The sequence below is a fragment of the Microcebus murinus genome, chromosome 17 (genome assembly GCF_040939455.1).
Source record: "Microcebus murinus isolate Inina chromosome 17, M.murinus_Inina_mat1.0, whole genome shotgun sequence".
In the NCBI taxonomy this organism is placed as follows: Eukaryota; Metazoa; Chordata; class Mammalia; order Primates; family Cheirogaleidae; genus Microcebus; species Microcebus murinus.
The window spans coordinates 57018311-57142625 of record NC_134120.1 but is presented as its reverse complement, the minus strand read 5'-3'; the positions used below and the strand labels follow the sequence as shown (position 1 = coordinate 57142625).

At 40.3% G+C, this 124315-nt stretch overlaps 3 protein-coding genes across 6 annotated transcripts; 2 read left to right on the top strand and 1 right to left on the bottom strand.

Annotated features, from left to right (window-relative positions):
• Positions 1–2862: 2862 nt before the first annotated feature.
• Positions 2863–42621, bottom strand: FAM210A (family with sequence similarity 210 member A). Of its 3 annotated transcripts, none has more exons than XM_012746212.3 (5): positions 42382–42621; positions 19941–20450; positions 14874–14985; positions 10900–11151; positions 2863–3223 (listed from the first exon to the last, which is right to left on the bottom strand). In XM_012746212.3, the coding sequence occupies exons 2-4, from the start codon at positions 20411–20413 to the stop codon at positions 10918–10920; spliced, it is 819 nt and encodes a 272-aa protein (XP_012601666.1). In that variant the 5' UTR covers positions 20414–20450; positions 42382–42621; the 3' UTR covers positions 2863–3223; positions 10900–10917. The 3 variants fall into 3 exon arrangements, 2 of the variants coding, with proteins under 2 accessions (XP_012601666.1, XP_012601662.1); XR_012912819.1 differs by having other exon boundaries at positions 2864–3223; positions 10831–11151; positions 42382–42620; XM_012746208.3 differs by lacking the exon at positions 2863–3223 and having other exon boundaries at positions 9846–11151; positions 42382–42620.
• A 66-nt stretch (positions 42622–42687) lies between these two features.
• Positions 42688–100641, top strand: RNMT (RNA guanine-7 methyltransferase). 2 transcript variants are annotated; one of them, XM_075993691.1, is made up of 11 exons: positions 42688–42785; positions 46741–47199; positions 48435–48570; positions 51466–51591; positions 60543–60655; positions 61416–61597; positions 62097–62261; positions 65641–65758; positions 68722–68823; positions 69715–69748; positions 100544–100641. In XM_075993691.1, the coding sequence occupies exons 2-11, from the start codon at positions 46783–46785 to the stop codon at positions 100624–100626; spliced, it is 1476 nt and encodes a 491-aa protein (XP_075849806.1). In that variant the 5' UTR covers positions 42688–42785; positions 46741–46782; the 3' UTR covers positions 100627–100641. The 2 variants fall into 2 exon arrangements, with proteins under 2 accessions (XP_075849806.1, XP_012601657.1); XM_012746203.3 differs by lacking the exon at positions 100544–100641 and adding an exon at positions 74700–75691 and having other exon boundaries at positions 42689–42785.
• Positions 100642–102597: 1956 nt separating this feature from the next.
• MC5R (melanocortin 5 receptor) lies at positions 102598–105591 on the top strand. The gene is made up of 2 exons (XM_012746214.3): positions 102598–102704; positions 103805–105591. The coding sequence occupies exon 2, from the start codon at positions 103843–103845 to the stop codon at positions 104818–104820; it is 978 nt and encodes a 325-aa protein (XP_012601668.1). The 5' UTR covers positions 102598–102704; positions 103805–103842; the 3' UTR covers positions 104821–105591.
• Positions 105592–124315: the final 18724 nt, after the last annotated feature.

Sequence of the window (124315 nt, the reverse complement as noted above, 5' to 3'; positions counted from 1 at the left end):
ACACCTCTCTTCCAGCTTGGCTTTTAGTGTCTGATTGTGACCTCTGCATTTATGTTAAAATATTCTAATTTTTTTAAAAAGAGAAAAGGGCCTGTAACGTGTGTTCATGAAAACCACTGTTGGATCTTGGGTGTGGGGAAGCTTTCCAGTGTCCTCCGTAAAGGCCAGCCATGGTATTCTGCCCATCTGATCCATAGTATCTTTATTCTGCCACCAGAGGATATCAATTCTAATTAATTCCAAGTTTTATATTTGGTCTGTGGTACATTTTGAAGATCATGGTAGAATCATGCCCCTAACATCCAGAATGCAAGTTATTACCAATTATTCTTAAACTGAAAACATCTCTATAATGCTGAATGGATTAGAAGTCAGCCCTTCTTTTAGTATGTGTTTGAAAGGGCCACGGAAAGACGATGGTCTCCTGTGCTCCGGATGCCATGTGTCTAGACCTGTGTCGGCTCCACCTTACAAGGCGGTGCACGCCGGGAATCAGCATTAGGAACTGAGGCTCATTTGTATCAGACAAAGCTCCCACCCCCAGGGTCAAACTCTTGGGAGAACTGGTAAGCATGAGAATGTTCTGGACTCAGAGGTACTACAATTTATTACTCCACCATTGCTTCCTTTCTACACAACTAATTGAGGCTTAAACTTTACTGTTAATGATACTGGTTCATTTTTATGTGCTTGTTGGTATATTGCTATTTTTCATTACATGGCTTTCAAAAATCACATTTTTCAATTGTATACTTGTCTAGTTTAAAGCTGTTTTAAAATATGTACAATATTATTCACAGCATTTAGTTCACTTAATTTTTATTATAAAGCAATTTACTAAAAAAGTACAACTGTATTTGAGCTTTTCAATAGTTGATTGTGAGCTATGATAATCAGAAGTCATTAAGTCTTCTTTGTTAATAAACATTTGTGCTTGCTTTTCAGCATAATTCCCAGTTATACACAGAGAAAGATTTCCAACTGTCCTGTATCTGCCTCTTTCCACTGAGCAATGGTGATGTAGTTCTTAGACCTAAGGTCTATAATTGCAATACTTTTAAAGAAAGATGTTGCTCTAAGTGCTGTTAGTTACGAATTCAGATTTTTCTGCTTGTTCTTAATGCTGTGGTCAAACCATAGCACAGAATCATTAAAAATAATCAATGACACACATTTGTCCCTTGGATTTTTTTCTTTGGTCTTTTCTTTATCTTTCAGCAACAGTGTATGGAATAAAACGGTGTACGTTTTAAAACTCATCTCAAACACTTCTTATGGTTCCCTAAAGCTAAACTTTCCATGCATCTTTTATTCATTCTGACTTTCAAAAATCATGACTTCATATTCTGTAAGCAACTCTGGTAAGATCGCATTGTCTGATTGTTTTCCCAATTCTTGGGGTCTGCACAGAACACGCAGAGTGGTCCTCAAGTCCCTAGTGGGAGGAGTCCCTGAGAGAACTGCTGGTCCCCCAGATCAGGCACCTGAGGGGGACTTTCCGGTTGTCTCAGAGCTTTTGGATGGCTGTCACACAGCCACTGCAGTAGACTCAGCCCAAAACACAAACAAGATTTCTAATAGGGACAACTGTTCAGCAGTGGAACAGACTTCCTCAGCGTGTGTTTTAAATTTCTTGGTGTAGGAGGTCTTCTTCAGTGAGTGATAAGGTAGCAGAAAGGCTCTAAATTCCTGCATTGGGAGATAGGAATAATATTATCTCCATTTGCTAAATAAGTGCATGGACTCACAGATGACATGATTGTGTATGCACAAACCCCGCACAGTATACCCAACCACTAGAGGAAGTGAATTTAGCATGGCTGCAGGATATACAATTTATTTTTGCATTTCTATATACTTGTAATGAACAAATGGAAACTGAAATTTTAGAAATGCCATTTAAGTAATTATACAGGCCAAAAATTCTAGTTATACACCCATTTTAGATTCTGAATTAAATTCCTTAAGATTATTTTGGGGACTAGAAAAGAACTATAAGGAAAAGAGCAGTAACAAAGTGATTTATTTCCCTTAAAATAGCAAACAGTCACTAATAAACCACATGTACTAGAATTCTGTAATCTCTTCATTTAGCAGATCATCAGAGAAGTGTTAATGAATATGCCCAAACTTGCCAACACTGCCCCCTTGTGCCACACCTTGCTCCTGGAGAGTTCTGCACAGAGGGAGTGAGGGGGGTCAGGGCTTGGGGCCCTGCTTGATGGTCCAATTCAGTCAACCCTTGGGCGGCTCATCATAGCAGAGAAATGGGCCCTTGTCCCCCACTCCCCACCACCCTGAGGCTACACCAGCTGTCATTGTGGTCAAAGTCTGGGTTTGGGTTCCCTGAAAGCAAAGGCCAAGTCAGGTAGGTGGGAGCTGTTCTCGGAGGAAGCAGCTGACTGAGAGGAGAGAGACAATGGAAGGTGCATGTTGCACTGGTTCCCACCATTGGTGGAAGGGGCTCGGCTTCTGGGCAGCCGAGAAGAGGGTGGAGAGACAGACCGTGAAACCTGCCAGCCCAGTGTCCAAACCCCTTCAACTTCGGAAGCTAAGCAATTCCTGGCTCTTTGATCTACTGATTTTATTCATTAGCTTTTTAACCACCTCAGTGCGGCGCTTACCGGCCGCAAAACCTCGCGCACAGCCGGCACACACAGTCCACACGTAGTGTGTGCTGCGCATTGACGACGGATCCGTTTTGCTCTTGTGTGACGAGGAAAGCTTCAAAGCACTGAAAGCTTGTTTTACTTTACAGGCAGCTTTACTTGTCATGTAAATCAAAATAGGTAACATATACATATATGTTTTCAGTACAGTATTTTTAATGTTCACAATTTTGATAAATGAAAAATTAGAAAAGTCATATCATAGCTGTTGTATAAAGTCGCTGTGCACGTTCATCTGTGGCTATCGACTACAGTCCATGCTGGGCTGTGCATGTTCATCTGTGGCTGTCACCTACAGTCGATGCTGGGCTGTGCGCATTCATCTGCGGCTGTCGACTACAGTCGATGCTGGGCTGTCGACTACAGTTGATCCTGGGCTGTGCGTGTTCATCTGTGGCTGTCAACTACAGTTGATCCTGGGCTGTGTGCGTTCACCTGTGGCTGTCGACTTCAGTTGATGCTGGGCTGTGCGCATTCATCTGTGGCTGTCGACTTCAGTTGATGCTGGGCTGTGCGTGTTCATCTGTGGCTGACGACTATAGTTGATCCTGGTACTGAAGTGGTTAAAAAGAAATCAGAAGTGCAAAAGCTACAGTTTTAATCATTTGAACATAGCAGAGTGGTGACTAAAAATACTTTTAAAAAGTATTACCAGTAAGCACATACATTTCATTTTAATCTAAAAAAAACTGCAGCTGTATATAGTGGCTCTTACATAACTTAAACCTGTTTACAGAGCCATTTCATTTATAGAGCTGCATTTGTCTCTACTGTTACCAGTCATCTGTAAGCACAAAATGTTCTAGCAACTGACACCAGCAGACAGAGCAAGCATGCTCTGCAGGCGCAGCTGCCATCCACGGCTTCTGTGTGGATGCTGAGGGCTCCATTTGTCATGCCCTGTCCTGTGTTTCAAGTGGGATTCTGTATGGGGTGATTCGGCTTCTTGGGAATTTCCTACTTACAGGTAAAGGGCAACATAGGCTTTGGAGCTTAATAGACCTAGGTGCTCCCAATACTAGCTTCATTTCAATTTAATGTCCCTGACAGACAGGTGGTTGTTTTGGAACCTCATCTATGGGACAGGAACAGTGACACTTACCTGGCAGGGTACTTCCGAAGATGAAAGGAAAGCAATGAGCTCGCCATGGGGCCCGGCCATGCCGGGCTCCTCATGAATGGCAGCTGTTACTACTAGAACTTTCATGCTCTAGACTTAACAAACACATTTTGCCCAAATACAACAGACTTGTAAACAGCATCTTGCCTTTGGAATGCCCTCTACATTAACTCCTGCAGCCTAAAAGCTCAGTGAAGTAAACAGGTGCTGCTTTTATCCTCAGCAGGGAGTACCAAGGATTAGATATACTTTTTAAAATAAAGAATATTGCAGTAGGGAAGGGAGTTTCTTAAACCTTAGAAATGTTGAAATCTAGAAGGGTTTATTTAGGGAGAGCAAAAGTTCAAAGTCACTTCCCTACTTGCCTTGCTTCCTCTCACCCCCCTCCCTGCTTGTTTTTTTCCTTTTTCTTCTGACTTTCTTCTTACAGAGGAGTCAGGGGGAGCCAAAGTTGATTTGGGCACTGTCACCTAGCACTCTCTCCACCTGCCCGCTGCACGCACCTGCGGCCGCAGTGCTGCACCTGCTGACAGAGCTCCTCTCTCTGCGCCCTGTGCTGACCCTGGCACGCCCCTCTTCTGGAACAACATCCACAAGCACTTAGTCTTGTGCCTTGCTGACAATCCCACTCAAAACCTTGGAGGTACACACTCTCCACATCTCTCTGACACGCCTTTTGCCACCTATTAGGGTTTCAGCCCAGCAAAGCTAGAGACAGGGGAGGCAAGATGCCACCACCCTACGGATCCTCAGCGTCCTGACGGAGGAATGCTGCCCTGACTGAGCTCTCAGCACACACACTGTTGAACCATGGGGTGTGCATGCACACTAACAGGCGCATGCCAAGGGCAAAAGCAACACGGCGATAATGAGCATGTCGGGTACACAAGACACCGTGCCCCGCGCACGGACACCACGAAGGGCACAGCGTGGCTTTGCAGCAGGCCACTGGAGTACAGAGCTGCCAACGTGGTACGTATGTCAGGACTTTTGTTCTGAATTTTTATTAAGAATACTTGAGACCTCCCCTCTTAACAAACTTTTAAGTATATAATACAGTACAGGCTTGGCTTAAGGTTGGCAATTTTCACAGGATTCAGAGAGGCCAACCTCTATATTTTGGTGAAACCAAACAGTTCTCTTACTATTAGGGATATGCTGAAGGGCTCAGCACTACAATTTTCCACAAATGGCAGGTTCTGATCACTTCAGCTATTCCAGTGCTTGGCTGCAATGAAATGGGAAATTCCAACCTGAGCCGGCTCCACATATGCGGCAGACACAGCTGGCCAGACACTGTGACTTCTGCAGCAGTGGCAAGAGGATACAGCAAACTCATCTTGTACCAAGGGGGCAACGAGGAATTTCCTGAGGTCAAATCCTCCTTCATGTGTGAACTATTTAAACTTAAATAGATGTATAAAAACCTGATTTAGTTACTGAAGTTTTCACTACTTGCTCTCAAGTATGGATTTAGATATATGAAAATTGCTACCTAACTGCTTTGCCAAGCGCAAGTTCGCCCAGATGGTGACAGATGACATCACTGCACTGGACCATGCAAGTCTCCCATCTCTTGGTCTGTCCCAGGCAAAGGGGAAAACGAAGCCACAGTGTGAGAAGTTAATAATGGTTTCCTTCCTGGAGTCAGAAATGGAGGTCACAGGTGTTTCCCCTTCCTACTACTCTAGAGACAAAAAGTTGAAAAGAGTAGAATCTAAAAGAATTTAAAGTTAAAAGCCAAAATAAAATGGAAAGCACCAGTAGAAGGGGGTAAGGAAAATCAATAAATCGGCTTGAGCATGTATCTCCAAAAATACAAAGAATTTCAGAAGTCCCAAAGCCTGGCCTGACATACCTGAATGCCCGGAGCCAGAGCAAAGGTACTAAACTGGAAGTTTAGTTAAGATCCCAACTTTGGATCCAGTTCTCCTCTTCCTCTTTCAACTAAAAATGTTGGCCTCAGTGTTTTAAGGTGACCCACTAAATGCCCCTTTCTACAGTTCTATAAGCCTGGAGTTTATAAGTCAATTATTAATCTAAAATGCTTTCAAAATAACACAATTAATGAGTGGTCTACATTTCTCGACAGAAGTTTCATTAGGTTTTTTGGACATACTTGTTCAATAATATTTTCAATTTTATTTTTTTGGAATCTAAGATTTATCTCTTATTTCTGGACCAAAAGAAGTGAGGAATACAATTTATGACCCACCATATCTCCCTTAATAAGGGGATAAAAAGTGCATGTTGATGGAGCACTATGGCAACAAAGCACCATAATCCTATCTCCAGCCTTAGCTGAAGATCAGTCACGGTGGTATTTGAGGACTTCACAGGCCTTGCTCTGGCCATCAGCACAAGAAAAAGAACCAGAGCAGCCACTATTCTTAGAGAAGTAAAGCAACTGTGATAATTAAGTCACCATATTAAGGGTCCAAAGAAAATAAAATATGGACTCAAATTCAATGAAATACATGTAAGTCAAAATATGCTTTAGTCATCCTAGAATCTCAAAGCTAGTACACAAGGTAAAACTGAAATACATGTGAGAAAATGCTGTATGTTCTTTTTTAAGAAAATATCACATTTAGGTTTTAAGGAGTTATTCACCTAACTGGTGTGACAGAAGATACAGAATTGCCATTATTTTATGTCACATGCTTACAGTAGCCTTTATGGAATTAGCAAAATAGAGTGTAAGGCCAACTTCTGCCATGTATTTGATTTAAAAATGAGGGGAAAATTCATTTTATCAAAATAAAAAGGATGGAGTTTAGGTTCCAATGTTGTTGCTCTAAAAATTAAAAATTGTCTAATATCAGTCAACTGCAGCAGCAAGATCACATCCCCCTTGATGAAGAATGGGCTGTGGCCATCTGACCCCAGGGACTCTGCAAGGGAGGCCGCACAGAGGGCCAGGCAAAGCATGCATCTGGCACACTTGCTGCACAAACATCTCAAAGACAGGTTTCCAACATTTAAATTATTCAAAATTCAAAACAGAGAAAGCTGGACAGAAAGAGGGAGAGGGAAGAAAGAACCAAGACAAGTTCTATTCAATCCTCATTTTCAGGAAGAGGGAACATCTATTTTGGCAACAGAAGGGACATGGCTGTCCTGCAACTTCTGTCCTCACGCTCATTGTCCCAGGGCACACAGGATGGGAAAAGGGCATTTCCATGAGCCCTCTATCTGTAAGGACAAACCATGCTCTGAGAAGACTGGGCTGCCTAAGGATTGCCCCACTATGATCATCTAATCATCAGAATAAAGAACAAGCTCAATGTTACACTCTGCCCCGGAGGGTTCTGAAATCAGGACGCATTCTTTCTACTAAAAGACCATTCTTATTAAAATAGCCAGATAATTACCACAAGATAATTATGATCTATAATTATTATTGTTGGTGACTATCAATGATGCATCAAGAAGAATACAGCTTGATTTTCAAAGCCTAACCCTGAAGAAACAAGACAACTACAAACTTGTTTTGACTTGTTAAAATGAACAAACTTGACACAGAAGTCACAAAGGAAGAATCTCACAGAGGGAAAATATATTTGATTGCCCTGACTCAGCATTCCTCAAATGCAAGTTATAAGCTCAAAGTGCAGGGGAAAGATATTTCAAGAACCAAAAAGCCAGGCCAAAATTCATGGCTGAAGGTGAATTAATTCTGGAAAGGTCTCCAGACCTCAAGAGTCCATCAGGGAAGAATGAGATTTCGACTCCTACTGTCCCTTCAGGGATGTGGTATCTTTTGCAATCTCATTTAATACAAACTTGATATGACAGAACACACACATGGTCCAAAAAACACCAGAGTTAATATGTACAGAGTAAGTAAAATTTCCCACCTCTGGTTCTACAGATTTCTGGGTCAGGTTGTTAAATTCCAAGGCAGCACAGAGGCTCACACTTCCCTTTCTGAGTGTTCATGTGATACTCTGGCATTAGGTCAATATGATTTGATGCATTGTTAAAGACCATGGAGCTAATACATTCAATTAAGTAGTGAGCTTTTAATACCAAAAAATTAAGTGGCTTACAAAAAATATATTTAAACAGGTCAAAACAACTTTGGTAACCACATAATCTATTTTATTTTAGGCCTCATGGAGACTCAGTTTTGAATATCTGAAATAAAAATGAACTGTGGCCAGCAGAAGAAATATGTCTACATTACCTAACAAGCTATTTTTCAGAAGGAATCCTTTAATTCAGAAATGTGTTCCTCACAAAAAACATTTTCTTAAAATAATACTTCAGAAAAATAAGGAAAGATACACTCATCTTTTTCTGCCTCGCTTGCTAAAAATCTTCTGTGCATTTCATTACCATTACTATCTTCTATAGCAGCCTGTTTACAATATCTGAATCAGTGAAGAAATCCCGAAGATGACCTGAACCAGTGCAAAGAACACAGAGAGATGCTCAGTTATCTCATATACAATTTCCTTCTTTTCTTCAAACACCTTTCCTGCTCAAACTATTGAGATCTTTAAAATGCCTGGCATTATCTCCAAAGATCACTGAAACAAGAGAGCCAATCTCCATTTCATCCTAAGCATAAAGGACAGTAATATCTTTCACTTATAAATAAGTGGGGGTAGATTCTGTGACAACAAATAAACACAAGATTATATTCGAAGGCATCATTTTATTATCTTCATTACTAGGAGGAAGGTAATCTCAATATAAGTAATCTTTTTCTCTTTTGTTGAAATCTGTAAACAGCACCCTGCTGTATACAAAAGGCTGTCTCAATCAAAGACATTTTTTTGGATGTGGTACTTTAAAAGGTTGGTTTTGCCCATACTCTTGAATAGATTGAATCTCTTACCTACTCCCATCTTTTATCTCAATTATTAATTTGCTGAACAAACCCTTTTTTTGCATTTTATGTAGGCTAATCTCAGCCACAGGTGCCTCCATACCCGGTCCGTACCAAGTGCAAGATTTACTACAAATGAAATGAGGTCTACTATACACAGCAAAACTATACTTATTATATATATATATATTCTCCATAATTTAACTTGGCATACGTTACTATATTGTCAGTCTATTAATATTCCAAACTCAACATATGACAGGGGTCCCTGTTTAAGCTATTTGCAGTTTGCCTTAAGGACTAGGTCAGCAATATGCCAGCAAGAGCATTTTTGGATAAATCCTGGTGTCAAATGATGACGACAGAACTTCCCACATCTTCAGAGGATTTTTACCAGAGAATTTCAAAGTCCTCATAAAGCAGTACCTCATTTTCTGTAACTGGACAAACACAATTATGAAACTGGATGCAACAAACCTCAAATGGACTGAATAAAAGATGTCTGCTCAGGAAAAGCAAATTTTAGTCTCAAGATTATTAGTAACTTCCAGGAAGCCCCAATTTATCCCCACTGGAAAATATGCCCTGTGCAATGTAAAAAGGAGAAGGAAGATTTTAACACAGAAGTTTTTCTGCATAAGTTAAAAAAGAACAAGAAATTTGATAATATCTTATTTAATATCTATAAAAATGTGAATTTAATAAACATGCTAAAACATGTTAATCACGTTTGGATTTGAAAATGCACCAACAATGTGAAATAGTGTACTTAATTCTCCTGCATCAGGAGACAAACAGTGCTCTTGCCCAAGTCTGCGGGCAACAGAGACACACGGCAGCACTCTCCCATGACTCTCCCCATCCCTAGAAGAAAAGAAAGATTCCAACCACAGCATATTCATTTAAAAAGTGTTCCAATATAATGATCAGATGTATCAAATGTAAATTTTTTCCCCTTTAAAGTAATCTCTAAATTTGGCCAAACTAAGATCCTAATGAACAGCAGAGATCCCCATGTGACTATGTGGCAAACTCTCTGATATTCTCTTGCCCCAGCAGGTAAGTCCAAACAACGACAACCTACAAGGAAGCCATGCCCTCCTCCAATTAACAATTCCAAGGTTAGAACAGAAGTAAACATAGAACAAAAGGAAACAGACACATACATACTCAAACACACCCACAATCTCCACAACGTTCATATCTGATAACAGCTAAATTTCATTCCAAGCAGATAATTTAATGACAGTTTTGCTATAAAATAAAATTAAGTAGAATGCTCAAGCAAGGGTATTTTCCTTCAATGTTAGAGAAAAAGCAGCAGCTATAATTTTAAAATTTACTCCAGAATGAAATAAACACTAACTCTGAAAATAAGACATGAGAAAATTGTACTGGTTCGCTGAGGCAAGGCCCGTCCCCACCCCAGGCAGAGTAAGCCCCCAACCTTTTTCTGCCGAGAAACATGAGTTTGAGTTGCTGCTGAAGAATATTTGACTTCAACAACAAATTTAAAATATAATGATTTTTTACCTTCCCTCTGAAATACGAGTTGAAGAGGACGCAAACAACTCACAATAAAGTTTTATGTGTGAGGTGATCACCACCAATACACAAGTTTGAAAAAGTACTATTGCCATATATATTTGCTTTAAAAAACTGATTATGACAAGCTTCAAGTAAAAATCATTTTTAAAGGGTCGATTTTCATTTACATATAACTAATACATCTTATTTACATATATATGGCTGAATTTTTATTCAATTTTCATCATATAAGGTCTGTATTTTAACTGTATTTAACTTATATACTGTTTTTATAAAGACTAAATACCCTTCCATTCACAGGCAGTTTTGATGATGCTAGTTTGTCTCCACATTAAGAACTGAATATAGTTACAACCTTAATGAATAAAAAAGATTAAGATCCTGTATTAACAGCCTATGGGTCACATCACTTATTCAAGGAGTCAATTGCCTAGTCTGTATAAATTACAGGTGGCAACAAAACACAAAGCAAATATGATTCTGAAGACCTTGAAGAAGAACTCTGACATATAAGACATTAACCACTGCTTAATGCTGCCATTGATATGAAATTCTTCTTCTTTTCAAAAAACACTGATTTTTCTACTAATATTTAACTTTAAAAAGATATCTTAGTTCTTTAACCCTCAGAGAACAAGTATATTTAGGCAACTAACCAAAAAATAATCAGAAGCATATATCTTTGCCCAGTTTCCAAAGGGTTAAAGTGTAGGAATTTTCTATACCCTGTTATATAAGGCACCCTATTCCACTTTTTTCTTAAAAGAAACTTTTTCTTTGGTTTCTTGTAACTTTTCAGTAAGTCTATCCTTTGTTTCTTCCATCTTCTCTGTGATGAGCTCCTTAGTCTCTTCCATCCTGTCCTGTAGATACTCCTTAACAGGTGGTGGTGTCGACATGTAACCATGACTGCGCAAATACTTTACAGTAATGGACGTTCCTCCCAGAGTCGCAGTATATCGGGCGGGTGTTGCAATCTTAAGAGAAAAGCAAACAGGCAGATCACCATCTGATTATGACTATCATCTTAAACAAAACAAAGTTGAAATTAAAATTTTGGTAATAACCAATCAGTATAAATTACCTTGTTGTTTCACAAAGTTAATGTATTAATAGTAACATCCTATATGGTTTCTCCTCCTAATAAGGGATGCTCCTTCTGTGAATTCATTTTGTCAAAGTTTGTCCCCCTATACAACCTCACCCATGACTACAGAATCATCACAGCCAGTAGCACTGACAACTCTACCTGCATGCTAGGGAACCTGGGTGGCTTGGTACCACTAAGAACAATGAAGACACACATGTTCTATTCCTCAAAACCCTTGCCAACCTGACAAATGCTTTACATCTGAAGCAAAACTAGAAGCAAACTTCTTCAAATGGTGAGAGGCAGAGCCTGAGTCCAACATTCATTCTTTTCTGGATTTAGTTCAGCTTCACTTCCAACTGCCTTTCCTTTGACTTTTCCAGGCCTATGCTACCTTTTCACAGTCCACTCTGACTCTGGAATCCCAGCAGGAAACTTCCGTGAGGCCAAAAGTGGTAAAATGGCATAGAGGGTTTAACTCTGATCAGAGATTTAAGGATCAAAACTAAATAGTAGACGACTGGTCAAAGAGAATCATAAAAGCAAAGAGGCTGCATCACATTCTGAGTTGAAATCGTTTGTGTGCTTTGAAAGAGGTGTCTGTGCTCTATTTCCAATTTCTCTCTTGCACTCACTCCAACCAAGCTTTCAACCCTACCTTTCCACCAAAACTGCTTTCATCAAAGCCACAGTGACCTCTATGAAACCAAACCCAAGTATCAACTTGTAACCAGTGCCTGAACCACTGGAAGCCTCTGTGACAGCTTTTCACTTTGCATCCTAGGAACTTCCTTTACTTGGCTGCCAGGCCCTCACCTGTCTGGCTTCCTTCCAGATCATAGCTGATCCTAACCTCTTCATTTTTGCCAATTCCTCCCCATCTGCCCACTTCTGAGCATGGTGTGACAACGCCTGGTCCCTGGACCTCTTCTTTTCTCCACCTTCCTTACTCACTCTTCTTGCTGGTTTGTCCAGTTTCATATCTTTACTGCTATCTATACATTGATGGTTCTTAAATTTAGATCTCCAGAATGAACCTTTCCCCTGAATTCCCGCACATGCAACCACCTACTCATTTATACTTGCATGTCTAATACGATCTCAAAACTTAATACTGTCATGTCAAAATTTCCAACTCAATGGAGGATACATTCTAAGAAACATGTTGTTAGGCAAATTCATCGTTGTGTGAACATTATAGGGTATACTTACATCTCAGCAATCTGAGATGATACAGCCTACCATGCACCTAGGCTATAAGGTACTGGAAGGAGCTGATGGGGTTTTCTAATGGTTTGGACACAGATTATGTAATAGAAAGAGAGGAATTGAAGCCTTCTCATGTTGTGGCCTGAGCAACTGGAAGAATAGGATAGAGTTGCCATTTTCCTGAGCTGGGGAAGACTTTGGTAAGAACAAGTTTGAAGTGGGACAGCTGAAGACTCTTCCTGCTACTGTCAGGGTCCTGCCACCATCGCCTCCCACCTAGAAACACTACAATATGTCTCATGTCAAGTCCCTCAGCTTTCCCCTGGCCCTACTATGGTCTGTTCTCAATACAGCAGCCAAAGAGATTTTGCTGAAACAGAGGTCAGATGCTTAAAACTGCTCTGTGGCTTTCCATGGCCACAGAGTGAAAGCTGAGGTCCTTACAAGGCCCTACAAGACCACCCTGATCTGAAACTCCTATCTCTGCTCTGCTCACTCATTCCAGACACACTGGCTTCGCCAGTATCCCTCAGACGCTCCCAGTATCCTGCAGCCTCAGGACCTTGCCCTTGGGATTTCCTCTGCTTGCAAAGCTATTCTTCCTGGAAGCTGCTCTCTGCCTGCTCAGCAAGGCCTTCCCTCTAGAATTGCAACCCTGCCCCTGAAAAACAAATACCATATACACACCCCCACCATCCCTGGTTTCTTCTTTCTTCTTAGCACTTACCACTCTGTGTGTGAGCGCATGTTAACTTCACCTTTGTTTCTCCAACTATATCCCCACCGTACCCTACTCACCAGACTATATGCTCCCCAAGGGCAGGTATTTTGTGCTGTCTTACTTAGTTAGTGCATTCCCAGGACCTAGCATGGCACCTGGCACACAGCAGGAGCTCCACCAATTATTGACTAAAACTATGGGTGCATTTCAAAGCGAGAGTAAGGGAGTTAATAAGCACATCCCAGCCAAGTGCCACAGTGCCACACTCAAAGCATTCTTTTCTCATCTCTGCCACATTTCATTTTGGGGCTTTGCCTTCATGAAGCAATAAATCTGTGTTTGTTGTTCTATTTGAGAAACTGTGGGTTACAGAAAATACACAGGAGAATTCCCTCCCATTTTCCACCTGCCAGAGGGATGGCGAGGGGAAAGAAACATCATGGATACTAATCTACCCGCAAGTGCAGCTTCATGCTTCAAACCCAGACACGCACACATGTGCTGGGTATTTATTCACCAACTCGGCACAATACCAGGCAAAGTGAAAACACAAAAAGAAAGAAGACATGATTCTGAATTCCTAGGAGCCCCTAATCAAATAAAGAAAACAAACACTTAAAAAAAATCAGAGACACTGCTATGAACTGCCAGAGCTATAAGCATTTTATGGGAATGTGGAATAAGGAGCAATTAAAACTAGGAAAATGGCTTAAATCTTCTGGATAGTGTGACTTACTAAGGTTAAATTATACCCATTATAGACTAGAAACTTGATAATTTATTAATTTAATAATCTTCAATGTAGAAAACTCAGAAATTAAGCTTTACCCCTCTAGCTAACATTATAATAAATGAGGAAAGATTCCAAAATTTCAGAGGATTTCTAATAAGGATGACAGACTAAAACAATGTTACTATTGAGTAATACTATATAACTGTAACTCCAGCTATTCTTATACAACAGAATTAAAATAAAATAACATCTAGTTTCCAAGCATTTTCTACCTGTTTTCTTTCTCAGGTAGAAGCTTCATAGAATCTCATGTGAATTTGTCAATTGAGAAAATGAGATTAATATGGTTAAATTCCACAATTTACAATGAGTTTTCCCTTCAAAAATAAAGATCCATAAGTGTAGAAACTTATTTATAAAGACGACGTCTGAATCCAGAGAAGTTATAAAGATTATGAACTTCTAAAATGAAACATACATAACATCTAACAAAAAAGGTTTATCACATAAAAAAATTTGAATTAGACCTTACTATTTTACTTGCTAAGATGAAATTAAACAGAAAAATAAATGCTAAATTTTGCTAATCACTCAGGTGGCATGTGGATTCCTGAATAAGGAAAAATAAGTGTGTCTTAAAATAATTATATTTCCATTTATCAATAGAAGAAATTTCAAAAGGTGACTACTGCCATAGAAAAATACACAAATCTAACATCTGTCGAATCACAGCAGGTTATGAATGATCTATGTATTTTTAAGGCATTTCTTAAAACCACACTTAACACTTTAATTTTATAACTTTACTTTATTCATGACAAGTAAGAGATGAAATAGTGTCTTAAGTTGCCAAAAAAACCCACTGGGAGCTAACATGGAGTTTTATGGGGAAGGAAGCTGGTCACTGGTTAAGTCTGAGTAGCAACTGGTTTATAAGAGTACCCACCTTAAACATGGCATATGCTGTTATTGCGTTTCCACTCTGGGAATTTTTAAGGATGTTTACCACACTGTCAGGTAACCCAATGAGTTCCAGAAAAGGAACAACATTCACTCCTCTATGAAAAAAACAAAAAGTAATTTACATATGTACAAACTTTTAAGGATACTTTCAAAAATTATCTGAAAATACCCAAACCACACTTTATTATAATTTGTATTAAGTTTTGTTTCTATAATTTGTATTAAATTATTTAAAAGTTGATTCTGCATTATTAAGCACTTTAATTGCACTCTAAGAAAATATCTTACTTGATGTACAAAGACATCATTGTCACGTTGTCCCTTATAGCTTGCAAATTCTAGTTTACTTCTGCATGGGAGCATCCTAGTTTTAGTATGTTTAGAAAATGGAAGCCTTTATTAGAACAAAATTAATAGCTCTAAGTAAACTATAAGAAAAGCATCAGAATCATTTGCTTGATCTTAGTTTCCTCAACCAAATACTATTTCCTTAGAATGCTCCAACTCAAATTTCAAGACCTAAGATTTTTACCTTTAAAATCACATTGTAAAAGCAAGGGGTATTTTAACATCCCTTATTGTGTTATTATGCAAAGAATAAATGATTCTATGGGCTTGATGAAAACTTCAATATCTCCAAAAGGATGTTTCTATTAACACACTAAAAAGGCAGGTAAAGAAGCAATAACCATAAACTGCAATAGATTTTTGGAGGTAGAAAGAGAAAGCAGAAAAAGTTTCCAACCTGAGCTGTTAGGCCCTGATTTTTTTCAGTTTCCCAATTATTAACATTAGCCACAATGGCTCTTGGTCTCCCGCTTGTGCACTCACTCTCTTTCTCACTGTGTGTAGTTTTGCAGACCCTTCATCCCTAAATCTGAACAAGGACATTCAACAACATAAACATAATTGTCACATTCAGAAAATTTAACATACACAATAGTGTATGTATTAATACCATAATATATTACTTAAAATCTCATCTAGCTCAAAATTCCCTAAATTGTCCCTGTATGTCCCTTATTGCTATTTTTCCTGTCTTACTAGTCTCCCTTTCTCTGTAGGTTTTTCCCAGCACTTTTCTGGAGAAGTCAGGATGTCTTTCTTTCTTTCTTTTTTTTTTTTTTTGAGACAGAGTCTCACTTTTGTTGTCCAGGCTAGAGTGAGTGCCGTGGCGTCAGCCTAGCTCTCAGCAACCTCAAACTCCTGGGCTCAAGCGATCCTTCTGCCTCAGCCTCCCAAGTGGCTGGGACTACAGGCATGTGCCACCATGCCCGGCTAATTTTTTTTTATATATATATCAGTTGGCCAATTAATTTCTTTCTGTTTATAGTAGAGACGGGGTCTCGCTCTTGCTCAGGCTGGTTTTGAACTCCTGACCTTGAGCAATCCGCCCGCCTCGGCCTCCCAAGAGCTAGGATTACAGGCGTGAGCCACAGCGCCCGGCCAGGATGTCTTTCTTGATATCGAGACTTTTAAAGCATCCACATTAACTGCCTGGCAGGATGTCTCTCTCTCTGCTTTTTACATTCTACCTTTCTCTTTTGATATATAGGGCACTTCTTAATGTGAGTTTGTCTGATCGTTTCCTCACGATTAGATTCAGGTTAAATATTTTCCCACAGGAAAATGACTCGGTAGATGCTGTGTCAGTCAGCACAACAGGGGTCACATAAGGCCAGTCTGTCCCATCCCTGGTGTCAATGAGTTTGGTTAAAGCAGGGCCCCCAGGCCACTCCACTGTACATGTATCTTTCCCTTTGTCATTAAGAATGGTAATTGCCTGGGTCCATTATTATTATGCTAGCTCTGAACTCTTATTTATTTTTAATATGAAAAAATAACTTGGTTACCTGGGGAAAGGTATCCCTCTCTGTGATTTTACATTATACTATGCAATAAGGGAGTAGACATGGCTGACAATCAACAAGAAAGAAATGTTAAAAATGACCAATCATCAAAAATAAGAGGAAACCAGAACTAGTTAAAGGATCTTTAAAGAGGTAAATTTAAAAATCAACAGAGTCCAATCTGGTTATTTCTATCTCCACCTTGAATTATTTTTCAAATCTCTTTCTAGATAACAACAGAATCCCATTAAGGTAAGGTTCAGAATTACAGAGTTAGCTATTCTCTGGATCTAATGAAGTCACTAAAATAACTACACATGCTTCCATCCTGCCATACCAGGCCACTTACACCTTCTAGTACCAAGTACAAAATTATTTCATTAATCATTTCCTAGTTCCAAGTAGGCCCAATATATAAAATCTATATTTAACAGCAACTGTGAAGAAAAAAGATGAACATCTGGCCAAATAAAAGAGTGATTTAAAAAAAAAACCCTTTATCATAAAGATCAGACGATAATAAACTCGGACACCATGCACAAGCTGTAAGTACATCGTTGGCTTATATCCTAGGTAAGCACCTAGTTCTACTCATTTCTAAATTGTTGACTAGATGACTTGATTTTCTTAAAAATAACCTCCATTTCCTTTGGAATTGCTAAACGTGAAGCAATGGTGAGGGTCTGATTCAGACAGAAACATACATTGTGTCTTTCTACTCTGAGTTCTCATGGACAGACAGGAACCTGCGCTTCACAAACTGCGAGCTTTATGGATGTTTCAAGAGATATCGAACACACAGGGGCCAAACAACATTCACTGTCCGGATAAAGTGCAGTAAAAGTAAGTCAGGTTTGTGCCTCAGAGTGAATCTGTAACTTGAGGCCCCAAACACAAGGCATCTAAACGCAGGGACAACACCGTCATTACTGAACCACATTTGAGTGAACAGAGCACTCTGGTCAGAAGACATAAGATCTCTGCAAGCTTCTGCCAGACAGGCGAAGCAACAAAGCTTAGTCTAAAATAAAACCTATTAGCATGCACAATTTAGAACTCCCTGAAATAAAATATTTCAAAAGCCTGAGAACTTTATCACTGAATTAACTAAATATAGAATTGACATTTTGCTCTACAGTGCCTAGAAAGGCAGTAATGTGAATGTCGGAGTAACTAAGACAAACACTGGTCAGTAATGCAGCATGGTGTCAAATGTCCATCCTTCCAGCTACAAACTATTTTTCGCTTTCTTTTAATAGTAAGTAGGCAACAAGTAAATAACAGAGATCTTTTTCCAGCCAAAAAAAAAAAAAAAGCTAAAATAGAACTAGCCTCTTGTCAATTGAATTAAAAACTGGTATTTAATACAATCAACTTCAATTTTACAATAAAATCATCTCACAGTGACAGATACTCTGCCATTCAAACATATCCTAGTTCCTTTTTTTCTAATCCACGAGTTCTATTTTCTAAGTATTACTTATGATTAAGATCTTCACTTAGAACCAATCAACTTACAATTTTTGAAGTATTCATGATCTAATAAAAACACTAAGGAGGACAGTTGTGGGAAGCAGCCTATCCTGCATAATATAAATTAGCTATGCGATGCTATGACAGGATTGGCCCAATGGTCACAGCTGGGCAGTAGTGGGAGTCTGGCAACCAGGTCCCATGCTAAAAGAAAGCCCAAAAGCAAGTTGTGATGGATAAGGGGTATGACTTTAAAGTGGACAATGTTACTACCATGTTGACACATAAGCATTCTGCAGAAAAAGAGAGGGAAGGAAAAAACTAAGAAAGCTGCATTTCATAGGGGATGACAGAATATCACCCACAATTACCTGAGGTCTGAGACAACAATGAAAAAAATCTTCAGTATAAGTAATATCACTAGATTATTTGGGGGTCTGCTTTTAGTTATAGACTTCTACAGATATTTTATAAAAATAGCTATTTTTAAATTTTATATTTCAACATGTCCAGAAAATGTCATTAATAAACAAAGAAATAATTCCATAAAGTATGCATAGAAGAATCTTCTGGAAGGAAAGGTACAATCCTTGAAGAAAATCATACACAATGAAGAAGGATATAACTGAATAACAGGAATATATGGAAAGATATGAAGAGAAACAGTGGCATCAATTATACAAGATGAAAAAAAATACTTTTATAACTTTTGCAAAGAAACCTTTGTAATCCTGTTTCCCAAAATAAAGTCTTCATCCCATCATCATGGGATAGGTACTTTAAACACAAAACTATATCATGTTTAATATCAAGCAATTAAATATAATCAAGTACTGAAAAACACTGGACTTTGGAGAGTATAAAAGAATTCTACACCTACTAGAAGAGTATACTGAAGTGTCAAAGCCATTCACGTGGGCACTAGATCCACTAGAGGCAGAAACGGGGAATCACTGGTACTCCTGCTCCTAAAGCAGTGTGAAGAAAATAACTTACCTTAAACAGAAGGAACAGTATGTAAGAAGATGCATTTAGAAATTTTATGTTTCAAACATTGGAAGGGTAGGCCCACCAAATTTAGTTCTCATCAGAACAAAAGACCTTATCTTGACATTTATTTGACACGAATAATATCAAAGTATAATTGGTACATTTTTGAGTCTACAACAGGTATTAGCCAGGTTTTAGCAAAAATATCCTATGAATCTCCAACCAAAACCTTGTATGGCAAAGTAGATATAAGAAATATTATTTTAATGATGGAGTTCATGGTACTGCCAAATCTCTAAATGTGATATTTTATTTCTGTGCTCTCCTGAATGTTGAGATGAGAGCAGCATAGTGATGAGGAGCACGTGCTTGAGATAAGACAAACCTAACTGGGTTTTTAGTCCAGGCTCCACCTCTTACCAGCTGAGTTATTCTTATTTCTTGCCTAATCTATTTTCTCAATCAGAAAATGGGTAAAATTATATTACTTGTTTCATATGGTTGCTGTGAAGATTACTGGAGATAATATAGTTAAAAAACTCAGCAAGCTGCCTGATGGACACAGTAAGCAAATGTTAGCTATTACTATTAAAATGTGAAAAAAAGCTATGAAAAGTAGCTATCAATGAGACACTAAAGCATTTAAAAATCTATTTAAGGTTATCAATAGTATACTAATTAAGAAGATTAACATTCTGATAAAACAGGGAAAGGTATTCAACCAAGCAAAAACTTACTTTAGGGTTGCATAATAAAATGTTCCAAACCAAACACAAGAAGTTATTAGATGCACTGGAATCAAAACTTTTCCATATTGTCTAAATGTTTTCTTAAATCGCTGATACAGACTAATAGATTTGTCTTGTAAAGGATCAGACTCTTCCTTTTTTTCTGGAGTTCCTTGGGCTGGAGCACTGGAAGATAAAACCCTCTTGGATAAAACATCTTGCTTCCACTGTTTATGGTGAAGGATCCCGGGATGGGGTGGATGAGCATCCAATGGCCTCCTTTCCTTTGCAACACACTGGGCAGCACATAAGTGCAACCATTGTCTCTGAGGGCCTCGAACCAAACCCACTTTGGATTCAGCATTATGCAAAAGTAATAGTCCATTTATGTTTTGACAGTGTCCAAAAACAGCAGCTTTATGTGGTTCTAAGCATGTCCTGTGTGCCAGTCGAGATACAGTCCATGGTATATTCCACTGCATTTTGAAGAATGGTGATAGATTTCAGCTTCTATAGAAACTAAAAAAAAATTAGATAATACACACGTTTCCATTTTAAACCAATCCACTTAAAAATCAATCATTAACTATTAGGAAGTAAAAGGACAGACAGTGCTACATAACTCACAGAAATTAATGTTAAGGTATACAGTTTTGATACAGTATAATTTTAAAATTTCACTAAAACCCATTATTTAAATATGATATGGTAAACCAGTCCAGCAGACATCATGGGGGATAATGTTTTGAGGCTATTTTATAACCACAGAAGGGATATTTGTAGGGCTTCTGTTACTTTACACAGAAGCAGGGTAGTGTAGTGGAATAAAACCTAAGATCTGGGTTCTGATGTTCTGGGGACATAATTCCATGCAATTCCCTTTCAGACTCCAAACCCAAGTCAATTAGTAAAATGAGGGTTACTTCACAAGGCTGCTATAAGAATTACATGAAATTTCTGACATAAAGGTGCCTTTGTAAACTAATAGCATCACACAAGTATTATTATTACAAATGTTAAGATCTTATGAATAGTTGATATCAATATCATTTATTCTATATTGCCTTTAGACTAAGTTATATAAAATTGTAAGCCTCTTACATCACTGAATAGTCAGTGAGAAGAAATAGCCTCATATTTATCTCCTTTGTTACCCCATATCACAGGTAGAGAGAAATAAAAGTATACAGCAATGTTTCATTATTTCTTTTGGTGTCATGTGGAATTAAGAATTACAAGATAGCAGGGCGCAGTAGCTTATGCCTGTAGTTCCAGCTACTTGGGAGAGTAAAGCAGGAAGATCACTTCAGCCCAAGGAGTTTGAAGCTGTTGTATGCTATGACCATGCCTGTGAATAGTTCCTGCACTCAAGATTGGGCAACATAGCAAAACCCTATCTCTTAAAGAGAATTATAAAATAAATTGGAGACTTTCTCAGATATCTAAAACTTTGTTTCAAAAGATAATATAATGTAATTTTTAAAGAACATGGACTTTGGAATAAGATAGACCCAACTGAGTTAACAGTATTATTTTGAACAACTTAATCTCTCTAAACATAGGTTTCCCCAGTGGTAGATGTAATCATAGTAGTCATTACTATATAGTAAACCAGTTCCCTTCCTTCAACATCAGGAAGCACTACATGTCCCCCAACCTCATCCCCACCCCAGCTACCTAACTACTTCTAACATGTTGAGAGAATAGATTTTCTTATTTTTTAATCATATACTAAATAAGAGTCAGTAGGGTTTGCATTAGCACCCCAATAAATTAGCACTCCAGTAAATGCAGATACTACATTATAAATGAATATTCATTATCTAGGGTATGAAGTTGACTAGAGAAACAAAAACTGTCATCAAATAAAAACATCTATCAATGAATTATCCACCTATAAAACTAATCACCTGTTTCATCCCTCTAATGAATAATTAACATCAGCTCCTTATCAGACTGTCACAGATAATCCAATTACACAATGCAAATGAGTTGCTAAGTGAAACTGTAAATCTTGCAAAATAAACAGGCACCTAGGAAGCCTTTAAAAAAGTGATACTGGATTGGACAACATGTGATGCAGTAGAACAAAAAAGTAACACTGGAGATCAATTTCAGACAAAGTAGACTTCAGAAATTCTTTGATTACCAGTGATAAAGAGAGTAATTTCATAACAACATAAAAATAATGAAAATAAGATACAACAATACGAACCATGTATATACCTAACAAGAGAGCATCAAAACAAATTAGGTAAAAAGTGACAGAACTGAAAGGAGAAATCAACAATTCCACTATTACAGTTAGAGACTTTAACACCCCTATCAGGCATTGACAGATGCAGCAGGCAGAAAAGTCAGTAAAGATATAGTTAAACTAAACAACAATATTAATCAGCTTGATCTAATTGACATTTATAGACCATTCCATTCAACAACAGCAGAATACACATTCTACTCAACTTACATGGAATATTCAAGAAGACAGACCAAAGAACGGAAATCATGCAAAACATGTTTTCAAACTACAATGGAATTAATATAGAAACCATTAACACAAAGATAGCTGGAACCACCACCCTCTGCCTACCCCAAGCATCTGGAAATTAAACAGCATACTTCTAAAAACCATAGGTCAAAGCTAGGCAGGATTATTTTACCTGTAGTCCTAGCTACTCAGGAGGCTGAGGTGGGAGAATTGCTTGAGCCCAGGCATTTAAAGCAGCAGTGAGCTATGATTGTGCCACTGCACTCCAGCCTGAGTAACACATCAAGATCCTGCCTCTAAAGATAAAACAAAAATAAAACGACTACAGGTCAAAGAAGTCTAAAAAGAAGTTTAAAAATATTTAAGTAAATTAAAATAAAAATACAACTTATCAAAGTTCATGGGATGCAGCAAAAGCAGTGCTTTAGGAAAATTCCTGGCTTTGAATGCGCATGTTAGAAAAGAAGAAAGATTGAAGCTTAATAAGCAGAGCTTCCTCCTTAGGAAACTAGAGAAAGAAGAACAGGCAGAAGAATAAATCTCTAGCCAGGCTAAGAGGGAAAACAAATAATGAATGTCAGAAATGAAAAACGATCATAACTACTGATTCCAGAGACGATAAAAAAGAAATAAAAGAATACTATGAATAACTAACTTTATGCCTACAAATATAACTTAAATAAAATGGACCATGTCCTCAAAAGACACAAACTACCAAAACTAACACAAAGAGAAATAAAAGATCTGAATAACTCTACATTTACTAAAGAAATTGAATCAATTACAACCCTTCAAAAAAAAAGAAAACACCAGGCCTGGGTAGTTTCATTAGTGAATTTACCACACATTTAAGGAAGAAATAATACCATTTCTCTACCATCTCTTCCAGAAAATGAAGGCAGAGGGGAGACAACCCAACTCATTCTATGAGGCCAACGTTACCCTAATACTAAATCCAGCTAAAAATAATCCAAGAAAGGAAAACTACAGACCAATATCTCCCATGAACATAGAAAGCAAAAATCTTCAAGAAAATATTAACAAATCAAATCCAACAACAACTAAACACAATCATACACCCTGACCAAGTGGGATTTAATCCAGATATGCAAGGGTAGTTCAACATTTGAAAATCAGTATAACCCCACCATATCAACAGGCTAAAAAAACAAAACAAAACAAAAAAAAAACTGAAGGAGCCAAAGCATTTGGTAAAATCCAATTCCCATTCATGATTAAAAAAAAAAACAAACTTCTCATCAAACTAGGAGTAGAGGGGAACTACTTCAATTGATAAAGAACATCTACAACAAACCTACAGCTAAAGTCACATTATATACACCGGTGTGAGACTGGACACTTTCCCCCTGAGACTGGAACAAGGCAAAGATGATCGCTCTCACCACTCCTATTCAACACTGAACTGCAAATCATAGCTAGTGCAATAAGATAAAAAATAAAAATAAGGATATATAGTGGAAAGGAATAAATAAAACTGTCTTTATTTGCATATGGCATGATTGTCTATTTACACTATCTAAAAAAATCTGTAAGAAGTCTTTTTGACTCCTGGAACTAATAAACAAATATAGCAAGATTACAGGCTACAAGGTCAATATACAAAAGTCAACTGCTTTTGTATATACTAGCAATGGTATATAGGAATTTGAAGTTAAAAAAAGAATACCACTTATAATAACACCAAAAAACAAAACAAACAAAAAAACACCTTAGGTATAAATCTAACAAAATATGTATAAGATCTATCTATCTACATATATATATATGGAAAACTACAAAACTCTGAAAGAAATCAAAGGTTTAAATAAATGGAAAAATATTCCATGTTCATGAACAGAAAGACTCACTACTATTATCAGTGTTTATCAATATGATCTACAGATTCAACATTAAAATTGCGATCAAAATCCTAGCAAATATTTCTTACATGTCAACAACCTGATTCTAAAGTTTATATGGAAAGTCAACATTTCTAGAACACCCAACTGAAGAACAAGGACTGATATTTGTTGGTGGACTGATACTACTAGACTTCAAGACTTACTATAAAGCTGCAGTAATCAACACAGTGCAGTACTGAGAAAAAAAGGCACATAGATCTTTCACAAAGGAGCAAAACAATTTGATGAAAAAAAAGGATAGATTTTTTCCCCAGTGGTGCTGGAACAACTAGATATCCATATGCAAAAAAATTAACCTAGATACGGATCCTATAATGACTTTCACATAATTTAACTCAAAATAGACAATAGACCTAAATGTAAAATGTGAAACTATAAAATTTCTGAAAGAAAATTTAAGTGATCTTGGGTTTGGCAATGACCATTTAGATACACCACCAAAAGTATGATCCATGAAAGAAAAAGTTGATGTTGGACTTCATTAAAAACAGAAATGTCACTCTGTGAAAGACACTGTTATAAGTGAAAAGACAAGCCACTAACTGGGAGGAAAGGACTTGTATCCAATACAGTCACCAGCCACATGAGGGCAGTTTCAGTCAATGATGGACTGCATAGACGAGGGTGGTGTCGTAAGATAAAGGAACTGAAAAGTTCCTATGGTTTAGATACTGCTTAGTACACACTGCACATACAATTGTGTACAGTACACAATACTTGATAATAAATGATATTACTGGTTTATGAATTTATTATACTGTACTTTTTGTCATTATTTTACAGTGTATTCCTTCTACTTATCAAAAAAAAAGTTTACTGTAAAACAGCCTCAGGCAGGTCCTTCAGGAGGTATCCAGAAGAAGGCATTGTTACCATAGGAGATGACAGCTTCATGTGTGTTATTGCCCTTGAAGACCTTCCAGTGGGATAAGATATGGAGGAGCAAGGCAGTGATATTGAGGGTCCTGACCCTGCGTAGGCTTAGGCTAATGTGTGTGCTTGTGCCTTAGTTTTTAACAGGAAAGTTTAAAAAGTAAAAAAAAAAAAAGATTTATCTTAATAGTAAAAAGCTTATAGAATAAGAATATAAAGGGAAATATTTTATACAGCTGTGTAACGTGTTTGTGTTTTAAGCTAAGCGTTTTTACAAGAGTCAAAACTTAAAAAAATAAAGTTTATTACAATAAACTAAAGTTAACTTATTATAAAGAAATATCTTTTATAAATTTAGTGTGCCTAAGTGTCCTGTGTTTATAAAGTCTACAATAGGCCTTCACATTCACTCACTACTCACTCACTCGCCCACCCAGAGCAACTTCCAGTCCTGCAAGCTCCATTGACAGTAAGTACCCTATACAGATGTATGATTTTTCATCTTTTAAACCATAATTTTACTGTACCTTTTCTATGTTTAGATATGTTGAGATATACAAATACTTACGATTGCTTACAGTATTCAGTATGTTAACATGCTGTAGAGGTTTGCAGCCTAGGAGCAATGCAATACGCTATACCATCTACATTTGTCTAAGTACACTATATACAATGTTCAGTGACAAAATTGCCTAATGACACGTTTCTCAGAATATTTCCCTGTCATTAACCAACACGTGACTGTATACAAAAAATTCTTAAAATTCAACAGTAAGAAAACAACCCAATTACAAGATGGGATAAAGGTCTGAACAGGCATCTTATTAAATAAGCTATATATAGCTGTCTAAATCGATGTGCAAAAAGAAAAAAATAAGATATATAGAAGGAAAATATATGAAAAGATGCTCAGCATCACATCTCCAGATAATTGCAAATTAAAAACAATGACATACATCTGTAAAAAAATTTTTTAAACATACAAACAATGAGCCATCATGACACAATCTATTAGAATGGCTAAAATCCAAAACACTGATGACATCAAATGCTGGTGATGTGGAGTAATAGGAACTCTCATTCATTGCTGGTGGGAATGTAAAATGGTACAGTCACTTTGGAAGAGAGTTTGACAGTTTCTTAAAAAAATATACTCTTACCACATGATCCAGCAGTCATGTTCCTAGGTATTTAACTCAAATGAACTGAAAACTTACATCCACACAAAAACCTACACATGGATGTTTAAAGCAGCTTTAGTCCTAACTGCCAAAACTTTGAAGCAATCAAAATGTTCTCCAATAGATGAATGGATAAACAAATTGTGGTACTTCTATACAAGAGAGTATCATTCAGTGATAAAAAGAAATATGCTATTAAGCTATGAAAAGACATGGAAGAACCTTAAACACATATTGCTAAGTCAAACAAGCCAATCTGAAAAGGTTATTCTGGGAAAACACAGTTTCTCTATACTCTCTACACAACATTTTTGACACTCTGATAAAAAGTTTTCTCCTACCTAATGAGACACAGCACACTTCTGTGACCAGATAATTTGGGAGTTTTCCCCCTATATGCTAAGCAATTCTCTAACTCTCGGAACATCAGTTGGGTGTCCTATAATTTAATTTAATTCTGATACTATCTATCTGAAGACAGTGTCAGATCACACGGGTTAAGGACTCAGCCCAGTAAGGTGGCCCACCAATCACAAGTCCTAGGTTGTGACCTGTGATTCTGACAGATAGGCTATCAATCATGGTTCCTAAGACCCCTCTCCTCAAGTTTGATAATTTACTAGGATGGCTCACAGAACCCAGGAACACTTTATTTACATTTACCAGATTATAAGGGATAGAGATGGTCAGAGGCAGAGGTACAGAAGCTGAGGTTGGGAAGAGTCCAGAGCACAGAAGTTCTGTTCTGGTGGAGCTGGGGGCACCATATGGATGCATTCACACACTGAAAGCTCATCAAATCTCTTGTTCAAGAGGTTTTTTCTTTTTCTTTCTTTCTTTTTTTTTGGGGGGGGGGACAGAGTCTCACTCTGTTGCCTGGGCTAGAGTGCCATGGCAGCAGCCCAGCTCACAGCAACCTCAAATTCCTGGGCTCAAGCAATCCTCCTCCCTCAGCCTCCCAAGTAGCTAGGACTACAGGCATGTGCTAATTTTTTCTATATATTTTTAGTTGGCCAATTAGTTTCTTTCTATTTTTAGTAGATACAGGGTCTCACTCTTGCTCAGGCTGAGTGATCCTACTGCCTTAGCCTCCCAGAGTGCTAGGATTACAGGCATGAGCCACTGCACCCAGCCTCAACAGGTCTTTTGAAGTTTAAACTCCAGCCTCCCACCCAAATCCTTTCCTGAGATTGGTGGGTAGAACTATTCGTTTAATCACTTGACTTTTCTGGTGAGCAGCCCCATCTTGCGGCTATATCTAGCAGCTCTACCGTAAATCACCTCATTAGCATAAAGGTAGGTGTAATCTACAAGGCATATTATAAATAACAAAAAGCCACACCTGCTAAATATAAATTCTTGTTCCTATTGCCTTTCTCTTGAAGTGATTTCCATCACTTAGGAAATACCAAGGGTTTTTTTAGGAGCTCTGTACAAAAACCAAATATTGTAACAAATGATGCTCCTATTACCTTATCACTTAGGACATTACAAAGGATTTAGGAACTCTGAGCCAGAAATCGGAGAAGATGACCAAAAATATATAATTCTTATTATACAGTTATATGTTGTATGATTCCAACATATATGACCTTCTGGAAAAGGCGGAACTACGGAGACAGTGAAAAGATCATATAAAAAGATTGTTGCCAGAGATATGAGGGTAAAAAAGGAATGAGTAAGTGCAGCGTAGGGCATTTTTAGGGCAGTGAAACTATTTTGTATGATACTGGAATGGTGGTTACATATGCATTTGTCAAAACTCACAGAAATGTCTAAAACAAAGAGTGAACCCTAATGTAAACTGTGGACTTTACTCCCCACCTCCTCCCTACTGAATAGGCATCCTATTCAGTAGGCTAAAAGCCACAGGGACCCCAGAGAAACCTTAAAACTGTGTTCCCAGCCAAGACAGGGTGGGAGATGAAACATGCCGATTTATATGCCCTCCCCCGATAACAGCCATCAGGCTTTCTTCTCTAAGGGATAAACAGAAACAAATATCATAATCACTCCTTTTTTTCAGTTTTGATATGACAACTGACCAGCCTTTCTTCCTGATAAGCGAACAGCAACCATCGAGTGGTTCTGAACAATCTAAGAAGGCTGTGCAAAGAGGGTTTTCATGTCCTCTGTTTCACTGTTTGAAGTCAGAGGGCCAAAAACTCTACCCTTGGATCATGCTAAGGCAGCCATTATCTGAACATGGATCCCATGAAGGAGCATGGAGTTCAATTTTGTATGTGAATGTTTCTCTTTTCACAAATATTCATGACTCTTCCTATAGTTTATTATTAATAAATATATATGTATATTCAGCTACCCCCACTCAATATAAATTCCTGTTCCTCTAGCCTTTCCCTTGAAGTACATGCTGTCAGCTTCTGCCTGAGGCTATTGCTTCCCAGCCAGCAACATGACCAGCCTGCAGGCTGCAACCCTTTATAAGAAATAAAGCTCTCCTTTCCAAATTTATGAACCTTATTACTTCTTCAGTTGACAGTATCAATACTGATTCATCAATTGTAACAAATGTACACACCACTGCAAGGTGTTGGTGGAGAAACTGTGGAGGCCTGGGTGGGTATATGGGAACTCTGTAATATCTCTGGTTAATGTTCCTGTGAACCTAAAACTTCTCTAAAAATAAAGTCTATTGATTTTTTTTTTAAAGTACACTGTGGCCTTGCTAAATACAACTGATAATACTGTTAAATTGAGTTTAACCTAACACATAGTGAATTGTAATCTAACTGGATGTGTAAACCTACTCTTGTAACAAGTAGCTGAGTCTCAGCCAATCACAGCAGTTGAGTTTCAGGCAATCACAGGTGGCCATGTTCAAATAAGGCAAACCTGAGCTGAAACCAATCCAGCTGTTTCTGTATCTCATTTCCATTTTCTGTATATCACTTTCCTTTTTCTGTCAATAAATGGTATCCAACCTGGGGGCTGCCCCAGAGTCACTCTAAAAGCAAGCTGGTTCTGGGGTCTGCCTGATTCATGAATTGTTCTTTCCCTAATTAAACTCTTAAATATAATTTGTCTGAAGTTTTCCTTTTAACAATAGTATAGCCTTACCCCGATGTACAGGTATGAGGAAGGAATAAACGTAGACGTCAGCAGGTTTAAACAGAATAAAAGGGGTAAGTGAAGAAAAGAATTCCCTCCAATTACACAAGCTCCCTCGATGTCACCAAATAGGAGGCAATTCACATTTTATTCTTTCAACAGATTAAGAATATCCTAGGATTTATTCCTTTCAATCTCTCTTAATCACATTTTGACTACTGTTTTAAAATCAAATTTAGCTTGCTGCTTAGAGAAAGTAAAGGCATGCGAGTTTGTTTACAGTACTTTCTGTGATCTTAGTTTCCTGCTCCCTAATGCAGGTGATGGCTTCAATTTAATTTCTACTATATAATCCATCTCCTTCAACCTATTCGGCTTTTGGAGCTCTCTAATACTAGAATGAATCACATAAACATGCTGTTGTAAGGATGGAGCCCCTGTTAAATTCTTAATCTTCAGAAAAGGTCAAATTATGCCCCCTAGTGAATTCCTGTGGAAGTACATTAATAATTCATTGATTTCCAGAGCAGTCTTAAATGTCGACGGTACCACTTAAAAAAAAAAAAAATCAATGATTTTTCCAAAATTATAAGGTAAATATATTCATTTACACAAATTATTTATATCTTTATCTCTTTTCAGAGGATCTATGTTTCTATGGTGGTCTGTAATGGTACCATGGATCTAGAATTCACAGTTCCACTTCTACCCCCTTCCTTCTCCCCTCTGGCAGGTGTTATCACATTGCAATGAGAACAGAGGCTTTGCCATCAGAAAGACCTGAGTGCTAAGCCTTTCTTAGCCTTTTCCATAATCCCTAAAATAGGAGTTCAGTAACACTTTTATCACATGGTATTTATGACATTTAAAAGAGATAAAGCATGTTAAGTGTCTAGCATTTACTATGCCAAACCAGTAATTATTACTGGTAGTTCTAGCTTCTTCATCTTCTTATCTATTGATCCAGCTAAGCAAGGTCATATTCTTCCTTCATCTAAACTTTTGCCATTATGTCATGTGGGTGAAACATGTACAATCCTAGTATATGGGAAAAAAACCCTTTTTTTCTCTATACTCTCACTTTCAACACAGAACACTTCTGTGACCAAATATGTACAGGTTCTTCCACACACACACCAAAGCAATTCTCCAGCGGACACCAACTGGGTATCCCATAATTCAATTCAACTCTGACACTAACTCAAGTTAGATCAGATCCCACAGGTTAAGGGCTCAGACCCACAAAATTAGCCCCTACTTCAGACAAATCATAAGCAATAGGCTGTCACCAACACTTCTGAGCTACCAGCTATAAATCAGAGTTCCAACCCTGGGTTTGATTAACTTGATAAATCCCTCTTTCCATTTGATTAATATCCTAAGGCCCACAGAACTCAAGGAGACATTTGTGTTTACTAGTTTATTATAAAGGATATTACAAAGGATACAGATGAAAAGCCAGAGGGAAAAGATACAGAAGGTAAGGTACCCAGCGGCTTTTGGAGCTTTCCATGCCCTCTTTGGGCATGCCACTCTCTCAGCACCTCCATGTGTTCAGCAACCTGGATGTTCATAACGTATTTTGTTCAAGAGTTTTTTAGAGATTAACCTCCTACCCCCACCTTTTCTAGAGATTTGTGGGTGGGGCTCAAAGTTCCAGCAATCAATTCCTCTAATATTTCTAGTGAGTAGCTCCATCCTGAGGCTACCTAGAGGCACTTATTAGCATAGTGCCTCTTGCATAGTGCCAAGCATAAGTTGACTTTAGTCAACTTACTAGCATAGTCTCAGGTGTAAAGGGGGCTCATTATGAACAACATAAGATACTCCAATGACTCAGGAAATTTCCTGAGTCCTAGTTTTAGGAGCTCTGTGACAGGAACAGGGACAAAGACCAAATATATTATAATTGCTTCTTCAGCAATTCACTTCACTGGTCATGTCCTTGACCTTGAAATGACGTGATTCTGTTCCACAATAGAAATCCTGAAAACTACACCATCCTACTTTCTGCAGCCACCTCTATTTGCAGCCTTTACTCCCTTAGTCGTTCTACATTCTAGTCCCAGTGCCTTGCTCCACCCTGACCCTTTTCCCAGTTGAAATCCAACAGGTCCCCCTGCTTCTGCTCTGAACACTGTAAACTGAAAATAAAATCCTAAGCTACCCTTGCTGACTAAACAGATGGCCTCTTGGCCAAGCGGACCCCAGAAAAACCTTAAAACTGAGTTCCTGGCCACGAAGGGAAGGGAGGACAGACACACCTCTTTATATGCCTTCCCTTTTGAAGTTCAGCTACAATTGACCAGTTTAAAACAAAGATCCCAAAACTGACAAAACAAACTCTTTGTGACAATAAGATATGAAATTATTAACAGGACCTAAGGCGATGCAAGGCAAAGGTTACATCACACCTGCAGGCCACCAATTTGCTTAACAGATCACTTTGAATATACTGTGGCCAGCTCTCTGATTAACAGACCCTTTTATCTTAACTCAAGCATTCCTTTCTACCAATACCAAGTCTTTATTTCTTTAAACAATTTATAAATCAAAGAATCTTTGAACTGACAATGGAAAAAAACCCAAAATCTGTAAAATAATTTAAAGAGGTCTATTCTGAGCTGAATCTGTGTGACCACGGCCTGGAGAGCAATGCCCAAAAAGCCTTCAGCAAGTGGTCTCCCTGTGGTTGCATTACAATTTGGTTTTATACATTTCTGGGAGACAAGAATTACATGTAAAGACATAAATCAATACATGGAAGGTGGACATTTGTTTGGTCTGAAATGGTGAGACATCTCAAAGAGGGGATTGCAGGTTATAGATGGCTTTAAAGATCCTTTGATTTATAATTGGTTAAAGAAATGAAGCTTTGTCTAAAGGCTTGGCATATTTTAAGTTAAGATAAGGAAGTCTGTTAATCAGAGACAAGTCATGGGACATATACTCAGACTCAAGTGATCTGTTAAGTAAACTGATGACCTATAGGTATGGTTTAAGCTTTGTATTGCATAGCCTTAGGCCTGTTAATGAATTACAAAGCATATCTCCAAGAAGGGAGGAGGAATGACAAGGCAGGTCTGACCTCCCTTCTCATGGCTAGTAACTCCGCTTTAGGGTATTTCTGGGGTCCCCTTGGCCAAGAGGGCTTTCATTCAGTCCATTTAAGCTGGTGGTCTTAAAATTTTATTTTAGTTCACAGAACCCATCTATAACCTGTAAGCCCCTTCTTCGAGATGTCCTGCCTTTTCTGGCCAAGCCAATGTATAGCTTACGAGTATTGATTTATTATTTTAACCACAATTCCTATCTCCCTAAACTGGTTTTTTATAAAACCAAATTGTAACCCGACTATCTCAGGACCACTTACTCAAGGCTTCGTGGGAGTTGCTTCCTGGGCCAATGGTCACACATATTTGGCTTATAATAAACCTCTGTTAATTATTTTACAGAGTTTGGATTTTTTTTTTCATTAGCAATTCTTTATCCAGCTTAGATTCTACAATGCATTAGTTGAATTACCACCTTATCCTTCTGTAATACCAGTCCACAAAATCCAACCTTTAGCCAGTGCAACTAGTTCTCAATAGCTAAACCCTGCTAATAAAAACCACAGAACTGAGTAGTAAATCAGCGTCAGCACACAGTGATCAGCTATGAATGCTATGTGACAGTCCATCATGGTTTCTGAGCAGATGCCTCTCACCTCCCCTCAGGGACTAGTCCACACCTTTCCCAATCTCTCAAACCTGTTATATTTTACTTTCAGCTGATGATAACTAATACTTTCTAAATCAGATCATGACTCTTCTCTGTTTAAAACTCTCCCATTTCTTTTGGGGTCAAAGCCAAGTCCTTACACTGGAAGAACAGGCCCTACCCACAGTTACCCCTGCCCCCTCTGACTGTATTTATTCTCAGTGTCTTACTCACTTGACAGCTACACCAGCCCCTTGCCCACAAGCTAAAAAGGCTCCTGCTTTATGACTTTTGCACTAGCTGTTCCCCCGTTTGGAACAATCTTTCCCCAGATATCTGCATGGTTAAATCCTTTGCCTTTATCAAGTCTTTGTTCAAAAGCCACCTGCTCTGTAAGGCCTACCTTGACTATACTATTTAAAACTGCAGCACAGCTCCCTTCTGGCCCTGACATCCCAATGTCCCTTATCCTGCTCTATTCCATAGCACTTATCTTCTAAAATCCTATAATTTATATTTATTTACTACTTATGGTCCCACAAGAGTATAGATTTTTCTCCCTGTTTTGTTCCCTGATGCATCCCAGGGCTGGCTGGCACCAAGGAGGCACTCAATAAATGCTTGTTGAAGAAAGAAAATAATAGGCAAGCCTAGGAAAGAGGTTCAGAAGAAACCAAGCCCACTGGCACCTTGATCTTGGATTTCTAGCCCCTCCAGTGCCCTCAGGGTGACTTCCTGTCATAGCAGACCCGAGCTGAGACAGTAGGCGCCATATTGTTTCTCACCCACCATGCACCTCTGTCCTCCCCAGGGAGCCTCAGCCCTTCAATTTTCATCTGGCTCTTCCCACACAAACATTTCCCAACTCTGGCGCCGATGGTGGGAGCCACAGGCAACAGTGCGTTCTGAGGAATCTGTGTGACCCCAAAGTCTGGACATTCTGGGTGGGCTGCCTTCAGGAGAGAGGGACAGAGACGACCAGAGTGCTAGCTTTCTTCCACTCGGACTCTTGACCTCCCCTTCCCCTGCCCCGCCTGTGGCTGCTGAGGGACGACTGAGCCAGGGCTTGCAGAAACTGCTTCCTCTCTTGAGTTGGTGCATCCACCACACTAGGCCTTACACAGACAGCAGGGGTCAAACCTTTCCAGACTGTTTTACTCCCGTTCTGCTCCCCGACCTGTGGCTGGCCAGAGAGACTATAGAGCTGGTGTCCTCAAACTACGGCCCTCCGGCCACATGTGGGTGTTTTTTGCCCATTTGTTTTTTTACTTCAAAGTAAGATATGTGCAGTGTGCATGGGAATTTGTTCATAGTTTTTTTCAAACTGTAGTCTGGCCCTCCAACGGTGTGAGGAACAGTGAACTGGCCCCCTGTTTAAAAAGTTTGAGGACCCCTGCTATAGAGTCACCACGTCAAGGCTTCCATGAAGAATAAGGCTCAGACATTTCCTCAGCTACTGCTGCACATGCCCAGCTACCCTTTCACCCACACAAATCCTGGACCACTGCTATCATTGCTAATTCTCAGAAGAAGTAAACTCAGGAGTTGAAAACATGTAAAATATTTCTGAGACCATTCACTATTTCAAACTGCTGCTCTGGTTTACATGAATTCATGAAAATAACTCCATTTTTTCAGCTTTATCAAGGCAAAAAATTCTACAATCACATTCAAAGACATGGACTAATGACTTCACATGACATTGCAGTAGAAGTTTTAGTTGTGATAAACTAAAAATTGAGAGGTTCTATGCTAAGCACTGTATTAACTCATATACTCCTCACAATGACTCCATGAGGAAATTAAAACACAAAGTTTGGTCAATTATTCAAGGACGATATGGTTAGCAAATATAACCAGGATTTGAACACAGGCTACCTGTCTATGCTCTTAACTGCTGACTACCTAGTCATTTTTCTAGTCAGGTTGCATAACTTGGTGGCCCATGGTTAAGCATGCAGTTTCTAATAAGCTCAGTAGTAAGCCAAAGGCTGTTTCTCAATACACAAGCAGTTATCTGCAGAGGACGGCAAGGTTTTGTTCCAAAATCCTAAGGATCTGCACTGTGATTATCTCCTATAGGGGCTGCCAAAGACTTCAAACACCATTTCAATCTGCCACTGACACTTTAAGCACCACAGGATCCACTGAATCACATGGCCCAAGTGGCAAAGCAGCTTGCACAGCATCCTGAACCTGTTGCAAAGACTTCTTTTGTTCCAGGCCTCACTCAAAAACTAGTAGCATTTTGGGTCACTCAGTAAATGGCCTGAACTAGTACACCCTAATGAGAAATTTATCACCTTCAAAATCTAAAGAGGTCCACTAGTCCTTGTTTCTCTTTTCTTGTTGTAGGTGGGAACATGCCCTACACCATACCACTGGACCCCCAGGAATTTCACTGAAGTGGAAGGGTCCTGAATTTTTGTTGGATTTATTTTCCACCTCCTTACATGCAAATGTCTTTCTAATAAGTCTAGAATAATTGTTACTTCTCACTCACTAGGTCCAATCAACATAATGTCATTAATGTAATGGGCCAGTGTGATGTCTCATGGAAGAGAAAGGCTATGAGGGTCCATATTGGTTTGCTATGGCTGCCGTAACAAACTGAATGGCTTAAAACAACAGAAATTTATTGCCTCCAGCTCAGGAGTTAGAAGTCTAGATCAAGGTATTAGGAGGGTTGGTTCCTTCAGAGGGCTATAAGAAAGAATCTGTTCCAGGCCTCTCTCCTGGTTTTTAATGGTGTGCTGGGATTCCTTGGCTTGTAGAAGTATCACCCCAATCTCTGCCTTCAGGTTCACATGGCATTCTCCCCATGCACATGTCTGTGTCCAAATTTCTCCTTTGTATATAAGGTCATGTTGAATTAGGGGCCCACCCTACTCTGTCTGGTATGACCTCATCTTAACTAATTACATCTGTTAACAACTCTATTCCCAAGGTCACCTTCTGAGGTACTAAGGGCTAGGACTTCAACATAAGAATTTTTAGGGGACACAATTCAACCCATAACAAGGTCCCTGCAGTCTAAATTATGACATAGTACTGGAGAGTTGGTGCGGGGCATCCCTCCGGTAGGACAATGAAGGTATATTTCTGGCACTGTCTGCTGAAAGAAAACTGCTTTTGGTGGTCTTTACTAACAGATACTAAGAAAAAACATTTGGGAGATTATTAGATGCATGCAAGCTCCTAGGTTAATAGTTTAATTTGTGTAAGCAATGACATGACATCTGGAGCAGCCGCTGCAATCAGTCACCACCTGGTTAAATTTATGATAATCCACTGTCATTTTCCAAGATAATCTGTTTTCTGCACAGGCCAAATAGGAGAGCTGAATGGAAATATGGCAGGAATCACCAGCTCCCATCCTTCAAGTGTACTATTGCTATTGGCTTACTATTTTCCTAGGTAAAGGCAGTTCTAGTAGCCTCCACTTGGCCTTTCCTATCACAACATCCCTCACTCCACAGGTCACAGAACAAGTGTGGGGATTCTGCAAGCTGCTGAGTATGTCTACGTCAATTACGCATTCTGGAACTGGGGAAATAACCACAACAGGAGCACAGGGAACCAATGACCCACCGAGAAAGGGCCTGAGCTAAACCTCCATTGACCACCTAACACCAACAAGCCCCTACTCTGAATGGTGGGCCACAGTGACACTTTGAGTGCCTGGAAATAGTGTCAGGTCGGAGTCAAGTGTCCAGTAATCCCTGAAAAGTCTGATTATTTCCTTTTCTCCAGTGCACATTCACCCTGACAAAAGCCACAGGCCCCTTTGGGGATGGCTGGGAAAAAAATTAACAGTATAAATTTTTGGCAGTGCAACGGGGTCCTTCCTCAGAGGGACCCAGCCTTCCCTCATTCAAGGGGTTTTGAGTCTGTAAAATGACTGAAATCTGGGAATTGACTGGGGGACCATGACTCTTTCTCTTGTTAACTCAAGTCAAACTTCTGTTCACTTGACCTAGAACTCTTCTACTTATACCCATCAAGTCACAATTCAGTAGACTCCCCTCCCCATCTGTTTCTCTTCTAAGGACACCATGATCAGCTAGCCAACACTACAGGTCTCAAGAAGTCAGGTCATTTCATTACTGCTTTGACTCCACTATCCATGATGGTACCATGCCACCTAGTGTTGGTTATCAAGGTCCACAATGTGGTCCCTGCCACCCTGGATCCAACTATCCTCACTGCATTTAAGGATCCCCAATCAGTGTCAGCAGTTCCCACTGTGATTTCTGACCTGCAGACAAGAGTAACTGCAGAGTTCTCCATGGATGCTAGGGCTTCCCTCACAAGTTTTGTTTCTCACAGTCATAGTGAAAGGTGTGTCATCTGGATCCTCCCATGGTAGATGAGATCTTTTATGATAAATTCACTCTAACATCCCAATCTCCCTAAGCCTTTGGTTACCTTCTTCCACAGTGTACCAAGGCAGTTTGGTCATTTCAACTTCATTGAGTGTAGACCACCTTTTGGTCCATATTTTAGCTAACCAACCAAACTGTAAGAGCCCTTTCTAATCCCTGGTGGTACAACTTTGAACCCAGAAGCTCTGCTTTGTGAGCCCGTATCAATAAATTATGCTCAATCCAACTTTATGTTCCTTCCATAATAACCCTACACCCTTAATATCCACTCCCATACATATTCACCAGATTTCTGTCTAGATAAATTATAAAGAAAAAATATGCAGTTTTTTTAAGGAGTGTAGTACACTTTCTCCTAGATCACACTTTGTAGTTTGCCTTTCAGGATCTGCTCGACTTGAGTCTAGCAAAGAGGGGTGGCAGGGTAAGTCCTGAACCAGCAGTGTCTTGCAAACCAACTATCCCAAGGGAGGTCATTACACATTCTTCAGGCAAAGCAGGGGTAACCTCTCCAAGCAGAGGTCAAAGGATTGCTTTTACTAGTGAAAAAGACTCAGTAAAATTTAGGGGTTTAATATCCCCAGCTTCATCAGAACATTCCCATGTGGCCCCATTCCACATATGAAGATCCCATTCTTTCCCAATCAACGTAGGCCCTGGTGAGGATGGAAATTCAATTTGCATTGTAATTCAGTCATTTACAGGATGAAACTCTGGGTATGGTTTTCACCAATCTCAGCTCTGCAGCTACAAGGGATAAGGATTTCTTTAGGTCAAACACAAAAAATTTCAGGTCATTTATGTGGAGCTTGAGCTGGGAATTTGAAGCCCTCAGTGAATCTTTTTCTTTCCCCATTTTCTCCAGCACAGTTAGGAACAACCAGCCAATCTCATTTCACTCATTAATTTGACAAACATGTTCTAAAGTATCAAATACATGGTCATCCAGAACCTTGCCTTCTATAAGCAGTAGGAGTATTCAATGGTGGTATTTTGCCTATCTCTACTTACATATCACACCACAGACTATGAATGCCCTCTTTACTGCTGGAAATGGTCATTAGTGCTTTTAAATCTAATCAGAGTAGAGAACCACTTCCAGAAACCCTATAAACCAATTCAGAAAACTCATTCTTAAGATTCTGTTCTCTACAGCCACCCTAAGCACCAAAATCTGCATCAGTCAGGGTTCTTCAGTGACAAAGAAACAATAGGAAAAAATATAGACATGGATGTAGCTATAAACACAAATATCTACCTCTCTCTCTAGACAGATATAGAAATATCATTATTTTAAGGAACTGGCTCACACAGTGGAGAGGGCTAGCAACTCTGAAACGTGCAAGGCAGATCTGTAGACTGGAAACTCAGACAGAATTGATGCTGAAGTATGTATGAGAAAAATTTGTTCTCTAGAACACCTCAGTTTTAGCTCTTACAGCATTCAGTTGATTAGATGAGACTTACCCACATCCTTTACTTCAAAGTCAACTGATTATAGATATTAACCACATTTTCAAAATACATCATAGCAACACACAGATTAGGGTTTGACGAAATAACTAGGTATTATAGCCCAGCCAAATTGAACACATAAAACTAATCATCACACATAGTACGCTTACAGATTTCTCAACCAAATCTTACTTTCAACTGTAGAGAAAACCTTTTAAACAAGAATATTTTATTTGCTCCAAAAAGACAGTAAAATTTCAGTATCGACACTTTGGTGAGGAGAACAGAAGAACAATCCTTCCTCCCAAAACTATTTGGAGGAACAAACCTTCCATAAACCTCTCTTGGTTGCCCCCACAGAACAACAGCATCTGAAGAAGCTATGACATTGTATCTACATTTTAAAAAAAGATTTTGTTTCAAATATATGATCTTTAACTCTACAACAGAAATCACACTTTAAACTTATACTTCTGAGAGAAGTGTTCTCATTTTCTTACAAAGGGGTTAAAATAGATCCCATATGTTCTTTTAAAAAAAAAAAAAAAAACACCTTTGTTAGAGATCCATTCGTTCAATAAGCACCTACTATGAGCCAGGTACTATTCAAGGCACCTGAGTTAGATCAATGCACAAAGTAAAGATCCCTGTCTTGGTGGAGCTCACATTGTAGCAAGATAACATCCTTATATAGCTAGTTTTTCTCTCTGTACATAATAACCCAAGCATTCAAAACACTTCCTGAAAACCTACTACCTGTATGTACTAGGCAACATCCAGGTCTAAGTATGACCTTTTAGCAGGCACTGTTTCAATTATGAGTAGAGTCTGGTCTCTGTAGCCAGACTGCCTGGGTCCAAAATCATGATTCTACATACTACTTACAAGCTGCATGACCTTGGCCAAGTTACTTAACCCTCATGTTCTGTAAAACAAAAATAATCGTAACTACTCTGTTGAATTACTTAAGAATTAAATGTGTGCAAATATGTAAAGCACTTAGCTTGACACAAAGAAGATATCAAAGTACTAGCTATTATTTTAATTTAATTTCCAGAAAAACAGAGATTACTCAGGCAATAATGAGGAAGGGGGATAACACCAATGGTAACTTTTAAAACATTTTTATCCAGCCCATTTACTCCTTATATTACTACTTTCAAGAGTCCTCCCTAGGTAAGTTTTATAAAAACTACAAAATGTGATCTCTGGCCGGGCGCTGTGGCTCACGCCTGTAATCCTAGCTCTTGGGAGGCCGAGGCGGGCGGATTGCTCAAGGTCAGGAGTTCAAAACCAGCCTGAGCAAGAGCGAGACCCCGTCTCTACTATAAAAATAGAAAGAAATTAATTGGCCAACTGATATATATATAAAAAATTAGCCGGGCATGGTGGCGCATGCCTGTAGTCCCAGCTACCCGGGAGGCTGAGGCAGAAGGATCACTCGAGCCCAGGAGTTTGAGGTTGCTGTGAGCTAGGCTGACGCCACGGCACTCACTCTAGCCTGGGCAACAAAGCGAGACTCTGTCTCAAAAAAAAAAAAAAAAAAAAAAAAAATGTGATCTCTATATATCCCATGCACTACTTCAATTCACTGTGAAGTTTGTATAAACACATAGTTAAGAGGCATTTAATCTAACAAAATTTTTTAGAAAATCAAAATCATACTCATTTTCTCAAAAAAAAAATTACAACAGCAATTATCTCAAAAACTTAAGCATCAGAACCAGCAAGTATAGGCAATGTAATTGCCTGGTTCTAATGCCTGGATAAGTATGTAACTATCACATTCAATCTCTAGGACCTATACCTTTGCAGTTGTTAATATTCATGAAATGATGTTAATTCTCAACCTAGCTCACCCCATATAATAAAAACAAAAGCACAGTCCCATGAAACTGATGAGTCTTCCTTATTTGTGAAAAAAATAGGCCTCATTCTTGGTTCAAAGTTTATAAGGAGGTCAAGAATCAAATTGGTATTAACTGATCAACACTTATGTGCTCAACATTCATCGGGTGTCAGGCAGGTGGGAGGGCATGGGTATATGCACAACTAATGGGTGCAGTGCGCATCATCTGGGTGATGGACCCGCTTGAAGCTCTGACTAGGGTGGGGCAAAGGCAATATATGTAATCTAAACATTTGTACACCCATAATATGCTGAAATAAAAAAATAAAAATAAATAAAAGAGGTTGGGCGAGGGAAGTAGGTGTGGCTACAAAGGGCTAACAAGAGGAATTCTTGTAGCTATGGAGATTCTCTATAAACCCATTGTATCAATGTTAATATCCTTGTTGTGATATTATACTATCATTTTATAAGATGTTACCACTGGGGGAAACTGAGTAAAGGGCACAGGGAATCTGTATTATTTCTTACAACTGCATGTGAATCTACGATTATTGCAAAATAAAAAACATACGAAATACAAAAAAAAAAAGAAAAGAGGTCAACAATCTCTGAAGGGCTAATGCTCACAAGTTAGAAGTAATTAGACTGGAAAGTACATGCAAGTCTATTCATTAGTATGACTGTGTCTACCGACAAGGCAAGCTGGAAAAAGACATTTTCAAAGTTGCTTTTAAAGGCAATCAATTTTGGTAAAGAATAATTCAAGATGGATTGTAAATCTGATCAGTTTTACACCCTTACGGTGTGGAGGTGTTGCGGTATAACGATGTTAATGTGTATACACATCAACAATCTATCCACAGGTACAGTTTTGATCCTCATCTCAGTTGAAAATCCTTAACTATGGAGCTTTCAAGTTTCGGTACAGTAGATGCTTTCGATTCCCCAGTAGAAATCTGGGGTGATGGACCAAAAAAAGTGTGTTGTCTCACCTCCACCACTACATACTAAAGTTCAGCCAACACACAGTAAAGCACCCTTACATGCTTCTCAAGCATAGGTATGGGCTGACCCTTCCACCAGAATCTAGCAGATGAGAATGGCCTCCCATAACTTCCCAAATAGGGTGGTAGGGAACGACCCTAAGAAGTAAGATATTGCTCATTTTTAAAACAACTCCGACAGCGGGTGCTTCCGTGCCCTTCCTCAACGAGCTTCCGAGGAAGCGAAGAGTGTTAAAGGTTACCGCGGGGAAACAGTCCCAAAGGCAGGATTTGCCAGAACATTGGCCCGACCGAGAAGGGCAGGGGTGACCTCTTTCGGCCGCCGGGGGCGGTGGGGTCGGCGAGTGTGTATGACCCCTGTCCGGCGGGCGGACATCACCACAGTTCCAGGAGCAGCGCGCGCCAGGCAGTTGCCAGGTTCGCACCCCGGGTGTGACCCGGGGTCTGCTCCGACACACGCCGGGAGTTGAAGGTGCCCTCTGGACCCCTCCCGCTGCCCCGCAGGGCCCAAGCTACCTATTGGATCGTCGGGACCGACGCCGCTTCCCGCCGCACAGGCCGGACGACAGGTCCTCGGATACCACAGCGGTGTCACTCAGGAGAGCGACCTGGCGAAGCGCGGGACAGGGCGCCGGAACCCTGGGGCCGCAGGCGGACACTCGCCCCTCTCGCCCCAGGCCCCGCCAACCGCGCCCACTACCAACGTGCTAGCGACTGCCCGTGCCCGCTCGCCGCGGCCCTTTGCACGCCGCCGCGCGCGGCACGACGGGAATCGTAGTTCCGGCACTGAGGACGTGCGTCCCCCCACGCTCCGCTAGAGCGGCGGCACGTGATCCGCGCACTCCCCGGAAATTACGTAACAAGACGTGCGTGGCGCAGGGCCGCTGTTTCCGCAAACAGAATCGTGTGTGGCTGTGCTGGTGAGTGTGCGGCTGTAGCTCTGGCCCTTTTTCTCTTTGTGTTTGGTCCGTCGGCCGCCCTTGAGGAGGGTCTCTCCAACTCCTGCCGAGGGCTCTCTTCGCACTGGCCCTGTGTCTTCAGCACCCGTCGCGTGGGGGTCATTGTGCCCTCAGCCCGAAGCAAAGTGGGAACTACTTGGGGTGGGCGGACGCTGATGCTTGCGAGCCTAGGGTGGAGAAGAAGCCTGAAGAGCTGCTTCAGCTTGCGCCCCAGGGCGCTCGGCAGTGGGCGGGAGACGGGTGTGGAATCCGAAGGTTTGTCTTGAGCGGCGCCTCGGCAACCTGAACGCGAAGTTGAATAAGAGGCCGCGCCAATGACGGAAGGGGGTGAATTTGGCTCGAGAACCCCTTTCTCGCCTCTGTTGCTTCGCCTTGGGCCCCCGACTTAACGGTGAAGCTATTGGGTGGAGGAGTAGAGCTTATTCTGTTTGAGCGTTTGTCTGGCGGCCCTGCCCCCAGGCTCGGTCTTACCTCGAGAAACTGAAATGTTGGAGAGACATGGCTTGCTTCAGGGGTGTGAATGGAAAGCCAGGTCTAAGTGCTCATATGGTCATTTATCGCATATCTGTCTTGATGTGAAGCTAACATCTTTTTAAGCTCCCTAGTTGAGGATTCTGAGGGACAGCTCTCTGACGTTCGGAGTGTTTCCATTTTTCCACTTTGAGTTCGCCCCTCCCACCACCACTTTTAAAATTAGTATGTAATGTAAATATTTTGGGAGTACATGTGATTTTTGATACATACATACAAGGTGTAATGATAAAATCAGGGTAATTGGATGTCCATCACCTCAAACATTTATCTTTATGTTGGGAACATTCCAGTTCTTCTCTTCTGGCTATTTTGAACTATTCAATAAATTATTGTTAACTGTGTCCATCCTACTGTACTATCGAACACCAGGTTTTATTCCTTCTATTTAACTGGGGTTTTTTGTGCCCATTAACGAATGTCTTCATCCTTCTACCCTTCCCAGCTTCTGGTAACCACCAGTCTACTCTCCATATTCAATGAGATCCACTTTTCTAGTTTCCACATATGAGTGTGAACATGCCATATTTATCTTTCTGTGCCTAGCTTTTTTCATTTCACATAATGACCTCCAGTTCCATCCATGTTGTTGCAAGTGACAAGATTTCATTCTTTTTTGAGGCTGAATAATATTTCATTGTGTATATATACCACATTTTCTTTATCCATTCATCTTTTGATGGATACGTTGATTTCATATGTTGGTTGTTGTGAATAATGCTGCAGTAACCCTGGGAATGCAGCTATCTCTTCTATGTACTGATTTCCTTTCTTTTGGATATATATCCAATAGTGGAATTGCTGGATCATATGTTAGTTCTGTTTGTAGTTTTTTGGGAATATTCATACTGTTTTCCACAGTGGCTGCACTGAATTACATTTCCACTAACAATGTACAAGCATTCCTCCTTTTCTGAATCTTGGCCACGATCTGTTATTTTTTTGTATTTTTAATAAAAGCTGTTTTAACTGGTATGAGATGATGTCATTGTGGTTTTAATTTTCATTTCCCAGATTAGTGATGTTGAGCCTTTTTTCATATACTTGGTGTCTATTTGTATGTCTTCTGTTGAGAAATGTCTTCAGATTTTTTGCTTATTTTTTAATTAGATCCTATTTTGCTATTAAATTATTTGAGTTTCTTATATACTCTGATTGTTAAACACTTGTCTGATGGATAGTTTTGAAAATGTTTTCTCCCATTCTGTAGGTTGTCTCCTCACTCTACCAATTGTTGCCTTTGCTGTGCAGGTTTTTAACCTGGCATGATCTACCTCATTGGTCTATTTTTGCTTTTGTTGCCTTTGCTTTTGAGATCTTACTCAAAACATCTTTGCTCAGACTGATGTCTTGAAGTGTTTCTCCAGTGTTTTCTTTGAGTGGTTTCATAGTTTCAGGTTTTAAATTAAAGTCTTTAATCCATTTTTATTTGATTTTTGCATATACTGAGAGAATATGGATCTAGTTTTATTCTTCTGCAAATGGTTATCCAGGTTTCCCAGCACAGTCTACTGAAGAGACTGTCTTTTCCCCAATATGTGTTCTTGATGCCTTTGTAGAAAATGAGTTGGCTGTAAGTGTGACACTCAGCTTTTAACATTCTTATCCATTTCTGTGGTCTTGTGGAATGCTTTGTCATTTATTCTGACTGAATCAGTTATGTTTTTATGATATCACATCTGTGAAAATAGTGACCTGTGTAAGTAATATTCATGCTTAAATCCCAGTACTAATTTTAGGCAAAGGTTACAGCTAGACATGATATGTAACATTGCCTTTTTTGAATTTAAAAACTAATTTCTATTTTCTTACTAGGAAGTAAGTGGCAGAGGAGGAGAAATAGGGGTTTGATATTTGGAGCCAATTTTCCTAGATAATCATTTTAAGTAGTTATTCTGCAAATTACTTTTCTGATTTTTGTTGTCTGATTCAATTCTTCCTATTTGGCACCTTTGGGTATTTTGTTACCTCAAATGGGGGACTGGTGAAATCTATTAGAACTTAAAACTCTTCCTCATTCATAAGGACTTTGTTTTTTACCCTTTCTTTCTTTTTTTTCAGTTTTTTAATTTCTTGTTTTACTTTAAAATTTTTATTTCCTTTTTACCACTATACTAACGAGAATTACCTATTTCTTTCAGCAACTTGATTTAGTATCATTCTTTTTCTTTACTCAAAAGCAAAAGGCTTTTTTTTAAAAAAAAAAATTTCCTCTTCATAACTTTCAGGTTGTGAATTCAATCTGAATTTGCTGAATCTCACTGATTTGCTTGGACTTTTGCTTTTCGTTTTCTCCAGTTGATTGGATTAATACAGCCTAACATTTTAATAGTGGTGTGTAAGCTGTAAGCTTCTTGAAAACATAATTCACATTGAGTTCCTCTATAGTAGAGGGTCAGTAAATTTGTTGAATTACTTAATAAATGGACTACCTTGACAATTCCTATTCAATAGATCAGTTATTGCCCTCTCCCTCCCATTTTATGCATAGGTCTAAGAACATATTTGAAAGAAACTTACTGGTCATTAAACTGCAGGCAGAATCTTGAAACTTATCTAAAGCCATTTCACTCTCTACCTAATTGGGACACCAATTATGAAATATTTCAGAAGTCCTTGCTGTAAATTCCCAAAGGTTCTGTTCTTGATGCCCTTAGTGTCCCTACACCAAAAGAAATACCTAACAGTTCCATTTATTAAGTAGTTTACTCCAAAGAATTTAAAAGAATTTATTTAACAACTTTGTGTCTCTTTAAAAAATTAGTATACATAAATTGGGGGGAGTAATATTTGTGCTTAATTCTTAACTGCAATTCTTTACTAATGAAATGTACTCACTTATTGGTACTGTACAGCTTCAAGCCTTGAAATCAAATTAGACACCACCACTGCATTTCATGTTTCACCTTGATTTTCTGTGATAGCACCAAAATCTCAGTTGCACAAAGTTATGTCATTGAAAGGAATGTAGAGCAATCTACTCAGTTGAAATGGTGCTCTACTTGAAGCTAGTAGTTTCTGTGATATCTTCCAGATGACAGATCCTGATGCATATATATGTTATAGTCCCCAACACACAATTTGGGAACCAAGGCTATAGAGTAAAAAGAAGAGAAATGGAACTTGTATTTGTATATCCCCACTGTATTTGTCAGTTTTAATGCCAATAGTTACTTTTACAAATAACATTGTAGAATCTGGGGGGATTATAATTAGTACCGCCATATTAATAAATTCATACATAATATGTATCAGTTAACATTTTTTAATATTCTCTCTATAATGAGGTTTTTTTAAAAATCCTAGTTAGTTGTGGAAATTAAATTGTAGTTAAAATTGTTTTAAAGTCTTAGTGTTTACAAATATCAAATTTTTGCCATTCCAGTGTTAGTGTATGAAGTTTTGCCATCAATTTAAGTAATCAACAATGGAAAAGCCTGCAAATGCAGAGGAATATGAAAAGATGTCTCGTGAACAGGCAAAATCCTCCGTAAATTCTGAAACAGAGTCTTCATTTAGTATTGATGAAAATACAACAGCTTCTGGGATTGGGCTTTCTGAACAGCCTCCTATCTGTGAGCTAGCAGACACACCAAAAAAGAGGAAAGAGTTTGAAGATAATCTTTTAAAGGAAAGTTCCAGTTGTGGGGAAGACACTCCATCCAAGAAAAGAAAACTTGATGCTAAAATTGTCCCAGAGGAAAAAGGTTCTGGTGATGATGAAGGCATGTCAAAGAAAAGAAAAAGAGAAACTGATGATGTTCTCAAAGATGAACCTTCCACTGGAGATGGCACTCAAAAAAAGAGAAAAATAGAACTTGAGGATGTTTCTGAAAAGCAGAAAGTATGTTGAATCTATTTTATTTGTAGTAGAGTATGTTCATTTGAAATGTATAGAGCAGCGGTAGAATAGTATGTTATTTTAGCACTCTTATTCTACTAGAAACTTGAAAAACCAGTGTTTATAGTTTGCTTTTTCTTAATGTTTTAAAAAAGCCGAGAATATGAGGTCCAAGTGATTTACCCTTTTCCTTTTTTATTAGGTATTCATCTCTATCTAAAGAAGTTAAGGTTATCACTTAAAATGATAAATTCCAAAATCATACCCAGCTTTATATCCCTTTATTAATATAATTCCTTAAACTATAATTGTTTCCAATTTATTTATGTATTTTCCGTACAGGTTTAGTTCAGTGGATGCAAATGCCTGATATTTAGCAAGGATGTTATAGAACGAGGGACAGCAAGTCATTTTCATCTGGGAATACTGTATTAGAAAGGAATCTGAGGCAGAATCTGAAGTTGGAGGAAAAGAGTACTTTAATGAATGTGTAAAATTCTACCATTGGCCCTGAAGAGGAAAGTGGCCAGTAAGCCAGGCTTTTGTTGTTTGTGGAGTGCGAATCCTTGTAACGGAGGGGCACTTGTATTTTACATGCAGTTTCCAAATTTTTATTAGCAGAACCATAGGTAAAAGAGTAGGCACTTCTTTGGCTGAAGAGGGAGGTGGGAGAATCTGAAGCCCTTTACCTAATAGCATTTTTACAGTGTATCTAGCTCCTCAAGGAACACAGATTAAAAATTGTTGGGTTACAAATAGCATGTAATGGTAACATAATAATAGAAATCATTGACACTGAATGTATCCTGCTGAGTCCTAATCTCTTTATATACATGATCTTATTTAATTCTTACAATGGATTTATAATAATAGGTAATTACAGCTTATTCCTATTTTATTCCATTTGAGGCGCACCATCCACTTGACTGTGTTTTATTGAATTGAATAAATTGGAACTCTGGAAGAGTACTGGTTTTATTAAGACATTGACACTAAAATTATATAGATGAAAAATCATGGTGAAAATTTTAAACCTAGAGATGTCTTTTCAAATAGGGAACAGGGGAAAACAAACCTTAGGCCTGACAGTAATTAGTGGAATTCTTGTGGTTAATCCATTGCTCAGTGAAGTTTACTGGTTTCAGTAGTGTTCCATTCTTTCATAGGTCATATGTTCTGAGGCTTACTTTTAAGCATGTTCTGATCCTTGATTTTGTTCTATTCTCTTTTATTTTCAGAACCTGGAAGAAGGACACAGCTCAACAGTAGCTGCTCACTACAATGAACTTCAGGAAGTTGGTTTGGAGAAGCGTAGTCAAAGTCGTATTTTTTACCTAAGAAACTTTAATAACTGGATGAAAAGTGTTCTCATTGGTATGATTGCATTTTGCCTTTTAGCTTGGAATGTTTTATTGTAGCTTTTATGTTTCATTTTTTCTGTGCAGTGATTTAACAAACACCAAGCTACCTGGGCCTTTAATTCCTCTTCACTTAATTATCAAATCTTGACTTACAAAGCTGGAGCCAAAACTAGGCCTTCAAGATAAATTCTTTTAATATTTACTTTTAGTTGACTACATAAGATATTAATGAGAATTTAATTGACATTAAGTTAATCAGGCTTTCAAAAGTCACTGTGCTTTTATACTTAGAGTTAAAGTTTCCTGGTGCTATTAAGTAATCTATTTCATTCTAATAGTTTTGGGGTACTGGCATACTGTTGGATTAAACATTCAGGTTCCATTAAGTCAAGATTTTAGGCAGTGTCTTGATTTTTGTGTCTCTAGTTTTTTAGTGAGCTGGCAAAGGTCATGTGTGTTAATTGTCCATTGATCTTGTTTTTCTTGCATAGTCTCTTGGAAGAGATAAAATTTACTTTGAGGATTGACATTCAACTTTTTGAAGCAAGCATTTAATCTGTGGAAACTCACCTTTGAAATTAAAATGAGCAGACAAAATATGATTCGGAATATAATTATTATTGCTTTGTATATCTAGTGTGTTAAGTATTCAGACTCTTAAATGAGTTTAGATCATTTTAAAAGCCTGTGTGTTTTGTAGTTTTTCATAATAAAGAATTTTTCTTTCAGCCTGTCTATGAAAAATCGAGGATGCTTTCTTAAATTATACAAAAAAGAATAATATGCTAGTTATGGGTACTTCCTACTAGTTTTGATGATAATTTACTAATTTTCAGAGATAAATTATCCATTCTGAGAAGCATTAGGAGTAGGAACTACTGTGTTTCCTCCAAAATAAGACCTACCCATAACATAAGCCCTAGCAGGATTTCTAAGCATTTGCGCGCAATATAAGCCCTACCCCGAAAATAAGACCTGGTGATGGGCGTGGCTATGTAGCATATCTGCACAACCCACACATTTCATCTCGGAACAGTAAAGAAGATAAGCAGCCCTTCTCATCTGCCCCATCGTGACACTACTATCCCAGAGGTGACCGGAAAGGTATGGGCAGCCCTACCAACAAGGTCGACTCCCCCTGTCAGGTCCTGGCCATCTTGTGTGTGCTGCAAGCTGAGGCTTTGAGGGGAAAATAACACATCCCCTGAAAATAAGCCCTAGGGTGTCTTCTTGAGGAAAAATAAATATAAGACCCTGTCTTATTTTTGGGGAAACACGATAACTAGGCTCATTTTTAAGCACATTTTATTATTTTCTATCTTTCGTTTTTCACATCCCTGTTTTATTACAAATATTTGATTGATTGAACTCTGCCAGTGTCAGCTAGGGTAATGAGTATTCACTTTTTTTTTTTCTTTTTTTAAGGTTAATACGGCATTTTCAGCCTCTACTCTTAAGCTTCTTTCTAGACCCTCGTCTTAATTTCTTTTTTAGCTTTTCTCTTTCTTCCTCATTATCCCCAGTGATGCAGATAACTTATCATGGAATATTTTTTATAATGTACCATTTCCTCATGTTTCTTTTCATTGAAGGAATATTTTTGCATCCATATTTTTCATGTTGTTAAATGTGTTATTTTTATAATCAGGAAAACAGGTAGGTTTTAAAAAGACTTGAGTCAGACTTGGCAAAATTTTCTCTTTCAGCATATTCATAGTATTGAGATGTCTAGCCATTCTCTCAGTGAATGCTTTATAGTCTGCACCTGTCTTTTAGATCCTAAATGCAGTCACTGTGATCTGTGGGAGCTTTCTCTCTGGCTTTTTCTTTTCTCTTCTCAGTACTCTGTTATTCATTTTCTCTTTCTTCTTGTTGCTTATAGCTTAGTAAATAGTGAGGTTATTGAATGTGATAAAGATTTCTTTGAAAATAGTGTTTCATGATGATTCCCCATATCAGTCTTACTGTATAGAAATAAAGAGATTTTGTAATTGTTTTTCATTCTTATATTTTTTATGCTGTTAAGATTGATGGCAGAAAGTTAAATATTATGGAGCTTCTATTGGGAGTTACTTTAAGATCCTACAGACAGTGAAAGTACTTCTGCAGGCTCCATTAAAATAGTACACACCTGAACTAGAAAGTGTTATACTCAGTGATAAAGATATGTAGAGTAGATGTAGGATTCAGTATTATATATAAACTTTTAGAATTGCTGAATACTTGTCAGAGAATAATTAATGTGCTTTGAACTGATATTTGAACAATTTGTCTATTGATATTTGTGGACCTACTGAGTTTATTTGTTGGCTGTTAATCTTATTCGGTATACTAGGGTATTTAAAGATTCTGATGATGGTAAAACTAAAAGGTACAGATTTTTTACTAGTTCTTGTATTTCTTGTGGTGGTAAGCCTGACATCTTTTATGATAATCCAGCACTCTTGATTATCATAAAAGTCATTCTATAACTGCTTGATTTACTCGGGTGTATAATAAGCTAAACACCTAGCTATGGAAAGGAGACAACTACCAAACTACCTAATTATGAATAATTAGGTTTTCTCTTATTTTGAACAACTATTGGGTCTTCTTGTATTGATTCGAATTTAAAATGTCTGCCATTTAATGTGGAATCAAATCTGAAAGTAACCTTCAAAAAGCTGCCTTAACTTTCTAAAACACCAGACACATAGTCTTTCATCTTTAATGATAGAGAATTGTGTTAATTAATTCTTTGTTGTATTTTGAAATACTTACCAAAAGTTATGACTTAACTACATAAATGAATGAGTAATTGTTTATATTACATATGAGGCAGAGGTTAGTAGTTAATTAGAAATAATAGTTTATGCTTTAGTAAAAATGAAGAAGAGATCATTTATGATGACTGATTTTTCTCTTTTAGGGGAATTTTTAGAAAAAGTACGACAGAAAAAAACCCGAGATATCACTGTTTTGGACCTGGGATGTGGTAAAGGCGGAGATTTGCTCAAGTGGAAAAAGGGAAGAATTAGCAAGCTCGTTTGTACTGGTAAGGTAAATAATGATTGGAAAAGAGTAATTTGTGGTCAGTCAGGTGATGGAAAATAAGAAAGGATCTACTTAACATCGTGGTGCTAAAATACCTAATGGCAAGATATCTAGGGACTATTCTTAAGATGGGTGTTTTTTAAAATTAGTTATAAGACTTTTTGCTAATGGTTTTGTATAATAATATGGTTAATGAACCTGGGATAATTTGTCATTTTCGAGAGGAAGGAAGCTATCAGAGATGGTAAGTCATGTCTAAAGGACAAACTTGAAAAAGTCCCACTTGCCACATGATAAAGCAGTTTGAACATCAAAAAGAATAGTGTTTGGACAAGTCATATGAACGGAAAAGCCTCATCTTGAGGTTTGTAATCAGTCTAAGAGGTTGCTAAGAAACTCATTATTCTGAAACTCATAAATTAAGGGGAGGAAATAATACATTTTTTCTTACCTCCCCAGTGTAAACAGTATGTTAAGGTAACCAAATGGTTGAAAAGGGCAATTCCTCTCTATTGAAAAATCCTAACAAATAAAGGAGGAATGATAGAATTAGAAGATTACTGTTTTTTCACCCAAATAATAGATCTAGGCAACAATTTTTTGATAGGAATTTAATGAATGAATGAATCAAACACCCAAAGCCTGGTGGTCAGTCATAACACTGAAGATGGACAAGCAGAGGTCATGTTCTTTTTTTATTTTTGGGTTATGGGAGGTACATGGCACTATCACCAAAGTACTGCCTAAATCAGCAGGTCTAAAATTTTTTAGTTTTATGAGCTCTGTAAACTCTTAGAAATTATTGAGGACCTCAGAAAGCTTTTGTGTACGTGGTGATATCTATTGATATTTACTATATTAGAAACTAACGCTGAGAATTTAAAAAATATTTTTAATTTATTAAAGAAAATTTAGTGAGAAATCTGGCTTTTTTCTTTCTTACATGTTTGTAAATCCTTTAAGAGTCTGGAATAAGAGGAGACAACTGAATTCTCAAATCTGTTTTTGTATTTAGTATATTGTGATCTTACTTTTGTTGATAAGTAGTTATAAACTGAAGGAGTATATTGATAGCTTTTTTTTTTGGCATATTATGGGGGTACAGATTTTAAGGTTTCAATAAATGCGCTTTCCCCCCTCCCCCCCACAAGTTTAAGTTTCCAGCATGACCATCCCCCAGATAGTGCACATCTCACTCATTATATATGTATATACCCACCCCGTCCCCCGTGCCCAATACCCTATTACTGTAGTACCTATGTGTCCACTTAGGTGCTGCTCAGTTAATACCAGTTTGCTGGTGAGTATATGTGGTGCTTGTTTTTCCATTCTTGGGATACTTTACTTAGTAGTATGAGTTCCAGCTGTAACCAGGAAAATATAAGATGTGCTATATCACCGTTGTTTCTTAGAGCTGAATAGTACTCCATGGTATACATATACCACATTTTATTAATCCATTCTTGGATTGATGGGCACTTGGGCTGTTTACACAGCCTAGCAATTATGAATTGTGCTGCTATAAACATTGGAGTGCAGGTATCTTTTTTGTAGAGTGTCATTGGATCTTTTGGGTAGATGCCCAGCAATGGGATTGCTGGATCAAATGGTAGATTAACTTGTATCGCTTTAAGATATCTCCATATTGCTTTCCACAGAGGTTGAACTAGTTTGCAGTCCCACCAGCAGTGTAGGAGTGTTCCTCTCTCTCCGCATCCACGCCAGCATTTGTTATTTGGAGACTTTTTGATAAAGGCCATTCTAACTGGAATTAAGTGATATCTCATTGTGGTTTTGATTTGCATTTCCTTCATGATTAGAGATGTTGAGCATTTTTTCATATGTTTGTTGGCCATTCTTTTGTCTTCTTTAGAAAAGTTTCTGTTCAAGTCCTTTGCCCACTTTTTAATAGGGTTATTTGATTTTTTCTTGCTGATTTTCGTGAGTTCTAAGTATATTCTAGTTATCAGCCCCTTATCGGATGCGTAGGATGCAAAAATTTTCTCCCATTCTGTAGATTATCTGTTTACTTTCATGACTGTTTCTTTGGCTGTGCAGAAGCTTTGTACTTTGATCATGTGCCATTTATTTATTTTTGTTGCTGCTGTGATTGCCTTTGGGGACTTCTTCATAAACTCTTTGCCTAGGCCGATGTCTAGGAGAGTGTTTCCAACATTTTCCTCTAGAATTCTAATAGTTTCATACCTTAGGTTTAAGTCTGTTATCCAGCGTGAGTTGATTTTTGTGAGAGGTGAAAGGTGTGGGTCCTGCTTTAGCCTTCTACAAATGGGTATCCAGTTTTCCCAGCACCATTTATTGAAAAGGGATTCTTTTCCCCAGCATATGTTTTTGTCTGCTTTGTCAAAGATTAGATGGCTATATGAGGATGGTTTTATATCAGGATTCTCACATCTGTTCCACTGGTCAATATTCCTATTTTTGTGCCAATACCAGATTGTTTTAATTACTACAGCTTTGTAGTATAGTTTGATATCTGGCATATTAATACCTCCCATTTTGTTTTTGTTGCCTAGAATTACTTTTGATATTTGGGGTCTTATTTGCTTCCATACGAAGCGTAAAATTATTTTTTCTATATCTGTGAAGAATGCTGATGGGATTTTAATAGGTATTGCATTGACTCTGTAGATCAGTTTGGGTAGTATAGACATTTTAATGATGTTGAGTCTGCCGATCCACCAGCATGGAATGAATTTCCATCTGTTTACATCCTCTGCTATTTCCTTCCTCAGTGTTTCATAGTTCTCCCTGTAGAGGTCTTTTACCTCCTCGGTTAAGTATATTCCTAGGTACTTTAATTTTTTTGTTGCTATTGTGAAGGGAATTGAGTCTTTGCTTTGGTTCTCAATTTGATTGTTGTTGGTGTATATGAATGCCTCTGATTTCTGTGTATTAATTTTGTATCCTTAGACTTTACTAAATTCATTCATCAGTTCCAGGAGTTTCTTGGTTGAATCTTTGGGGTTTTCTAAATATAATATCATATCATCAGCAAACAGTGAAAGTTTGATCTCTTCTGCCCCTATTTGGATATCTTTAATTCCACTTTTCTGTCTGATTGCTGTAGCCAGGACTTCCAGCACTATGTTGAATAAAAGTGGAGATAGTGGGCAGCCTTGTCTGGTTCCAGTTCTAAGTGGGAATGCTTTCAATTTTTCCCCATTCAGTATGATGTTGGCTGTGGGTCTGTCATATACGGCTTGTATCATTTTTAGGTATGTCCCTTCTATGCCTATTTTCTTAAGTGTTCGTATCATGAAAGGGTGTTGAATTTTGTCAAAAGCTTTTTCTGCATCTATTGAAAGAATCATGTGGTCTTTGTTTTTGCTTCTGTTAATGTGGTGAATTGCACTTATAGATTTACGTATGTTGAACCATCCCCGCATCCCTGGGATGAATCCCACTTGGTCGTGATGGATTATTTTTTGATAAGCGTCTGGATTCGGTCAGCTAAGATTTTGTTGAAAATTTTTGCATGTATATTCATTAGGGATATTGGTCTGTAGTTTTCTTTTTTTGTTGCATCCTTTCCTGGTTTTGGTATCAGAGTAATATTCACTTCATAAAAGGTGTCTGGGAGGTTTCCGTTCTTCTCGATGTTGTTGAATAGTTTCTGCAAGATAGGTACTAGTTCTTCTTTGTAAGTGTGGTAAAATTCGGGTATGAAGCCATCTGGACCAGGACTTTTCTTTTTAGGGAGATTTTTAATTGCTGTTTCTATTTTAGCTCTTGAGATTGGTCTGTTCAGGGAATCTATTTCTTCCTGGTTGAGCCTAGGGAGGCTGTGTGTTTCTAGAAATTTGTCCATTTCCTCCACATTTTCCAATTTGTGTGCATAAAGATTTTTATAGTACTCATAAATTATATCTTGTATCTCTTTGGGATCAGTTGTGATTATCTCCTTTTTTGTTCCTGATGGAGCTTATTAGAGATTTCTCTTTTCTGCTTTTTGTTAGCTTAGCCAGTGGCATGTCAATTTTGTTTATTTTTTCAGAGAACCAACTTTTTGTTTTATTAAACTCCTGAATAGCTTCCCTGTTTTCAATTTCGTTTAGTTCTGATTTGATCTTGTTGATTTCACTTCTTCTGCTGGGTTTGGGGCTGGTCTGTTCTTCTTTTTCCAGCTCTTTGAGTCGTTTCATTAGATTGTCTATTTGTGATCTTTTTGACTTTTGGTTATAGGCATTTATGGAGATAAACTTTCCTCTCAGAACTGCTTTACCTATGTCCCAGAGGAGTTGATAACTTGTCTCTCCATTGTCGTTTTCTTCATAGAATTTTTTAATTTCCATCTTGATTTCTTCATTTATGAAGTAATCATTTAGTAGGAGGTTATTTAATTTCCACGTTTTTGTGTAGAAATGTGAGTTTCTGTTAGGGTTGATTTCTACTTTTATTCCACTGTGATCTGAGAAAATACATGGTATGATTTCTATATTTTTAAATTTCTTGAGGTTTACTTTGTGTCCTAGGATATGGTCAATCTTAGAGAATGTCCCATGAGCTGATGAGAGAACGTATATTCAGTGGATTTTGGGTAGAATGTTCTGTAAATGTCAGTCAGACTCAATTGTTCTAGAGTTTTGTTTAAGTCCATTATTTCTGTATTAATTTTCTGTTTGGAGGATCTGTCTTGTGCCGTCAGTGGGGTATTGAAATCTCCAGTGATTATGGAGTTGCTATTAATCAATTTGCTTAGATCCAGTAAGGTTTGCTTTATGAATCTGGTGCACCTAAGTTGGGGGCATATATATTTAAAATTGTTTTCTCTTCTTGTTGAAGTGTGCCCTTCACCATTATATAATGACCCTCTTTGTCTTTCACTACTTTTGTTGGTTTAAAAACTAAATTGTCTGAAATTAGAACTGCCACGCCAGCCTTCTTTTGGCTTCCACTTGCCTGGAATACTGATCTCCACCATTTTACTTTTAGTCTATATGCATCCTTGCAGGTTAGATGTGTTTCCTGAAGACAGTATATACTTGGCCTGTTATTTTCTTATCCATTCAGCCAGCCTATGTCTCTTGAGTGGAGAGTTTAAGCCATTCACATTTATTGAGAGAACTTATAGGTAAGGTAGATTACTGTTCATTCTGTTGGGTTGGATGTTGTTGCTTTGATTTCTCTCTTGAGCCATTGTGTTATCTGGCCTTTAATCTTTGGGTTTTGGTTGTTTTTATATTCGTGAGTTTTTATTATGGTGTTCCGTGTGTAACACTGTTTTGAGTACTTCTTGTAGGGGTAATCTTGTCTTGGTGAATTCTCTGAGAGTTTGCTTGTCTGAGAATGTCTTTATATCTCCTTCATATATGAAGCCTAGTTTTGGAGGGAATAAGATTCTAGGCTGGGCATTGTTTTGTTTCAGAAGAGTGAGAATGTGGCCCCAGTCTCTCCTTGCTTTTAAAATCTCATTAGAGAAGTCTGGTGTTATTCGAATTGGCTTTCCCCTATATGTTACTTGCTTCTTTCATCTTACAGCTCTTAGGAGGGCCTCTTTAGTTGATATTTTGGTCAGTCTGATGACTGTATGTCGTGACGTCTTCCTGTTTGCATTGAATCTCCCAGGGGTCCTCTGAGCTTCTTGAACTTGTATATCGAGATTTTGAGCAAGGCCTGGAAAATTTTCCTCTATTATATCTTCAAATAGCTTGTCTAACCCTTGAGTGTTGTCTTCTTCCCCTTCTGGTAACCCTATGACCCTCACATTAGGTTTCTTCACATAATCCCACATCTCTTTGTAGGCTTTGCTCTTTTCTCTTGTTTCTCTGCTCTCTGTGACTGATTTATTTAATTGGAGGGTGTTATCTTTAATCTCTGAGATTCTTTTTTCAGTTTGATCTACCCTGTTCTTAAGACTTTCCACTGCATTTTGTAGTTCCCTGAATTGATTCTTCTTTTCTAGGAGTTCGGTTAAACTTTTCTTCATTGTGTCAATTTCTTTAGTGAACTTTTGTTCCAGATCCTTTTTTTGGATCTGGAGGCTTTTTGTGGTTTCTTTTTGTTAGTTAATGAGTTGTTCTTGCAGGTCATTGAATTTTCTGATGATCCACGTTCGAAATTTCTCTTCTGTCATTTTCGTTGCCTGATTTTGGTTGGTGTCTGTTTCTAGGGAGCTGGTATTCCTCTTTGGGGGTGTGTTTTCTGTTTGGTTCTTCATATTTCTGGAGTTCCTTCACTGATTTCTTCCCATGTCCATCAGTTGTTGTTTCTTTCCATTAGGTTTTTGTTTGGGCATTCACACACCTTGTTTAGTTTCTGAGCCGGTAGGTGGTGTCTGTGGGTGAGATTCAACTACTCCCTGTATAATGAGTCAGTAGATGCCGTGAAAAGGGTGTGCAAGATGCCCTCCCTGTCAGTAGGTGGCACTTGCTTGGAGGAACAGGCTACGCTGTTGATTTTGTGTCCTGTTATCAACTCTTGTTCCTTTAGAGAGGCACTCTAGTGCCTCACATGGTCGGCGGGGCCCTGGGACTTCCAGGTGTGTCCTTTTCTCCCCCTCAGTGAGTGCTGGTCTGGTAGTGAGTCTGGGCAGAGCTGGTTTGGGTAAGCGTGCCCTCAGGCACCACCAATGTAGTTAGCAGGGGTCAAAGTTCTGTTCTGTGCTTCCAGGAAAAGCTGTCAGGGAGGGGCTGGAATGGCACGGCTCAGTCAGAGAGTCTGCGTGGGGGGTTGGGGCTGTCTCAGACCCGCAGTCTGAAGGGGACCTGGCTTCTTTCCACCGTCCCCATCTCTGTGGCTACTCCTGGGTGTCTGACAGCAGGCCAGACCACACGCCACCAGGCCTTCCCTGCCTATGATGCCGGCGGGGAGTTTCCCTGTGCTGGAATGCCACCTGGGCTGGGCGCACAGCCTCCCTTTGGGGGGAGGGTTGCCCTCTAGGACGCTGATCTCCCCCTGGAGGCACACACACCTCAACAGGCTGTTCACCTATATCCCTTCTGTGCCCCGGGCAATGCGAGACCTCGGTGCATGGGATCTGGTCTGCAGGTCTGACCTCTGGGTCCCAGAGTTCAAACTATATCCCCACCAGGGAGAGGAGTGCCAGTCCCAATTCACCCACGGGGAGCCCAAGCTGTGTCTATGTCTCTCACCCTCAGGATCTGCCCCGTTCTCCTGGGATCACCGTGCCAGCAGCACCTGGGAGGGCTGGCGGGTAGGGAGCTCACAGTGTGAGTTCCCCTTAGTCAGCTGTAGGGCCCCAAAAAGGAAGGTCCCGTTCCCTGTAGGTGCCTCCGGCTGGTGGCTATATTGTCTCTCTGGGCAGCCGCGGGTTGTGTGGGGGAGGGGAGGAGGAGGCAATATGGCGCCTGCCGCGTGGCTCGGGTCTGTGCACACGGAGGTGCCGGAGGGAGTTGGGAGCCTGGTGCCGTGTCCGCTACTGGCTTACCGCTCACTGGCGGCGGCGTCGCTCGACTGATGTCCGCAGGTCTCTCCACCCGCTGGGGAGCCCACCAGCAGTCCCAGATGCAGGGGAGGGGAAACGGCCGAACCACCTACACTTCCCACTGGACTCCGGGCTGCTCCGGAGGTCCCAGCTTCCAGTTCTCCTCCGCAACCTCCTCCCGTGGTGTCTCCCATGGTCTCAGGTATTCCTCCTTCCGACCCTCATCCGATGTAGGCTCGTCTTCTTGCTTCTTTTTTCTAATTTCTGCTGGAATCTGTCTTTTCTGCAGAGACACTCTGTCTGGCAGTGTTTCTTGTCCGCCATCTTGATTCCCTCGAGATAGCCATTTTTGATAGTTGTAGATATTCCTCTTTGATACTACATCAAAACTTGATAAGTGGTAATTTCTTAAAGGTTAGTTACAATATGGAATCTGAAACTTTATTGATGAACTTTTCTTATTGTGTTATATTCAAATCTATTACTTTGTCATGCAATTCCTTCATGATTTTATAATATTTGGAAAATATTGTTTACTAAAGTTATGTAGATCTTCTACATTTGGCATCAAGACATCACATTTGTTTAATATCACCGCTGATGAGAAAAGTCCAAGTACTGGGAAGAAGTCTGGCACACGGTGGTCTATCTAAGTTTTTCAGAATTGTATTTTTTCCTTGAAAGTCAAGTTTTATCTTTGGCAATAAATATGCTATCCATTGTTTTCATTTAAGTTATAGGTTCACTTTGTTCATCTTCAAGAATATGTGTGCCAGATACTCAAGTCTGAATAACCATAGTTTGTCAATCATTTTTCCAAGTCAAAATGATTTTCTATGAAAAAAGTGGCCAGTATAGCTCACAACTCAGAAGTACAGTCATACCAAGGCTGTTATTTATGGTGACCATCAAACTTTATGTGGCAGAAATGTTTTGTTACATCCCATTTCATCACACAATATTAAAATATATGTATCCTAGAGTCAAGATTTAATAAAATTAATTTTTACTGCTTTATGAAGGGCATTCCTAAATGAAAAACTGGCTTTTCCCCCTGCGTAGTATATAGTGGTGAAGAATTTATGGAGTACTACCATACTGTTTAGTACCACTGCTTTTGTATTTGTAATAAGGTGCCAGTATTTTACCCCCTATTGCCTTTGCATCATCAGTGCAAATCTCAAAATAGAGAAAAGGACAAATGACATTTTATTATAGAAACAGAAACTTGGTTTTTCCAAAAGTGGGCTTATAGATGGTGTTAAATTTTATAATTCAGATTGGAATATAAACTTTCTACTTTTTCTTTGAATAAGCATTTAAAAATCATAAGAACTTTTCTGGTATCAGTACCTATTGAGAAAGATTTTAGTTCCTTTTGAAAAATAATAGCATATTTGCATTGGAAAAAGACTTTTGTTTTAAAGGAAATAGAAGCTTTTCACTGGGGCTAAGGCTGGATTTCATGCTGAAGTTTATTAGTTGAGATCAGTTGTGATTTGTGCCATTCTGTCTGGATGGTTACTATCACCTTTCTGTCCTTCCAGATATTGCTGATGTTTCTGTCAAACAGTGTCAGCAGCGGTATGAAGACATGAAAAATCGTCGTGATAACGAATATATTTTCAGTGCAGAATTTATAACTGCTGACTGCTCAAAGGTACAGTTTCTTCTTTTGGCCAATTTATTTTTTACATTTTTAAAATGTAAAATGATTTGTTTGGGTAAATGATTTGTTTTAAAAACCTCACTTTTTAAAATGTGCTTTGAAACATTAAAAATCTTAAGGACATGCATTTTCACTTTCAACTAGAAATTCTGTTATGATAAATTCCCTTAAATGACCTACCAAGCACTTCTGGTAATTTTTTACTTAAATTGAGTTGTTGAAATCACTTGTTGCTCTTCTGTTTGGACAAGATTTATTTTCCAGTATTTTGAAATAGAACTGAACTTACAGTATGTTTTTGTTTACCTTGTAATTTATTAGGGTACTTTCCCAACGTGTCAGAGTCTGGTAGGGTTTTTTCTACCTTCCAAACAACATGAATTTTTTTAAATGCTAAAGACCAGGTATTTTTTTTAACCCAAGTTATCAAGTTATTGTTGAATGCCATTTTACGTTAGCTCCCAAGTAAAGCTGGTGAAAGGATCAACTTTAAATGTCATATTTGACCAATTTATTTTAACATGATTTCAGAATCCCTAAGTTTTTAAATACCATGAAAATGGAAATCAGATTATTCTGTTAAACCAAAATAAATGAATGATTTCTTTATGGCCCTTACTGCAGAAGAGAAAGGATAGTTTGAAGACTGAGGAAAAGGAGGAACCTTAAATTCTACAAATTAATTTACTAAAAAGTTTTTAATCTGTGTTGTAGTTACTTCAGACTCTTAACCCATTTTAATTTGTTTTAGGAACTTTTGATGGACAAATTTCATGACCCAGGAATGTGCTTTGACATCTGCAGTTGTCAGTTTGTCTGCCATTACTCATTTGAGTCCTATGAGCAGGCTGATATGATGCTCAGAAATGCCTGTGAGAGACTTAGTCCTGGGGGCTATTTTATTGGTACTACCCCCAATAGCTTTGAACTGATGTAAGTACTACTAAATATATTGTAGCTTACAAAATATTTGGTATTGAGCATACAATATTAAGCAGTAAATGTTTATCAGAAATAGATTTTACAAAATATGCCATGTTAATCTCACAAGTGCTGAACATTTTGATAATGTATTTGAGTAGATATTCAAAGTTTAAGTTCAAAAGACAAATTTATGGATGAACTTTTAAAACCTCTTTATGTGTTAGGAGACCAAAGTTATAGTGGTAGGCAAAGTTTCAGGTCAGGTACACAGAGGCTTAACCAGCTTTCATAAGAGTGATACATACTTCCAGCCAATTTTTTTTGGTAAGCCTGCTAGTGATCTTTTAGTATATTGCTTCTTAAAAGTAGTTCAAATCCAATTAAAAAGCTAATCAAGTATCTTTTAAAGTTGTGTTATGTAATTTTTCATGTGCATAATCTGACAAAATAAGTCTATGCTATTCACAATTTTAATCTTTTTATTTTGGTTGGGGGATAACCCTGATAGAAGACGCCTGGAAGCTTCAGAAACAGAATCATTTGGAAATGAAATATATACTGTGAAATTTCAGAAGAAAGGATATTATCCTTTATTTGGCTGCAAATATGACTTCAACTTGGAAGGTGTTGTGGATGTCCCTGAATTCTTGGTGTATTTTCCATTGCTAAATGAGTAAGAATGCTATTAATCTATTACTCTTCTCTTTTTGTCTTAAGAGAGAAAGAAAAGGGGGAAAAATCAGTGTTGTTTTTCATTCCTTATTTTAAATGTGGCCCAAAGAAAAAGTATAACCTTGCAAAAAAGCCTTACATCTAGGATTGGTGCCATAGGTCTCTTAACAGCCTAACTTTTCTTTCATTCTTGGAATTTTACCCTGTGGCTAACAAAGGGAGCCAGTTGCCTTCACCTTGTGGCACAAAATGACTGACATTGCAAATAGCAATTTTTTTTTTTCTTTCTAAGTGACTGCTAGTAACTTTGGTAATATACAATGAGTCTTCATCAATCAAAGACCCTCCTTTTGACAGAGATAGGTATTAAAAGTTGCTTGCATTTCAGTACAACTTTGAAGTTGCCTGTGTCTCCAAGGCAATGTTGATCATAAAATCCTAATTCAGGAATGTCTTCCCCCATGCACCTGACTTCGTAGGAATCCTGGCAAACTGTAGAAACGGGAAAAGCTGGGGGTTACGGGCTTTCTCAGGTAAGGCTTCAAGGCCTTGTGATATACCTTGTTCACCAGAATTTCCCTGACAAGGAAAGCATAAAAGTCAACTTAAATATAGGCCACATCATAATTGATCAAACTTGATTTTCTACTTGTTAAAAACAAAATTTTTTTATTTTGAATATTGAGAAAAAGAAGAGCTTTATTGTCTGCTTATTTTTGGTTGGTAACTATTTGAATGGTGACTCAGTCTGTAAAATTACAGGTATAGGATTTCCCGGAGTTCTATAATATGTAAAAATTTTATATATTATATTTTAATATAAGAAAGTCAAATAGCATTGTGACTTAACATGAGAAAAATACTATGCACAATTTTATAAATATAAGCAATTTATAAAATTTAAAAATTCAAATCACATTTTGTTTTTTAATTTTTAAAGTTAGTACACTTTGACAAAAATGTTACCACTTTTAACTTTATGGAAGAATAAATTAAACAGTTGTCTTTGGTATATTTTGTATGTTTAGTGTGTTAGTTTTTTAGTTTTTAGTTAACTAAGTGGTGATTTTAGCATACCCCAAAAGATAAAAGAATAAAACAAAAGATTTTTTAAATGTTAAGCAAATGCTAGCAATCTTTTTCACTTAAAATTGCCTAATTATAATAAACCTATTAATATAAAGTTATAAGTCATCAGTTTAATGTCTAATTTTTTAAAAATTATTCATTGAAACAGGTTTTAGATGAGACAGAATCTGAAAATGTATAGGTTTGAGATGTCCTTTTGCCATTTTGTTAAGAAACTGAGGCCGGACGTGGTGGCTCACGCCTATAATCCTAACATTCTGGGAGACTGAGGCGGGTGGATCATTCATGCTCAGGAGTTTGAGTCCAGCCTGAGCAAGATGCGACCCCGTCTCTACTAAAAAATAGAAAGAAATTAGCCAGACAATTAAAAATATATAGAAAAAATTAACCGGGCATGGTGGCACATGCCTGTAGTCCCAGCTACTTGGAAGGCTGAGGCAGGAGGATCACCTGTGTCCAGGAGTTTGAGGTTGCTGTGAGCCAGGCTGATGCCATGGCACTCTAGCCTAGGTAACAGAGTGAGGCTCTGTGTCAAAAAAACAAACAAACCAACAAAAATATAATTAGCTTTTATATGGCAAAACCTATTCATAATTGTCACATTTGTTCTCAGTTCTTTGTAAGTATGATATTTTTTAAATATAAAACTTGGTTTCATTTCTAAAGGCTTGTTTTGGAGATTTATGAAAGAAAAGTAATTTTCTAGAATAAAAGAGACTTGCCTTTGTTCATGTTGTCTTTCCAAGAAGGACTAATTCAGATAACAGAATCCTGCATTACAGTGCCTCTTAGGTACAAATCCTGCAGCCCTCCCATGTTTCCCCTTACCCTGTCCCCTCAACTGTCACCCTACACACAAGCCCTCCACTTACCTTTTTAGGATTTCCCCCCCTTTTTTCCTCTCTTCCTTTACATGCTGCCTGAAATCATCTCCAAGCTCCCTCATGTTGTCTACAGAAATATAAACTTGGCAAATGCAGTGAAGGCAAAAAAAAAAAAAAAAACCTGAGGATCTAACAGGGAGACATAATGCAGTTGAAGATTTAAGGAAGATACCCTTAGAGAAGTGATCTTTAAGTCAGGATCTAAAGGAGGAATAGAGGTGGTCAGTTGAAGACTGGAAAGAATAGTGTCCCGACAGGGCGACAGTATATGTGAGAGCCCTGAAGTGGGAAAGCTTGACAGTTCAAGGAATTGAGAGAAAGCCATTGAGAATGGATCTGAGGGAAGCCAGGCCTAAGAGGCTCAAGATTAGGCAGCATCCCTTTATAAATGAGTGCCTTAGAGGCCATGTTCAAGACTTTTGGCTTGTGTCCTAAGTGTGCTGGAGCCCAGGGAGGGGTGTTAAAGGGGGCAGTGACATGACTAGATATGTATTTCTGAAAGCTTAATCCAGCCACAGTTGGAAAATTCATTGAGGGAGAGTAAAAATGGAATAGGAGATGGGCACAGTGGTTCCTGCACTGTTACTGCTGAATGGGGCTGTGGATGGAAGCAGGTGGTGGCAAATGTGGACCTTCTCCAAGTAAGGTAGAGAGGCATTAGTGGGAGTAGGAAAGGGAGGTGGCATGAATCATTAGATGGATCTACTAAGATAGGATTGGCAGAGAAAAAATTCAGTGAGGTTCAGCCCTAGATATGGGAAGCTAGAGAATGCCAGTGACACATCCAGGTGAAGATTTCTGATAAGCAGTGGCATCTATGGGTGTGACAAAAGAGAGAGCTGAGCTGCAGATAACTTCGGCTCTCTTCAGGGGGAGAAGTGTAGGCTCTGGGTCAAACTCAAGACCTTAAAGTTTAGAAGTTGGGTAAAAAAGAAAACTGAGTACAAAACAAAATTAAAAACTGCAAAGAAGCAGTATGAGATGTCAGGTAAAAATTAACAGTGTGTCTTCCCAGAGAAGCCAAGAGATAAGAGCAAATTTTTCAGTAAAGAAGCTGGCAGCTGTTTTCAGTGCTGGTGTTAATGGAATCAGTAGGAAAGTATGCCCTGTAGCCCTTATTCCCTGTCTCACAACCCCTATGGCTTCCTCTCATTTTGCTTCCTGACCTATTTGTTATACTAATAGAGAGCTATCTGCAGCCCCCCCCCCAATTTAAAATGCATGTTTTTTTCTGGCGTGCTTATGAATAGGTTACTCTTAATTCATTTTGCATTACTCTATTGTGAATTTATGAAGGAAGTGGTAGCTTTTTAAGTTAAGTCCAGAAGATGTCACTGTTATGCAAAAGTAAACTATTCAGGAATTACAAACATTTTGGAAGCCTTTTCATTAATCTTTTTTGGACAGAATGGTGAAGAAGTACAATATGAAACTAGTCTACAAAAAAACATTTCTGGAATTCTATGAAGAAAAAATTAAGAACAATGAAAATAAAATGCTGTTAAAACGAATGCAGGGCCTGGAGGTGAGTATTTGGAAAAGTTACAAAAATTCCAGATCATGGGGAACTTGTATGGCTATTTTTGAGATCCTTTCAAGGCCATTTAGACACTAAATAGTTACGTATGTTACACAGGTTGTAACTGCTCTGGATTCTTCAGCAACTAGGACAGCTTCATATAGAAACTTTGCATGGTGGGTAGTCAGTAAATACTTTATGAAAGAATGAATACTGTTATCAAATTCTATTTTCTAGATAGTACTGCTTTAAAATAGGATTTCTCAACCTTAGGACTGTTGACATTTTAGACTGGATAATTCTCTGTTGTGAGATGCTGTTCTGTGCATTGTAGGATATTCAGTAGCATTGCTGGCTTCTATCCTCTGGATGCTTGCCAGTAGCACCCCTGTATCCCAGTTATGACAGCCAAAAAATGTCTCCAGCCATTGCCAGATATCTCCTGTTGGGCAGAATTGCCCCCAGTTGAAAACCACTTCTTTAAACAGTTCCCTTTGGTTACAATAGTAATTTCTAACCTTCCTGGCTAGTGTCCAAGACAAGGTCATACCGCGGGTAATTTTGTTCTATGATGACTCTATAGTCAGGTTCCAGTCTTTTAGACTGTTGTTGCTGAGACTTGCTTCACCTCCTGGACTCCTATGCTTCTAATGCAGAAGTGAAGGTAGTCTAAGTTATAAGCATACAGCCATTGATTAATTGCTTTTCCTTTTTTTCTTTATCAAACAGTATTTAATTGGACAAATCTAAATTATTTGTTGAGCATTTTTGCCATTGATCTGCAGAATCATATCTGTCAAATGGGCATTAAACTTCTTTAGAGAGCTTATTCAATTCAGAATGTTCTTTTAAGTACTTTAAGCATATTTTGTCCTATTTGTCCTCATAATTACCCCCCATGAAGTAGGCAGAGCAGTTACTTTTCATGTTTTACATGAGCAGCCTGAGGCTCAGAGGATAAATGACTTGTCCAGGGTCACATGGCTACTTACTTGGGTTTTCTTCAGTTTTTATAGGTGGTATTCAAACAAAAGTCTCCTATTGAAGTTGCATCCAAACTCAGCCACCCCCACAATTTTGAGTCGGAGAATCTTATTTAAACCCTGAATTGTGTTTGAAACCCATAATCAACAAATGTTCCATTCTTTTTATTATATGCAGTGCAAAGAGTTTATAGAATGCCTTTGGAGAAGGAAGAAGACTGAGGGGAAAGGCAGAGAAGCAGGAGAAAGCAGGGACTGTTTTGAAGAAATACTAATAACTTTCCTGTTTCTTTAGCAGTCTTCCTTCTCCCCCAGTACTGCCCTGGAGGATATGACCTTTCATGACAGCTGTTTGGGTACATGGGCAATAATAGCATGTAATTTGAAAAAATCCTTTCGTTTCCCTGCTTCTTGACCAAGTCACTCCTGTAGGCCTGTAAAGGAGTTGGAGCAGGAAAGGACATGACCCCATAAGAGTTAAGACATTATTTGGGTGGACAGTTTGTGGGGACATTGAGACCACACCAGAGGTGGAAAAAGCAGTCAGAGCTTTACTGCTTTAGTCCAGGTCAGAGACTTAAATGGATCTATTTCTTGATATTTGCCGTAAAAGGTTTTTTTCCTGAAGCATTCATCTTTCAGATGGGCTCAGCACTAGAGAAACTTCTCTGCTTTCATGGAGCACTGGAGCAGAGGAAGAAAGAATAAAAAGATGCATGTGGCCCAAGGAACTGTAGTTATAGTCCTGATGCCTATTTTCCCTTTTTTCACCAGTGAACTTATTCTGGTAACAGTTCTAGAAAAGTAACTTCTTTGAGAGGAGACTTACCAGGATATATACATTTTAGAAAGTTTTGAAAAAAGATCAGTTTTGCAGCTTTATAATCGTATATGTGGTTGGTCTTTGGAAATGATCAATAGAACAGAGAAACTGGAAGTCCAGTGATAGGCACAAAATCATGCAGAGGAGTCATGATGAATTGAAGAAACAGATTTACAACAGAATAGTTTGGTAGTCATTCAAAATAAAGTTCTGATACTTTGTAATATGGCAGAACTATAACACTTGAAATAGAAATTCAGTAAAGCTTAGTGATAATAAATGTTCTTTCTTATATCCCTTGCATTAAGATGTAATAAAAAGTAAAGTTGCTCATGCTGGCAGCGTTGAAGTCTCAAGTAGCCAAATACTTTTTAAACAGCAAGTAAATATTAAATAGTTTTGTTTTCAATGCCTGAGCTTGCTCTAGGATACTTATAAAGAAAAGGGAAAAAGAAGATAGCAAAGTAGATATTCATGAATCATTTTCTTAAAAGTTAAAGAATTATCATATAAATGACTACATTATGAAAAATATATAACCTTTGTAGAGTGGATGGTCATTCTATTAAATAAAGTAATTTGAAAACATTTGGCTAACACTTTTAAACCAGCATTTTTTTCTGACCCTTCTTCAGACTCTTACATAAATATGGGAACTGCCTGTGCTTTGGAGGTTGGATTATATTTTTTTATCTTCTTAAACTCACATTTTTTTTTTATCTTAAATAGGGTTCTCTGTTGACTTAACATTTTCGTTTGTATTCTAATTGTTTATGCTTTTCATGGCTATTACATTGCTATGATTTTAATATTTAGTTCTTTCAATGATACCCTCTTTTTAAGCTTTCTGTTGTAACAGAAAAAGCCCTTAACTAGCAGTTAAGAAGATGCCAGTATTTGCTGCTAAATGGTCCTTGTGATTAAGTTCTGTAGTCTACTCCAGCTGTAAATATCTTAAGATTGTGATAAAAGTTGGCCATAATTGCTGCTTTAAGAGAGGATCCTGCCCCCTTTTTTTCCCCCCATATTTGAAAAGTATATGTAATTTGTATTCGTAAAGTAGTAATATTTAGGGATTATTCTCCTAATTATTTTATTTCAGTGATTGTGTGCTTAATTCTGAATTATAAAATCTTAACTAGGACTTTAATTTGCTTCCCCAGCCATATCCTGCAAACGAGAATTCTAAACTTGCCTCTGAGAAGGTGGATGACTATGAACATGCAGCAAAGTACATGAAGAAAAGTCAAGTAAGGTTACCTTTGGTAAGTATGCATTTTTAAAAGTATTTTGTAGAAATGGAAAAAGAAAGCATGCATTATATGGAGACTTAGATTATTTCACTTCTTATAATACTTGGTCTCACTGACTTACAAATCAGATGTACAATAGTTTGTTTTCCCTAAGTTAGGATGACTTGTTATGACTACTTGCTTACAGCATTCCTTAGATAGAATGCAGGAGTCCATGATTTAAATGGTGAAAAATTACATCTTCATTTTTTCTAACTTCTGTGTGAAAGCCTGCATTTGAGTATTAACTGTAGCTGTGACTTTGTCATCAGTAGAAATTATAGATACTTTCATAGCACATTTCTTCTAACATCTTAGGATATTATGTATCCTTTTTGACACTAATTACTAGAACTGCCATTAGATCCTTTTAGTTAATGGAATGTGCAAAGCAGTACGTACTTTTTTCATATTTTGATAGCTACTTAAATATAATTTATTTTCTTAGGGTTATATACTTTATTAGTGATTTAGTGATTCCTTTGGAAAAATACAAAAATCTTAGTTCTTCCTCCAGTACTATTTTATATTTCAAAATCGACTTTTTAATTCATTTTCCAATTTAAAAATATACTTTTTCCAGTTGCACACACACACACCCTCTTTATACACATTCACCCTTTGGTTGAGAATCTGTAAACTAGAGAATTTGGCAGGGGGCAAAAGAGGTGAGAAGATGGCCTTGAAAGTTAATCTCATTGATTTCTTTTATGTGCTCAGATCACAATACTATTAACTGAATTTTATGTGTATTTACAGTGAAGTTAGGGTCTTTTGGCCACCTCTGTCCATTATTGAAAAATAACTGTATGTTCACTTCCATACTGAATCTAAAATTTTCTTTCTTTTTCTCTTTAATTTTAGGGAACCTTAAGTAAATCAGAATGGGAAGCTACAAGTGAGTATATCATTAGTGTGGGTTAACTGACAGTTCAAAAGATCCTGTTTCGAAGTTATTAAAAACTGAAAACCTTAGAGTTTTTCTGACACATTTTAGATCGTGTGTGTTGTGTTTACACACACACAAATGTATGTATATCCATACATATGTCTAATCCCCCTTTCTTGCACAGCTGTGTGTACTGAATGCAGGATGGTGCTCAGCATAACTTTCAGGAGCATATGTATACATTTTCATTGCCTATTTGTACCAAACAGCCATCTCTAATTGATGTCTTTACTTCAGATTTCTATTGGAATATTTGGCATATAAAACACTTCATGATTTTATTTGATTCTGGTCACTCAGATGTTGGCAGTGAAGGCATAATCCTAGAATATTTAGTGAAGCAGCAACAAGCAGGGTATGTTAGAAGTGTGTATGATTGGAAACAAGTAACTTACCCAAGGTCACAGAGCTAAATGGTTAACTGACCTAAATGATGCATCTTAACCATGGCCTCATGGGAGTTCTTGTGAAGGGACAATTTCATAAGACCTGCTGAATTGGATAGATAGGAAAAGGAAAGATGACAAATAGGGCCAATATTTTGAGCCTGTCTCTGAATATTAAGAGCATTACTAGAAAGTGATTTGGAGGATGTATTACAGACATGATTGCCCTTGACTGGGGATTTGAGCACAAATGTATATATTTTATTACTTTTTCCCTGTAGTAGAGACTGGCCACGTATCTTAGTTATCCTGTCAGTCCCATAGTATGGTGTGAGTTTTGGTCAAGGGCATGATGGTGGTACTAGCTGTAGCTTAGAACCTCATGTTTATATTAAGCGTGGACTTCGATTCATAATATACAATTAAAGAATTAGATAACACATGAAGCATTAGATGGCCGTAGACAGGTTGGACCTGTGAAAAGTGGTAAAAGAGCAGTAGCCAGATTGCAGCCAGCATCTAGCATTCCAGGATCAGGTGGCTCTTAGATAAATTATACTGTTCTAAGCTGGAGGGCTTTGTGGACCGAGAAGTGTCTTGCCTGGCATTAGAAGTCTAATCAGTCTAGGAAAGTTATGTTGTAGACTTCTGGCCTGATCATTAAGCTCTTATTGCCATAGCCAGCTCCTCCTCTAGAAGATGCTTTAAATGAGAAAGGAAAGTAGAAAATTGCCACTGATTGGCTTTTGGAAAGGAAGTAGTTCAAGATTTGTTCTTTTAAATCCCAATTGAAATGCCTGCATAGAAGGCGTTTTATATAATGAGTGGGACTTTCAGAAGTTTTGAGTTAGAAAGGGAAAGGTACTAATTGTGAATTCAAAATCAGACTCCAGCATTTTAGTGGTTTTAAATGACCCTAAATGAGGACGGACAGGACTGAACTGAAGGGTGTGGGTGTGTAGGGGGTGGGATTTGGCAGGGTTGAACTGCAGAAAGATCACTTAAGTGGGGGACAAGGTAAGTGATGCTGGCCAGTTGTGAGTCTGTTGGCATACTGTGAGTGCTGTAGACTGCTTTGCTTCCTTATCTGCTGGCAGGAGCTGCAGGGTTAATCACTCTGCCTATTTTCTGTCCTTCTGTCACTGTACCACTAGCCACACTGCATTTCAACTGAAAGAAATCAAAAACTAGTAAATATAGAGCAGGAGAGTAGCATGGCCAAGGTAGTATTTTGGAAAAACTGGTGTGGTATCCTGTACAGGTTAAGTAGGAAGGGCAAGAAGCTATAGTCTGGGGAGACTCTGATGCAGTATGCCTTCAGTCATCTGCCCTCTGTTCAAAGTCAACTTAAGGAGCACCGTCTCCAATTTACATGGCCTTTATCTTGACTCACTGTCAGCTGTTCTAGTGCATGCGTTGAACATCCTTGTGGTGTTTTCAGGATTTGTCACCTTCTCAAGTATTTTCTTACCATAAAATCTGTTGGTATCTTATTAGAAGATGGCATACCTTGGAGATATTATGGGTTTGGTTCCCAGACCATTGGGATTGCAGACCACTGCAATAAAGCAAATACCATAATGAAGTGAGTCACATGAATTGTTTTTATTTCCTGGTGCATATAAAATTCATGTTTATACTGTAAGTGTACAATAGCATTATGTCTGAATAAACAATGTACATTTCTTAATTTAAAAATATGTTATTGCTAAAAAATGCCAACAATCATCTGAACCTTCAGCAAGTCCTGATGTTTTTGCTTGTGGAGGGTCTTTCCTCAATATTGATGGTTGCTGACTGATCAGGGTGGCAGTTGCTGAAGGTTGAGATGGCTTTGGCAATTTTTTTTTTCTTTGAGACAGAGTCTCACTCTGTTGCCTCTGCTAGAATGCAGTGGCATCATCACAGCTCACAGCAACCTCAAACTCCTGGGCTCAAGTGATTCTTCTGCTTCACCCTCCTGAGTAGCTGGGACTATGGGTGTGCACCATGCCTGTAGAGATTTTTTAAATTTTTTGTAGAGACGTGATCTTGCTATGTCAGGGTCTCGCTGTTGCTCAGGTTGGTCTTGAACTTCTGACCTCAAGCAATCCTCCCGCAGTACTAGGATTATAGGACTGAGCACTGACACACCCTGCCCAATTTCTTAAAGTAAGTTTGCTGCATCTATTGACTCTTCCTTTCATGAAAGATTTCTCGGTAGCATACCATGCTGTTTGATAGCATTTTACCCACAGTAGAACTTCCTTCAGAATTGAAGTCAATCCTCTCAAACCCTGCTGCTGCTTTTGTCACCCACGTTTAATACTCTAAATCCTTTGCGGTCGTTTCAGCAAAGTTCATAGCATGTTCACCAGGAATAGATTCCATCTCAAGAAACCACTTTCTTTGCTCATCTATAAAAAGCAACTTTTTATCCATTCAAGTTTTATGAGATTGCAGCAATTCAGTCACATCTGCAGGCTCCACTTTTAATTCTAATTCTCTTGCTGTTTCTGCCACATCTGCAGTTACTTCCTCTACTAAAGTCTTGAACCCCTCAAAGTCATTCACGAGAGTCAGAATCAGTTTCTTCCAAACAGATGTGCTATCATCTAGGCTTTGTTCTTCCATTTCCCTTCCACAGGTAGAGTGTCATGCTTAAGGACTGAGGAATTTTCAAAATGGTAAATGAGCACTGGCTTCAACTTAAAGTCACCAGCTGCATTATAGTCCTTAACAGCAAAGTCAGCCTCTCCTTTGAAGCTTTGAAGCCAGGTGTTGACTTCTCTCTGGGAAAGTTTTAGATGGCATCTTCTTCCAATAGAAGCCTGTTTTGTCTACAGTGAAAATCAGTTGTTTAGTGTAGCCAGTTTCCTCAATTGTCTTAGTTACATTTTCTGGGTAATTTGCCTGCAGCTTCTATATCCATACTTCCTTGCTTCACCTTGCTCTATTTTTTATGTTATAGAGACAGCTTCTTTCCTTAAATCCATGAACCAGTCTCTGCTGGCTTCTAGCTTTCCTTCTGCAGCATTCTCACTTCTCTCATCCTTCATAGAGTTAAAGAGAGTTAGAGTCTTGCTTTGGATTAGGCTTTGGTTTAAGGGAATGTTGTGGCTGGTTTGATCTTCTATCTAGACCACTGAAATTTTCTCCATACTAACAATAAGGTGATTTTGCTTTCCTATCATTTGTATGTTCACTGAAGTAGCATTTTTAATTTCCTTCAAGAACTCCTTTGCATTTACTACTTTTCTAACTGGTACAAGAGACCTAGTTTTTGGCCTGTCTGGGCTTTTGACATGCCTTCCTCACTAAGCTTAATGATTTCTAGCTTTTGATTTAAAGTGAGAGATTGCTACTCTTCCTTTCACTTGAACACTTAGAGACCATTGTAGGGTTATTAATTGGACTAATATCAATATTGTTGTTTCTCACAGACTAGGGAGGCATGAGGAGAGAGAGACGGGGAACGGCTGATTGGTGGAACAGTCAGAACATACACGACAGCTATCCATTAAGTTTGCGGTCTTAAATGGGAGTGGTTCATGGCACCCCAAAACAATTACAATAGTAATGTCAAAGATCTCTGATCACAGATCACCATAAGAGATAACAATAATAATAAAAAAGTTAGAAATATTGTAAGAATTACCAAAGTGTATTACAGAGACGAAGTGAGCACATGTTGTTGGAAAAAATGGCGTGAACAGATTTGTTTGAAGCAGGGTTGCCACAAACCTTCAATTTGTAAAAAACACATTATTTGCAAAGCACCATAAAACAAGGTATGCCTTTAGTAGGTTTGAATTTCAGTGAGTCAGAACAGGGAATCCTATATTCATTTAGCTGTCTTTTGAGTCACAGCAGGAAATCTTATTTAAGGGAGATTACTCTTGGGACCAGATACATGCAGAAATATTACTGTTGGGGCCAAATAAATGATATCTCATGGTATTGATGGCTCCTGGCTTGCTCTCTCTTTACCAGGCCCTACAACATAAAAGTTGGATGAATTTTAGTGTGTCATGTTACATATGTTCCTTATTTCTTACTAGTTTTATGTTCTATATGTTCCTTATTTTTTCTGAATAGAAAACTGAGAGTACCACTGCCAGTAGTACTCATTGTAGTCTGATAATTCTACCTACCTACATACCTCATTGCAGGTAAAAAGATTTGAGTCATAAGACAGTTTTAGTTTGTTTTTTTTTAATAACTTTTAATATTTCTTACCTCCAACTGTTTTTAGAGGTTTTTCAGAACTTTTGAATTGGTTTTCCCATGGCTGTGGTGTCATTGAGTATTACTGCAGATAGATATTTTTTCAAGTACACACAGATCATCCCATATCTGCCTAAAAATGACTCAAACAGTAGAGTAACTCTTAGAATTAGTGGGATTTTTTCTCTTCAAATGCTACTTGAGAGCTAAAGAATTTTCACTAAATTATGAACAGGATTGAAATTGTTGTTTGTTTATCCTGCCAATATGGGAAACTAAACTCTAACTTTTATTTATTTCCTTTTTAGGTATTTACTTGGTTTTTGCCTTTGAGAAGCAGCAGTGAGCATGTAGGCAGTAGTTGCAGAGGAACTGTGCTCTGTCCTGCACAGATTTGAACAATCCATCTCAGATACATTTGACAGCTCTGTTTATTTTAATTCTAAATGTACAGGATGCTGCCAGAAACTCCAGTGTGTAAATTCAACATTTGCTGTCTGTGACAGATGAACTTTGGTGTATGTATATAAGAAGGAGTTGGGATCTTTGTCTTTAAAATCTATTTTTAAGTAATGTTCTAAGAATTCCATTTGCCCCTAGTCTCTTAGCTCTTAAAAATTATAATATGACTTGTAAAAGCAACTGAACTCCTTTCCACAGTGCTCTGATTTGTTCAATGTGTGTTAACAGTGTTAAATTCATTGCAGTTGTAGGATTGGTCAGAGCATTTCCATCATGTGCTCAATTTCTGTAGTTTTTTGTTATATATTGTTTTTTAAGACTAAATGTGTTGCATTCTGTACAATTGAATGTAAGTGTATATGTATTACTAAAGTTATAAGTTTAAAACTCAATTTAGATGGTCATAAAGGCTACTTAACTAGATTTTTAGCGATTTATTGCATTTCAAAATAAATAACTACTTTATTTGCTAATATGCTGCAATCTGGAGCTCATTAGAACATTTTATATGGCAGCATAGAATTATTTTGGAATTCTTTTAAGAATTTCCTACCATAGCAATTTTTCCAGTTATCAAGATTGAAATTAGACAAATTTACCTTTCTTCATTGAATGATGCCATGGTTATTTTGCTCAAGATTTGGTGAAAATCCCTCTCATGTAAACCTGTTGCACATTTTTTTCAAACTTATAAATGGAACTGTAGTAGAAGTTTAGGGCTGTAAAGAGAGCAAATAGATTTCAGATTAATTCTCACTGACTAATGCTGTGTACCCACTTCAGCCCCAAAATAAGCAATACCTGTTCCTCTGTGACAACATCAGAACTTTGTACAGTAGGTGCCATTGTCTAATCACGGTTCAGAATTTTTATTTGCCATTTCAGAACTATTATGATTGTCATTAAAACTATCAATGGTGTAATACTCTTCCAAAACTTATGCCTATGTCGACTATTGTCTTTACTAAACTTGCCAGTTTTTAGATGTTGTAAAATACTTAAAGAGCAAGGCAGAGCAATTGCATATTCTTTTAAAGATCATGTATTTAAAGCATGGTTTATAATAACATTACTTTCTGTGGTTATTCATAGTACTTGTTTTAAAAACATAGTCTCTTAATTAGTTTATATCTGTTGATTGTTCATGGTGTTAAGAGTAGCAGGCTTTTTAGCAAGAAAACACGGGTTTCTTCATTTCTGTTCCTTTTACAATCTGTCAATCTCCAAACTATTACCAATTTATAAAAATTAAGTCTTTTTTTTTTTTTTTTTTGCTGTAGTAATGATTTACCTTAAGTCATATGGGAAATAAATAATAATACATCTGACCCTGGTGGTTGCTATTAGCTAGGAAAGGCTGGGTAATGGTGCAGGAGAGGTGGAGAAGGGGAGAGGAGCTCTTTTACATATTTGGGTTCATTTTAGTTCTAGGGAAGGGCCAGAAGTATTTTGATAGTTTGGTAGGTACAGAAAGCTTCATCATTATTTCCTGTTGTTCTCATTTAATGCTCTTAGTTAAACAGTAATAGTAATGCTTGTATTTGTAGCCTCTTTCAGCCCTTTGTATGCTCTTTCAGCATACAAAGTGGGACAGGCTTTGAGGCAGGGTGTGATATTGGTCAACAGTAGAAAAGCAGAAAAAGCATTGTTAGCCATGAAATGTCCAAATTTTCAGACCCATTAGCTCTTTAGGAATTTATTCTTCAGCCTCACATAGCTTATTGCCATTAAGTTATTTTGATATATATATATTACATTACATGGGTAATTTTGGGAAGAGAAGAATCTCCCAAAGGATGGAGTAACTGGTGGTAATACAAAGCAGAGAGAACAGAAAGGTGGAGTTCCTAGGGCCTTTAGTGACTAGAAAGGAACAGGGAGCCAGACTGGATCTGCACAGGGGCTCTGGGAACTGAGCCAGCTGTTCTAGGTGTGGGAGAGGCTCATGCGGAGCCTACAGGGCACTGAGCTCAGGCAGCCACCTTTTTCCTTGAGCTTTGTTCGCTGGTTGCCTTATCTGTTCTTCCTTGCTGCAATTATCTGGTCAGTGGCTCAAGAAGAGTCAAGGAAAGGACTGGAAAAGCTAGCCCCTGCCCACTCTCTCCCATCAACAAGGTGAAGGCTGGTAGTTCTCTCCCCCTAAACATTCCACATTCTGACTGTTTGGTTTTCCATTTAAAAAATTGGTAACTGTTACTCAAGGGGCATGGCTTTCCACTGGGAGGCCAGGAAGAGTGCCTGTTATACCAAGCTCAGTGAAGTAGGTGGTTCCTGGAAGTGGCCACAGGGCACTCCCAATGCTGCCACGCAGATTTATCATCCAAGAGTGAATTAGAAATGAAGATCAAATCAGCCATTTGTGGGAATTGAAGAACTGGAGATTGGGATGATTGGCCTGGGAACATGGCTGGATTTTGCTATAACCAGGAATGCTAACATTGAATTCTTTGGGCCTAGAATATACTCAAGGAGTGGCACTAGTAGCCACAGGGTTCAGGAAGAGAAGCTGGCCGTTTGCTGCTATATCTGGGGCTAACCTGCAGAGAGATTCATAAGCCTGCCAGAGAGTAACTTGCGCACCGCACTGTCAGGCAGGGCCCTCCTGCACCCACCATGCACTCTGGGTATGGTGTAACTCCCCAAAGAAGTTTGCCTGCAGTGAGAAAAATTACTGGGTAGAGACCCTCACTTATGTTAATGCATCTGTGGAAAGACTGATGGGTACAGTGGATTTCCTAGTCTGCTTCCCCCACCTACACTTGGGAGTTGAGGAAATAGGATTGCTGTTTGACTTCACATGTTCACATAGGATCAGAGCAGAAGCATACAAAGTGGGACAGGCTTTGAGGCAGGGTGTGCTATTGGTCAACAGTAGAAAAGCAGAAAAAGCATTGTTAGCCATGAAATGTCCAGGTTTTCAGACCCATTAGCTCTTTAAGAATTTATTCTTCAGCCTCACATAGCTTATTGCCATTAAGTTATTTTGATAAATATTTAAATATCCTGATGAAGATTTGGCTTCTTATATAGGTCTGCCTACAGAGTGAAACATTAGCTACTGAACATTATTTTCTCAGGCTTTGTATGTTTGGGTTATCTTGAGCTAGTCACTGCAAAGGTCTCTAGGTTTGTAGAGGCCAGATCCAGGGACCAAGGCCCAGTAATAGAAGTTGTACCAAAATACCTGTGATGTTTAGTGGTCAAATAGGAGGTATAAGTTTATAATGTTACAACCTCCCTAGTTGCTAGTATATCAAATACTGCCATACCTGGTAAGTTTTTTAATTTTGTGCCCTTTGACAAAACAAACATTCCTGAATCTTTGAAGGCAACCAATGTAATGACTGCTGAACTTACTTTATTATATACTTAACATTTATTAAGCTCCTACCTTATAGTAATCACTATTCTAAATGTTTTACACGTGGTTAACTCATTTTGATCCTTGTAACAGCTCCATGAGGTAAGCACCATTATCCACATTTTAATGATGAGGAAACCAAGGCATAGAGAGGCTATAGATGTGCTCAGGATAGGGCCAGGATTTTAACGCCCCACCCCAAGTTAGGCATGTCCTCCAGTAGCATGTTCAGTATCTCCAAGGGTATCAGGCCCAGCCTTGCCTATCCACTGCCTGCAACTCCAGATGTTAACTATTAGAGCTCTACTGTTTTGATTCAGAACTTTGTTACACTTACTTAAATGTTTGCCGAGAGGAGCATTTATTGCTGAGTAAGAAGTTTTGTTGAGAGAGGGTAGAGAAAGCAGGAGAGACTTGAGCATACTGGCAGGAAGCAAAAATAGACTTGGTTTTCATAGTTTGGTAGCCCTGCTCCTTTAGCAGCTAGTCCTGTAGCAAATCTAGTTTAGTCTGCAAGGGAGAGTGGTTCTCTTCCTACTCTCACCATTGGAAGTGGCAGTTAAGAGTGTGAGAGTGTGGGCAAGGGGAGAGGCCAAGAAAGAAACATTTCTTCAGTCCAAGTATCCAGAGGCAAATTGTTTTGTTTAACATTTTATTTAAGTGTAACATCCATACAAACAGTGTCAGTTATTTTTCCAAAATGGGTCACCTGCATACAATCAGCACCTCAGAAGCTCCTATCCGGTTCCCTTTCAGTTACTACCTCTCCAAGGGTAACCACTATCCTGAATTCTAAGAGCATAGAGGAGTTCTGTCTGGGTTTGGATGTTACATGAATGGAAATAAACATGCATTCTTTGTACCTGGCTTATTTCCCTCAATATTGTTTGTGAGACTTTTGTCGCATGTATTTGTACATGGTCCTTCCTTTCCATGGTTGTATAGTATTCCATTGTGTGAATAAACCACATACTATTTATCCAATAGACGTTTGGTTCATTTCCCATTTAGGAACTGTTAGTACTGCTCCATATATTCTAGTACATCAATTTGGGTGTATATGGGTACAAATTTCTGTTTAGGATTGGGCTGTAGTTTGGGCTATACTGGTAGTTTGGATGTTTGTCCTCTCTAAATCTTGTATTAAAATTTGATCCCCAGTATTGGTGGTAGGGCCTAATGGAAGGTGTTAGGGTCATGGGGGTAGATACCTTATGGATAGATTAATGCCCCCCAGAATTGAGGGTATGAGTGCCTGCCTTCTTGCTGGCTTAGTTCCTGTGAGATCTGATTAAAAAGAACCTGGTGCTGCCCCCCCTCAGCTGTGTGATCTCTGCACATGCCAGCTCCCCTTCCACTTCCACCATAAATGGAAGCAGCCTGAGGTCCTCACCAGAAAGCAGGCTGTGAGTCAGGTAAACCTCTTCTTATAAATCACCCAGGCTTCAGGTATTCTTTTATAGCAACACTAAATGGACTAAGAATGGAATTGCAAGGTCATAGTACATCATGTTCAGCTTTAATAAATACTGACAACTTTCCAAAGTCCACTTGTCCCTTTTATTCTGGTGGGTATGTAATGAGCATGTAGTGTCTTGTGGCCTTAGTTTTCACTTCACCAATTGTTAATGAGATTGAGCACTTTTCCTGTGCTTATTGGCCTTTGAGTTTGTCCCTGTGTGAAATAGCTGTTGAAGTTCTTGCCAATTTTTGAAGGAGTTGACTTATCTTTTTTATACTGACATGTTAGTTTTTAAAAATAGGCTGGATGTGGTGGCTCATGCCTGTAATCCTACCACTCTGGAAGGCCAAGACAGGAGGATCACTTGAGGTCAGGAGTTTGAGACCATCCTGATTAAAAGTGAGACCGCATCTCTGTTAAAAATATAAAAAATTATCTGGGCCTGGTGGCTCACGCCTTTAGTCCCAGCTACTCGGAAGGTTGAGGCAGGAGTATCTCTTGAGACCAGACATTTGTGGTTACAGTGCGCTATGATGATGCCACTGCACTCTAGCCTGGGTGACAGAGCAAGACTCTTGTCTCAAAAAAAAAAAAAAAAGATATATACACACATATGTGTGTATCCTTCTATTCTGGTACAAGTCCTTTGTTGAATGTACTGTGAGCTATATTTGATGAAAAACCTCTTGATGTAGTACAATTTACTGATGTTCTCCTTTATAGTAAGCATATTTTGCTTAATGTTTATTCCAAGGTCATGAAGTGTTCTATGCTTTCTTCAAAAAAATTTTTATCTTTCACATTTAAGATTGAAACCTTACTGAATTGATTTTTGTTAATAATAAGAGGTAAAGTTTAAGGTAAAAGTTTTTCCTTATGGATTTCCAGCTCTCCCATCACCATTTATTGAGAAAACCCATGTCTTCCTTGCTAAACCAGTTTTATGTTTGTTATATGATCAGTTTTACCTTTGTCAGGTGATCATATTGTCAATGGAAAAAAGCCAAACTCTGTAAAATAATTTTAAAGAAATTTATTCTGAGCCAAATTTGAAGACCATGACCCAGAGCCACTCCCAAGAGGCCTTGAGTAAGTGGACTTGTGGCTGGATTACAGTTTGATTTTATACATTTTAGGGAGACCATTACACGTAAAGTCATAAATCAATATGTGGGAGGCATACATTGGTTTGGCCCAAAAAGGTGGGACATCTTGAAGGGGGTGGGGCTTACAGGTTATAGGTGGGTTTAAAGATTCTTTGGCTTGTAATTGGTTAAAGACATAAAGCTTTGTCTAAAGGCTTGGAATATTTTAACATAAGGAGCTGTTATCAGAGATAAACCACTGGACATAGATTTGTTGTGTAAATTGAGGACCTGCAGGTTTGCCATGCATACCCTTAGGCCTGTTAATGGGTTACAAAAGGATGTCCCCAAGAAGGGAGGAGGGCATGATGAGGCTTGTCTGACCTCCCTCCTCCTAGGAGGCAATTTAGCTTTAGGATATATATTCCTTTGGCCACAGGTGGTCCATTCCTTCAGTCAGCCCATGGTGGGGGGGGGGGGGTAAGGCTTAAAATTTTATTTTAGTTCACAATATATGTATGAATCTGTTTTTTGACTCTATTCTGTTCACTGATCAGCTTGTTTATTCTTACACCAATACCACCCTAAATATATAATGGATCTTGATATTGGATGTAAGGCCTTCTTCATATCTGTTCCTATTCTTAGCTCTCTGAATTTCTTCATGAACTTTAGAGTCAGCTTGTAGACAGGGCAGGCAGTCTTGGTACATTCCTCCATCCCAACACATACACCCATTATTAACCTGCCTCTGCAATTTTTGCTAAACAAATAAGAGTAATTTATTCCTATTCTCCCCTTAAATGTGACCACTTAATTGAGACATTCCTAAGGAGCTTCCTATCAACATATTAATGAGCAAGACTCAAGCAGCCTCTTAAGACACAGATCCATACATACATAGGAAATTTAGCCACACTTTCCCTTCACCAACCATGGCTTCTCAAATTTAGAGGTATGAGGGGAGTTAACTACACTTCCAGCAAAAAGTTGGGTCCCTTAGGCAGGGGTCTTCCAAAAAGATAAGGAAATAATAGAAAATAATATAATACAGAAATTAAAGAATACACAGAGATGAAGGTACAGTTTTATAGATACAGATTTACAAAGGGGGAGCTTGGGAGACCCCACAGTATTTCTGTGAACTGTGAAGCCCAGAGTAAAGTTTTATATGGGTATTTATAGGTACTGAGATTGGTTACCAGGGGTAACAGGTTTACATAACAGGTAGTTTTAGGTTAAAAGACTTCTATAGATCCCTTTAATTAACTCTGTTTACATGAGCAAATGGTTACAAAATTTTTCAAAGACCAACTTTTAAGTCCTAAGATAAAGCTATCACTTAGCAGAAGGGTTAAACAGATATAGTGGTTCCATATTTCTTTATCTAATTATTGTGAATGGAGACAGGTAGTCAGGAGTCAAGCAGGAACTGTCCCTGGGGCTAATTGCTTTTAGCCACAGATGTCTGTCTCTTGGACAGGCACTCTTTGATCAGCTCTCATCCCTTGGATCCATGCAAACCTGCTTACAGGTTTGAGACTGCAGTGTCACTTGGCAAGCATCTGCCACTGACCTTTGAGATCCCCTCCTGAGGCAAGGCAGCTTTTGATATTAGAACTAACACATTCACATATTCCTTCAGGGCAAAGCCCTGCAGAACTCCTGAGGTCATTTCTGTCTCTAATATAGCAATATTAATTTATGGAACAACAGAGGTAGATTTCCCACTGCCCTTATCAGCATACAGTATGTCCTTTTTTATCCTTTGTTAATTTAGCTTTGTAAATGCAAACACTTGGTGAGTGGTTAGTAAAGAGCAGTTGGCCAGTCAGCATAAAGGTTAGGCATCAACAAGTAATAAGCCTGCAAAAAAGAATTGTAGAGCAAAAAGAATTATGCAGAAATGGCATAGTGTGACTTGTAACTCATTTTTCCCTCCAAAGAACTTTTCATCTTATTTATAACTATTTTTTTCGACAATGGCAATCCACACAAGGAAATTGAAGGGAATTTTTAAGGGGGCCTTTCCAAGATTTTTTTTGCATGTATAGTGCGTAAATGAGTAGTAAAATGAAGTTAACCACTGTATCCAAAGATATCACTTTGCTCATAAAAGCAAATGCATCCCTTTTGATCACATGTCAAAGCTTTCCACTAGTCTTTCCAGTAATCATACAAAGTGGTACTATATTATTATTATGTTCATGGTGTTGATGAGAAAACCAAAGTTAAAAGAAGTTAGGTTGCCCAAGCTCAAGGAATGATTGTTGTGCTGAGCTTGCATCCAGACCTGTCAGACTGCAAACCCAAAATTCCTAACCTCACTATTGAATGTTTTGACTGGGTATCTACTGTCATCTGAACTCTAAGAAACCTTTAGAAATCATATAATCGTGTACCTTTACTAGGGAACATTTAGAAATCAAACACTTAAACCATCAACTAGAAAATGAAGTAAAAAAACATCAGGTATTGATATCTCAGTGAACTACTCACAATTTATCAAAGGGGCATTCCCAAGAATTATTTTTATTTACATTGGGTCTCCATCCTGGGATTTCACAGTGCATGTCAAATAATTCATTTTGAACTATATTGGCAGAATCCTATAAAGAAAATTTTCCAGATTTTTCCTTTTTTTTAAAACAGAAATATCATTGACCCTTGAACAACACAGGTTTGGACTGTGCAGGTCCACTTATAGGCATATATTTTTCAACCAAATGGGAATTGAAAATATAGTATTTGAGAGATGCAAGACCAACCTATATGGAGAGCTGAGTTTTCCTATACTGGGTGCCAGAGAGCCAACAGTGGGACTTGAGTATGTGAGGATTTTCACATACGTGGGTCCTTGAACCAGTCTTCCACGAATACTGAGGAATGACTACATCTAGTCTTTCAAATTCCTCATATGATTTTAAATAAATATTTTATATATGATGGAATATAATTTTGTTATATATGTTTATTTTAGATTAACATATTAAAATCAAAATATTTATAATATCTTTAGTATGTAGATGGATTTTTTCCTAGTTTTTCTCATTTACTAAGTGGAACAACTTTATTTCAAATTCTGAAAATATTAGCATAATTTATTAAATATATTTTGAAATTATATCATTTGGTTTGGGTAGCAATATATATTAAAAAACTTTTAAAATTAATGGCATACTCTGTAGAATTAATAGTAGTTCCAAATTTTTCACATGTATTCTAAAAAGCACACAGGCTAACAAGAAGAATAAATGAAAACCACCTCTAGCCCACACATACAGCTTAACTAGCAGACAGAATGGCATAAACTACAATTTCTGTGGAGTAGTTGAGGGTGGCTATAGTAGATAGAAACAGCTCCAGAGCCTACACCAGAGCAAAGTTTCAGAAGGAGCCTGCAGAAAAGAGGGAGAGCAGGAATAAAATTAGCATCAGAAGTTGAGAGTACCATGCTGAGTAAAGGAATACTGGAAACAGTGAATTATACTTCTGGCTCATTGAAGTAGCTATTATCTGGCAAGCCCAGCAAGTGGGCTAGAATACAGAATATTCACTGGTAATTTTAGATAGTGACAGTGCTATGAAAAAAACAATCAGAATGATATGATAAAAAAGACTTAGTATAGGGAGAGTATAAAGTAGGTTAGATTGTCCAAGAAGATTTCAAGAGGTAACATTTGAGCTCAGACAAGAATGATAATGTGAAGGAAGAATGTCCTGATCTAATAGAACAGCAAATGTAAAAGCTTAAGAACAGGACTGTAATTTCAGTAGACAAGAGTAGCTTGTTAATTGAGCAAAGTGATGAGTGATACATAATGAATGCATAGATATGGGCAGGGATCAGGTGATGTAAGGCCCTACAGATGGTGAAAGAAACCTGGATATTATTCTAAAGTCAATGGAAAGCCACAAATGGATCATAGTATATGAATGTTATATATTTTATATTTTAAAAAGATACTGTGATCAGCAAGGATATAAAAGACTCGAATACCTCTATTAACCAACTTATTTTAAATGACAACTACAAAACACTTCACCCAACAACAACAAAATGTACATTTTATAGGCATACATGAAATATTCTCCAGGATAGGCCATATGATAGGCCCAAGAAAAAATGTCAATAAATTTAAAAGGATTAAAATTATACACAGTAATTTTTCTACCACAACAGAATAAAATTACAAATTAACAAAAGAAGGAATTTGGGGAATCCACAAATATTTGGAAATTAAACTATAAACTTTTGAATAAGTCATGGGTCAAAAAGGAAATCACAAAGAAAATCAAAAAACATTTTGAGCTGAATAAAAAGATGTATGGGATGAGGAGGAGGGGCAAGAAGGCTGAACTTCACAACACAGCAGTAACAGATTCAAGCAAGGAGAAGAAAGAATCCCAGAGCATGAAGACAAGATTCTTGAGCTAACCCAGTCATTTGAAGAGGCAGAGAAGAGAAAAAAAGGCAGAACAATCACTCTAAGAGATATGGGACTATGTGAAGCAAACTCTAACATACAAATTATAGGCATCCTTGGGGGAGAAGAAAAAAGAGCTAAAAGCATGGAAAATCTATCTGAGGGAATTACTGAGGAAAACTTCCCTGGTATTGCCAGAGATTCAGACATCCAGATATGATCTGGGAAGATTCATAGCAAACAGGATATCTCTAAGACCTATAGTAACATCGTAAAAGTGGACATGAAGGAGAAAATACTATAAGCAGCTAGATGTAAGCACAATTGACATACAAAGGAAAACCCAGTAGGCTAACAGCAGGCTTCTCAGTGGAAACCTTACAAGCCAGAAGGGATTGGGGCCCCATTTTTAATCTTCTTAAACAGAACAACTGCCAGCCTAGAATCTTGTATCCTGCAAAACTAAGTTTCACATTTGTTGGAAAAATCAAGTATTTTCTAGACAAGCAAACACTGAGGGAATTTGTCATAATCAGACCTGCCCTGCAGGAAATACAACACCACACTGTCAGAGCTCGACAAATCGCCAAAGTAGAAAATAAATAAATAAACACAACTTAAACCAGACTCTAACATTTACAGAACATTCTACCTAAATACTACTGAATACATATTCTTGTCAGGAGGACATGGGACATTCTCCAAGATTGATCATATCTTAGGCCACAAAACAGGCCTCAACAAATCAAAAAATAGAAATCATATCATGTATCTTCTCAGACTACAGTGGAATAAAACTAGAAATCAATCATAAGAAAAACAATCAAGCCTACACAAAGTCATAGAAAGCAATCTGCTGCTGAACAATTATTGAGTCAAGAATAAAATTAAGATGGAAATCAAAGGATTCTTTGAACTGAAAGACAAAGCGGACATGAACTATCAAAATCTATGGAACTTAGCAAAAGGATTCTTCCAGGGAATATTCATAGCCTTAAATGCCTACATCAAAAAGACAGAAAGATCACAAATTAACAACCTATTGTAACATCTCAAGAAACTAGAAAAGAAGGAGCACACCAAACCCAAAACCAGCAGAAGGAAAGAAATAACAAAGGTCAGAGCAGAACTAAGTGAAATGGAAAAAAAAAATAACAGCAGATCAATGAAACAAAAAGCTGGTTCTTTGAAAAGGTAAAGAAAATTGACAGACTGTTTGCTATATTAATCAGGAATAGAAGAGAAAGAAATAAACTTAATCAGAAATGAAAAAGTAGACATTACAACTGATACCACAGAAATACGAACATCATCCATAAATACTATGAAAATTTCTACACACATAATCTAGAAAATGTAGCAGAAATGCACAAATTCTTGGAAACACACAACCTTCTAAGGCTCAATTAGGAAGAAAAAGAACTCCTAAACAGACTAATAATGAGCAATGAGATCAAAACAGTAAAAAATCTTCCAACAACAACAAAATTCCTGGGCCAGATGGATTCACAGCCAAATTCTATCAGATCTACTAAGAAGAGCTGATACCCATGCTACAGAAGTTATTGTATACTATTGAAAAGGAGGGAATTCTCCCCAACTCAAACTATGAAACCAGTATCACCTTGATACTAAAGCCAGGAAAGGACTAAAAAAAAGAAAGAAAGAACTACAAACCAATATCCCTTATGAATATAGATCCAAAAATCCTCAATAAAATACTAGCAAGCTGAATTCAGGAGCACATAAAAAAAAAATAATCCACCATGATCAAGTGGGCTTCATCCCATGGATGTAAGGATGGTTCAACATACATAAATCAATAGTTGTGATTCACCACATAAACAGAAGCAAAAACAAAGGCCATATGATACTCTCAATAGATGCAGAAAAAGCATTCACTAAAATTCAGCACCCATTCATTATAAAAACTCTGAGGAAACTAGGCATAGAAGGAACATTTCTCAAAATTATAAAAGTCATATACAACAAACCCAAAGCAAACATCATGCTGAATGAGAAAAAGTTGAAAACATTCCCTCTAAGAACTGGAACAAGACAAGATTAGCCCCTGTCACAACTCCTATTAAACATAGTGCTGGAAGTCCTAGCCAGAGCAATCAGGCAAGAGAAAGAAATAAAGGGTATCTGAATAAGGAAAGAAGAAGTCAAAGTATTGCTCATCACTGATGACATGATCTTATACCTAGAAAACCCCCCAAAGACTCCACCAAGAGCTCCCTGGAATTGATAAATTCAGCAAAGACTTAGGGTACAAAATAAATGTACATAAATCAGTAGCATGTCTAGATATGAATAACAGTTAAGCTGAGAGTCAAATCAAAGACTCAATAGTATTCAGAATAGTTAAAAGGAAAAGAAAATACCTAGGAATATGCTTAAAGAGGTGAAAGATCTCTACAAGGAGAACTATGAAACACTGAGGAAATATATCATGCTCATAGATTGACAGAATCAACCTTGTTAAAATATCGATAGTACCCAAAGTGATTTACAGATTCATTGCAATCCCTATCAAAATACCAATGTCATACTTCACAGATCCAGAAAAAATAATTCTATGCTTTATCTGGAAGCAGAAAAGAGCCCAAATAGCCAAAGGAATCTTAAGCAAAAAGAACAAATCTGAACGTATCACATTATCAGACTTCAAACTATACTACAAGGCTATAAAACAGCAAGATATTAATACAAAAATAGAGACATAGATCCATGGAACAAAATAGTGAACCTAGACACAAAACCACCTACCTACAGCCAACTGATCTTTGGCAAAAGCAGACAACAATGTACACTGAGGAAAAGAAACACTATTCAATAAATGGTGCTGGGAATATTGGATAGTCACATGCAGAAGAGTGAAAAGGACCCCATCTGTCACCACTCATAAACAATTAATTCAAGCTGGATAAAACACTTAAATATAGGGCATGAAACCATAAGAATTCTAGAGAAAAATGTAGGAATAACTCTTCTAGATATTGGCCTAGGCAAATAATTGATGAACAAGAACCCAATGGAAATCAAGGCAACAACAACAATTTATAAATGGGATTTGATTAAAAAGTTTCTGCACAGCTAAGGCAACAATCAACAGAGCAAATAGAGAGCCTGCAGAATGGGAGAAAATATTCACAAGCTATACATTTGATAAAGGGTTAATAACAAGAATCTACAAAGAACTTGAGCAAATGAGCAAAAAAGAAAAACTCCATTAAAAAGTGCAAAAGACACGAACAGAAGCATTTCAAAAGAAGATAGATAAATGGCCAATAAACATGAAAAAATGCTCAACATCACTAGTCATCAGGAAAATGCAAATTAAGGCCACAATGATATATCATCTTACCCCTGTTACAATGGCTTTTATTAAATGTCAAAAAACAACAGATGTTCACATTGATGCAGAGAGAAAAGAATGCTTATACACTGTTGGTGGGACTGCTAATTAGTACAACCTCTACGGAAAACAGTACAGAGATTCCTCAAAGAACTAAAAGTAGACCTACCATTCGATTCAGCAATCCCACTACTGAGTATCTACCCAATGGAAAAGAAATCTTTCTTTTAAAAAGACACCTGCACTAGAATGTTTATTGCAGCCCAACTCACAATGGAAAAGCAGAATCAACCCAAGTTTTGTTGAGAATTTTTGCATCTATATTCATAAGGGATATTGGTCTATAGTTTTCTTTTTTTGTTGCATCCTTTCCTGGTTTTGGTATCAGGGTGATGCTGGCTTCATAAAATGTGTTTGAGAGGCTAAATTGTCTCTCCCTTCTCAATACTGTGGAATAATTTCTGCAGGATAGGCACCAGTTCTTTGTAGGTCTGTTAAAATTTAGTTGTGAAATCATCGGTCTGGGACTTTTCTTTCTTTTTTTTGAGACAGAGTCTCACTTTGTTGCCCAGGCTAGAGTGCCGTGTTGTCAGCCTATCTCACAGCAACCTCAAACTTCTGGGCTCAAGCGATCCTTCTGCCTCAGCCTTCCGAGTAGCTGGGACAACAGGCATATGCCTGTTGAGTAGAACTTTGTTGCTTTGTTTTCTCTCTTGAGCCATTGTGATATCTGGCCTTTGACCTTTAGCTTTTAGATGATTTCACAGTGGTGAGTGTTTATTGTGCTGATCCATGTGTAACACTGTTTTGAGTACTTCCTGGAAGGCAGCTTTTGTCTTGGTGAATTCCCTCATTCTTTGCTTTTCTGAGAAGGTTTTTATTTCTCCTTCATATTTTAAACTTAGTTTTTCAGGGTATGAGATTCTAAGCTGGGCATTATTCTGTTTGAGAATAGTGAAAATGGGCCCCCAGTCTCTTCTTGCTTGTAAGGTCTCAGTTGAGATGTCTGCTGTTATTCTGATGGATTTTTTTTTGTAGGTTACCTGCTTCTTTCACCTTATAGCTTGTAGGAGAGCCTCTTTCATGGTTAGTTTGGCCAGTCTTATGACTATGTGTCATGGTATCTTCCTGTTTGCATTGAATCTCCCAGGAGTCCTTTGAGCTTATTGTGCCTGGATATCTAGATCTTTAGCAAGGCCTGGGAAAGTTTCGTCCATTATATCCTAAAAGAGCGTATCCAACCTTTCTGTATTTTTTTCTTCACTCTCATGGATGTCTGTAATTCTCATGTTAGGTTTCTTCACATAATCCCACATTTCTCGTAGGCTTTGCTCTTTTCTTGTATTTTCTGCTCTATCTCTGCAACTGACTTACTTAATTGAAAGGTGTTATCTTCAATCCCTGAGATTCTTTCTTCTGTTTGATCTACCCTATTCTTGAGGCTTTGCACTGTGTTTTGTAATTCCTTCAATAAATTCTTCATTTCCAGAAGTTCTGTTTGGTTTTTCTTTCATATTTCAGTTTCTTTAGTGAATTTTTCTTCCAAGTCATGGATGTTTTTTGTGGTTTCTTTGTGTTGGGTATCCATTTTCTCTTGAATATCATTGAGTTTTCTTACAATCATTGTTAGAAATTCTTCTTCTGTCATTTTAGTGTTCTGAAGTTGGTTGATATCCATTGCTAGAGAGCTGGTGTTCCCCTTTGGGGGTGTGCTTTCCATTTTATTCTTCATACTTCCAGAGTTCTTTCACTGATTCCTTCCCATCTGGATCAGCTGTAGATTTTTACCTTTAGATTTTTGTTTGGATGATGACATGCACAGTTTAGTCTCTGAGCCAGTAGGTGGTGTTTTGGGGTGAAATTTGACCACAACCTGTATGATGGGTTAGTAGATGCAGTAAAATGGTGTGCAAACTGACCTCTCTGTCAGTAGGTGGCGCTTGCTGTGAGGAGCAGGCTGTAGTGTTGCTTTTGGGTCCTATAACCAGCTCTTGTTCCTCTAGAGAGTCACTCTAGTGCCCAGGTTGTGGGTGGGGCCCTGGGACCTCCAGGTGTGTCCTTATTCTCCACCTCAGTGAGGGTGGGGTGGGGGAGTGAGTCTAGGCAGAGCTGGATTGGGTAACCCTGTCCTCAAGCACCACAAATGCAGTTAGCAGGGGTCAGAGGTCTGTTCTCTGCTTCTGGGCAAAGCTTCCAGGGAGGGGCTGTAATAGGCTCACTCAGGCAAAAGATCTGCCTGTGAGGGTGGGACTGTCTGAGACCTGCAGTCTGGAGCAGGCCTTGCTCCTCTCCAGCCTCCCCTATTCCAAGGTTTCTCCCAGGCCTCTGCTAGCAGGCAGGATCTCCTGGCTGTGATTTGTTCTGGGAGGTTACCTTCCCAGGGAACTCGGTCCTTCCATTGCAGGAGGGTTGCCCCTCCAGCACGTTACAGCTAGGACCCACTCTGATCTGATTCTGAAGGCACACACACCTCAGTAGGCTTGTTCACAAATATCCCATCTGTGCTTCCAGACAATGTGATAAAGACCTGGGTGTATGGGATCTGGCCTGCAGGACTGTTCCCTGGGCCCGGATATCAATCCCTTACCCTGCCAGGGAGAACAGTGCTGGGGTCAAGTCACCCACAGAGTGCCAAGCTGGATCAATGTCTCTTCTCAAGATTTTCCCTGCTCTGCTGGAGTCACTGGGTAAGCAGCACCTGGGAGAGCTGGTGGGTAGGGAGCTAGCAGTCTGAGTACCCCTCAGTCTGCTGTAGGGCCCCAAAAGGAAACATCCCATTCTATGCAGATGCCTCTGGGTGGTGGCTAAATTGTCTCTCTCAGCAGCCACTGGTAGGGAAGGGGGAGGAGAGAATGAAGCAATATGGCACCTACCAATCTGTTTGGGTCTGTGTGCTGGGAGCTGCCCTGAGGGAGCTGGGAGCCTGGTGCCCTGTCACAAGAGGCTCACCACTCACTGATGGCAGCCTTCTCTGGGCTAGTGTCTGCAGGTCTCTCCAACCGCTCAGGGGCCCACCGGCATTCTGAAATGCAAGCAAGGGGAAATTTAACCACTCCACCTACCCTTGTTGCTGGTCTCCAAGCCTCTCGGGGGCCCTTTCTCCTTCCAGTTCTCCTCTGCAACTTCTTCCTGTGGAGTCTCCTATAGTTTCAGACACCTTCCTTCCTACCCTCAGCTGATCTGTTTGTCTACCTGTTTATTTTTTTTTCACTTTCATCTAAAATCTTTCTTTCTTACAGAGACACTCTGGCTGGTTGTTTTTCTTGTCTGCCATCTTGCCCCTCTCTAGCTAAATTTGTAAAATTGAACGCTAAGAGCAGTTATGAGCTACTGAGAATTGCAGCCTCAATAATCTCCAAAGTTCCGAGTACACCAGTCTCAGGTGAAGCTGTGATGAGTAATAATTTTATGATGGCTAATTAGACCCTCAGATTGCCAGGAATGCAGCAGGCTTTTCTTCAGGTCTTTCTATATTGTTTAGGATGTAATAAAAGGTTTCCAGCATGTGATTCTAGACCTGTTCTCCTCGACAACCAAAGCCTTGAGTTTTAGGGCTTTGCATGCTGAGTCAGGGACTCCACTGGGGCGACTGAGGCAGTACCACCTGTGATCAGGAGAGGGCAGCAAAGAGCCATTGGAGTCAGGACTCTGGCGTGGTCCACCTGGGAGTCAATTAAGGAAATGCAAGAACCCAATGCTAGCCTGAGTTGGTACCCCCGAAATCCAGGAAGATGAGAGTTAAGCAGAGTCAGATGTATGTGAATTGCTGTGGAGTTGGCTTGAATGGGCAGGGCCTGTATGTCCAGAAGACAAACGGCTGAGCAAGGTGCAGGCTGGAGGCTTGAGTAAGGCTGGAGTCTGGCCAGGGCTGGGCGGGTCTGAGAGGTGTGTGAGGTGAGTTGCATGCAAGGGTTGCTGTGAGATGCAGCTTTTGTACTTTAAAAATAACATTCATAGTTTATAATTACAAATATAAAATATGTTCATGGTAGACCATCTGGAAACTAGAGGAAAATGCACAGAAGAAAATAAAACTCATCTGTAATTGTGCCAACCAGAGATAACAATTTGGTATAGATTCTAATAGTCATAGCTGTCTGTTTACCTATCAATCATCTATCTACCTAAACAAAATTGGGATAATACATTTAGCCATATGCCCCCAACATTTTCTCCACCATTACATATTTTTCTAAAACAAGCAAAGAACTGTCTGCACAGCACTCCATCCTATGGTGCACCGTTAAGCATTTTGTGTACCTTCTCCAGTCCTAAAGGGACCTGGGTTGTCCTGGAACTTTGTACCAACTGATGTCAAACTTCATTATGCTTCAGGTTCAGCATGGTAAAATTAATAAATTCAAAGTGTGGGAAAATAGGGAAAAACTAACAGTCTCTGAGCCCAGTACTCTCATCCATTTTCATGTTTATTTCCCACTAATCTTTATCCAAATGCATAAATATTCTAACACGATTGCAACCAAAATGTACATTTGCCTCTTATTACATCATAAACATTTTAAGCTGATTGATGATTGTCATAATTTTTAATGACTGGCTAATATTCCTCTCAGTGGGCACATAATTATTTAATTTAGCATTATCCTATTGTTACTTTTTTGTTGGTATGAATAATCCTTCAATGAACATCTTTATGAGTATAGCTGTATCCTTCATTTGGGCTATTTCCTTAGATAAAGTCTCACAAGGGGAGAATGGAGTCTGCTTAAATTCCAACAGTAATATAATGTGAATTGCCTTAGTTTTTGAGAGTGGATCAACATTGGTCCTGTTATTGAGTATTTTTTAAATTGAATTTCATTCTTATTACTAGAAAACATATTGAATTGGATAGTAGCACAATTTAGACAAGAAACAAGCAGATTTTAGATGAGACAGTGCTTGATTTGTATAGAGGTATTTTTGAGTAAATACTCCTTTTCTTCTATATCTCATCCGTACACAACTGTAGAAAGTTGGTAGGAATAAGAAGCATTCATAAAAAATTAACTGAGTAACAACACACCTGACAAAGCCTCTTCATGGCAAAGGTTTTGAAGACCACCACCTATTTTACGTGTGTCTTAGATATTTGTGAGGTGAACATGATAACCGCTATGCTACGGAATCTCCTAATATTTGTGATCATAAGGAAATTCAAGAAGTAAATGCATGGACCATGAAAATTTTTCCTTAGTTTCTGCTTAAACTAATTGAGCTTCGGTACAGTATTTAGTAAATGGTACATGATGGCAGGGGTCTAAAATCTAAAATCCTAACACATTTTTTTTTCTAGGAAGGATTGGAACAGAAACAGAAGCGTGATCCACAGAATGGGTTAGGAACTTTTTTGGCTTGCTGCCGTCAGTCACATTCTCTCCCACAATAGCAACTGGGAAAGAGCTAATGGCGAAAACTTTTCAAATTAATACATAGAGAGTTTCTAAAAGTATAAAATACATAAAAGCAAACAGCCTCAGGTAGAAGCTGTAGATAGCCACGATCAGCCGCTATGGAGACTGAGGACATGTGTCCATCACTGCAGTCACGTCTCACTGTCATTAGCAGAGAGGGAATGAACACTCGGTGTGGCTGTCATCACAGTGAAGACGTTTAACCACCCACACGATATTTTTAAAAGTATATCCTGATTTTCTTTCTCTTGTCATTTACCTTCTCTTCACACCTGAATAGCCACACTGGGAAGGAGGAAAACTGGATGTGAAATCTTATTTATTTCATATTTATTCCTTAAGTCACCAGTTTCTTTTAAATAAAACATTTTAAACATTATAATTCTTTTGGTTATTCTCTCAAATCTCTTCTTGAAATAAGTAGGTTACAACTAAAGTAGTACTTATGCTTGTCATTTGCGCTGGATGTGGCTTTCTAAGGTCAAACCTTTCCCTCCTGTCCAGATGCCAGTGACCAAAAGTGTGGAAGGAACACTTTCTGGTCACTGCCTAATGCCTCTCCTCTCTTCTGAGGGCTGCACACTCTAGAGGAAGAAGCGGGTCCCTGTGTCCAAGCTTGAGCCACGTGAAAACCCACCTGGCCAAGGCTGACCGGTCTATGCCTGGACCAGTGACTTGAGAGCGGGGCCAATCAGATGAGTTCTCGGGAACGTGAGCACAGAGACTAGCTGGGATTGTCTGGATTATTGAGGGTGGGATGCTTCGCTGCCCCGGATGTTGGGCTTGGCCATGCAACCTGCTTTGGCAAATGAAATGGTAGAAGGAGGCTCCCAGTCACAGGTCTTAGTATGTTTATGGCTCAACTAGGCCCTTGTGCTCTGATGGTCTGGCAGGAGAATATGTCCCAGGTTCCTTCATCTTGAACTCCAGTGGGTGGGGGGAGCTGCCCCTCATAGCCACTGGGGCAAGGCCTAAGCAGACCTCAAACAACCTTCAATCTGGAGTCTTGGAGCCTAAGGTCTAGCACAGCCTTACTGAGTTGCAGTTGAATTGAGCACGAGACTAGATTATTTTCATATTAAGCCCCTATATTTTAGAGTGTTTTATTATGCAGCATTGTTGAGGCAATGGCTTGGTTACTAGTTCCTGGAGGTGGCAGGTCATTTAGGTTGGGCTTGGGGTGGCTGTTCTGGGCCCTATAAACTGGAGAGGGAGTGGAGAGAACTGCAGACATCTGCTCGCCCCTCGGGACTGTGTCCCCTGCTTCCTGGAGATGGTTTTAAGTGTGCTAGGAGGAGGAAGTCGGCTCTTAGTCAAATGAGTGCACACATTTTTCCCCAATGTCTTGTGACATTATTTTTTTACAGACTAGAATTTTGTAATAAGGAAGACCAATATCTTGAAGAAAATGTGTTGATAAATGTAGGGAATGACTGTGTAGTGACAGAATGAAAAGTGACCCTGGATCTAAATATTCATGAAAAATTCAAATTAACATTCTTTTTTGGAGCCAGAGTCTCCTTCTGTCACCTGGGCTAGAGTGTCGTAGCATCAGCCTAGCTCACAGCAACCTCAAACTCCTGTGCTCAAGCAATCCTCCTGCCTCAGCCTCCCAAGTAGCTGGGACTACAGGCATGCACCACCATTCCCGGCTAATTTTTTCTATTTTTAGTAGAGATGGGGTCTCACTTTTGCTCAGAGATCAGGCTGGTCTCGAACTTCTAAGCTCAAGTGGTTCTCCTGCCTTGGCCTTCCAGAGTGCTAGGATTATAGGTGTGGGCCATTATGCCCAGCCAATATTCTTACACACAGTCACAATGTAAAATGAGAAAGAAGCAAAAGCTATTCAACTTGAAGGCTGTTAAGGTTGTTAAATGTCAAATATTGTAAAGAAAAATGCAGTGTGTCCTTGACTGCAGGTGTGGAAATGGACTTTGTGGAAGTTTATGAAAGCGGAGGGAGTCTGCATTGACGTGGAGGCATGCTGGTTTAGTCAAAAGCACAGTAATGAGCGAGAGAAACCACAGTGTCTTCCTGGTGTGAGGAAGAGGTCTTTTCTGTTTTTCCTCCCCTTCCCTCTCTTCCCCTTCCCTTCCCACAAAACAGTCTGTATCATTCCACTGGTGAATTATTCAATGTATTTATAATCTTTAAGGAATGTTAAAACAGTGAAATTCGTGTGCTGGTATGTAAGAATGCAGATATTCTCTGAGGCTGTGATGCAATCGGATAATTGAGAAAAGAGAGTATGCAGTAGAATTTAGGGACGTTGGATTTTTTTTAGCTATAAGTATAAGAAAAACAAATCAAATTTGTGAAAATGATAAAGGGAATATATTAACTCAAGTGACTGAGAACTCCAGAAAAGGTCAGGCTTGGAGAAGGGCTGGACCAGTGGGTCAACAGCACAAATCAGCCCTGGCTTTGCTCTGACCTTTAGGCTCGGCGCTGCCTAAGGCAGCTGTCGGGGTGGAAAGTTGGGGGCCAGCAGTGACCAGGGCTCTGCAGGGCTGTACACAAAAATTCACATCCTAAGACCCTGCTGACTAAATGGACCTCCTCTTGTCAAAGGGATCCTAGAAACACCTTAAAACCAGCCATGCGGGGAGGGAGGTCAGACAGGATTCCACTCCCTACACCCCTCTATTTTGGAGTTTAGACTAATTGCAAACAGGACCGAGACCTTGCAAAGCAAAGGTTAAGATACGCCTGTGGGGGTCGGTGTACTGCTTACTCTGTGATTAGTGGACTTCCTTAACAGAAACGCTTCTTTCTGCTGATTCCAAGCCTTGGGACAAAGCTTTATTTCTTTAACCAATCACAAATTAAAGAATCTCTGAATCCACCTGTAAACCGTAAGCCTCTGCTTTGAGATGTCCTGCCTTTTCAGGCAAAACCAACGCACACCTGCCATGTATTGATTTAAGACTTCACCTGCAAATCCTGTCTCCCTAAAATGTATAAAACCAAATTGTAACCCAGTAGCCTCAGGGGCACTTTCTTAGGACCTTCTGAGATTGCACAGCTCCAGAACATGGTCACTCATATTTGGTTCAAAATAAACCTCTTTAAATTATTTCACAGAGTTTTTTTTTTCTTCATTAACAAGGCTTTAAATCATGTTTTGTGGGAGAGACAGAGTAACCTTTGTGGTATCTGACACTGAAGAAAGATAACATTTTTTCCCCAGAAATTCCTAAAAAATTCTGCTTTCCTCTCATTTGCCTGAATTGGGTCACATGTCCACTCTTGAACTAATCTGTATGACTAAAGGACTGTGAAGGCCACACTAGGTCCACACATCTGGGAAGTGTCAGCCCAAACCTGGTCACTGGAGTCACCAAGGGAAGTGCTCTGCCCAGCAAGGGGTTCACAGTCTGCTGGGTGGGGTTTGAGGCAAGCAGATAATTATTGGTACCATGCAGGGAGGTGAGGGCTAGGACAGCTGATGGAAGGTGGCAGCCGCTCAGGCAGCTGTCAGGATGTCCGCATAAGAGTCCCAGCAGCAGGGGGTCCTGGATCTGAAGGATAAGCAGGAGCTTGTCCTTTGCCCACTGCCCAGATAGAGGCCAAGAGAGCAGGAGTTGCAGTGGAGAAAGAGTTTAATATAGTATGAAGTCAAGTGAGGAGATGGGAGAAATTTCTGAAATCCACCTCCCTGAGAGTTTAGGGGCTATAATTTTTAAAGGTGGTTTGGAAAACAGAAGGCTAGGGGAATCAGGTCTGCATTTGACTGGGGCTGGGAAGCAGCAATTGTCTTCTTGGCTGAAACAGTTCCTGGGTAGAAGGTTGCAGAACTTGTTGGATTGGTTCTCACACATGGCCACTGGTCCAGCTCGTGTCAATTGATCCCCCTCAAATGCAGAGTCTGGAAGATATCTCAAAGACCAGCCTTAGGTTTTACAATAGTGATGCTCTCTACAGGAGCAATTGGGGAAGTCACAAGTCTTGCCTCATCAGGGATCTGTGACACTTAGGCAGGAAGCAGTGATGGCAGTCGGCAAGTTGGAGAACAATGGCTGGTTAACTTTTAGCTATGTCTATACTTCTGTAGAAATCAGACTTTTATCACAGTCCCTGTATTCTGGCCTTACCTTATTTTGATATGGTGGTTTCAGTGAGTGGACACAGGAGGAGAGACAGAAAGGACATTAGGTTGCTTGGGAGGCTGAAGTAACAACTACTACAGAGGACTTGTTAAATAACAGTTGGCAAGGTAACCACAGGAACTGTAAGAAAAGATTTTTGTTTGTTTTTGAGACCAAGTTTCACTCTGTTGCCTGGGGTTGGGTGCCGTGGCGTCAGCCTAGCTCACAGCGACCTCAAACTCCTGGGCTCAAGCGATCCTCCTGCCTCAGCCTCCCAGGTAGCTGGGTAGCTGGGACTACTGGTATGCACCACTGTGCCTGGCTAATTTTTTTTTATTTTTAGTTGTTTGGCTAATTTTCTTTCTATTTTTAGTAGAGATGGGGTCTTGTTCTTGCTCAGGCTGGTCTCAAACTCCTGAGCTCAAGCAATCCGCCCGCCTCAGCCTCACAGAGTGCTAGAATGACAAGCGTGAGCCACCGCGCCCGGCCTAGAAAAGATTTAAATGCTACAAAGGAGACCTTCCTCTCCAGATACTGTGGCCGACTTCCCAGTGATTATCCAAATGTTGGGCTGGGCAAGCTCAGGGTCTCTTAGTGAGCTGTATAACACCTTCCAAAGGAACACAGCGAGTGCAATTTGCTTATTGGGATTTATGTGCTTCTAGAAGAAAAGGACTTTATTCAGGTTTCTCTCTGTCTCTCTGACATTCTTAGCTTTCTACTATGTACAGAGGATGCTTACTGAATCCTGTTTAAAGATGAGAGGTGTATAGGACTTAAAAAATAATCCTTCCTAAGGATTTTGAGAATCTTAGTTTACATGACATTATAGAGATCATGTATTTCTGATGGTCAAAACAAAACAAAATATTAAACACAAACAAACGAATAATTTGAAAAGCCCCTCCAAACCCCACACCAAATTCCCAAGGTTCAAGGCCTCTCTTCCTTCCTTGAGGAAGCGACATCAAGTGTTGGGGTGTGAGTCTCACTGTCCACACATTACGCTTAGCCTGTCTGTTCAGGGCCAGTTTTTGTTCTCGGTCTTGATGTTCAGGTGCATCAGGAAGCACTACTTTGGAATGTTGTTGCTACTGCAAGCAGTTGTGTCTGAGCATGGATGGGCCAGGTCCCTGGGTGCTGGTAGACACGCGATTCAGCCTGGGGGCTCTTCGTCGCACTGTGGGTGCTGCCAGCTGCCACTGACTTACATCCTTCCTGGCTCTTGAGCTGTCTCCTCACTATGGCTGGACTGGTCTTCTAAAACCACAAATCTGAAAATGTTACCTTCCTGCTTAAAACCTTGCAAGGTCCCCATTGCTCTTAGACTAGGCTCAGAATCTTTGGGTAACCTGAAAAGTATCACATGCCCTGCTCCCCCCTCCCTGGCCACCTGCCCTGGTTACTGGCATTCTCTCCCTTCCACCTCCCGCCTCTCCCACCTGGTGACCTTCCTTCCACCCTTCAGCCCTCTGCTTCCCACCTCATGCTTCAGCCACGCCTCTCCCTTGCTGGCCTTTCTGCCTGTTCAACTCTCTGCCATTTGCCTCTCACCTGCCTCTGTTCCTCCCCACCTGCATGTCCTTTTCTGTGGCAGTGGGACCAAGGAACAAGATTAAATTTCCTGTTTTCTGGATTAAGCACAGACATCGCCTAGAAGGATGGATTCAGATCCTGATCCTGCTTTCCTCACCAGCTGAGAAGTCACAGGACTACTCTGACCCTCAATCTCCTCATCTGTAAGATGGTGGGGAAAATATTGACTTTATAGAGTTGCTGGGAAAATTTGCTGAAACTATGGGTATGCAGACCACAGTATTGGGCATTGCAGGCTCTGAAAAAATGTTCATTTCATTTTCTCCTTTTGTAAATAAGATAGGAAACTTGGTGCATACTCAGGACTCTGTTGTTCAACCATCAGGCGTGATATGGGCAGGTGTGTCTCCATAGACAGGGGCTTTGGGATGGGAAGGTCGGATTCAACAGCTGGTGTCACCACTTAGGAGCCATGTGGTGTCGGAAACTCCACTTAGCTTTGCTGAGCCTCAAAGTCTGAGTCGATGAAAATGGCAATGTTGATAATAGCTCCCAGGGCTGCTGTGAGGGGCAGGAAAGTGCTTCAAACTCCTTGGAGTTTGGGCATAATTGTATCTAACGTTTTGAAATTGTGTCTTGCTCTCTCACTGTTCCATCCAGGTGAACTTTGCCTCTGTAGCAAGCTCCCAGTCCCCTCGTTTGGCTCGGGTCTCGGCACAGAGGTGACAGCCAATGAGAATTTGCTGATGCTGTGAGGGCGGTAGGAACAGGGATGTGCCACCCAGACTCCTTCCAGGGAGGACTGGCTGGGTGGTCAGCGAGGCCTGTCCTGCCTACCTCACACTGTCCCCGAGGCAGCTGGCTGCTGGTGACGGAGCCAGGCAGGGCATGAGGGCCGGGACTGTGGGGCCTGCTGGTCCCTCTGCCTCACCTTCTTCCCTCCCCACCCTCCCCAGGTGCTGACCCCGGGGAGCTTCCCATGGCATCGTGCACAGAGGGCTCCTCTCAGAGCGTGCATCTCAGAGAATCCAGCCTATGACATCCACGTCCAGATAGATTTCACCCTCGGAAGCCTTCATAGATGGGACTCCATGTGTTTTCTCTCTGCATTTGAATTGGCAATCATCTCTGTTGTCATTGCTCAAGAAATAAAATAAAACATAGGCTTGTTGCACATTACTCTGGTCTTTCACTAGAAAGGAATATTTCATGTGGAATTTGGTGGCTCATTGAATGCCTTGTTATTGTGTGTTAAGCATTGTTATTAGAATGCTTTTTAGGAGATAAAAATTTCCAATGACAGTAACAGTTGAAGAGCTCGGTCTACATTCTCTTACCTCTATTGACCCTGATTCAATTATTTTCCTGCAAGAAACGGATAATTCCTACCCCACTTAAACTGTTTCAGAATAGAAAAATAATTGAAATCTCTCCCTAGTTTATTTAACCAAGTCAGGGTAACCTAAATAACAAAACTAGATAAAGTTAGTACGAAGGCAAGAGAACTGCAAATCGTACCCCACAGTACTTAAAAAGAATCATGCCCAGGGGCCACCCGGGCGCTCACAGGGCAGCACCATGCTGGGCAAAGCGCTCCGGCTCTTGGGTCAGGCCGCCGGACGTCAATCCAGTGTTGGGAATGTGGGCTTGCAAAATCACCTCTCTAAGCACCAGCTCCCTCCTTTGTGAGATGGGAATGATAATAAAACTCACTTCCTAGGGTTTGTAACTCATGTACAGCAGCCAGTGTAGCACTGCACACAGGGTCCCCAGATGCACGCCACCGCCACCAGCACTGGAGGTGGCCACCCCGTGCAGTCCACATGACTATCTGCACAGAAGTCTACACTTTTAGCACTTTACTGGGAAACCAGGATGCTCTGCAGAGCTCCCTCTGATCTTGGATACAACATCATGGGGAAATGCTGGAATCTACGGATGTTTTCTGTCAGCTCTTCCCTCTCTCACACGCACCTTCTCAGTGTGTAGTCTCAACATATAGAATCCCTTCGTGGAAGTCCGTCACGCGGTTCCCAACATGGCACTGGGGCTCCCAGTGGCCCCGCCCCGCCAGGGCTGTGGTCCCCTGCGCGCACCTTGCTGCACACCTTGCTGCGAAGGCAGCTGGCACAGGGAAGCAGCCCCGCGTCCGCCCTCCATGCGCCGCCACGTGTGCACCTGCCCACGATGTTGCCAGTAAAGTCCTTTTGGGGTTGAAGGTCAGGGGAGAAGAGTGGCCGCTGTCCTGTAGAATCCGAACGACAGAGCGGTCTTTGAGCTCGGTATTTTATTTTATTCCGAAATATTACGGGGGTACAAACGTTTCGGTTACATGAATTACTTTTGTACAGTTGAGTCACAGTTACGTGTGTGCCCGTCGCCCACATAGTGCGCACTGGACCCGTTGGGTGTGAATTTACCCCCCACCCCCCACCCCCGTCCCCAGCTCAGCATTTTAAACAGGGCGCAAGAGGAAGAAAAGAGAAAGGGAAAAGAACCACCGGCCAGGACTTAATAAAAGACAAAAACACTTGGAGGCACTTTGGGGGCAGATCACGGTTCAGCAGCAGGTGCGCCGGGAGCTCCCCTGGGAAAGGCGCCCGCCCAAGCGCGGGCCGCGGGGACGGTCGTGGTCTGCAGCGCGGGCCGCCAGGTGGAGCCGGGAGCCCAGACCCGGCTCACCTGCGCGGGCGCGGGCGCGGGCGCGGGCGCGGGCGGGGGCGGGGGCGCGGGCGGGGGCGGGGGCGGGGGCGGGGGCGGGGCGGGGCGGGGCGCGGGCGGGCGGGAGGAGGCCCGCGGGGGCGGGCGCGGGCGGGTGGGGGCGGGCGCGGGCGGGTGGGGGCGGGGCGGGGCGCGGGCGCGGGCGGGTGGGGGCGGGGCGGGGCGCGGGCGCGGGCGGGTGGGGGCGGGGCGGGGGCGGGTGGGGGCGGGGCGCGGGCGGGGGCGGGAGGAGGCCCGCGGGGGCGGGGCGGGCAGCATAAAGGCCACGCCGGTGCAGCGGCGCGGCGCGGGGCTTGGGGCCCGCCCGGAGGGCTGAGCCCGTGCGCACCGGCGCCTGCTGAGCACCGCCAGGGAGGGACGCGTCCTGTACCAGAGAAGAGCGCAGCAAGAGCACCGGTAAATAGCCACAACTTTCCATTCCCTTGAAATAGCCTGGAAACACATGCAAAATCATGCTTACCTGGCGTGTGGAGGAGCTCACGATGGCAGCTAGCTTGTCCAGCGAATTTTTAAAACAGCTCAATATGACATCTAATATAATAGCATAATTGGTTGATATCTCTGAGATAGAACTGGACATAAATATATAAATATGATTGCAGTTCCATAAATACCTATGATTAGCAATATTGATGATGAAAATGATGACAAAATTCTGACTCTCTCCCCAGATGCGTGATCTGAGTTTGGGTGGCAGAGGGATTTTTGAATATAAATCATGAGAGAGAAATGGTGCAACAAAGGAGTGAAGTGTCTGGCCGAGTACTTAGTAAATTTAAATCGCTTGTTGCTTCATACTGTGCTTATGTGGAACTTATAAAACTATTAATCAGACTTCATGGAATTTCAAATAATGCAGAAGTCAGGGAAACTCATTTATCGAGGTAAAACAGCACTCCATTTTCCTCAAGTTGAACATGTATGAGCAACCTAAATTGGCAAATTAAAGACAGTAACTTTTTGCATGTGATTATGCCTGCCTTGGTTACAGCCTTGGTGACAACGATGGAGTCTGGGTCCCGGCAGGCCTGGGAAGTGTCAGGACAAATGTTATGGATGCATCTGTCTCTCTCTTAAAAGCCTACAGGTCTGTGTATTCTTTAGAAATTGGAGCTCACTTCAGGAAAATGTAGTGCCTTAGGAATGTAAAAATCAGGAGACTGGCTAGGATTTTGTAGGTTATGAACTGGGGACACTTTGGAGAGTGAACCTGAGTGCCAGGACAGCAGGCACACAAAGTGAAACTGTCCTGGGCAAACGGAGATGAATGTCACTTTATTAAGCCCTACGTGAAGGAGCTGAAAGGAAGGAGAACGGCAGAGGCGCGTCAGGCAGGGCAGTACTCCGGGGTCAGCAATGCGAGTCAGAGTGGGGCAAGCCGTCCCTCCTCCTCTGATGCACCCCTTTCTTAGGTGTGCTTGCTTTGGGCATGCTGTTGTAGTTCTTTAGTAGATTGTTAACCTCTCCGGGTTGTGAATTAAAAATCTGTTTTACAGTAAATTTGCGCCAAGAAGAGGAGGCATTTTCTCCAGCAATGAATTCCTCATTTATCCTGCATTTCTTGGATATCAACCTGAATGCTACAGAGGGCAACCTTTCAGGAACAAATGTCAAGAACAAATCTTTGCTGTGTGAAGACATGGGCATTGCTGTGGAAGTGTTTCTGACTCTGGGTCTCATCAGCCTCTTGGAGAATATCTTGGTCATAGGTGCCATCGTGAAGAACAGGAACTTGCACTCTCCCATGTATTTCTTCGTGTGCAGCCTTGCAGTGGCTGACATGCTGGTGAGCATGTCCAATGCCTGGGAGACCATCACCATATACTTGATAAACAACAAGCACCTGGTGATAGCAGATGTCTTTGTGCGTCACATTGACAATGTCTTTGACTCCATGATCTGCATTTCCGTGGTGGCTTCCATGTGCAGCCTGCTGGCCATCGCGGTGGATCGGTATGTCACCATCTTCTACGCCCTGCGCTACCACCACATCATGACGGTGAAGCGCTCTGGGGTGATTATTGCGGGCATCTGGACCTTCTGCACAGGCTGTGGCATTGTGTTCATCATCTACTACGAATCCACTTACGTTATCATTTGCCTCATCTGCATGTTCTTCACCATGTTGTTCCTCATGGTGTCTCTGTACATACACATGTTCCTCCTGGCTCGGACCCACGTCAAGCGCATCGCAGCTCTGCCTGGATGCAGCTCCGCGCCGCAGAGGACCAGCATGACGGGCGCCGTCACCCTTACCATGCTGCTGGGCGTGTTCGTCGTGTGCTGGGCTCCGTTCTTCCTCCATCTCGTCTTGATCATTTCGTGCCCCCAGAACCTCTATTGCTCTTGTTTCATGTCTCACTTCAACATGTACCTCATACTCATCATGTGCAACTCTGTGATCGACCCTCTGATCTATGCCTGCCGCAGCCAGGAGATGCGGAAGACCTTCAAAGCGATGATTTGTTGCCACGGCCTCAGAACCGCCTGCAGGCTCCCGGGCAGCTACTAAACAGAGTGCACCTCTCGGGGCTCCCATCTTCTTTGCTGGCGCACCGATGAGCAAGTCATAAGGCCACAGCCGAGGAGTCAGCAAGGTTGCTCGCAGCCCAGAGCGTGCATGACCTTTTCTCTCCTAGCTCAGACTTGGGCCTCGGATCTAGTCCTGCTTCAGCTCCTGTGATTATTGTGTCGAATGTGCTTGTTGCTTATCCGTTCTAGGCACAACCTGTGACAGTTTCTTACTGTTCTTTTTTCATCCTCCTGTTTCTACTGCTCCCACCCATTTCTGGGGGGCCCATCCGTCCTCTATGTCGCAAGCGTGTGTACTGGGGGGGGGCTGTACAACGTCCCGAGCGCGGGTCTAAGCGCGGGGAGGACTGACTGGTGCTGGGGAGAAGCCGGGCCTGCCCCCGCGGCGCGGGCTGCGTCCTTTCCCGGGCAGGCCACGCTCCACTCGGCCTGCGAGCGTTGCGCGCTGTTGAGGGCAGAACAGCAAGGTCACATTCTTTCCGTCTGATACTCCGATTCATTTGTTCTGGGATGTCTCCATAGCTCTCCTTTCCTGATTTGGTTTATGTCTTATGCCTGTAATTGCCTGAGGATGGGGTTTCCTTAATTATACTTCTGTCAATCATGGTGGTGCACTTACCCAGACATTAAACTTTGTGCTACAAACCTTGCCTCATGTGTTGTGACAGTCTGCGACTCTGCCTTATTTGTGCTCATTCCAGGGTTTCCCAAGGGGTGTGTGGGGCCACGTCGGGAGCTCAAGGTGCCCCCATGCAGCATGTGACACATGCCCACAGCCAAGCTCGCTTCGACTGGCCCACACTGGGTCTGCCTCGGTGTCTGAAACCCTGTCACTGTGCACTTGGCAGATGTCAGTCAGTCTGAGTCCAACAGCCGGCAAAAGTCAGGTGCCCAACCTGTCACCAGGGAGTCCGGCCCAACCGAGACTGGAGTGAGAAAATCTGCGCTCAGGCCCTAACTCTGCCATTCGCAGCTGTGCAGCCTGAATCACTTCACTTCTGGTTCCACATCTGTGCCGACCTCACAGGGTGGTCGTGAGAACTGCAGGAAAAAATGCAAGAATTTCTTGTAAATTTGTAAAGTGCTCTAAGGGTTTGCTTTTTCTTTTAAAGAAATGACTGAGCTGGGGTACATACTAGTGGTGGGCGCAGGGGCCAGTGGTGAGGGCAGCGGCTGGGACACTGCGAGACCTGCTCAGCCCCAAAGGGCCGTGTGGGCCCTGTCTGGCACGAAGGGCTTGGGGCCTTACAGCACTCATAGTCCATTCTTCAATAACTTTTCGATATTATTATTTTCTCTTTTGTTTTGGATGTTTATATCTAGACTGCTCCCAGTGGGAAAAAAGTGAGTAAAACAGAGGGTCATTGGGTCACATGACAATGAGTGGCTGGTGCAGAAGAGGGACCCTTCCCTCAGAGGCCTGTCGGGCAGACAGACTTCCTGGCGCAGTCACATAAGTCACTTGCAGATACGACCCCACCTCTGGCAGCACAGAGTCCAGGAAAACAATGGTGCTGACTTAAGCAGGAAATTGCATGAGACATCCACATCTTTTGAAAATTGGAAAATTAGCAGGTTGTTGGCAACTTATTTTTGAAGGGACAGCTATCCCTTAAAATGTTTTCTGTTCCTTTTTGCTGAAAATTCAAGTGTGTATCCAGGAATGGGAAGAAAGTGATCTGTATGTCATTATCACAGGAAACCACAGTTCTGTGTTCCCCCGGGACAGCTCCAAGGAATCTGGGATCTGTGGAAGCCTGTCTGCCTTCTTGTCGCTCTGTCCCTATTGCCTATAGCATTCCTGGTGTGGAGTAGGCACCCAGTAAATGGCAACTGTGTATCGCCCTTCTGCCTAATAGGAAAGCATACTCAGCGAGGCCGCTGGAGTGCCAGCCCAGTGGCAGAATACAACCTGTAGCCTGCAGTTTGCTCTGGCTCCGTCTGGAACCCAGTGCTCCTGCGGCTAATTCTCTGCCCTGGGGCATCATGACTTACTACAGGGTCTGACGTTTTATAGAGAGGTCTTTAAGGAAATGGCTTAAATGTCTTTTAATCTCTACATAATAGTGCAGAAATATCCTAGATATTCAGATGTGTTTTTATTTGGAAGGAATACATGCATGTAGTGACTTGGTAAACATCCGTAGATGAGTCAACTCCTGGCACCCAACACAAAGTCTCCACCCCCCAAATACATACAACTGTCAGATATTGTATGGTATTGTATGCTAACCGTCTGCTTCCTTAGGAACTTTGCTATGTGTAAAAATGTGCGTTCAAGACATGGTTGATAAAATGGTAGGGCCAGACCACCCTTTGAAGTGGTCACTCCCATGTGTGATACTCAGTGTTTCTAGTCTTTCTGCCAATATGTCGGCAGCTGCTGCAAAATGAGAAGTTACGTTCATTGGTGAATTATGATGACGTTTCCTTGCCAGTGTTTACTGCCTGTAGGATGGCTATTCTCAGTTCAAAGTGATAGAACTCCTACAAAAAAAATAAAATCACACACTGGACTTTGCACACTGTGCAAAAGTCTTTGTCTTGGTAGACAAGTAAGTATGAACACTTTAGAGCTGTCACCTAGCACATACTCGGCTAGGTGTGGCTATTGGTGGATCTCTGCCATCAAAGAGCTGATCAGACACGAAGTATTTCCAGAGATGTGGAAACAATGTCCACAATTTAAGATACTACAAACAACTAAATATAAGCCTGTGAGGCACAGACTCTGCCTGTTTAAAAGGAGGGCTGTCATTTTACACATTGTCAGATAAATTGTCCTACGCCTGTAATGGCAGTTTTCACTGGTGGGTGTGGGGGTGAATATCTGAGTTTTGGGGTAAAGGAGTAACTTTGAAAAGTATGCCAGGTAGTCTTTACATCTCAAGACCAATAAACTAAAAGGACAACTTATCTGAGCCCTTCCCCCGAGCCTGTAAACGCCATGGGCGGGGCACGGACACTCCCACTCGAGGACGGGAAGACGGGGCAGGCTTGTGGGCATCGCGGCTCGAGGCCGCAGGCTGGTGGGCACAGACAGAGACGTGTTTCCTAGACTTGCTGCGTGTGTCTCCTTTGGTCCGTGGGACCTGTCCTCTCTAGCATTGTAATTATGTGGACATCGAGTCCGTCAGCTTTGAGGGAGAATCGTGCCTTTGGTTCTTTTCCCTGAGCCATTTCGTCCCACGGAAAGATTCACGGGACACTTTCACTCCTCACTGGACTTTGCCAAGACGGCTTCCTTGCCCCGCCCAGAGGAGTCAGGCGTGGCGGTGACAGCAGCCCCTGATTGGATCCTGGGGCCAAATCTGAGTCTTAATTGCTTATTTATTCAGCTTTCTTAGTTTTATCTTTTACTTGTTGGGTTGATAAGAGCTATTTCTTCCCACTCTGAAGTTCCTGGCTCTGGATTTTCTTGAATCCTTTTTTTCCCCAAAGTTAGTTTTGAACATATCACTAAACACTTCTATTTATTTATTCAAAAAATTGTGGCAAAATATATATAAAAAATTGACCATTTTAACAATTTTTAGTCTTTCAGTTCTGAGTCATCAAGCGCATCCACACTGTTGTGCTACCATCTTGAGTCTGTTCTGTTCAAGCTTGTGTGCCATTAATTCTCTCCTTAAGAAGAGAGAATCTACATGTTTATGTAGATAAACATGTTTAATGAGATACTACATGTCTTTTTCTAGTAGTATCTCATTAAACGCACCCAACAGTAACCAACACACACTGTTGGGGTTAAGTTTTCCAACCTTCCCCCATGTTGTCATGTATATCATCTGTCACTCAGGCTCTCTTTTTTACCGAAGGATTGCCATCCTTCCTTGCTGTCTGTGCACCCATTTAAGTATTAATTCAGCCACTTCTAAGTAACAATTTCTATACTAGCCAGGGTAGTTGAGGCCAGTACTTTTCAAACTTTAATGGCCACAGGAGACACGAGATCTTGCTAAGATGCAGGTGCAGGCTGGGCGTGTCTGGAGTGGGCTGAAGCTCCGCACTTATAGCCAGCTCCTGGCTGCTGCTGGTCTGAGGATGAGAACCAAGTTGATCCTGCAGAAACAAACAGCTCCCATGTTTCAGCAACTTCACATAACACAGGTTTGTTTTTCTATCATGTTACACGCTCACCAATTAGCAGGGAGTCTCATTGTGGTCACTCAGAGACCTAGTCGGTGGAAATTGCAACCTGACACATACTTGCAATGAAGTTCTATTTCCACTCTTACTTCACTTATCAAAAAAAGTCACATGGTCTAATATTGAAGTGGGCTGGAAAAGTCCAATCCTACCACGTGCCTAGTGGGAGGAGAACTGGACGTTGGTGGAGAGCACCCACTGTGTCCAGCATGAGGCTAGGAGAGTGGCCATGCAGTGCCATGTCCTCTAGGAGCTTCCTGGCCAGGACCTGGTCACGTGTGGGAGGTTATGCCGTGTAATTAAGAATGAGCAGTAGGGCACAGCTGTGAACACACAGCCTCTGAGAACATGCGAGTACTGACACCCCCAGGTGCTTGTGGGGCTTGCATCAGGGTTGTGAGATAGAGGGTGAGTTTGGAAATGTCCCCAAGGTGACTGGGATGTATTTAGCTTTTCCCTCCTTTCCCAGGGAGAATCACCGTTGAGTGCAACATCTGAGGGAGGGTGAAGGAGATTAATCCATGCGCTTATCCTATAAGGCCTTAAGGGTGCGTTGGATTTGAATGGTTGTAGAGGAAAGGGGAGACGGGATGGGAAAGCACTCGATCAGAGGCTGACGCTTTGTGGAAAAACAGCCGGGTGAGAGCCAGGGCTGTGCAGGGTGGGAGACGACAAGCACTGTGACAACTGGAAACCACAGGTGATGTGAGATGCGTGAAGGCCAGGGGGCAGGTGTCTGTTTCACAGGAATGATGGAGCAATTGAGAGTTTTTCTTTTCCCCCCTGTCTTTTTAAATGCATGGCATGATCTGATAAAAGCTGAGTTTGTAAATTAGTGTTATAGCAAATTTGTGCTCCTGTTGGGAGAGATGGGGGAGGCTGTTCTGGTCAGGAAGGACAACGAGCTGTGTCTGGGCCGGCTGTGGAACGGGATGGGGAGCTATTTCAAGGGGAGCATCTCGGTTGGGCACCCTGTTTACTAGCCAGTTTACAAAAAGGGACTCAGTCTCTACTTTACCAGTAGTTGCTACTCTCTTCCCGCATTATCTTGGTTCTTCCGTCGGTGATCCCCAGGATTATGCTTGGTTTTTGGCCCCTAGATTGGGTGTTAATGCTTGTTCTCTGTGATTTCTTTCAGATCATAACTTGCAGTCTGTCTGTCTGTCCTATCCCTCCCTTAACGCACTCCCTTCCCCTCGTACCTGGAGTCCAAGCCTTTATTAAGCCTTTTGCATTTGGCTCTGTAGAAAGACACGGCTACATTATTCCTCATCTCGGCTTTGCTCTTACGGGTTACACCGTTTCCAGGAGAATGCAGGAAGGTTCTCTGCAAGGTGATGCATAAAGCAAGGTGACCTGACCCCTGGGGCGGCCCTACATGAGCATGTCTCGTTTGTATTAGCAAGATCTGGGTTGAAATAAATGTGTTATGAAAGCAGGACCAGATAAAACCATTTAGGGATTTGGCAACATAAACTGGATAATTTCTTGAGCTGCTTCTCTATTTTTCTATCCTCTTTACCACTGTGCTGCTTGCCTACTTTTCCTTTCTACCCACGACTGCTGTGCCCATGGCACCTGGCTTCCACCCTTGGTCCCCACTAAAGTGCCACTCGCCGATTCAAAGACCCTTCTAGGGCTCTACCCTCTTTGCCTCATTTGCAATATTTGAAACTATTATCTGAGTCTTAAAACTTCCCCCTTCAGCTTTCAGGACTGTCCACCCTGATCCTGACCTCCTCCGCCCCAGCGTTGCCTGTGTCTCTCCCACTCCGTGCTAGGGCTGCCCCTGTGTTGTATCTTTAGAATTTTTCTTTTTGTTTTATAATTTTTCTCTTGGTGATCTCATCAACTTCCATGATTTTGACTTTTAACTCCAGGAAAATGATTCCTAAATTCGTTATCTCCAGCCTTAACTTTCCTCCTAAATTCTGCCTGGTGTCTTGGGGAGATGCAGCCGGGCATCTTGAACTCCACCCGGCAGAGCCCTGCCGGCCCCTGTGCTGTGAAGTCATTGCCTGCTCCCGAAGACCGGAGGCCTTGGAGTGATCTTGGGTTCCTTTCTCTCCCTTGACATCGCCACAGAGTCAGCTGGAAAATCCCGTAGAATCTACTGCTGTGATGTCTCGTGCCTTAATTCCCTCCCCACAAACAGGTTCTGTCTTGTTACCTGTAAGTCTGGATTTTTGTGTCAACGTCTAAACTACCTCCAGCCTCTGCCTGTGTGCGCCCGCCTTCACGTGCTGTCCTGTTGGTGTCACTCCCACTATTCAGAAACTGTCAGTAACTCCGCAGGGCTGGGCTTATAAGTGCCAAATCCTCACCTTAACCTTCAGTCGTCCCCTAAACGTTAGCTACTCTTCCTGCCATCCTACTCAACAGTGACATCAGGCTACTGTGACCATGACTTGTGCTCCTCTGCTCCAGGTTTTGTTAAAGCTGCACAGTTCACAGGGAACACCCTCGAGATCCACGTGGGCCTGCAAGTCCATCTCCAGTGCTTTTCCTTCCATGAGTCCTTTCCATTCTCCCGCGTCAGAGCTCGCGATGATGAACACCCTCCTCAGAGTTTCAGACCGGCTGGTTGTCACGTTCTTCACCAGAGCATGGGGGGCTCCATGGGCAGGGACAGCGGCGGCTAAGGCAGAGCTTTCCCACAGAACTTAGCGCCATGATGACAAGTTCTCTTTCAACTTTGTCCACTGCAGTAGTCACTAGCCACATGTAGCAGCTGAGAATTTGGAATGTGGCCAGTGTGACTGAGGTTCTGAAGTTTTAATTTATTTAATTTTAGTTGATTTATATCTATACTTAAGTAACCACATGACTAATGACTACTATATCGGAGAGCACAGAGTTAGAATTTGGTTCATTGCACATAACAGAAAAATCTTTAAAAAAAATCAGTGACCTACCTATAATGAAAGTTTATTTCTCCTTTATAGGAAAATCTGGAGGTAGGCACTTCAATGTTGGAAGGGGCTCAAGGGTGCCATAAGGAATCCAGGCTTCTGTCATTCTTAAGGTCCATGCATGGTCCAAGGGGGCTGCTGGAGCCCCAGCCATCACAGCCAAATTACAGGCTGGAATGGAAGGAAAGGCAGTCAGAATCTTAGCTTTCCATCACAGATGGTCTTCAACTGTGGGAAACTGGTTCCTCTTATTTCTTTGATTAATGTGTTTTCCTTTTCCCATTTCTCTGTATCTCTTTTTTTTAACTCCTGCTGGTCAGATATTGGTCCATCTGGATTGATCCTCTATGTCTCTTAATCTTTCTCTTCAATTTTCTCCCTCTGGTCCTTTTATTATACAGTCTAAAATACTTCTTCATCTTTCCCCCATCTCTTCTTTTGAATTTTTAATTTCAAAATTATGTTTTTAATTTCTATGACTTTATATTTATCATTTCATTGCCTTCTTTTCATAGCAAGCTGTTTTGAATTCATGGATACATGTCCTGTCTGTCTTTTCTGAGCCTCTAATTAGTTTTTTAAAAAGTTCTGTTTTCTTACTTGAATCACTTGTCTTTTCCAAATCCAACTGTTCTCTTTCCCATGCTCCTTCCCATTGGCGTGGCTCATTTCCCTCGAGTGCCAGGTGGACCTAGGTTTTCCCCTCGCACACATAAGTGCAGGAGTGGGTTTGACTGATTTGGTGCTTTCGTGGGTTGCCACGCAGCTCCCCGAGCGGGAAGGGCTGGCTGGGTAGCTCTCTGTGCGTGGATGGGGCACGGAGGGTGTCTAGGCTGGGCACGCCGCTGCCCCTCTGAGCTGAAATGGGAGGGAATTTACCCTGGGGTCTGCTTCTCACTCTGCACACCCTGTTCCTCCCAGGTGTCCTCCTGCGTGCTGCGGGGTGCGTGTTCTCTGTGAAGGTGCTCTGGGTGGCACGATGTAGAATAGGCCTCGGCTCTGCAGACAGTTCTTACACGAACCACCTCGATTTCTCCCTTTCTTCCGTCCTGCCTTCCATGCTGCCTGTGGTCCCCTTCCAGGTTTCTTTCCCGCATGCCTTGGGCTGTGGTTCCCTCTAGTCTATTTATTTTTCAATCCAACCCATCTACCTTGTGGCTTCTGAGATTTTTCATAACCTGTAGTCCTCTGATGTCTCCCATTCTGTTCTTAAAACGTCTATGAATTAATTCCCATACACACCACATATATATACAACCGGCATTTCTGTAGATTTCCAGGAAAAAAGTAGAGATTGATACTTGCATGATCTGCTCTAATGTGAGGAATCTTTTCAAGTACATTTCTAGGAGACAGTTTGGAGCTGGCAGGATCAGTGCTCTGTGCAAAGCAGAAGGGCAGGAGGCTGCCCAGAAGCCAGGCCTGCTTTTAACCTTGGCTCCATTTACAAGCACCTGCCACATCCAGGACGGGAGCCGGTGCCAACGTCAACTAGGTGAAGGTGTCTTGCCATACCTCGGCACCGCGATCAGGCTTTCTTCCTGCCCTGGACCCTAACTAGAGGAAGCAAAGCAAGTGGCTGATTCAAACAAAGACTACACCAGGTCGCAGTCCCTGCTGTGAAATGTCCTGTTTAGCTCAGAGGCCTCCTTTCCAAGTTAACGGCCACACTCTTTTTTGCCAGCAGGTGGCGTTGCGCCTACCTCGGAATCTTTGCTCCGTCTTCCACCTTCCCTCTGACCAGAATTAATGAGCACGGGAGAAGCCCAGGTGGAATTCTTCCCAAGGCCTCAGTGTGTGAAAGCTGCAAAACTTTCTTGAGTACGAATTGTAATGTCCTATGTGTTTTGAGAGGATTACCTCATTTAATCCTCCAACCACCGTAAAAAATAGGTAAATATTAACCGTAAAAAATAGGTAAATATTACTATTCACAAATACAACTATTCCCAGTTTACCCGTGAGGAGCTGAAGCCTACGCAGAGTGAGTAGCTTGTCTAAGGTTATGCTTCTAACATGTAGTAGTCTCTTAACTCAAATTTAGGGGCTTCAAAAGTCCCATTTTTTTGTTGTTTTAAGCCTTTGAATGTCTTTCTTTGTTTGGCTTCCTTCTGCCGTCCGTGGGACAGTTTGGCTCTTCCACCAGGACTCGGCAGCCTGCCCCCACCCCATGTGTGACTGTGTGTGCATGTGGGTATGTATCTGTGGGCATGTGTGTGTGCACGTGTGTGCATGTGTCTCTGTGTGTGCGCGTGTGCATGTGCATGTGTCTGCGTGTGTGCATGTCTGTTGTGCATGCATGTATATGTGCACACATGTGTGTATGTGTGCACGTGTGTGTGCGTGTGTCTGCGTGGGTGTGTGTGTGCACACCTGTGTGTGCATAGGGGGCTGGGCAGGGCAGAGAGGGGGACGAGGGGTGGGAGATGGCTGAGTGGCCAGATAAGAATGATGACAAAGAACAGGTGCTGGAGATGGCGGTGAGAATTCTGGTGCATACCCAGGTTCCCCAGAAGCCGGGGTGGCTCAGGCAGCTCAGGCTGTTTGTCTGGAGGGTCCCCCATGGCTGAATGTCCAGGATAACCATATTAGGTGACACGGCCGTGGGCAGCCAGCCCCTCCGCTGCACTGTGATGGGAGCGTGGAGCTGGGCTTCCTCTATTCCTTCTCCTGGGCGTCACACAGCCTCCTCAGCCCTCCCCCCAAAGACAGGAAGAGCCCCCCCCACAGCAGAGGCTGCAGCTGGAGGCCCTGGTGCCTTAGGAGGGGCCCCTCTTTCTTTTTCTGGTCTGGATGCACACCCCTTACAGACGTCTGGAGCAGTGCCAAAGTGTCCTGCCAGGGTTTTTTTGGGTTTCCACATTAGTGACAGTCCTTGCAGGCAAGGCACTGTGTTCCAAGGGCCCACACTCATTCATGTATTCACCCAGCAGTTGCTGAGCTCTGACGTTGGGAGCACAACAGCGCTGGCGATGCTGTCCCCTCCCTGAATGGTGCTTGCCCGTGCTGAGCCGCAGCAAGGAGCAGGGCCAAGCGGGCGGGCACACTGTGGTGGGCCTGGGCGCCGCGGGACCACGCGGGCGCTGGCGGGTGGGCCGGACATGCTCATTCCTGGGGAATAGCACAAAAGGGAGACGGAAGAGTTTGCGATTGTGCCCAAGAAAAGTTACACCTCCTCCACGGCATTTCCCGCCTCTCAGAGTCCGGGGTGGGGCGATGCCCTGTGTGCGACAGTGTGGGGGGCTGGTGGCTGGGGCGTGCCCATCTGCTGTCGAGCCACTGAGGAGCGGGCAAGAGGAGAGGAGAAAAATTCCAGGGTTACCCCGGGAGCAGGCACCCCGCCCCAGCTCTCTGGTCCTCGCAGAGAAGCCTGAGTGTTCAGCACGCCAATCTGCCACCACCTGCACATCCTAGCTGGATGCAGCGTCACCTCCAGGGACTCTCCCTCCTCACAGCCACTCACTCCCATGGCCGCACTTCAGCCCAACCTGGAAACTTGCCCACTTCAGAAGCCCCCGCCCCAGAACTCCGCCAATGGACACCGTGCTCTTGGCGCCTCGGCGTTTGCTGGGCGGCTCATCCTCATGTGCCGCCTCCCTGCGCCCTGGCGCCCATGCTCCTGTCCTGGGAGACTGTTTGTCCCTCCATGGAACCGTTCTCTGTCTCAGATCCATGTTGTCGTCCCTCTTCCTCCTGGCTCCTGCACATCGCGGACATGCTTCCCTTCAGAGAGGCTGGTCCTTAACTCCAGCCGTCCCCTCTGGGGTGCCTAGTGCCCTGCGCCTCCCTTATCTAAGCACCTATCAGTCCGAGTTGGCAATGCTTGTTTACTTGTCTTCTTGACCGCTGAGCTGTCAAGGTGAGGGGAGAAGAAGTGTCCTCATTTGTTTATTTGATCAACAGGTATTGCAGTGGCTGCCAGGTGCTGTGTATGCTGCTAGGTGCTGGGCGAGCAATCACGAGTATTCCTATTTTCTTTCAAGATGCACCTTCCTTTCTTGGCTCTGGCTTGGAATAGCAAGCATGCGCTAGAACGGAACAGCTGATTGAGTAAATAGATTTTCCCAGTCAAACTGGCTTAGATCTGCTTCTGATGCTTTAATATAAATATAAAAGGCAGTTCCATATTTATGGTTTAATTCATGAACTGCAACAAAAGCCAAGACTCACAGATCTTTTGCCAAGTCACAGTATGTAGCAAACCCTTGAACAAATGCACCACAAGAATGCCAGTGCAGTGGGTCCCCTGGGACATTTGCACGGTAAACCGACACTTCTCGATCCTGGTATAGTCTCCCGAGGAATAAAATGCCTCCGCATAAACCCCGGGAGGATCCTCTTGGTAGCCCTCTTGCCTCAGGTTCCCAGGCCACAGCAAATACTGCATGAGGTGTCTCTCTGGAGCTCCAGGGCACATGCACGTGCACGCACACGTGCCCACACACATGCCCGTGCACACAGATGCGCACACACGTACACACACATGCTACCAGTGAGATTTACAAAGAGGCTGAACGTCTGTGATGTCATAAAAGGCCATGGGAGCACAGTGGGGAGGATGGGATGTCCTTTCCCCCCAGGCTCCAGTCGCCGTGGACTGTGCATCCCAGTCTCGTTTGTGTCTACTTCCCCAACTCCCGTCATCGGGTAGCTGTAGCCTTTGGTCCCCATAGTGACTAGAACCTTTGCCGTGCTCTCGGGACTACTCACTCGATAACAGAGTTTATATTTTTAACTCAACTCAATTTAACTCATTTGCAGTTGTCAGTGCCTAAAGGATGGTATCTAAGTAAAACTACATGCCCCCCTTTTAAAAATTGAAGGCACAAGTTAGCACAGCATGAAGTCCATCCCCAGTGGACAGCACACTGTTGCATAGCAAGTCTCTAGTAAGCGCCAGCGCCCGCGGTACCTAACGAGCGGAGAGCCGAGCAGCAAGGTGTTCGATAGTGAATGGCTTTACTTCAGCCATGTTCTCCACTCTCGTTTGCTGCCCTTTCCATTAAGCTAAGGAGTTCTGCCACCCAGCCTCACTGGGGAGGAGATCTTGCAGGCAACATAGGCAAGCATGCTCATCCCAGAAAGCCATGCAATGAGAGGGTCGCGATGAAAGGCAGCATTGTCTCGGTGCTGGGCCTGGTGCAGCAGCTGTTAAGAACTTAAGTAGCCAAAGTTGGACCAGTGTGAGGTCGAGGAATGAGCATCTGCTCCACTTCAAATATAGAACCCCAAGGCCAAACTACTGACTATTGCTCTTTACGGATGTAGAATCTTATATATAGAAAACCCCAAAGATCCTGCCATCATTTTACTTTTAACTCATCTATGTCTTGACACATAAATCATATATTAGGTCTTCTTTTTTTTTCGAGACAAGGTCTTGCTCTGTCACCCAGGCTAGAGTGCAGTGGGGTCATCATAGCTCACTGCAGCCTCAAACTGCTGGGCTCAAGCAATTCTCCTGCCTCAGCTTCCTGTGTAGCTGGGACTATAGGTGCACGCCACCATGCCCAGATAACAAACTTCTATCTTTAATTGGATTGTTTAGATCATTTACACTTAATGTAAATATTAATATGGTTGAATTCTAATCTACCATATTGTTAGTTATTTTCTATTTGTTTCATCTGTTCTTTTCCCTCTATTTTTCTGCCTTCTTTTCAATTAAACATTTTTATTCCATTTTTTGTTAATATTATCTTATTAATTATACCTTTGATTTCTTCCTAGTGGTTGTTCTAAGATATATAGAATACATCTTTAACTTTTCATAGTATCTCTTCAAATAATATTTTACCCTTTCTCATAGAGTATATAGACCTTAGGCCTATAGGTTTCCATTTCTTTCCTTCCATACTTTGTGCTATTTTTGTCATATATTCACTTCTCTGTGTTATAAACCCCACACCTTTTTTGTGATTTATAATTAATAATTTTATTAATATTTTTTCATTGTAAGGAGTTCCCTTTTTAATTCACTTTTCATTATAACTTTTTATATTGAAACGTAACACCACAAAATAATTTGCAAAAGAAGTACAGGGAGTTTCTATATACCCTTTGCTCAGCTTTAATGATAATGTTTTTTGAAAAATTTTTAACCCTTTCTCTTGTGATTCTTTTTAAAAATTTTCAATAGATTTAGGGGGTACAAGTGTTTTTTGTTACATGAATGAATTGTATAATGTTGAGGTCTGGGCTTTTAGTGTACCCATCACCAGAACAGAACATTGTAACCAATAGGTAATTTTTATATCCCTCACTTCCATATCACCTTTCCTCCTTCTTAGTTTCCAATGCCCATTACACTACTTTATGACTATATATACACATTGTGTATCTCCCAATTATAAGTTAAAACATGTAGTATTTGTTTTGCCACTCCTGAGATATTTCACTTAGGATAATGGTCTCGATTTCCATCCAAGTTGTGGTAAAAGACATTATTTCATTCCTTTTTTTTGGCTGAGTAGTATTCCATGGTATACATATGCCAAATTTTCTTTATCCTTTCATGAATTGATGGACACTTAGGTTGATTCCATATCTTTGGGATTCCATATCTTTGTGATTGTGAATTGTGTTGCAATAAACATTTGAGTGCAGGTGTCTTTTTTATATAATGACTTCTTTTCCTTTGGGTACATACCCAGTAGTGGAATTGCTGGATCAAATGGTAGGTCTACTTTTAGTTTTTTGAGGGATCCCCATACTGTTTTCCATAGAGGTTGTATTAATTTACATCCCCACTAACAATGTCTAAGTGTTCCCTTTTCACCATATCCACGCCAACATCTATTACTTTTTGACTTATTAATAATGGCCATTCTGACAGGGTGGCATCTTATTGTGATTTTAATTTGCATTTCCCTGATGGTTAATGATACTGAGCATTTTTCATGTTTTTTGGCCATTTATATATCTACTTTTTTTTTTTTTTTGAGACAGGGTCTCACTCTGTCACCCCATTTGGCGTGCAGTAGCCTCATCATAGCTCACTGCAGCCTTGAACTCGTGGACTCAAGTGATCCTCAGCCCCCTGAATAGCTGGGACTGTAGGTGCATGCCACAATGCCCAGCTAACTTCTATTTTTTGTAGAGATGTTGTCTCACTCTTGCTCAGGCTGGTCTTAAATTCCTGGCCTCAAGTGATTCTTCTGCCTCAGCCTCACAAAGTGGTAGTATTGCAGGCATGAGCCACTGGGCCTGGCCTGTGTAGATTCTTTTGAAAAACAATCTGTTCATGTCTTTTGCCTACTTATTGATGGTTTCATTTGCTTTTTACTCACTGATTTGTTTGAGTTCTTTGCAGATTCTTGATATTAGTCCTTTGTCAGATGTCTGGCTTGCAAATATTTTCTCCCATTCTGTAGATTGTCTATTTACTCTGTTGATTATTTCCTTTGCCGTGCAGACTTTAGTTTAAATAAGTCCCATTTATTTATTTTTCTTGTTGCTCTATTTGCTTAGGGGTCTTAGTCATAAAATCTTTGCCTACCCCAATGTCGAGAAGAGTTCTTCCTATGTTTTCTTCTAGAATTGTTATAGTTTCTGGTCTTACATTTAAGTTTTTAATCAATTTGAATTACTCAATACTGTTTACAATAGCTGCAAAGAAAGTAAAATACCTGGGAATATATTTACCAAGGAGGTAAAAGATCTCTACAAGGAGAACTATAAAATACTGATGAAACAAATCATATATGACACAAACAAATGGAAAAACATCCCATGCGCCTGGATTAGGAGAATCAATATTGTAAAAATGTCCATACTGCCCAAAGTGATTTACAGATTCAGTGCAATTCCCGTCAAAATGTCATATTTCATAGAACTAGAAAATTATCCTAAATTTCATATGGAAATATAAAAGAGCCCAAATAGCCAAAGAAATTCTAAACAAAAAGAACAAATTTGGATGCATAATGTTACCTGAATTCAAATTATACTACAAGGCCATAGTAATCAAAACAGTATGTGACTGGTATAAAGGAAGTAACACAGATCAATGGAACAGAATAGAGAACCCAGAAATAAAACCATATGACCAATTGATTTTCAATAAAACATAGAAAAACATACACTGGGGAAAGGATGCCCAATCAATAAATGTGCTGGGAAAAAATGATATCATATATAACCATAGTATACAGTCAAAACCAGGAAATTGACATTGGCATGATGCTATTAACTCAGTTATGACCTTATTCAGATTTCTCTAGAAAAGATGAACATTTTTCTGGGTGTAAAGTTCTATAAAATTTTATCACATATGTATATTTGTATAATCATAAACACAATCAGAATACAGAGGTGCTGTATCACCATAAACAAACTCTGTGTTTTACCCCTTAATACCCTCCCCTAAGCCTTCACCCTGACAACCACTAATCTGTTCTCTACCACTGCGCTTTTGTCATTTTAAGAATGATATATAAGTGGATCATGTATTATGTAACCCTTTGGGATTTTCTTTTTCACACTCAGCACAAGGCTCTTGAGAGTCACTTAAAACTGTTGCATATATGAATAGTTTCCTGTTTTTATTGCTGAGTTTTATTCCAGTGTATAGATGTATCACTTTTAAAAATTGTACTCATCCATTAAAGGATATTTGTGATGTTTCCAAGTTTTGGCTATTACAAATAAAGGTGCTATGAACATTTATATCCTGCTTTTTGTGTGAACATATTTTTTTTTTATTTTGGCATATTATGGGGGTACAGATTTTAAGGTTTCAATAAATGCCCATTTCCCCCCCTCCCCCTACAAGTCTGAGTCTCCAGCATGACCATCCCCCAGATGGTGCACATCTCACTCATTATATATGTATATACCCGCCCCCTTCCCCCTCCCCCCTGCCCAATACCCTATTACTGTAGTACCTATGTGACCACTTAGGTGCTGTTCAGTTAATACCAATTTGCTGGTGAGTATATGTGGTGCTTGTTTTTCCATTCTTGGGAAACTTCACTTAATAGTATGGGTTCCAGCTCTAACCAGGAAAATATAAGATGTGCTATATCACTGTTGTTTCTTAGAGCTGAATAGTACTCCATGGTATACATATACCACATTTTATTAATCCATTCTTGGATTGATGGGCACTTGGGCTGTTTCCACAGCCTTGCAATTATGAATTGTGCTGCTATAAACATTCGAATGCAGGTGTCTTTTTTGTAGAGTGTCATTGGATCTTTTGGGTAGATGTCCAGCAATGGGATTGCTAGATCAAATGGTAGATTCACTTGTATCGCTTTAAGGTATCTCCATATTGCTTTCCACAGAGGTTGAACTAGTTTGCAGTCCCACCAGCAGTGTAGGAGTATAGAATTTTTTTATTTCCATCTTGATTTCTTCATTTATGAAGTAATTATTTAGTAGGAGGTTATTTAATTTCCAAGTTTTTGTGTAGAAATGTGAGTTTCTGTTAGGGTTGATTTCTACTTTTATTCCACTGTGATCTGAAAAGGTACATGGCATGATTTCTATTTTTTTAAATTTCTTGAGATTTACTTTGTGTCCTAGGATATGGTCAATCTTAGAGAATGTCTCGTGAGCTGATGAGAAGAACGTATATTCAGTGGATTTTGGGTAGAATGTCCTGTAGATGTCAGTCAGACCCAGTTGTTCCAAGGTTTTGTTTAAGTCCATTATTTCTTTATTAATTTTCTGTTTGGAGGATCTGTCTTGTGCTGTCAGTGGGGTGTTGAAATCTCCGATGATTATGGAGTTGCTATTAATCCATTTGCTTAGATCCAGTAAGGTTTGCTTTATGAAACTGGGTGCACCTAAGTTGGGTGCATATATATTTAAAATTGTCATCTCTTCTTGTTGAAGTGTGCCCTTCACCATTACATAATGACCCTCTTTGTCTTTCACTACTTTTGTTGGTTTAAAAACTAAATTGTCTGAAATTAGAACTGCCACACCAGCCTTCTTTTGGCTTCCACTTGCCTGGAATACTGATCTCCACCATTTTACTTTTAGTCTATATGCATCCTTGCAGGTTAGATGTGTTTCCTGAAGACAGCATATACTTGGCCTGTTATTTTCTTATCCATTCAGCCAGCCTATGTCTCTTGAGTGGAGAGTTTAAGCCATTCACATTTATTGAGAGAACTGATAGGTAAGGTAGATTACTGTTCATTCTGTTGGGTTGGATGTTATTGCTTTGATTTCTGTCTTGAGCCATTGTATTATCTGGCCTTTAATCTTTGGGTTTTGGTTGTTTTTATATTCGTGAGTTTTTATTATGGTGTTCCGTGCGTAACACTGTTTTGAGTAGTTTTTGTAGGGCTGGTCTTGTCTTGGTGAATTCTCTGAGACTTTGCTTGTCTGAGAATGTCTTTATTTCTCCTTCATATATGAAGCTTAGTTTTGGAGGGAATAAGATTCTAGGGTGGGCATTGTTTTGTTTCAGAAGAGTGAGAATGGGGCCCTAGTCTCTCCTTGCTTGTAAAGTCTCATTGGAGAAGTCTGATGTTATTCGTATTGGCTTTCCCTTGTAGGTTACTTGCTTCTTTCTTCTTACAGCTCTTAGAAGGGCCTCTTTAGTTGATATTTTGGTCAGTCTGATGACTGCATGTCGTGACATCTTCCTGTTTGCATTGAATCTCCCTGAGGTCCTCTGGGCTTCTTGAACTTGTATATCAAGATTTTGAGCAAGGCCTTGGAAATTTTCCTCTATTATATCTTCAAAAAGCTTGTCCAGCTCTTGAGTGTTGTCTTCTTCCCCTTCTGCTAACCCTATGACCCTCACGTTAGGTTTTTTCACATAATCCCACAGTTCTTGTAGGCTTTGCTCCTTTCTCTTGTTTCTTTGCTCTATCTCTGTGACTGATTTATTTAATTGGAAGGTGTTATCTTCAATCTCTGAGATTCTTTCTTCTGTTTGATCCACCCTGTTCTTGAGACTTTCCACAGTATTTTGTAATTCCCTGAGTTGATTCTTCATCTCCAGGACTTCGGTTAAAGTTTTCGTCACTGTGTCGATCTCTTTAGTGAACCTTTGTTCCATATCCTGGAGGCTTTTTGTGGTTTCTTTGTGTTGGTTATTGAGTTGTTGTTGCAGGTCAGTGAGTGTTCTTATGATCTACATACGAAATTCCTCTTTTGTCATATTGGTTGCCTGATTTGGGTTGGTGTCCGTTTCTAGGGGGCTGGTGCTCCTCTTTGGGGGTGTGTTTTCCGTTTGGTTCTTCATATTTCCTGAGTCCTTCGCTGATTTCTTCCCATGTCGATCAGTTGTTGTTTCTTTCCTTTAGGTTTTTGTTTGGGTATTCACACGCCTTGTGTGTGAACATATTTTTTGTTATGAGGTAAGTGTATAGTCAGTCTGATGACTGCATGTCGTGACATCTTCCTGTTTGCATTGAATCTCCCAGGGGTCTTTTGAGCTTCTTGAACTTGTATATCGAGATTTTTTACCAAGGCCTTGGAAATTTTCCTCTATAATATCTTCAAATAGCTTATCTAACCCTTGCATGTTTTCTTCTTCCCCTTCCGGTAACCCTATAATCCTCACATTAGGTTTCTTCACATAATCCCACATCTCTTGTAGGCTTTGCTCTTTTCTCTTGTTTCTCTGCTGTATCTCTGTGACTAATTTATTCAATTGGAAGGTGTTATCTTTAATCTCTGAGATTCTTTCTTCTGTTTCATCTACTCTGTTCTTGAGGCTTTCCACTGTGATTTGTAGTTCCCTGAATTGATTCTTCATTTCCAGGAGTTCAGTTAGATTTTTCTTCATTGTTTCAATTTCTTTAGTGAATTTTTGTTCCAGTTCCTGGAATCTTTTTGCGTTTTTTTTTTTTGTGTATGTGTTGGTTATCCAGTTTTTCTTGCAAATCGTTGAATTTTCTTACAATCCATGCTCAAAATTCTTCTTCTGTCATTTTAGTGGTCTGATTTTGGTTGATGTCAATTTCTGAGGGGCTGGTGTTCCTCTTTGGGGTTGTGCTTTCCATTTGGATTTTCATATTTCCAGAGTTCTTTCATTGATTTCTTCTCATCTGGATCGGTTGTTGCTTCTTACCTTTAGGTTTTCATTTGGGTAATGACGCACCCTGTTTAGTCTCTGGGACAGTAGGTGGTGTTTGTGGGTGAGATTCGACCACCCCCTGTATGATAAGTCAGTAAATGCCGTAAAAGGGCATGCAGAATGTCCTCCCCGTCGGTGGGTGGTGCTTGCTGGGAGGAGCAGGCTACACTGTTTTTTTTGGGTCCTGTAACCAGCTCTTGTTCCTCTGGAGAGGCACTCTAGTGCATCATGTGGTGGGTGGGGCCCTGGCACTTCCAGGTGTGTCCTTTTCTCCCTCTCAGTGAGGGCTGGTCTGGGAGTGAGTCTGGGCAGAGCTGAGTTGGGTAAGCCTGCCTTCAAGCACCACAAATGCTGTTAGCAGGCGTCAGAGG

Bases quoted from the DNA above. Each gene is read 5' to 3' on its own strand.
- FAM210A (XM_012746212.3), bottom strand. From the start codon at position 20,413: ATGCAGTGGAATATACCATGGACTGTATCTCGACTGGCACACAGGACA. The intron at 14,986-19,940 runs GTAAGTTTTTGC...TTTTTTTCATAG, and splicing joins TTTTATTATGCAACCCTAAA to AGGAGTGAATGTTGTTCCTT. The intron at 11,152-14,873 runs GTGGGTACTCTT...TTTTCTCTTAAG, and splicing joins CAGCATATGCCATGTTTAAG to ATTGCAACACCCGCCCGATA.
- RNMT (XM_075993691.1), top strand. From the start codon at position 46,783: ATGGAAAAGCCTGCAAATGCAGAGGAATATGAAAAGATGTCTCGTGAA. The intron at 47,200-48,434 runs GTATGTTGAATC...TTTTATTTTCAG, and splicing joins ATGTTTCTGAAAAGCAGAAA to AACCTGGAAGAAGGACACAG. The intron at 61,598-62,096 runs GTAAGTACTACT...TAACCCTGATAG, and splicing joins CCCAATAGCTTTGAACTGAT to AAGACGCCTGGAAGCTTCAG.
- MC5R (XM_012746214.3), top strand. From the start codon at position 103,843: ATGAATTCCTCATTTATCCTGCATTTCTTGGATATCAACCTGAATGCT.